The sequence below is a fragment of the Sus scrofa genome, chromosome 6, assembly GCF_000003025.6.
Source record: "Sus scrofa isolate TJ Tabasco breed Duroc chromosome 6, Sscrofa11.1, whole genome shotgun sequence".
In the NCBI taxonomy this organism is placed as follows: domain Eukaryota; kingdom Metazoa; phylum Chordata; class Mammalia; order Artiodactyla; family Suidae; genus Sus; species Sus scrofa.
This window is the reverse complement of record NC_010448.4, coordinates 57,132,454-57,240,073: the sequence shown is the minus strand read 5'-3', so window position 1 is coordinate 57,240,073 and position 107,620 is coordinate 57,132,454. Positions and strand designations below refer to the sequence as shown.

The following is a 107,620-nucleotide window of genomic DNA, read 5'->3' as shown; positions in this document are numbered from 1 at the left end:
CACCTGTAAACAGTCCATTAATTTATTTTTTCTCACAAGATTTATAGGGTGGGGAGTTCCCACTGTTGGCGTAGTGGTTAACAAATCGACTAGGAACCATGAGGTTGTGGGTTCGATCTCTGGCCTTGCTCAGTGGGTTAAGGATCCGGTGTTGCCGTGAGCTGTGGTGCAGGTCGCAGATGCGGCTCGGATCCCTCAATTGCTGTGGCTCTGGCGTAGGCTGGTGGCTACAGCTCCGATTCAACCCCTAGCCTGGGAACCTCCATGTGCCACGGGAGCAGCCCAAGAAAAGGCAAAAAAAAGAGAGAGATTTATAGGATTTTTTTTGGGGGGGGGTTGTGTTTTTATTTTTGTTGGGCCATGACCACCGCATGAAGAAATTCCAGTGCCAGGGATTTATCCTGGGCCACAGCTGCAACCCGAGGCACAGCACTTTTGACATTGGATCCTTAACCTGCTGTGCTACCAAGTAAACGCCTCTGGCTTTTTTTTTTTTTTTTTTTTTTTCCTTAATAAAACTTTCAAAGGTTACTTCTCGTGTAGTTATTAGCAGATGTGGGCTGTGTTTTCCATGTTGTACGTTACATCCTTGAGCCTCCTGACATCTAAGACTTTGATCTCCTCACTCCCTCACGCCTCTATCACCCTACCCCTTGTCTCCCCGCAGTTAACCATTCGTTTGTTCTGTGTCTGTTGGACAGCTTCTTTTTTGTTACATTTACTGGTTCCTTGTATTTTTTTAGTTTCCCCCTATAGGTGGTATCATCCAGTATTTGTCTTTCTCTGTCTGACTGACTTCACTGAGCGTAATCTCCTAGTCTACGATGCTGCAAATGGCAGTATTTCATTTTTTATGGCTGCGTAGTCTTCCATCATAGATAGCCATATACACCAGTGACACCACTGGATCCTTAACTGCTAGCCGCTGAGGGAATTCCAATTTTTTTTTATGGGTGGTTTTTACTGTGGGTTGAGGGAGGTTCCCTGACTTCCTACTTTTGTGAAGCTTGTATTGCAAACGGTCATTGAATCTTGTCACATGCTGCTTCTGCATCAATTGCTGGGACCCTCTGATTTTTCTGCAGTCTGTTATCGGTGTGGATTACAGTGATTGGCATTTGAGACAGCCTTTTATCTTTCAAATAAACACCTTTTGTTCATGGTGTACAGTTGGTTCTGTCTACAGTGGGTTTCCATTTTTCTGACTGCACCTGCGGCACCTGGAGGTTCCCAGGCCAGTGGTTGAATCTGAGCTGCAACTGCAAGCTATGCCACTACTGCGGCAATGCCAGCTGCTTAACCCACTTCACCACGGATCGAACATGCGCTGCCACTAACACACTAACCCACTTTGCCACAATAGAAACTCCTACAGTTAATTTTTTCTTTTTTCTTTTTTTTGTCTTTTTGGGGCTGCACCCTCGGCATATGGTGGTTCCCAGGCTAGAGGGTCAAATTGGAGCTATAGCATGCTGGCCTACACCACGGCCAAAGCAACACGGGGTCTGAACCATGTCTGTGACCTATACCACAGCTCACGGCAACACTGGATCCTTAACCTGCTGAGCGAGGCCAGGGATGGAACCCGTGTCCTCATGGATTCTCGTCAGGTCATTAACCACTAAGCCATGACGGGAACTCCCTCCTGCTGATTTCTATTGCTAATGTTTTCTCCAGAATGTTTGCGTTTTCATGTGGGATTTACCTGGTCATTACTTTTCTTCCCCTCTTTTTAGTAAAAGCATTTTCTGTCTCCTCCCCTGCCCCTCCTGTCTGCCTTCATTCCTCCCACTTTGATCTTCCCTGTTACACCTCCTGTAGGAAATATGTTGGATTCTCACACAGAGGTGTCATGGTCAAATTGCTACCAACTGATCAAAGAGCAGAAGTGGGAGCTGTAATCCTTGGCGTTCAGGAAGCTGGGGAGGCCCCAGCTGACCCCCTGCGATGTGCCCGGCCAGGCCCGTATCTTCACTCTGCTCATCACCCCCAGGCTGCCGGACAGAATGCTTGCGGGAGGGGTGAGGGGAGCAAAGGGAGAAGAGAGGCGATGGCAGGGGAGGGAGGGAGGAAGCTGATGCCTCCCTGGCTCAGGCCCAACCTCCAAAGAATGTCTCTTCCTACCCTGTCCCTTCCCTGCCCTCCTAGAAAGTCACACTCACACCCAGGCCACCAGGCACACATATTTGCCCACTCGTACACCTGGGCTCTTTGTTGCTGTGGAATGCAGCCCAGAGGGAGCTGTTTTTTTCCTTCTTTTTTCCTAATCCCTTTGCTTCGTGTTATATCATGGTAATACTAGCTTTATATCATGGTAATATTAGCCTCACATATTGAGTTGATGTGAGTTCCCTTTGGAGTCAGTGGCTTAAGAACCTGACTTGTTTCCATAAGGATGCAGGTTCCATCCCTGGCCTCACTCACTAGGTTGAGGATCCCACATGGCCCCTTCAGTGTAGGTCACAGATGCACCTCAAGTCCTGCAGCGCTGTGGCTGTGGCACAAATAAATATTAAAAATAAGGAGTCCCCCTCCTGGCTCAGCAGTAAAGAACCCGACTAGGATCCATGAGGACTCACATTTGACAGCTGGTCTCACTCAGTGGGTTGAGGATCCCGCATTGCCATGAGCTTTGTAGGTCACAGATGCAGCTCCGATCCCGCATTGCTGTGGCTGTGGTGTGGACGGCAGCTGCAGCTCCGATCCGACCCCTAGCCTGGGACCTTCCATCAGCCTTGCGTTTGTCCTTAAAAAGGCAAAAACTAAGTAAATGATACATTGAATTGGTAAATAATCTTTACTTTTTTTTTAACTCTCAAAAATAGCAAGTTTAACAGTTAACAGCTTTTCTTCTCTTGTTCTGAAGGGAACACACGGATTGCTAGTAACTGTAGTTCCCTGGGGATAAGACTCATCATGTTCCCATTGATCTCTTCTTAGGAGCCTCACAGGGACTCAGAATTTCGTTCCGTTGTCTTATCGTGATTCCTGGGAACAGTGATTGTCACGGTGAATTCAAATTTTACTTCGTGGTTTTCTCCTTTCCCAGGGCCCCTTTGTTTTGAACAACTTTTAAAGCATCGTGCTATGTAACAACAATGCTCCTGGAATAGCTACTCCCCCAAGGAGGTGACTTTATAAAACATCCCCTGAGAGTGTCAGCTCCTGGTACCTGCTCATCCCCTCTTCCAGCTGGGATTTTTCTACCTTACTGACCTCTCGAGATAAAAGAAAATTCTTTTTTGGTCTGGCTTTTGAGGCTTTACAGGTATTATGGCTGGACTATTCTTGACATGGTAATAATCATTTGGGAAAAAAAAAATCTCTCCTTATGTAAGTTCGACAGCGTTAAAATATTTCAGTTATTCTACTTGAGCTCAAAAATACATATTGGAGTTCCCATCGCGGTGCAGCGGAAATGAATCCGACTAGGAATCATGAGGTTGCAGGTTCGATCCCTGGCCTTGCTCAGTGGATTAAGGATCCAACATTGCCGTGAGCTGTGGTGTACGTCGCAGATGCAGCTTGGATCTGGTGTTGCTGTGACTGTCGCTGTGGTGTGGCTTGGCAGCTGCAGCTCCGATTGGATCCCTAGCCTGGAACCTCCATATGCCAAGGGTGCGGCCCTAAAAGGACAAAAGACAAACAAACAAACAAACAAAATATATATATATACATATATATATATGTATTTATTTAGGGCGTTCCAGTTGTGGCACAGCAGAAACGAATCCTACTGGTATCCATGAGGTTGCGGGTTTGATCCCTGGCCTCCCTCAGTGGGTTGGGGATCTGGCAGTGCTGTGAGCTGTGGTGTAGGTCGCAGATGTGTCCTGGATCCCGCGTTACTGTGGCTGTGGTGACAGCCAGCAGCTGTCGCACCAGTTCGACCCTTAGCCTGAACCTCCATATGCTGTGGGTTCGGGTTCCGCCTTTAACAACACAAGTATTTGAGTATTTCTAGGACTGTGTTTGTCAACATGCATACTTAGATGTCAGGCTATTTCCTTGTGCTTTTTCCATTTTTCAACTGTGACTAATTTCTATCTGTTTCATAACAATATACAGGAAGACATCTCAAAACCTTCCTGTGAGTTAGGAACTTTTTATTTCTCGTGAGTGTGTTCATTTTGCTGCTTTTCAATTTTAAAACCAGCAAAACTCCCCATTAAAAAAAAAAAAGACTTATGACTTTCCCTTACCATGGGCTTCTGTACTGTTTTGTTTAGTGGAAAGTTCCATCACCAACTCATTTCCTTGCTCAGAATCATGGAAGTTCCTACTGAAATGTCTTTCTTAGCAACATTGCATAATACAGAGAAACTTACTGATTTAGACCCCACAATTTTTTCCAGTCACCACATGTTTTTAAAATATGGTGATACAGAATTCCCATTGTGGCTCAGCCAGTTAAGAACCCAATATAATATCCATGAGGACTCAGGTTTGATCACTGGCCTCACACAGTAGGTTAAGACCCAGCATTGCCACAAGCTGTGGCGCAGGTCCCAGATGCGGCTCAGATCCAGTGTTGCCGTGGGTGTGGTGTAGTCCACAGTTGCAGCTCTGATTCAACCCTCTCCTGGGAACTTCCATATGCTGCAAGTGCAGGCTTAAAAAGAAACACAAATAAAATGTGATGATATATCTTAAATTCAAAAATGTGCTACATTAGGACATTCTGTCATTTTACTGGAAAACATTGCAATTATCTAAAAATCCTCATAGCTCAATGGACTGTCACATCTGTATGGATTTTCACAAACATTATCATGTAGGGATATGCAAAAAATACTTTGTAGTAAATGCTATCCAACAGATATTATCACAAATATATTGAGGGTCAAAATGAAGTTGCTGCAGAGTTCTTGCTGTAGCACAATGGGGTAAGGATCTGGCCGCAGCTTGGATTCAATCCCTGGCACAGGAATACCCATATGCCACGGGTGCAGCCAAAAAAGAAAATGAAAACGAAGTTATTGCACAATTGATAATCTAGTTTTGCTTCTTTATACCTACCCATTAAATGTTCTTAAAATATCGTAAAATTAATTATTTTGATGAAAGCAAACCTCAATTTCTTCTGAAGAGTATTTACAGGCCCTTTTATCTACACAGGACAGAACTTTCAGAAAGGGAAGACAGGGAGTTCTCGTCGTGGCTCAGTGGTTAAGGAACCCAACTAGGAACATGAGGCTGCGGGTTCGATCCCTGGCTTTGCTCAGTGGGTTAAGGATCCGGCATTGCCATGAGCTGTGGTGTAGGTTGCAGATGCGGCTCAGATCTGGTGTTGCTGTGGCTGTGGTGTAGGCTGGTGGCTACAGCTGTGATTAGACCCCTAGCCTGGGAACCTCCATATGCCACAGGAAGCGGCCCTAGAAAAGACAAAAAAAAAAAAAAAAAAAAAAAAGAAAAAAGAAAGAAAAAAGAAAGGGAAGACAGTCAAGGAGCTAAAGGTTACCATTTTTTAAAGAGTAAACTTTCTGTTTACTCTCATGATTGACAAGTATATTCTGATGTAAACGAGTTTTTCAAAGTTATTTAAAGGTAATTCTTGCTTTTAGGGCTGCAACCACGGTATGTGGAAGTTTGCAGGCTAGGGGTCAAATTGGATCTACAGCCACCAGCCTACACATACCATAGGCACAGCAGCAGGGGATCCAAGCCATGTCCCCGACCTACACCACAGCTCGACCTACACCACAGCTCACAGCAACGTCAGCTCCTTAACCTCCTGAGCAAGTCCAGGGATCGAACCCATGTCATCATGGATGCTAGTCGGGTTCCTTAACCGCTGAGCCAGGATGGGAACTCCTAAAAGTAATTCTTTTTTGTTTATGTTTTTGTTCTTGTTTTTGCTTTTTAGGGCCGCACCCATGGCATATGGAGGTTCCCAGGCTAAGGGGTCGAATCGGAGCTACAGCTGCTGGAGCTGCCGGCCTAAACCACAGCCACAGGCCAGGCAGGATTCGAGCTGCACCTGCGACCTACAGAACAGCTCACGGCAATGCCAGATCCTTAACCCACTGAGCGAGGCCAGGAATCGAACCCTGCTTACTAGTGGGGTTCGTTTCCACTGTGCCACAAGGGAAACTCCCTAAAGGTAATACTTAAGTGGAGAGTAGGAAGCACCTTCTACACAGAAGAGTTTTGTGATACACGTTCTAGTTTGTAACACAGAGAAAGGTCCAATTATTGTTTACTTCAACTGCTTAAATTAATTCTAACTACTAGAAATGTACCTGGTTCCCATCACTTCCTTCTGGCCACCACTTGGAAACCCAAGTTTCCAGAGCTCTGAATTTCTTTAGCCGCACTATTGGGACATGCGAGAAAGCTGCTGGCTTAAAAAAACCCGAAAAACTTTGTATTAAACTTTTAAAAACTTGTTAAGAGGAGACATGTTAACTTTTGCGAATCTGGCCTCTATAATTATAAAACTTTACCGTAAAATTCTTGGGGACAGTAACCTAAACAGGTCCAAGCAGAGGAATCCACTTCCCCCCTCCCCCCCGCCGCCCGCCCCTCGTGGGTCCATAGGGAGCTTTCTTGGCTCCGCCCCTTGCCGACGGCGCTCCGCCCAAGCCCCGCCCCGGAGGCCACGCCTCTTTCCCCTGCGTGTCTGCAGTTTCCCACGGAACCGGAAACGGAAGGCGCGTGGGGACGGTCCCGAGGCCGCAGGTAAGTTTCTTGTTTCTAGTAAATGGCTGCTGCGCGGTTCCCCCGACTCAAACCTCAAGGTCTCGAAGTCACTATGGCTCTTAAACCCCAGCACCCGGCCCTCCGCCGCTAGGCAATCCAGACGTCGCCGTTACAGGGCGGGTGTATGTCCTCTGGGTTTGAAGTCGTTCTGTGCCTGGTACCTGTCCTTGGTTTTCTGCTTTCGATCCACGTAGACACGGCCTTTAGGATCGTTTTTCCTGCTTGAAACCCTTTCCTACCTCCGCCCCCAGCCACGTGAGGTCCTCTTGCACTAGGAGGACCCGCGCCCACACCGTGGGGGCGGCACCGGCCGCCCCGCTCCCGGAGAGGCCGCGTCCTCGTCCTGGTCCTGGGATTCGGGAGCCCGCCCTCTTCTGAGACACCCGCCCTGCAGCCCCGCTGTCCTCGCGTCCGTTCAGGCCGGTCCTTCTGCCCCGCAGGCCTCCGCTACGTAGTCAGCCCTTCTCCGCATCCCCCGGAAGGGAAGGTGACCCCAGTCAGTTTCAAAACCCTGTGTTCTGTCCCAAATTCCACCCCTCTGGAAAACGGTCGTCTTCGGCAGGCAGGCATCTTCGTCGCCCTCCATGTATATACGACGGCGAGGAGGATCAGGAGAAGCAGAAACGGAGCGACTGCCAGAGAAACGGAAAACCTGAGAAGGAGAGATGAATGGGGGAGAACGGATCAGGTAGCAACGTCGGGAGAGGGGCCGTTTATCTGCTGTAGGAGGGAGAGCAAAGCAGTGGTGAGGCACTTCACACTGGGGAGTCCCAGGGCTCGGAGTTGAACGCTAACCACATGGCCTTAAGAGCAATATGATGCTGGAGAGAAAGAGGGGACAGGCAGTGCCTAAAAGAGCAGAGGAAGAGAAAGAGCAGGAAGGAGGCATGACCAGCTGGGGTGCCAGAGCGAGGGAACTAAGGGATTGTGGCAGGCGTAGAAGACATCAGAGGGCGTAGAGGGCTGTAACCAGGAGGTCAGATAGGGAGCCAACATAGAGACTAAAGACGCGGAAGTAGGAGTTCCCATTGTGGCAAAACGGAAACGAATCCAACTAGGAACCACGAGGTCGCGGCTTCCATCCCTGACCTCTCTCGGCGGGTTAAGGATCGGGCGTTGTCGTGAGCTGTGGGGTAGGTCGGAGAGACGCGGCTGGGGTCCCGCCCTGCTGTGGCTGTGGTGTAGGCTGGCAGCTGTAGCTCCGATTGGACTTTTAGCCTGGGAACCTCCGTATGCCGCGGGTGCAGCCCTAAAAAGCAAATAAATAAATAAACAGAGGAGGCATGAAACCGTCGGGAGAGTAGAAGGTGACAGAGAGAGAGGGAGCTAGATAAACCTAATGAAATGCAAACACATAGCAATGCAGGTAGAGGGGAGACACTGAGTCCGGATGGGTGGCGAGATTGGATATGGATAATTAAGTTGTGACATATCACCTTGTGGCTGGGCTTTACAGTCTAATGAATTTAGGATCTGCTTCAATTCTGCAAATGGGGATGAGAATTGCAAAGATGTCTGCTAGGTTTGGGGCGGGGTGGGGGGGGAGCATTTGTTTGTTTCTTCTGGCCACACCCTCTGCAGTATGGAAGTTGCTGGGCTAGGGATGGAATCCCAGCTGCAGCTGCGGCAAGACCACCTAAGCTGTCTTCTTACAATGTTTTCTTCACAAGTGGCTGTGTTTTTGCAAATCTGCATGTTTAAAATATTTTTCTGTGATCTTTTGGAAAAGAAGGATTAAATGACTGGTGCCAGTGAGATCAGACTTTGAAAGACAAGTTTCCTTTGCTCAGGCTCATGAAAGATGCTCCCTGTGTTAAGTGGGATAGGCGAGAAGGACAAAGTGTCACTGTCGCATGAGGCTCCTATTTCGTAATCCAGCTACACCTGGAGTTCCCATCGTGGCTCAGCGGTAACACACCCGACTAGGCCCCATGAAGACTTGGGTTCGATCCCTGGCCTTGCTCAGGGGTTAAGGATCCAGCGTTGTTTGTGAGCTGTGGTGTGGCTCGAAGACGAGGCTCAGGTCCCAAGTAGCTTTGGCTCCGATTTGCCCCCTAGCCTGGGTATTTCCACATGCCACGTGTTCAGCCCTAAGAAGCAAAAAGAAAAAAAAAATTATTCAGCGACACCTGGTTCTGTTCACTTAGCTCAGACTTCCTCAGAAATGTCTCCCGTCTGGGCCTCAGGGAGCCCCTTGTAACATGAAGATGAGAGATGAGACTGGAAACTCTCAACTGATCCCTAGAATGATCAGTCAAATTGGGTGTGTGTGGAGGGGGAATTATTTCTAAGAAGAGTGTCCATTTGTATTTAAAAAAAAATTTTTTTTTCTGTATACAGGGTACTAATCTTTTTTTTTTTATTTATTTTATTTTATTTATTTATTTATTTATTTATTTATTTTTTTTTTGTCTTTTTTTGCTATTTCTTGGGCCGCTCCCGTGGCATATGGGGGTTCCCAGGCTAGGGGTCAAATTGGAGCTGTAGCTACGGCCTACGCCAGAGCCACAGCAACGCGGGATCCGAGCCGCGTCTGCGACCTACACCACAGCTCACGGCAACGCCGGATCCTTAACCCACTGAGCAAGGGCAGGGACCGAACCCGCAACCTCATGGTTCCTAGTCGGATTGTTAACCACTGTGCCACGACGGGAACTCCTAAAAAAATTTTTTTAACACATTTTTTCACTTTATTTTTTTGGCCACCCTGTGGCATATGGAATTCCCTGTTCAGAGATCACAACTACAGCAACGCTGGATCCTTAACCCAGGGATTGAACCTGTGTCCCAGTGCTCCCAAGATGCTGCTGATCCCATTACACCCCAAGGGGAGCTCCTGACATTTTTTTTTTTTTTTTGTCTTTTTGCTATTTCTTTGGGCCGCTCCCATGGCATATGGAGGTTCCCAGGCTGGGGGTCGAATCGGAGCTGTAGCCACTAGCCTACGCCAGAGCCACAGCAACGCGGGATCCGAGCCGTGTCTGCAACCTACACCACAGCTCATGGCAACACCGGATCGTTAACCACTGAGCAAGGGCAGGGACCGAACCCGCAACCTCATGGTTGCTGGTCGGATTCGTTAACCACTGCGCCACGATGGGAACTCCTCTTGACATTTTTAATGATTCCCAGTCACCCAGAATGAAAATCCAATGTGTTCGGGTGGAGACTAGAACTTAGCCTCACCCTGAGCCTAAATCTGAAGGGAGTTTCTGTCAGCGATGGCCCTCAGCCCTCCCCTGGCTCGTCTTTGACCAAACCTGGACTCCTCCCTGTGGCTACACAGCCCTGTGTCATCCCCAGGGCCCTGCCCGTGTCTCCAGCCCCGTCCTGGGAGCTCACCCAGGTCTCACAGTTTACTCTGTTCTCAGACGCTGACAGCTTTCTGTCTCACATCTCAGATGCTTACTTTTTGACATTCCATCGTCATGACTGCCCCTACATCCTCTTCAGATCTTGGCTGAAGATGATCTCTGTGGCATTAACCAGGTTTCGTGGGCTCTAAATCAGTCACCCTCATCAGAAATGCACTTCTTCATTGATTTTGTTTGTTGCTTGGTTTTTGGGGGTTTTTTTAGGGCTGCACCTGCGGCACATGGACGTTCCCAGGTTAGGGGTCTAATCAGACCTGTAGCTTCCGGCCTACACCACAGCCACAGCAGCACCAGATCTGAGCCACGTCTGTGACTCCTACCATAGCTCACGGCTACGCCGGATCCTTGACCCACTGAGCAAGCCCATGGCTCAAAACCGTATCCTCACGGATACTAGTCGGGTTCATTTCTGCTGAGCCATGATAGGAACTCCCACCATTGAGTATTTTTAGTCTTTCCTGTTTCACCTCCTTTGCAGGACAAAGCGTTCTTCTTCTTCCCAGGGTGGCTGCAGCACCCCACTCACGGGGTGTGTTCAGACGTGTCCTCACTCATGGGGACGTGTTTGTGGATGGATGTGTTTAGATATTTAGCCTGGGGTGAGTGCTCCTCAGAGGAGAGCAAGGCCCCAGGGAAGGTGAGCAGGATGGTTTCCCACGACTGTTCTGGATGTTTCCCCTCCTACGGACCCTTAACCTTATGTGGCTGCTTAATTACTCAACATAAGAGCAAAAAGCTGTGAGGAGGCCCAAGAAATACCACACCACCGGGGTCCTCCTGCAGGGTGCCGAGGTGTCCCCGTGTGTCATCTGCTGTGTCACTGCTCTGCTGTAGCCCCAGGGCTTCCCGGCTGTGCACATCCAGGGACCAGTTCCCTCCTTGGACAGGAGCTTTGCCTTCCAGCCGTCCATCTGCTCCATTGGGGATGGTGACGTCACTGTTTTACGGGTGACAGAAGCCCCAGAACCTAAGGGGGCTTGAAAGAAACTGCCCTAAACAGGGAGCGTATTTTCCAATTAGATGCGAGTGGGGGGAACAGGAGAAGAGAAACGTGAGGCCCCGATCTCTGTAACTAGCTCATTGCCCTCAAATGCCTTTGTAACCCGACGCCATGCCTTCCCCAGTTGCTGGCAAGTTTTCCCAGGAGAACCAACGTCTTTTTTTTTTAAGTTTTTTTTTTTTTTTTAATTACAGTCGATTTACAGTGTTCTGTCAATTTCTGTTGTACAGCAAAGTGAACCAGTCATACATACATGTGTATATATATATACACGCACATATATACACATCCTTTTCCTCTCGTTAGCCTCCATCGTGTTCCAGCTCAAGTGACTGGATATAGTTCGCTGTGCTACACAACAGGATCTCATTGCTTATCCACTCCGAAGGCAAGGGTTTGCATCTGCCAACTCCCCCTCGCCCTTGGCAACCACACGTCTGCTCTCCGTGTCCATGAGTTTGTTTCAGGAGAACCGACTTCTTGACCTTCAGACCAAATGCCCACTGTCCTTTGGGCGGCAGCTTGTGTGTAGTCTTGTTGCAGTGCCTCTGCTGAGGGGTCTTTGTGCACGTGACCTGTTTCCTTGTGTTTGCATGTGGGACAGTGGAGGGGAGCCTGCAGGTGTCTGTGGGAGGGATGTGGCAGCAGGTGTGCTCGGCGAAGGATGTGTGCATCTGTACCTGTGGGATCAAGGAGTGTGGGGAAGTATTGGAAAGGGGTGTCTTAACCCTGGCTGCAGCACCTTGACCCGTGTCCAGAGTTGATGGGTAACTGTGGGCTTCATTGCGTGATTTCAGGCGCTGTGGGTTCCCAGCTCAGTTTCCCTGGCACGTAGATGCTGAGATGGAAGTTGGCATGTATTGGTTATATTGGGTCTCCCCTGAGGTGAAATGAAGGCGGTGAGTGTTGAAAGAGAGAAACATTTTCCTCCAGTGCTGTTAGAGCTTTGGCCTCAGCTGTGCCCACAGGGAGCTCTGGGTCGAAGAGGATGGAAGCCTTTGTCCTGTGCCCGCGCGTCTGGAGAGTGCCCCCACAGGATCCACTCCACAAGGTGTCTTGTGCTGGCTGTTGTGGAAGGGCAGGAATCATTCAAACCTTAGAGTAATGTAGGGAAAATCTTAGCAATTACCTAAGTTGGGTCACCTTTCTTATTTTTGAGCATTCCATTGCATTACAGAGGTACTCCACCTTGCGACTGTGTAATTTTTAAAAATTTTTATTTATTTATTTATTTATTTAGTTAGTTAGTTAGTTAGTTAGTTAGTTATTTTAGGGTGACACCCACAGCATATGGAAGTTCCCAGTCCAGGGATCTAATCGGAGCTATAGCTACTGGCCTGCACCAGAGCCACAGCAACACCAGATCCGAGCCGCATCTGCAACCTACACCACAGCCACAGCACCACTGGATCCAAGCCACATCTACGACCTACACACCACATCTCATGGCCACGTTGGATCCTTAACCCACCGAGAGGCACCAGGGACCGAACCTGCATCCTCGTGGATACTAGTGGGGTTCTTAACCTGCTGAACCATGGCACAAACTCCCAGTGTGAACATTTTTGTTTGATAAACTAGAAATTTCACCTGTTTACCCTTAAGACATCTTGTTGTTCCTGGTTGCACTTGTGGCCATTCACTGGGATAGGGTTATTGAGGCTGATACTAATATTCAAGTGTTAGGAGAAGGTTTGTTATATAATTCAGCTTTCTGAGGGAAAGGTGGAGACTTCCAAGGGGTTCAGCAAATGGTTTGAGAGAACAGGCGGTGGTGACTGGCTTGGTGAGTTAAGATTCCTTGGTAAGGATTGAACTTTGCACTTCTAGCTTGTATCGATGGAGCGAGTCCTCCGGGTGTTTTATCAGTTTGCCCTCGTAGGCGGAATAGGAAGAGGCTGTCCTGCAGCCTAAAGCTGTCAGTAGTCAAGCATCGTGAAGGGGGTTTGCACTCTTTCACACAACACTGAAGGCTTACTCTTTTAAAAAATTTTTTGGGAGTTCCCTTCGTGGCGCAGTGGTTAACGAATCTGACTGGAACCATGAGGTTGCGGGTTCGATCCCTGGCCTTGCCCAGTGGGTTAAGGATCTGGCCTTGCCGTGAGCTGTGGTGTAGGTTGCAGATGTGGCTCGGATCCCGCGTTGCTGTGGCTCTGGCGTAGGCCGGTGGCTACAGCTCCAATTGGACCCCTAGCCTGGGAACCTCCATATGCCGCGGGAGCAGCCCCAGAAAAGGCAAAAAGACAAAACAAAAAAAATTTTTTTTTTTTTGGCTTCACCCACAGTATTTGGAAGTTCCCAGACCAAGTATTGAACCAGAGCCATAGCAGTAACAACTCTGAATCCTTAACTGCTAGGCTACCAAGGAACACTTAGCTGATAATCTAGTTTTACTTTCCTTAGGGTTCATGTTAAAGAGAATATACCTCCTTACTAAATCCCTGTAGAAATATGGCAATTTATTTATTCTTCAGATGGAAATAAATCCCAGTGTCTTCTGAGGGCTTATATTTTACAGGCTCTGTTATCCATGCTTGGTACAGCTTTCCAAAATAGAAAACAAAGCGAATATTTAAAATATATTGGAATTTGAAAATAAAAAGTGAAAAGTTGTAATTGCCCTTCTAGTGAACATACAGTCATGTTGAAATTACATTATGTTTAGCTATTGTATACTCAAGTATAATTTCATAGACATGTTTTTCTGGAAAATAGTTAAAGGTAATTCCCTCGAATGTGGACTAGGCCAAGTATTTTAAAGAATAATGCAGTTGTTGGAGTTCATGTTGTGGTGCAGTGGTTAATGAATCCGACTAGGAACCATGAGGTTGTGGATTCAATCCCTGGCCTCGCTCAGTGGGTTAAGGATCCGGCATTGCCGTGAGCTGTGGTGTAGGTTGCAGACATGGCTCAGATGTGTTGCTGTGGCTCTGGCGTAGGCTAGCAGCTACAGCTCCGTTTAGACCCCTAGCCTGGGAACCTCCATATGCCGCGGGAGCAGCCCCAGAAAAGACAAAAAAAAAAAAAAAAAAAAAAAAAAGAATAATGCAGTTGTTGTTTTTTTTTTTTAATGGCCGTACCTGAGGCATGTAAATGGTCCCAGGCCAGGGCTCAAATCTGAGCTGCCGCTGTGATCTAGGCCACAGCTGTGGCAATACCAGATTCTTTTAAAACACTTCAGCGGGCCAGGGACTGACCCTGTGCCACCATGTGAGAGTGTCAGGTCCTTAACCTGTCATGCGACAGTGGGAACTCCTAATGCAGTTCTTATAAAAAATAATTTTTTTCCTGTTATTTCCTTTTCTTTTTTATCATGTCAATATGAGATGATGGATACTTACCAAATTTCTTTCAGTAACTTTTAAAATATATGTAAATCAGAATATCATGCTGTGTAACTTCACCCTATACAATGATATATATCAGCACATCTCAATAAAACTGGCAGGGGAAGGGGGAATTGTGGTTTTAAAAAAGGCAAATAACAGGAGTTCCCTTCATCGCTCAGCAGTTAACAAACCTAACTAGGATCGGTGAGGATGCGGGTTCGATCCCTGGCCTTGCTCAGTGGGTCAAGTATCTGGCGTTGCCCTGAGCTGTGGTGTGAGTCTTGGATGCAACTAGGATCCTGCATTGCTGTGGCTGTAGCGTAGGCCAGCAGTGGTAGGTCCGATTCGACCCTGAACCTGGGAACCTCCATATGCAAGGTTGTGGTCTTAAAAAGCTTAAAAAAAAAAAAGGCAAATAACAGTTCACATCAGTCAGAAGGCCATCACCAAAAAGTCTACAAACAGTAAATGCTGGAGAGGGTGTGGAGACAAGGGAACTGTCCTACACTATAGGTGGAATGTAAATTGGTACAACCACTATGGAAAACGGTACGGAGGTGCCTTCAAATACTAAATATAAAACTACCATATGATCCAACATTCCCACTCCCGGGCATGTATCCAGAGAAAACCTTAATTCGAAAAGAGATGTGTATGTACCCCTCTGTTCATTGCAGCACTATTTACAATAGCCACAAAGTGGAAGCAACCTAAATGTCCATCCACAGAGGAATGGATAAAGCAGATGTGGTTCATATATACAATGGAATATTACTCAGCCATGCAAATAATGAAATGTCATTTTCAGCAATACAGATGGACCTAGAGATTTTCATTCTAAGTATGTCAGAGAGAGAAAGACAAATATCATATGATATCACTTGTATGTGGAATCTAATGAAAAATGGTACGAAATAACTCATTTATTTACAAAATGGCAACAGACTCACAGATTTCAAAATCAAACCTAAGTTACCAAAGGGGTAATGCTGCAGGGAGGGATAAATTAGGAGTTGGGCAGTAACGTATACACACTACTCTATATAAAATATAGATAAGTAACATGGACCTACCATATCATAGGAAAATCTATTCAATATTCTGTAACAACCTATGTGGGATAAGAATCTGAAAAAGAATGTATATATGTATAACTTATTCAGTTTGCTGTACACCTGAAACTAACATTGTAAGTTGGCTATATGCCAATAAAATTCAAAAATAAAATACTAACAAAAAGAAAATTCAATTTATAGCAATTTTAAACAAATGTATTGCATTTTTTTTTTTAAAGAAATGGTTAGTTGGGAGTTCCCTTAGTGGCTCAGTGCAAACGAATATGACTAGCATCCATGAAGACCCTGGCCTCCCTCCTGCGAGTCAAGGAACCTGCCATGCCGTGAGCTGTGGTGTAAGGTCGCAGGCGCAGCTCCGATCTGGCGTGGCTGTGACTCTGGCATAGGCCAGCAGCTACAGTTCCAATTTGAGCCCTAGCCTGGGAACTTCCATATGTTGGGGTGCGGCCCTAAAAAGACAAAAAGAAGAAAGGAAGAAATGCTTAGTGGGAGTTCCGTTGTGGCTCAGCCGTAAGAAATAACTAGTATTCACAAGGTCGCGGGTTGGATCCCTGGCCCTGCTCTGTAGGTTAAGGATCCAGCGTTGCCGTGGCCTAGGCTGGCATCTGCAGCTCCGATTCCACCGCTAACCTGGAAACGTCCTCGGGGTGCGGCCCTAAAAAGACAAAAAAGAAAGAAAGAAATGGTTTGTGATAGAAATGATCACATGCCTTAGTCCTCAAGTCCCAGACCCCAGGTTTTGTCCCTGAGCCTCTGGAATCTCGAGAGTTGAGTTTGGCTTCCTTGCTGAATGAGAAATGGAAGGGAAAGCTGTTTGGTAGGGTGTCCCATGAAATGGCCTGTTCTACACAGGGAGAATTTTGTAGCTGTCAATCTAATTTGTAGTAAAGGAACAAGTCCTCTTTCTGTTTCTTAAGCGACTTTAATTCGACCTGCAGGAAACCGCCCCACAGCAACCCCTTAGACACCCACATTCCCCGGCTGTCCAGCCTCAGGAGCTGGGCAGTCGGCCACCTGGTGGCAAAGTAGCTTTTTATTGAAACCATTCTCAGATTGCTCTGCGGAAACATCCTCGTTTTCGACATCAGTGGTCCCCGCAAGTGTCCCTTTTCACTCGCAATGGTTCCGAACAGTAACCGAAAGGGTGTAACTTCAAGATTCGGGGCAGCCCCCCTCGCTCCTCGCCCCTCGCCCCCTTGGGCCGGCGCGACTCGACCCGCCCCTCGCCGGCTCGGCCCCGCCCCTCACCGGCATGGCCCCGCCCCTAGGCCCGCCCAGGCCCCGCCTCAAAGTCCGCGCGGGCCTCGGCCGAGGAAGCCCTCTGTTCCCCGCGTGCCGCGTAGGTGCCGATGCGGGGCGCATGTTCCTCCTCATAGTGTACGTTTGTGCTGCACGGTCCCTTTTACTCGGTCCTCAGAGGCTTGGCATAGGCCGTGGACCTTCCGTCCCCACACGGCCCTCTGCCCGGGGTCATAACCGACGTCGCCGTTCCGGTCGGGTATGGTTTCCTTTGAAATCGCTCTGCGGCCAGACCCTGCCTTTGGCTTCTTTCTGACTTTGGTCCACGCAGAGGACACCTTGAGAGGCACGTTCCTGCTTAAAGCCTGTCGCACCTCCGCCCCGCCGTGTAAAGTCCTCTTCCACGAGGAGGGTCCGCGCCCCCCCTTGTCTCCAGCCCTCGCCTGAGACACCCTCCCTGCAGCCCCTCTGTCCGCGCGTCCCCTCAGGCCGGTCCTTCTGCCCCGAAGGCCTCCCTTGCGCAGTCAGCCCTTCCCCGGTGGTGACACCCGGTGCTCTGATGTCCCAAATTCCCCCGGATGGAAAATGGTCTTTTCCTGTAGGCGGGCCATCCCTGTAAATTCAGTTGCCATCCCTGTAAATTCGTGGGCCAGGGATCAGGGGAAGCATAGACAGAGCGGCTGAATAATAGAAAATCTGAGGAAAGAACGAGAGAGAACCAATGGAGACCTGGGGGCTGGCTGAGGAACCTGTGAAGAGTCCGTGAAATGAAAGAAAGCCTTGAAAATAGCAGGTGAATAAAAGAGAAAAGTAAATGAAGAAGATGGATTGCCAGGGATTGGAGAGCAGCGTAGGGAGAGGGGCCCTGAATCAGCGGTGGGAGTGGGTTAACAGCGGGGGGTCACTTCACAGGGTCGGAACCGGGGCTTTCCGAGCGTCCCGGTGCCGGGAGAGAAAGAGGGTGACCAGAAGACCAGAGGAAGAGAGAGCGGGAAGGGAGCATCTGAGGGGCTAGGAGAGGGCGAGGGAGCAGAACAGGGATGGAAGGGGCGCAACCCGCAGGGCAAAGAGCGAGCAGAGATGGGGGAAGAAAGGGGCAGAAACACTTGGAGATTTAGGGCAGCCGGGACGGTCGGGGAGAGCTGGCATCGGGAAGGAGATCGAGTTGCAGAGTGGCGCAGGTCCCGCGTGGGGGGAGAAATAGGAGGGCAGGGACAGCAGGAGAGCAGAGGGGAGCGAAAAGAGGAAGAGAAAGAAGCAGGAGATAAATAGAAAGATGCAAACACAGTGCAGGTAGAGGGGAAGCCAGAGGGGATGGGTGGTGAGTTGTTCGGATTAAGTTGTGATGTATGACTTGTGGATTTAGAACCTGGTACATTTACATTTTGTTTAGGTTATGTGGGTGAGGATGCGAATTGCAAAGCTGTCCACAAAGCTTGTGCATTTTGTAATTGTTTCTAGGATACAGTAACTTACATTTGTCCACCCTGTTAAGCCTGGGCGGGGAGTGGGGGTTGTTGATTCACTCACTTGTGTCACCACCCCCCTTCCCTTTTCCTGACATGGAGCGGGGGACAGGGGAGAGAAGTGGGGCCAGAAACGACTGACTCTGTGACTATATGGCTTTTTTTTTTTTTTTCTTTTTGCCTTTTATAGGGCCGCTCCCGCGGCACATGGAGGTTCCCAGGCCAGGGGTCTAATTGGAGCTGTAGCCACCGGCCTACACCAGAGCCACAGCAACGCCAGATCTGAGCCGGGTCTGCGACCTACGCCACAGCTCACAGCAACGATGGATCCTTAACCCACTGAGCAAGGCCAGGGACCGAACCCGAAACCTCATGGTTCCTAGTCGGATTCGTTAACCACTGCGCCACAACAGGAACTCCAACTACATGGCTTTTAAAAGGAACATTAAAAGTCTTGGTTTTTTGAGTTCCTGTTGTGACTGAGTGGAAACGAATCTGACTAATATCCATGAGGATGCAGGTTCAATTCCTGGCCTCGCTCAGTGGGTTAAGGATCCCACGTTGCTGTGAGCTGTGGTGTAGGTTGCAGACTCGGTGTAGGCCGGCAGTTACAGCTCCCCATTCGACCCTAACCTGGGATCATCCATATGCCAAGGGTGTGGCCCTAAAAAGACAAAAAAAAAGTCTTGATTTTTTGTGATGGGTTTATTTTCCGTTGTCATTTCTTTACCTGTAATTCTTTTTGTGGCTTCGAGTACATTTTAGTTCATTCCATTTCTACTTCTCGATCAGTAATTATTATCTCCTGCAATAAACTTTGGTGGTCTTTTAAAATTGAGCCATTTTTCTAAATACGATATATTGTCAATTCTCTAAAACTTTGTTACCAGAATTATTATTTTTTTATGATGTTTCATAATTTCCTTGAGGCCTGCCCCTCCTTTGTCCTCTTAATGTTATATAAACAGTCAAAACCTAGTTTTACCCATCAGTCTTTCTTTTTTGGGGGCGAGGGGGGCTTCACCTGCGGCATGGGCAGTTCCTGGGCTTGGTATCAAATCTGGGCTGCAGCTGCTGGCTTTGGCCACAGCCACAACAAGGCAGGATACAAGCCACATCTGTGACCTGTGCCACAGCTTGCAGCAATGCCAGATCCTTAACCCACTGAGTGAGGCCAGGAACCCATATCCTCATGGATTCTAGTCGGGTTCTTAACCTTCTGAGCCACAGTAGAAACTCCTACCCATTAGTCTTACATTCAGGTTTCTCTATTTTCTGGTTTTGTTTGTTTGTTTGTTTGTTTGTTTTTAGGGCAACACCTGCAGCATATGGAGCTTCCCAGGCTAGGGGTCTAATCGGAGCTACTGCTGCTGGCCTACAGCACAGGATCTGAGCCGCAACTGTGGCCTACACCACAGCTCATAGCAATGCCAGATCCTTAACCCACTGACTGAGGCCAGGGATCAAACTTGCAACCTCATCGTTCCTTGTCAGGTCCTTTTCCACTGCGCCACACCGGGAACTCCTGTTTTCTGTGTTCTGCTAAAACAGTGAGCTGTGAGGTGATGTGACCCTCCTGTCTGTCTTGACTGCAGGTGATAATGGGTGGGCTGGATTGACTTGGAACCTCCTCCAACAGAGCCCTTCTATGCATGATGAAATAAGCTCAGAGCTCTTTTTTTTTTTTTTTTTTTTTTTTTTTGCTTTTTAGGGCCACACCCTCAGCATATGGAAGTTCCCAAGCTAGGGGTTGAATCGGAGCTACAGCTGCCAGCCCATACCACAGGCACAGCCACTCGGAATCCAAGCTGCATCTACCATCTACACCACAGCTCACAGCAACACCTGATCCTTAACCCACTGAGCAGGGCCAGGGATCAAATCTGCATCCTCATGGTTGCTGATCTGATTCATTTCCCTGGAGCCGCAGTGGGAACTCCCTCAGAGCTTATTTCTAATGTGACCCCTTGCAGTGTTTTCTGTACCAGTGGCTATATTTTTTGTAATTCTCTATTTTTGAGTTATTTCACTGTGATCTTCAGGAAGAGAAGAATTCAATGCTTGGCATCCGTGTGTTCAGATCTTGAAGGAACAGGTTCTCTTTGCTCAGTCGCATAAAGGATGCTCCCCTGTGTTTGAAGAGGGACTGGTGATAAGGACAGACTGTCCCCTGGCCCTTCCGGCGACCTGCTCAGAATTCAGCTCCACCTGATTCTCTTCACGGACACAGACGTCCTCATAAGTGTCCCCTTCCGGGCTTCAAGGGTGACCACGTGTAACATGCAGATGAGAGACTAGCCTAGAAACTCCGAGTCTGAGCAACACGATCCCTGAAATGTTTGGCCCCATTGGGTCTGTGTCTGTTATGTGGCAACTTTGGAGAATGTGCAGGTGCATTTAGAATTTGAAATGGGTCCCAGACCTCCCACAGTGGAAAAGAAAAACCGAAATACTAGAACGGAGACCAGAACCTAAGCTCAGAGCAGCCTCATGGATATTTGCTGGGTTCGTTACCACTGAGCCGCAGTGGGAACCCCATATGAGGTGGTGTGCATTTGTTTAACACACTGTCATTATCTGGAACAGTATCTATCTGTGACCTTGGGATTTAAAGTGCGATGGGCCCTTCTGATGGCATCCTTGTAACATGAGCAAGGGTTGTGGTCCTGAGCGTGCTTTGTGTTGGCGCCTCTGGCAGTTGTGAAGATCTTCTACCAGAATGCAGTGCGGCTGAAAGCGAGGGGCACCTGCAGGGGTCTGCTGAGGGGCATGACAGCAAGTGGGCCATTGCAGTGAGCCCAGTCGCTGCGGTGGCACTTGTCCCTTATGGGCTCCAGGACGTGTGGAACTGGTAGAAAGGGTGTCTCCGTTCTGGCTGGAGCACCTGGAACTGAGTTGATGGGTAGTTGGGGGGGCCTCGTGTGGTCTGAGGTTCCAAAGTGTCTTAGCTCAGGTTCCCCAGAACCGAGCTGCTGACACTGAGGTTGCCATGCACTGGTTTATTCGGATATTTCACGGTCACACCCAAGGAAGAGGGAAGGCAGTGGATTGAGGCAAAGACAAGCATTTTCCTCCAAAGTTAGATGTGTGGCCTGAGCCGAGCCCGCAGGCATCTTTGGGCGCAGGAGGGGATGGAGCTAGAGGGTGCTTCACTCAGGAAGTGACTTTGTCGGGTCTTTGAGAGATCAAGTTTCATCCTGGCAAGACACTACTTTGGGAAAGATCTCTGGGGTTCTCCTTACTTGCTGCAAGTAATAAATCCTTCCCTGGGGGGAAAATATAAAAAAGGAAATCATTGTGATATTTTTAGAATAATGTATGGAAAATTTCAGAGATCACTTTTGGGGTTACCGTTGTTATTTTTTAGTATTTTGTGTTGCACATATAGTTTCAGATACACTAAGAAAGATACGAAAGAGAATTTAGAGTGTTTGCTTGGGAGATGTTGGGGTCTCGCTGTGGCATGTGTGTCACTGGATACTTTTTTTTTAATGTAGGTGTTTGGTTGGTTTGTTTGTTTTTTGCTTCTTAGGCCCGAACCTGAGGCATATGGAGGTTCCCAAGCTAGAGGTCAAATCGGAGCTGTAGCCAGTAGCCTATGTGGTTTTTGGAGATGACACCATTTGATCTGTGGTCGCTGTGAATGGAAGTATGTTTTGTGTCTAGTGGTTCCTTGAGTGTCTCCAAAAGTAATTTTTGGAGTTCCCCTTGTGGCACAGCAGAAACAAATCTAACTAGTATCCATGAGGACGAGGGTGCAATCCCTGGCCTCGATCAGTGGATTAAGGATCTAGTTTTGCCGTGAGCTGTGGTGTAGGTCACAGACATGGCTCGGATCCTGCATTGCTCTGACTGCAGCATAGGCTGGCAGCTGCAGCTCTGATTCGACCCCTAGCCTGGGAACCTCCCTATGCCACGGGTGGGGCCCTAAAAAAAAACAAACAACGAAAAAAAAGGTTTTTTCCCCTCTGGTATGATTTAGTAGACTTGATGTTTTCTGGTATTTGATAGCCGGGTGAGTGGGTCATTACGAGTTTCGTGGAGGCTCTGTTGGACCCTATGTGAGTTTTTACGTTCCTCTGAGGCCTGAAAGGGAATTAATGAGAACTAAGCCTCAGATGACAAGGTTTTCATTAGCGTGACACTGCTTGATGTGTGTCTCTGCGCATGTCTTGGGAGAGGCCAGTCACGTCTTTGTTTTTTTGTCTTTTTTTGGCCATCTTGTGGCAGGTGGAATTCCTCGGCCTGGGATCAGATCCGAGCCACAATTTTGACCTGTGTCACCGCTGCCGCAATGCCAGATCCTTAAACCGCTGTGTGGGACCAGGGATTAAACCTGTGTCCCAGCGCTCCAGAGAGGCTGCCCCATCCTGTTGCTCTACAGTGGAAGCTATTACATGGTGCCTTTTAAAAGGATTATTGAAGGAGTTCCTTTCGTGGGTCAGTGGTTAACAAACCCCACTAGGATCCATGAGGATGTCCATTCAATCCCTGGCCTCGCTCAGTGGGTTAAGGATCTGGTGTTGCTGTAGCTGTGGTGTAGGCTGGCAGCTGTAACTCTGATTCAACCCTTAGGCTGGGAACCTCCATATGCCGCAGGTGCACCATGAACATTGGGGTTCATGAATCTTTGCTGGTATGAATCTTTTTTTTTTTTTTTTGTCTTTTTGCCATTTCTTGGGCCACTCCCATGGCATATGGAGGTTCCCAGGCTAAGGGTCTAATCGGAGCTGTAGCCGCCAGCCTACACCACAACCACAGCAACGCAGGATCCGAGCCGCGTCTGCAACCTACACCACAGCTCACGGCAACACCGGATCCTTAACCCACTGAGCAAGGCCAGGAATCGAACCCCCGCAACCTCATGGTTCCTAGTCAGTTCATTAACCACTGAGCCACGACGGGAACTCCATGGCATGAATCTTTTCAAATTAGTGTTTTTGTGTTTTTTTGGATATATATGCCCAGGAGTAGAATGATTGGATCATATGGCAGTTCTATTTTTTTTGTCTTTTTGCCAAATAGTTCTATTTTTAATTTTTTGAGAAACTTCCATACTGTTTTCCATAGTGTCTATACCAATATACATTCCCACCAAGGGTGTAAGAAGGTCCCCTTTTATTCACATTGTCACCAACATTTTATTATTATTATTATTATTTTTCTTTTTATGGCCACACCTGTGGCATATGGAAGTTCCTGGGTTAGGGGTTGAATCAGAGCTGCAGTTGCTGGCCTACACCACAGCCACGGATCCAAGCCACATATGTGACCTACACCCCAGCTGTTGGCAATGCTGGATCCTTAACACACTGAGTGAGGCCGGGGATCAAACCCACATCCTCACTGACACTAGGTCTGGTTCTTAACCCGCTGAGCCACAGTGGGAACATAGACAGCCTTTCATATGTGTTTTTTTGTGTTTTTTTTTTTGTTTTTTTGTTTTTTTTTTTTTTTTTTTTGTCTTTTGCCTTTTCTAGGGCCACTCCTGCGGCATATGGAGGTTCCCAGTCTAGGGGTTGAATCGGAGCTGTAGCCGCTGGCCGACACCAGAGCAACAGCAACTTAGGATCCAAGCTGCGTCTACAACCTACACCACAGCTTGAGGCAACGCCAGATCCCCAACCCACTTGGCAAGGGCAGGGATCGAACCTGCAACCTCATGGTTCCTAGTCGGATTCATTAACCACTGCGCCACAACGGGAACTCCTTCACCTGTGTTCTTTTTGTCGATCGCCATTCTGACCAGTGTGTTCTTTGACATTTAAAGTAGCACTCCACAGAGCTCCCATGGTGGCTCAGCAGTTAAGGGTCCAGCATTGCTGCCACTGCAGCATAGGTTACAGCTCTGGTTTGGTTTCAGTCCTTGGTCCAGGAACTTGCATATCCCATAACAACAATAAAAGTAAGAAAATAAATAAAGTAGCGCTCAACATGTCATGGATATGAGGACAGGGACAGTACTGGGGGGAGGGTGCATTATTCACCCTGCCGCCCCCGTAACGTCACCTGCAAATGGAGGAGCTCCCTGGCGGCACAGTGGGTTAAGGATTTGATGTCACTGCTGTGGCTTGTTGGAGCTGTGGTATGGGTTCCATTGCTGGCCCAGCAACTTCCATGTGCCGTGGGTGCAGCCCAAAAAATTGATTAATTAAAAGAAAACAAAGAAAATGGGAGACATTGTTTTATCTTTTCTTCTCTTTGTCTTTATTTTTTCTCTTTTCCCTAATTTTATTGGCTAGAACTTCTAATACAGTGTTAATAACAGTGATGAGAGTGGACATTGTTTCCTTGTTCCAGCTCTTTGGGGAAAAGCATCCAGTCTTTCACTGCTATGCATGATGTGTGTTGTAAGGTTTTGTTTTGTTTTGTTTAACAGGTGTTCTTTATTGAGTTGAGTGAGGTTTCCTGACTTCGTAGTTTTGTGCAGTGTTATCATATGTGGTGGCTGAATTTTGTGAAATGCTCCGTCTGCATCAGTGGACAGGACCCTCTGCTTTTTCTTCTTCAGCTTAACTGTGGATTACATTGATTGGGATTTACAAAGATACACTTATATCTTTCAAATACCTTCCACTGGTTCATGGTTCTTTCTGAGGTTGATTTCTTTCTCTTTTTCTCCCCCCATGGTGTTTGTTAATTGTTTATCCACAAGAGAAACTTAGCCCAGGAATTCACAATTCATAGTTTCATAGCTCAGGATCACAGGTAAATGAGAAACCGCCATGGACCTCAACCCAGAGAAATTCTTTCCTTTCCAGATTCACTGCATCCTGAACGATACCAGCCTTCCTCATCTCCTCAAAAATCTTTTTTTTTTTTTTTTGTCTTTTTTGCCATTTCTTGGGCCGCTTCCGCGGCATATGGAGGTTCCCAGGCTAGGGGTTGAATTGGAGCTGTAGCCACCGGCCTACGCCAGAGCCACAGCAACGCGGGATCCGAGCCGCGTCTGCAACCTACACCACAGCTCATGGCAACGCCAGATCCTTAACCCACTGAGCAAGGGCAGGGATCGAACCCACAATCTCATGGTTCCTAGTCGGATTCGTTGACTACTGTGCCACGACAGGAACTCCACCTCAAAATCTTTTATGGAATCATAATTTCTGGAGAAATTTGCATGTGTCTTCATTCTTGGTTCAGCCACAGCAAACTTATATAAAGTTGCAACTCCCAGGACAATGACTGCGTGAAATCACCTAGAATTTTTGCTTCTTTTTTTCGAATACCTTTGTCTAGTTTTGTATTGTTGTAATCCTGGCCTCATAAATTGATTTGGGAAGTATGGTGAAATTTCGTTAAAAAATATGTGTAGAATTACTGTTAATTCTTCATATACTTGATAGAATTGTCTTATATCACTCTTGTGGCTTTTTTTTTAGGGCCACACTTGCAGCATATGGAAGTTCTCAGGCTAGGGGTCGAACTGGAGCTGCAGGTACCGGCCTACACCACAGACACAGCCACAGCCACACCAGATGTGAGCTGCATCTGCAACCTACACCACAGCTTATGGCAACCCCAGATCCTTCACCCACTGAGCAAGGCCAGCGATCGAACTAGAATCCTTGTGCATACTAGTTGGGAAATCCTCTTGTGACATTTTGTAATTAACATTTGTTAATTAGAGCACTCGATGTCGAATGCTGAGCAACAGGTCAACAAAGGACGGCAAGGGAAAGTGAAATAGAAATATTTATTGCTGGTAGATCCTGGAGGAGCTACCAGCCGCCTGGAGGGCCTGTGTAAGAATTCAAGCCCGGGTGCAGGCGGAGAGCAGGGGGCTTGACCTGAGGCAGTTACCTTCGTTAGAGTCCATGGATGGAGTGGTTTGGGTTCTTGGGTTTAGGCTGGATGTGTCAGTTCAAACCAAAAAGAACAGGAACTGGTAAGCTTCATTTTTGGAAGAGTGTCTCATCTGAAGAAGAACCAGGGGAAAGCCTTGGATGGCAGGGGTGAATGGTTATCACGTGGGCAGTTTGGGGAGTCCTATCAGGAACTTAATTTCACTGTCACTCTGTGGGCTGTTGTATAGGACACTTTTTTTTTTTTTTGAGATACATTTATTTTATTTTTTCCATTTTTTTTTATTACTCAAATGAATTTATCACATCTGTAGTTGTATAATGATCATCACAATCCAATTTCACAGGATTTCCATCCCACAGCCCAGGCGCATCTCCCCACCCCCCAAACTGTCTCCTCCGGAGACCATAAGGTTTTCAGTATCTGTGAGTCAGCATCTGTTCTGCAAAGAAGTTCCGTCTGTCCTTTCTTCAGATTCCACACGTCAGTGAAAGCATTTGATGTTGGTGTCTCATTGTCTGGCTAACTTCACTTAGCATGATAGTTTCTAGGTCCATCCATGTTGCAAATGCATAGGACATTTTGTCAAGAGAAAGGTTAGAATCAGATCAAGATCCCTGCCAGCCAATTGCCTACACCAAATATATGCTTCTTTTTTTTCTTTTCTCTTTTTAGGGCTGCACCTTGCAACACATGGAAGTTCCCAGGCGAGGGGTCGAATCAGAGCCATAGCTGCCAGCCTACACTACAGCTCATGGCAATGCTGGAGTTAAGACCCACTGAGTGAGGCCAGGGATCGAACCCTTGACCTCATGGATTCAAGTCGGGTTTGTTACCACTGAGCCACAACGGGATCTTCTAGGCCAAATATATGCTGAAACCATCACACTATGGAGTCGTTTAACCAGCTTCTCATGGTCACCTTTGTTCTGGGAGATTTCTTGTTTGGGTGGTGGGGACTTTGAGATTACACATTTGAAAAAAAACCAAACAACTAACCAAATTTGGTCTGTGATTCAAAGTATTTCCTCAAATGATTTGTTCATAAATCTGAATATTTGCAGGTTATTTGTTTACCTGAAAATATTGTAATTAAGTTATTTCCCTATATAATAATCATAGTTCAATGAATTGGCATTTCTCTGTGGTTGAAAGCTTTTTCATGTAGGGATATAAGAAAACATACTTTGTAGCAGATGTTATCTGACAAATATTTCCATAAATATATTCAGGGTTGAAATGAAGTTTTTGCTTAATTGATGATCTAATTTTAATTTCTTTAGGGTTCCTCTTCAAGAGAATATACCTCCCCATTAAATGACCTGAACATATTGTAAAATTAATTATTCTTTAGATAAAAATAAATCTGAATTTCTTCTGAATATTATACACTTTACAGGCTTTCTTATCCAGGCATAACAATGTTCAGAAACAGAATCAAAACTAAAATCTGTTACAATTTTAAAAGAAAAGTAAATGTTCTAGTTATAGTTGCATCATATTTAGTTGTGTTTGACTTAGGTATGCTGTGCCATAAACAAGTTTTTCTCAGAGATATGTGAAGGTAATTATTAAATGTAGACTAGAATAAGTACTTTAAAGACTAATTCATTCTTGGGAGGTCCCTTTGTGGCTCAGTGGTTAACGAACCCGACTAGGATCCATGAGGATGCGGGTTCGATCCCTGGCCTGCTCAGTGGGTTGGGGATCCGGCGTTGCCTTGAGCTGTCATGTAGGTCACAGACTCGGTTCAGATCCTGCGTTGCTGTGGCTGTGGTGTAGGCCAGCAGCTGTAGCTCCAGTTCGATCCCTAGCTTGGGAACCTCCATATGCTGCTGGTATGGCCCTAAACAGCAAAAAAAAGAAAGAATGCATTCTTGTGAAAGGAATAAAATATTTCTCTGTTTTGCTTTTTATTTGTATGAGATGATGGGTGCTAGTTTACTGTGGTAATCATTTCAGAAGATGTGTAAGTTAGACAAATGCAGTACACCCTAAGAAATACAATGCTATAGCTCAAGTATTACTCTATGAAACTCGGGGAGAAAGGTAGTTTTAAGAGCTAAAAACAAGCAAAAACAAATTTGAAAATTTACCCACAAAAGAAAAAAGAAGAATACAATTTAAAAATTGTATTTTTTTTTTCTCTTTTTCGGCGAAACCCGCATATGTAAGTTCCCCGGGCCAGAGGTCTATGGGAGCTGAGGCAGTGCTGGAGCCTCGGCAACACCAGATCCGAGCTGCATCTGTGACCTGTGCTGCAGCTACCTGGATCCTTAACCTCGCTGAGCCGCAAAGGGAACTCTGGTGTATTGCTCTTTTGATAGTAAGGGTTAGTGACCTAAATCATCCCTTGCCTTAGTCCTCTAGTCTCTGGTCTCAGATCCTAGGTCTTGTCTCTGATTTCTCTGGAAATGAGCAGCCTCCTGAGTTTGGCTTCCCCACTGAATAAATAAATAACAGAAACAGAACGTCTCTTCTTTAGAGTTTCACTATGAAGCACTATGCAGAGAGAGTTTTGTAATTCTCATTGTGATTTGTAATATATAAACAAGTTCAGGAGTTCCTGTCGTGGCGCAGTGGTTAACGAATCCGACTAGGAACCATGAGGTTGCCGGTTCGATCCCTGCCCTTGCTTCGATCCCTGCCCTTGCTCAGTGGGTCAAGGATCCGGCGTTGCCGTGAGCTGTGGTGTAGGTTGCAGACGCGACTGGGATCCTGCGTTGCTGTGGCTCTGGCGTAGGCCGGCGGCTGCAGCTCGGATGCAGCTCCGATTGGACCCCTAACCTGGGAACCTCCATATGTCGCGGGAGCGGCCTTGGAAAAGGCAAAAAGACAAAAAGAAAAAAAAATGTGTATATATATAAGTTCTTACATATTAAGAACTACTGCTTAATTTTTTTTTTTTTCCTTTTAGGGCCGCACCTCTGGCATATGGAAATTCCCAGGCTAGGGGTCGAATTGGAGTTGTAGCTTCTGGTCTATGCCACAATCACAGCAACGCCAGATCCGAGCTGCGTCTGCAATCTACCCACAGATGGTGGCAACGTTGGATCCTTAAACCGCTGTGTGAAATCCGGGATGGAATCGACGTGTATACTAGCTGGGTTCTTAACCCGCAGAGCTACAGTGAGAATTCTACTCCTGCTTTAATTCTTTTTTTTTTTTTTTTTTTTTTTTTGCTTTTTAGGGCCGCATTCGCGGCACATGGAGGTTGATGGAAACAGAGCTACAGCTGCCAGCCTGTGACAGAGCCATAGCAACTCTGGATCTGAGCCGCATCTGCGACCACAGCTCACTGCAATGCTGGATCTTTGACTTACTGCGCAAGGCCAGGGAAAGAACCCCCAACTTCATGGCTCCTAGTGGAATACGTTTCTGCTGCGCCACGATGGGAACTCCCTGCTTAAATTAATTAATTAATTAATTTTTATTTGTATTTTGTCTTTTTAGGGCCTCATCCTCGGCATATGGAGGTTCCCAGGCTAGGGGTCTAACCAGAGCTGTTGCCGCTGGCCTACGCCACAGCCACAGCACCACCAGGCCCGAGCCCTGTCTGCGACCTACACCACAGGTCATGGCAACGCTAGATCCTTAAACCACTGAGCAAGGCCAGGGATCGAACCCGCCACCTCATACTTCCTAGTCGGATTCGTTTCCACTGCGCCACGAGGGACCTCGCTTAAATTAATTCTAATTGCAGGAAATGTACCTGGCTGCAGTCACGAACCCCTACCTACTATTTGGAGACCTAAGTTTCCAGAACTCTGAGTTGCTTCAGCCTCATTAGCGTGACGTTAAAGCAACCTGTTGACAAACGAAAACCCATTTGTAAGTTGTTGAGAGGAGACATCTCAGTTTTTGACAAAAGTGGCCTCCGTGTTCCCTGCCGCGCCCTCCCGCCCTTCCCGCGCCCGCCTGGCTTCGCGCCCCGCCCCTCGCACTAGCGCCCCGCCCAGGCCCCGCCCACGGACGTCTCGTCCCGCCCCCGCCCCGCCCCGCTGGGCGACCAGAGAAGGAAAGCGTGGCGGCGAGGTCGCCCTGCAGAGGTAAATTTGTTTTTTCTGGTCAAGATCTGTGTTTCGCAGTCTCCCTTACGCCAACCTCCGGGCACTCCAGGAATGCCAACACCTAGCCCTCCGCCCCAGGTGGATCCAGCCGTTGCTGTTACCGGCGGGCGCCTATTCCTTCGGGTTTGAAATCGCTGAGACTGGTCCCTGCGGGAGCTTTTCGGCCTTCATTCCACGTAGACACGGCCTTTGGCTCCGTTTTCCTGCTTTAAACCCTTCCCTGAGTCCCGCCCCGAATCCTTGTAAAGTCCTCTTCCGGGAGTTGGGTCCGCGCCCCCACCTCGCCCCCGCCCCTGGAGGCAGCGCCGGCCGCCCGGCTCCCAGAGAGGCCGCGTCCTCGCCCTGGTCCTGGGATTCGGGAGCCCCCCCTCTCCGGAGACACCCGCCCTGCAGCCCCTCTGTCCTCGCGGCCCCTCCGGCGGGTCCTTCCGGACTCCCTTAGTGACTAGAAGAGCAGGGTTAGAGAACAGACTGGAAGTATAGCCACTTGGAGGTGCCAGAGCGTGAATCAAACGGGATGGTAACAGAGGTGAAAGGGCTGTAACCTGGGTATCAGAGAGGAAGCCGAGACAGGGAATAAGGATGCAGAAATATACGGATATTTAGGACAATTCGAAATGTTGCCAGGGGAGGGGGGAAGAGCAACAAGAGGGGAAACAAGTTGCAGAGTGAGGCGGGACAGGTGTGAGGGCAGTAGGGGAGAGGACAGGAGTTCCTGGTGTGGCTCAGTGGTAACCCGACTAGTACCCATGAGGGTGCGGGTTTGATCCCTGGCCTGTAAGGATCCAGCAATTGACATGAGCTGTGGTGTCGGTTGCAGACCCTGCTTGGATCTGGCGTTGCTGTGGTGTAGGCCAGATGCTGTAGCTCGGATTCAATCCCTAGCCTGGGAACTTCCATATGCCGCAGATGTGACCCTAAAAAAAAAAGAAAGAAAGAAAGAAAGAAATAGGGGAAAGAACAAACAGCAGGAGAGTAGAGGGGAACAAAATGATGGAGGCAGAGAAAGAAGCACGCAGATAGAAAAATCTAATTGAAAGTAAACATGTAGGAGTTCCTGCTGTGGTGTTGGTGTGTGGCAGTTCTTTTTGGAGAGAGTGTGCAGGTGTATTTAGAATTTTTGGAGTTCACTTTATGGCTCAGCGGGTTAAGAACCCAACAGAGTGTCTTTGAGGATGCAGGTTCGATCTCTGGCCTCGATCTGTGGGTTAAGGATCCAGCAGCTCGGATCCAGTGTTGCTGTGACAGTGGGTAGGTCAGCGGCTGTGACTCTGATGCAGCCCCTAGCCCAGGAACTTCCATATGCTGCAAATGCAGCCCTAATAAGAAAAAATTTAAAAATAAAAAGAATTTTAAATGGGTCCCAGTCCTCTTAGAATGCGTAAGAAAAACAAATGCTAGAATGGAGGCGATAACATAGGCTCAGAGTAAAAATGACCAGAGATGTATTTCTCTGCATAAAGTTTGAATTTGAAGAGAGTTTCTGTCAGTCCCGGCCCTTAGACTTCCCCTGGCTCTTCTTTGTCCTCAGTACCAAATCCCAACTTCTGCCTGTGGCTACACAGCCCTGTGTCATCCTCAGGGCCCTGCCCATGTCTCCAGCCCCATCCTGGGAGCTGACCCTGTTCTCAGGGTTCGCTCTGCCCTGGCACACTCACCTTATCTCAGAGGTGTCTTCCCTTCTCTCCGTCAAGTTCACCAGGGTTAATTACCTCTCCATCAGTCACCCTCAGCAAAAATGCACTTCTCCACTGATTATTTTTTGTCTTTTTGTCTTTTGTAGGGCCGCACCTGCGGCATAGGGAGGTTCCCAGGCTAGGGGTCCAATCGGAGCTGTAGCTGCCGGCCTATGCCACAGCCACAGAAACACCAGATCCGAGCCACGTCTGCGATCTATACCACAGCTGACGGCAATGCCGGATCCTTAACCCACTGAGCGAGGCCAGGGATCGAACCCGAAACCTCATGGTTCCTAGTTGGATTCGTTTCCCCTGCGCCACGATGGGAAATCCCTCCACTGATTCTTTTTAGTCTTTCCTGTTTCACTTCCATTGAAGGACAAAGGGTTCGTCCTCTTCCCAGGGTGGCTGCAGCACCTCATCTGGGGCTGGTTTTGCGACTAGGATTGTCCACTGGGCTGAGTACTCCTTGTGGGAGACCAGGGCACCAGGGTAGGTATGGAGGATGATTCTCACACTTCTTCTAGATCCTTGCCCTCTAACTTTTCTTTTCCTTCTGTACTTAATTACTTAAGAGCATAAAGATGTAGGGAGGCCTAAGAAGTCCTGTACAAATGGCATCCCCCTGCAGTGTGCTGAAGTGTCCCCATGAGTCGTGTGCTGTGTCACTGCTCTGATGTAGCCCCAGGGGTTCCAGGCTGTGCACACCCAGGGACCAGTTCCTTCCTTGGACGGGAGCTTTGCCTTCCAGCCATTCATCTGCTCACAGTGAGGGATGGTGATTTCGCTGTGCTAAGGGAGGGCAGAAGTCTGGAACCTCGGGGAGGCGTGAAGGAGGCTCCCCTCAAAGAACTAGGGTGTCTTTTTATTACCTGTGCTTGGGGAGAACAGGAGACAAGAAACTTGAGAACCATCTGTCTTTGAGACTGAGCTCAAATGCCTTTGTAACTGGACTCCATAATGACCCCAGGTGCTGGTATGTTTTCCCAGGAGAGGCAGCTTCTTGATCTTTCCACTGAATGCCCAGTGTCCTCTGGGTGGCCGCTTCTGTGCTTTCCTGTTGGGATGGCTTAGCTGAGAGGTCCTTGTGCGTTTTGTCCCCGTTTGCCCATGAGCACATGGAGGAGACGTAGAAAAATGGAGGAGTGGAGGGGAGCCTGGAGGGGTCCGCAGGAGGGGTAGGGCAGCAAGTGTGGGCATCAGGGTGAGCAGATTGAATGTTGCGTGCACCTGGCTCTTATGGGATCAAGGGATGTTGGGACATATTGGAAAGGGATGTCTTTAATTCTGGCTGGGACACCTTGAGGTGGGTTTATGGGTTTTTATGGGCCTCACTGCATGAACAATTGCCATCGAATCCTAGTTCAGGTTCCCTGGGACGTACATACTGGGACTGGATTGCATGCATTGATCGCATTGGGTAAGTCATGGTCACGTGTAAGTGGGAATGAAGGCAGTGGATTTAGAAAGAAGTGTTTTCCTCCAGGGTTGTTAGAGATATGACCTGAGCTGTGCCCATAGGGTGCTCTGGGCTCTGGGTATAGGAGGATGGGTGACATGGTTGGTCCTGAGGCAATGCTTCTCTAGGGTGCCCCACAGAATCTTCTCTATAAGACTGTCTTTTGACAAAGGGAGAATCGTCATGCAACCCTTAAAGTAGTATAAGGAAAATCTCAGATTTTTGTGGATTACCTTTGGAATTTTTGAGCCTCTTGTTGTGCAAGTGAAGAGCGTTTCAGGTGCCCTTAGAAAGATGCAAAAGTGGGAGTTTGGAGCAAAAGAGAGGTTGTGGTCTGACTGTGGCATGCGCATCATTGGAGCCATTCGTCTTTACTTAGGTTTGGGAGATGACAGTGTTTGGGCTGGAGTTGCTGTAAATGAAAATATGGTACCTTGGGTCTAGTGGGTCCTTGGGAATCTTCGCCTGTGTTTTTTATGATAGTTATTACACAGGGTGTGTGTCTGCCAGGTAATCTCATCGTACAGCTATAGGTACAGCATTTGTATTCGTTGCTTCGGTAGAGCTCAAAAAGAAAAGGAATTTGGATGTTGTGTTGGATTTACCTCCTCTAGGTGGTGCTAACCCAGACTTCACGTTGGTTCGAAAAATTCATCTTCTTATACTTGTTTTATACCCCCTGACCAGAGATTTGCCTTCAAATAGTCTGGGTGGAGCCCAACATTAATAATATTTAAGGTGCCCCAGGGGATTCCAATCCGGATCCATCCTTGAGCAGCAAGGCTCTGCGTCCTCCCAATTCTGAGGGCTGGGATCTGGGCTGAGGGCGAGGGGGCTCTGCTCTGCAGGGCATTGTGGGGTCCAGCTGAGGTGCCCACGGCTGCAGTGTGCATGAGGGCCTCACCAGGAGGGGAGCGAGATGAGAAGAAAGTGTGGGGAAATCTCCCCTCTTGGTCTTTGTGGGAGTTTCCTGTCCTGAGTCCCTCCTGGGACCGTGGGCAGCAGAGGCCTGTCTCTTCCACATGGTGAGCTCTCCCCTGTGTGTGTAGTTGTGGCACCAGAAGGAGGCGTGTGGATCCTAAGCATTGAACAGCATGATTTTGACTTTTAAGATTGACTTCTAAAGAATCCTGTTGTCTAAGAGAGAAGATCTTAAGAGGAAGAAGAGGAAAGACAAGGAGTCAGGAATGGCTGTTTCTCAGGTAAAGTCATAGTCTCAGTTGATTCTCAGTCTGAATTTCCGGAGATGCCCTTCTTTGGACTTGCTAATCTTGTCTGACTCTGAAGTATCCTGCCTGACACTGACACCCTTACCTCCTCTTCCCTCAGGGACTGTCATGTCCCCTTAGATTCCATCTCCTCTGAGGTCCCACTGAAAATCAAATTGGTGGGGCTTTGCACCCATGGACTGGGGATGGGGTGTCTGTGCTATTGGGCTGCAAGCATTGCTTAAGGGGGTCATCTGGATGCACTGTCTGCCTCTCTGTAAATCCCTATTCCTGAAGTTAGATATTAATATGCATAATACTTGGTAAATTCTGGGAAACTGACCAGTAATGAGAAATTTGTTCTGATTTTTTTTTTATAATACACTAGAAGAGAAATCATTTCAGAAGCTTAATGATTGGAAGTGGAATGCAAAGTTCAGAAAGAGATAGCAGTATTAGAGGGTGTTTTATTCCATCATTTGTTTTAAGCTATGATATCAACAAACTTCTCTGATACTTGGAGATACTTGAAGTCACTTTCATCACCTCCATTCCTCAGGAGATGTTTTCCACTCTGTTGATTGCTACCTTTGAGACAGAAGTTTTTCCCTTTGATGCAGTAAGGGTCAAGCTTTATCCTTTTGCTGGTCCGCACCCAGTTTCCCAGCACCTTTTGTTCCTGAGACTGTCCTTTGTCGTGTAATCTTAGCACCCTTGTGAGTCCATTTTAGGTACATGCAAAGGATTATTTGTGAGCATTCTGTTCTGTTCCATTGCTTTATGTGTCTGTGTTCTTGCCCCTACCAACTCTCCTGACTACTTTGTATGTAGTGGGTTTTGGTATTTAAAAAGGTCCTCCTCTGAGTTCCCGTTGTGGCTCAGTGGCTAACAAATCCAACTAGGAACCATGAGGTTTCGGGTTCGATCCCTGCCCTTGCTTAGTGGGTTAAGGATCCGGCGTTGCCATGAGCTGGGGTGTAGGTTGCAGACATGGCTCGGATCCCACGTTGCTGTGGCTCTGGCGTAGGCCGGCAGCTACAGCTCCGATTTGACCCCTAGCCTGGGAACCTCCATATGCCGCGGAAGTGGCCCAAGAAATGGCAAAAAGACAAAAATAAATAAATAAATAAATAAATAATAAAAAGGTCCTTGTCCATCTTCCTTCTATTTCAAAAGTATTTTTTGTTATTTCGGGTCCTTTTCTAAGCGTGTTTTTTTAATCATATATATTTTTTTATTATAGCAAAGCATGTTTTTTGTTATTACCGCAAAAATTGCCATTGAAAGTTTGATGGTATTCCATTGTATCTATAGAACAGTTTTAGAACTGTGATCATTTCAAGAATATTAAGTCTTCCAGTGCATGAATACTGGATCTTTCTGTTTGTATCTCCTTAGATGTAACAAATTTTATAGTAAGCAATATACAAGCCTTCCATCTTCATTAATTTATTTCTAAATATCTGTCTCAGTGCTCTAGATATGTTTTTTTTTGTTTTTTGGGGTTTTTTGGTTGTTGTTTTTTTTGGGTTTTTTTTGGTCTTTTCTAGGGCCACTCCGGCAGCATATGGAGCTTCCAGGGCTAGGGGTCTAATCAGAGCTGTAGCTGCCGGCCTACACCGCAGCCACAGCAATGTGGGATCTCGAGCCATGTCTGCAACCTACACCACAGCTCATGGCAACGCCGGATCCTTAACCCGGCGGTTAAGGATTGAACCTGCAACCTCATGGTTCCTAGTCGGATTCATTAACCACCACGCCTCGACAGGAACTCCTAGATTTGTTTTTTTGTTTTGTTTATTTTTATGCCACACCTGCAGCATATGGAAGTTCCACAGCTACAGCAATGCTGAATCCTTAACCCAGTGAGCGAGGCCAGGGATCAAACCCACATTCTCGTGGTTACTAGTCGGGTTCATTATCGCTGAGCCATGATGGGAACTCCCAATCATTTGTGAGTTTTTTTCCTTTATTAATGTGCTGTGTCACATTAATAAATGTTTGTGCATTTAGCCATCCTTGCTTTAAAGAAATAAAATGTATTTGGTCATAATTTGAACAAATTTTAGTGTGCTGTTGAGTTTTGTTTTATAGAGTTTTGTTTTTGTTTTTTTTTGGTTTCTAGGGCTGCTCCTGCAGCATGTGGAGGTTCCCAGGCTAGGGATCAAATCAAAGCTACAGCTGCCAGCCTACGCCACAGCCACAGCAACATGTGATCCGAGCTGTTTCTGCAGCCTACACCACAGCTCGTGGCAATGCCGGATCCTTAACCCACTGAGTGAGGCCAGGGTTCGAACCCACAACCTCATGATTCCTAGTCGGATTCGTTTTCACTGTGCCATGACGGGAACTCCTCATAGAGTTTTTTAAAAGAATTTTGTATCAGGGAGTTCCTGTGGTGGCTCAGTGGTTAACGAACCCAACTAGTATCCATGAGAACGTGAGTTTGATCCTTGGTCTTGCTCAGTGGGTTAAGGACCTGGTGTTGCCCTGAGCTGTGGTGTAGATCACAGACTCGGCTCAGATCCTGTGTTGCTGTAGCTGTGGCATTGGCTGGCAGCTGTAGCTACGATTGGACCCCTAGCCTGGGGTCCTAAAAAGACCAAAAAAAAAAAAAAAAAAAAAAAAAAGAAAGAATAGAAAAAAATTTTGCATCAGTATGCATGGGGGTTGTTGGTTTTGTAGTTTTCTTCTTGTGTCTTTTTCTGACTTTGGTATCAAAGTCACACAGGATCCATAGACAGAGTTTGCCAGTGTTCCCTCTGAGACTCTTCAGAAGATTTTTAGCAGGATTTGAGGTAATTCTTCTGTAAATGTTTGGTAGCATTTGGTAGTGATGCTCTCTTGTCCTAGGTTTTCCCTTGTTTGGGGTTTTTGATTTTGGCTTGAATCTCCCAGTTATAACTAGGAGAGTTTTTTAATTTTCTAATGATTAGGCCTTACCAGGTTTGACATTTGTCTGAATTTACTTGTATCTTCTAGTTTATGTAACGTGTCAACATTATTGTTCGTGGTACTCCCTTATAAGCATTTAAAAAAAAAACACATTTTTTGTGACATCAGTTGCAATCTCTTGTATTTTTTTTCATATTTTCAAGTTTTCTTGAAGCTTGGTTGATTTACAATATTGTGATAATTTCTGCTGCACAGTAGTGTTTCACTAATACATATACTCACATGCATTCTTTTTCAGATCCCATGTAGATTATCACACAATATTGATTCAATTCTCCTATATGTTTTTAGCTATTTGAATCTTGTTTTTTCTTTTCCAGTCTAGCTATTAGTTTGTCCATTTAATGTTTTTAAAACACCAATTCTGGGAGTTCTCTTGTGGCATTATGGGCTAAGGATCTGGCATTATCACTGCAGTGGCTCAGGTTTAACCCCTGGCTCAGGAACTTCCACATGCCACGGGTATGTTTTTCTACATTCTATTTCATTTCTCTCTCATCTAATCTTTCTTCTCTCGCTCTTTCTACTAAATTTCTGTTCCCTTTTTTCTGTTTCTGCTTTCTCGTCGTGATAAATATATTTCTGATTTGTGTTCTCTCTTTTTTGTGGTAGGTATTTAGCAGTGTAGACTTCCTTTTTTTTTTTTTTGTCTTTTTGCCATATCTTGGGCCGCATCCACGGCATGTGGAGGTTCCCAGGCTAGGGGTCGAACCAGAGCTGTAGCCACTGGCCTATGCCAGAGCCACAGCAACGCGGGATCCAAGCCTACACCACAGCTCACGGCAACACCAGATCCTTAACCCACTGAGCTAGGCCAGGGATCGAACCCCCATCCTCATGTATCCTCCATGTCCTCATGGATCCTGGTCCAGTTTGTTACTGCTGAGCCAGATTGGCAACTCCTTCATATTATTCTCTATGATGGTTTATCACAGGATGTTGAATATGGTTCCCTGTGCCACACCGGAGGAACTTATAATTTATCTATCCTATATATACTAGTTTTTATCTGCTAATCTTAAAGTCTCAATCCTTCCTTTCCCCATACCTCTTCCCCCTTGGCAACCACAAGTCTGTTCTCTATGTCCATGAGTCTATTTCTGGTTCTTAGATAAGTTGATTTGTGTTACAGTTTAGAGTCCACATGTAAGTGATATACTATGGGAAGTGTCTTTCTTCTTCTGACTTGTTTTGCTTAGTGTGATAAGTGTAGGTCCATCCATGTTGCTGCAAATGGCATTATTTTATTCTTTTTTATGGCTGAGTAATATTCCATTGTATGTATGTACACCACATCTTCTTTATCCATTCATCTGTTTATGGGCATTTAGATTATTTCCATGTCTTAACTATTGCAACTAGTGATGCTATAAACATAGGGATGCATGGTCTGTTTCCAATGATGGTTTTCGGTGGGTGTATGTGTCAAAAATATGACAGCTCAACTTTTAATTTTTGGGGGAGGGACCTCCATACTGTTTTCCATAATGACTAAGCCAATTTACACTCCCACCAACAGTGTAAGAGGGTTCCCTTTTCTCTGAGTGTGTTCTTCTGATCATCACATTTGGTGAAATGTTCTTGCCTTTTTTCTTTTTTTCTTTTTTAAGGGACACACCATAGCATTTGGACGTTCCCAGGCTAGGGGTAAAATAGAGCTACAGCTGCCAGCTTACACCACAGCCACAGCAATGTGGGATCTGAGCCACATCTGCAACCTAAACCATAGCTCACAGCAATGCCAGATCCTTAATCCACTGAGGGAGGCCAGGGATTGAACCTGCATCCCTATGTATACTAGTTGGGTTTGTTACCTCTGAGCCATGACAGGAACTTGCTGTTCTTGCTTAATTACAGTATTTTTTCTGTATTTTTAATCATTTTTAATGTTCCAGTAAGTTTTTAACTTTATTATTGTGTTTTCTTTTTTTTCTTCTCCTTTTTTTGGGGGGTGGGGCAGGGGAGCTGCACCTGTGATATATGGAAGTTCCCCGGCTAGAGGTGAAACTGGAGCTACAGCTGCTGGCCTATGCCACAGCCACAGAAACAGAAACTCGAGATCCGAGGTGCATCTGTGACCTACAGCACAGCTCATGGCAATGCTGGATCCTTAACCCACTGAGCAAGGCCAGGGATCAAACCCACGTCCTCATGGATACTAGCCAGGTTTGTTACTACTGAGCCACCATGGGAGTGCCCTAATTTTCTTTCTTAATCCATTAAATAAGCATATATTAGTAACTTTTCTAATTTTGAGTCAGTATACTGTTAGTGGAATACACAGATAAACTCTTTCACAGTTGGTGCAATGTGCTTTGCATTTCAGGGACCATTGACCTTGGAGGAGGTGGCCATCGAGTTCTCTCAGGAGGAGTGGGCCTGCCTGGACCCTGCCCAGAGGGCCTTGTACAGGGACGTGATGCTGGAGACCTACAGGAACCTGCTCTCCCTGGGTGAGGATGTCTTACTCCAGAAGTTGGGGTCTGCCCTTGGATATCTTTTCATTTTCCTTGTTTGCTTTTCACCTGCCTTGCTTAACTGAGCTCAAAGTCCAGTGGACTCAGGTATGAAAAGCTTCCTGATGTAGCACCAGGAGTTTCAGCATATGCCTTTTCTTGAGATGATCTGCCCGCTTCATGTTACACCAGAAATTTTTCTAGTGCTAAATGTTTGTTTGTTTGTTTGTTTTTTGCTTCTTAGGACCACACTCTCAGCATATGGAGGTTTCCAGGCTAGGGGTCCAATCGGAGCTGTAGCCTCCGGCCTACACCACAGCCACAGCCACAGCAATGCGGGATCCAAACCGTATCTGCAACCTACACCACATCTCATGGCAACACCAGATCCTTAACCCACTAAGGCCTGAGATCGAACCTGCAACCTCATGGTTCCTAGTCTGGTTTGTTTCTACTGCACCACAGTGGGAACTCCAGCTGCTGTTAATACATGTCCTTTATTGTGTTGCAGTAGCTTTGTCTTTGTTCCTACTTTATTAAAGTATTTTTATCTTGAAAGCCTGTTGGTTTTTGTCAAATGCTTTTTACAACATCAATTGAGACCATCATGTAAATTTTTTAGTTTCCTTCTGTTAATGTATTTGTTTTACATTGAAAGTTTTCATATATTGAACCATCCTTATATCTCATGGACATATTTTTCTTTGTTATCGTATGTAATCCTTTTAATTGTATGTTAATTTTAGTTTGTTGTTGTTTTATTGATGCTTTTTGCATCATTATTCAGTAGAGGTTTTTTTTTTTTTTGGTCTTTCTGCCATTTCTAGGGCTGCTTCTGTAACATATGGAGGTTCCCAGGCTAGGGGTCCAATCGGAGCTATAGCCACAGGCCTACACCACAGCCACAGCAGCATGGGATCCGAGCCACATCTGTAACCTACGCCACAGCTCACGGCAACGCTGGATCCTTAACTCACTGAGTGAGGCCAGGGATCAAACCCGCAATCTCATGGTTCCTAGTCAGATTCATTAACCACTGAGCCATGACGAGAACTCCAATAGAGATTTTAGTCTCTGGTTTTCTTATACTGTCTTTGACTGGAGTTGGTATTAGATTAATTCTAGTGTCACAGAGTTTGAAACTGTTCCGTTTTGTTTGTTTTGGGGGGAACAGTTTAAACAAGATGATTCTTATTTAGTTTTGGAATGTTGTATAGAATTATCTGATTTTCCTTATCAGTTGTGATTAGTGATTTTGTCTCCTTGCCAGTTCATGCAGACTTTAAATTTCTTCATGGTTGTGTCACTAGGTTGTGTTTTTCTCAGAATTTATTCATTTCTTGTTTTTCTGCTACCTACTCACAGTATTGTCCTAATGTTCTGTTCTAATTTTCTTGATTGTTTTTTAATCATTTGTAATGTCCTCTTTCATTTCTGATTTCAGTAATTTGAGGCTTCTCTCCTTTTGTTATTCTAGATGTAGGTAAGAACCAACTTGTAGGGTTGTAATTTTATGTAGTTTTTATGCTCTATTTCTTTGACCTATAATCTAATTCTATTCACTTCTGCCAGCTATGGTGTATTTTGTACTCCTAAAATATTTTATTTATATGTTTTTTAAGATTTATTTTTTTTCCTTTGGTAAACCACAACTTTTTTTGTTTGGTGCACCTACAGCATGCAGAAGGTCTTAGGCCAGGGAGCAAACCAGAGCCACAGCAATGGCAATGGTGGATCATTAACCACTAGGCTACCGTGGAACTCTGACTGTGACGTTTTTTTATCTACTTAATTCTGTTTTCTTTCCCTGACTTATTGAAATTTTTTTATTTATTTAATTTAATTTTATTTTTGTCTTTTTGCCTTTTCTAGGGCCGTTCCCGTGGCATATGGAGATTTCCAGGCAAGGGGTTGAATCCAAGCTGTAGCTGCCAGCCTTCGCCAGAGCCACGGCAATGTGGGATCTGAGCTGTGTCTGTGACCTATACCACAGCTCATGGCAACGCCAGATCCTTAACCCACTGAGCAAGGCCAGGGATTCCTTGGTTCCTAGTCGGATTTGTTAGCCACTGAGCCATGACGGGAACTCCTGTAATTTAATTAATATATATTGTTGGATCAGTTTAAGTTGTACACTGTAATGATTTGATCCAGTTTTATTCCAAAATAATTGCTTCAATGAGTTACTTAATAAATTCATCTTTGAGATAATTACAGATTTTTTTGTCTATGATGAGAACATCTAAGGTCTACTGTCTTATAAACTTTCAAATATATAGTATATTATTGATAACAGTAATTACCATGCTTTACACTAAATTTGTAGAACTATTTCAACTTAAGATGGTAAATTTATTCCTTTGATGAATATCTCCCCATTCTACTAAAAACCAACCTTTGATGACCACTCTTCTACTTTATGTTGGTCTTAGTTTGGCTCTTTTTTAAAAAATATATTTTACACATAGGTGGGATCATTCAGTGATTTTATTTTATTTTATTTTGTCTTTTTAGGACTGCACTCCTGGCATATGGAAGTTCCCAGGCTAGGAGTCAAATCGGAGCTGTAGCCACCGGCCTGTGCCACAGCCATGGCAACATGGGATCTGAATCGCATCCATGACCTACACCACAGCTCATAGCAATACCGGATCCTTAACCCACTGACCAAGGCCAGGAATGGAACCTGTGTCCTCATGGATACTAGTCAGATTCATTTCTGCTGAGTCACATTGGGAACTCCTGATCATTCAGTATTCTTGCCCTTTGAAATATTTTACTGAGGAGTTTCTGCTGTAGTGCAACGGGATCTGTGGCATGCTTGGCCTGGCACAGTGGATTAAATGACCTGTTGTTGCTGCAGCTGTGGGCCTGATCCGGTCCCTAGCCTGGGAACTGCATTTGCCACAGGGCAGCCAAAATAGGGGGAAAGAAAGAAAAGAAATATTTTCCTGAGCCCATACCCTCATTGTCCATCTGTGTGGTTTTAAATAGGAGGGGAATTTCCATTGTGGCTTAGCGGGTTACAGACCTGACCAGTATCCATGAAGATGTGGGTTTGATCCCTGGCCTCTCTCAGTGGGTTAAGGATCCGGTATTGCCGTGAGCTATGATGTAGGTCTCAGATGTAGCTAGATCTTGTGTGGCTGTGGCTATGGCAGGCAGCTGCAGCTCCAATTTGACCCCTAGCCTGGGAACTTCCATATGCTGACCCTATGGCCCTAAAAACCAAAAAAAAAAAAAAAGGACTTTTTTCTTTGTTATGGGTAAACCATACTGCATTCTGTGTATCTCCCAGGTTTTTCCATTCACCTGTTGGACACCAAGGTTGTTCTGTGGCCTTGGTTATTGTGGTTACTGCTCTAACAAGTGTGGGAGTACAGGTGTCTTTTAAGACAATGACTTCATTTTGTGTGATAGAGTCCCAAGAAAGTAATTGCTGCATTCTAGCAGTATTTTTCTTTTTTAAATTATTTCAGGAATTTTTGTACTTTGATTTCTTTGTATCTCTATTTGTGTCTGAGATAAACTCACCCATCTGCTTTGTTTGTTTGTTTGTTTTGCTTTTTAGGGCTGCACCTGCAGCATATGGAGGTTCCCAGGCTAGGGGTCAAAGTGGAGCTATAGATGCTGGCCTATGCCACAGCCACAGCAACACTGAATCCTTAACCCACTGAGCAAAGCCAGGGATCAAACCCTCAACCTCATTGTTCTTAGTCGGATTCATTTCCACTGTGCCATGATGGGAATTCCCATCCATCTGCCTTTCTTTTTGTCTTTTTTTTTTTAGCTATTTCTTGGCCCGCTCCCGCGGCATATGGAGGTTCCCAGGCTAGGGGTCAAGTCAGAGCTGTAGCCACCGGCCTACGCCAGAGTCACAGCAACGCGGGATCTGAGCTGCGTCTGCGACCTACACCACAGCTCACGGCAACGCCAGATCGTCAACCCATTGAGCAAGGGCAGGGACCGAACCCGCAACCTCATGGTTCCTAGTTGGATTCGTTAACCACTGCGCCACAACGGGAACTCCCCATCTGCCTTCGATGGCCTTTTTCTAGCTTTTCTTTCAGGTTTCGGCCAAGGGTTCCACATCTTCTGGAATATTATGTATGCTCTTCGTGAATGTATGCATGGAAATAGGGCTTATGGAATATTCAGTTTGATACCTTACATAGCAAATAATGTAATAGATATAAACCTTGCTTTGTTTCTGCAATATCTCATTTTGTCCCTTTTTAAATTCCTTGTTTCTGTCCCCTACCCATATTGTAATTCCCACAGTTCAAAATGGAACAGGATATGTTACTTGCTAAGCCAGTGCTTTTCTTTAACCGCAGTCTTTCAGTTGCCTCCTGCAGTTTTACTCTCACGTGTATGCAATCGCAGGTTGGTATTACTGATGATCCTTTGTGGTCCTCTCAGCCCCCTTCTCCATCCTGCTGCTTCTTTACATGGTCCCTTCATGTGCATGATACTGTCATTTGCTCATATAATTTAAATTGTTGTCATCTTCCCACTTTCCCCAAATACTCCTCCACCTGATCCGCCACTTCCCTTCTTAATCACCCTGTGAAAACCATCTCCTTTCACCAACTCAACAACTTTCTCAGGACATGACCTAAGTTGCGAGGCAGCCCTGATAATGCCGAAATCATTTCTAGAAGGAATGACTGAATAACTTGATTTGCTATATGACTCACTTCTTTCATCTCCCTGGAAGTTTTCTCTCTAAACTGCAGGTTATTTGTGTGTTTACCATGAATGGGTATGTTCTTGAGGTCATGGTGGAAAAAAAAAACCCTTTTTTTGTGAGCTCATATAAATGTTTCCAATTCAAATGTTTTATCATGCTATGTTTGATGCTATACCCTAAACTTAATTGAATTACATGTAATCACTTTTTCTTTAGTAAAGGATCCTATTCTTAATGTTTCTAAGAATTTTACCATGGTTGTAAAATTTCCTCACTGTTTGTTGTAAGTATTAGCTTTGGTGTAATGTCATTTCTTCAACGTGAATCATTTACTCATGCATCCTCATGAGTAGGATATCTGTGGTTCGTTCTAGCTTGTAGATATCGCTCATATGGATGTGACCAGGAAACTAAAGCCAAACACCGACAGAGGTGACGTATTCCAAACACTGATGCTGGGAAGACATGAAAGCCAGGAAATCAAACATTCGTATCATCGGGAAATTGAGGAAAATACTTGTGACCATGGTTGTCCGTGGAGAGGTGATGAAAGAAATCACAAAACTACCCCTACATCCCCTGACCAAGATGTCACTGGTAGAAGATGTCACCATTCAAGAAGGGATACGAGACACAAGCGTGTTGGAAACAGACTTGTGTTAGGCTTTCAGGATGAATGGACTATGTTTCAAGATGAACCAAAAAGTGATGAATTTAATCAAGCCGAGAAGAGCATCCACCGTAGGTCTCCTACTGCCCAGGCCAGCATATCTAACATGGACGGGGGCGACTTTCTTCAGACATTAGCACTGACACAGGCGCAGAGCACACACAGGGAAGGACCTCACACATGTCACCAGTGTGGCAAAACCTTTCCCCGGGGCTCAAATCTCAGGAGTCAGCAGAGAATCCACATGGCAGAGAAGTTACCCAAATGCAATGTATGTCACAAGTTCTTCCGCCGAAATTCAGACCTTGTAGTTCATCGACGAATTCATACTGGCGAGAAACCTTACAGGTGTAATGTGTGTGGCAAGGCCTTTAGTTGGAAAGGAACTATATCAGCTCACTGGAGAATTCATACTGGCGAGAAACCTTACAAATGCAACACGTGTGGCAAGACCTTCCCTCTTGGCTCATACCTCAGAAGACATCAGCTCATCTGCATTCAAGGCAAATTATATAAATGTGACAATTTACATAAATGTGACAACTGTGGCAAAGTCTATCGTCAGAATATATCCCTCAAACATCATCAGAGGATTCATACTGGAGAGAACCTTTACAAATGCCATCTGTGTGGGAAAACCTTTGTTTGTGGCACAGGCCTCAGGGCCCATGAGGTCAGCCATGCAGGAGCCAAACCACATAAATGCGATTTATGCGGCAACGTCTTTGGTCGAAATTCCTATCTTAAGCGTCATCAGAGAATTCATACCGGAGAGAAACCTTACAAATGTCATTTTTGTGAGAAAACCTTTGTTTTTAGTACAGGCCTCAGAAAACATGAGATAATCCACACAGGGGCAAAACCGTATAAATGTGATGTGTGTGGGAAAGTCTTCAGTTGTGGTTCAATCCTTGCTCATCATCAGAGGATTCATACTGGAGAGAAACCTTACCAATGGAGTGAGTGTGGCAGGGTCTTTAGGATGGAAGGAAACCTCACAGTTCATCAGAGAATTCATACTGGAGAGAAACCTTACAAAGGCAATGAATGCAACAAGGTCTTTACTCAAAGTTCAACCCTTTCAAGTCATCAGAGAAAACATTATGGTGAGCAACCCAGGTAGGCATCGCCTTTCCTGACATTTTCCTGCTTAAAACCCTTTACTCCCCTGACCCCACTGTGTAAAATCCTTTTCTGTGAGTTGGATTCACACCTTGCAGGGCAGCTCCTCCACGCTGGAGGCCACATCAAGCTGCGGCAAGTTCAGTTCCTACTTTCTTTTCTTTTTCCTTTTTAGGGCTGCAGCCGAGGTATATGGAGGTTCCCAGGCTAGGGGTCCGATGGAGTAGCTGCTGGCCTGTGCCGCAGCCCCAGCAATGTCAGATCCTACGCCACAGCCTATACCACAGTTCACGGCAACGCCGGATCCTTAACCCACTGAGCAAGGCCAGGGCTGGAACCTGCAACCTCATGGTTCCTCGTCGGATTCCTTTCCCCTGAGCCACAACAGGAGCTCCAGTTTCTACTTTTCTATAAATATTAATTTCTGAAATAAGTTTCAGTGGCTTTCTATAATTAATTCATGTCATCCTCTGTTCTCTATACGATATATTCTCAATTATTTAAAACTTTACACCAGAATTTTTAGGTTTCACATAATTCACAAATTGTTTCCATTTAAATTTTCATGTGGTTTGTTTGATATTTGTGTGCTTCCTGCATTTGTCTAAGATTTGGAAAAGGACTTTGGAAAATCATAAATAATTTTAGTCTGTTTTGATGAGTATTTGGCAAAGATGTCAAAGGTCTTTTTTTTAACATATATTCTGTTTATCTCTATTTCTTTAAAAAAATTTTTATTATAGTTAATTTACTCAAAGATCTTTCATATTAACATTCAAACCTAGTTTAACAGTTAGCCTTATATTCCATTTTCTCCTTTTTCTGTGATCTGTTGAAATAGCTATGAAGTGATCAGATATTTCCATCAGGTCCATCTTTTTTTTTTTTTTTTTTTTTTTGACTGCATCCATGGCATTCAGAAGTTCCCAGGCCAGAGATTGAACACACAACACAGTGGTGATGATGCCAGATCCTCAACTGCTGAGCCACCAAGGGAACTCCCCATCAAGTCTGTCTTAACTGTTCTCTACAAATGATGATGGCAGGACTGGACTGCCCTGGTACCTTCTTCCACCATAGCCCCTCTGATTCATGATGAAGAAGTTTGCTCAGAGCTTATTTATAAGCTGATGCCTTCTAATGTTTTTTAGCTTTTTTTATTTTTTATTTTTTGGCACTTCTGTGCTTTTTATTATTTTACTGTGAATTTCTGGAGACATATAACCTGCTAAATAGCATGGGAATTCCCTGGTCGTCAGCATGGTCAGTCCTGGAACAAGAAGTTTCCATTGCTCAAGATCCTGAAAGGTGGTGTTTTAAATGAGAAAATCAGTAAGGACAAACTCTGTCCACGGGCCATTCCGGCTCCCATTTCAGAATTCAGCTACACCTGGTTCAGGTCACTCAGCTCAGATTTTCTCAGAAATGTCTCCTGTCTGCACCTCAGGGAGCCCACTTGTAACATGGAGATGAGAGACTAGACCAGAAACTCTAAGTCTGAGCCACACTGACCCTTGAAATCATTGGCCTAATTAGGTGTGTGTCTTATGTATAGCAGGTCTTTTTGGAGAGCGTGTCCCGCCATATTTAGAATTTTCAGTGGGTCCCAGTCCTCCCAGAATGAAAAAGGCAAAAAAAACCACTAGAATGGATTCAGGAATGTAGAGTAAGACAGGAGATGGCTTTCTTGCCATTAAGTGGAAACCTGAAGGCAGTTTATTTGTAAAGCATAATGACAAACTTTTCACATACCCACTTTCCCGTTTTCTACCCATGCGTTTTGTTTTATTTTTTAAGCTGTTTATTGATTAGTACTTTTATTTTTATGTTTTTGCCTTTTTGCCTTTTCTAGGGCTGCTCCCGCGGCATATGGAGGTTCCCAGGCTAGGGGTTGAATCGGAGCTGTAGCCACCGGCCTACACCACAGCCACAGCAATGCGGGATCTGAGGCGCATCTGCAACCTACACCACAGCTCACGGCAACCCCGGATCCTTAACCCACTGAGCAAGGGCAGGGACCGAACCCGCAACCTCATGGTTCCTAGTCAGATTCATTAACTACTGCGCCACGACAGGAACTCCTAGTACTTTTATTTTATAATAATTATTATTTTTAATAGTTATTTCCCCAATACAATTTTTTTTTTTTTTTTTGTCTTTTTGCTATTTCTTGGGCCGCTCCTGCGGCATATGGAGGTTCCCAGGCTAGGGGTCCAATCGGAGCTGTAGCCACCGGCCTACACCAGAGCCACAGCAATGCAGGATCCGAGCCATGTCTGCAACCTACACCACAGCTCACAGCAACGCTGGGTCCTTTAACCCACTGAGCAAGGGCAGGGACCGAACCCGTAACCTCATGGTTCCTAGTCGGATTCGTTAACCACTGCGCCACGACGGGAACTCCCCCAATACAATTTTTTTCCTACTGTACAGCATGGTGACCCAGTTACACATACATGTACACATTCTATTTTTGCACATTATCACGCTCCATTGTAAGTGACTAGACATAGTTCTACCCATGTGTTTTAGATTTAACAGTTTTATGAAGGGAACTACATTTCAACGTGTTATACTGTTCGCTGTGTATTCAGAAGGAGGATGGAGTTTTGAAATATTCTTCTAGACCCATCAGGGATGTCCTGAATCCTCCAGTGAACAAAGAACTGGGTTCCTGGAAAAGCCACAGCCAATCATGTTTCTTTCTTCTTACATGGAGGAATTTTTGTTTCTTATCTGAATTTTTACCCACTTTGTAGCAAGAGAAAGAGCCCTGGGCCACAGAGAGTGATGAGAATACCCTGGGGTGTATCAGAGTGTGAACCCAGGACCGCTCTCCGAAGGGCCAAGGGGAAGCCTTCTTATTCATAGTGCTTGAGGAGTTCCCACTGTGGGTTCAGTGTCTCTGTGGTGGCACTGGTTCAATCCCAGGCCCAGCACAATGCGTTAAGATTCCAGTGTTTCTGGAGTTCCCGTCGTTGAGCAGTGCTTAATGTATCCAACTAGGAACCATGAGGTTGCAGGTTCGATCCCTGGCCTTGCTCAGTGGGTTAAGGATCCAGCGTTGCCATGAGCTGTGGTGTAGGTTGCAGACGCGCCTCAGATCCCGCATTGCTGTGGCTGTGGTGTAGGCCGGCAGCAACTGCTCCGATGAGACCCCTAGCCTGGGAACCTCCATATGCTGTGAGAGCATCCCAGGAATGGCAAAAAGACAAAAAAAAAAAAAAAAAGATTCCAGCGTTTCTGCAGCTGCCACGGAGGTCGCAGCTGCAGCTCTAATTCAGTCCCTGGCCCAGGAATTCCCATCTTCCATGGGGACAGTCAAAAAAAAAAAAAAAAAAAAAAAAAAAAAAAAAAAAAGAAAAGAAAAAGAAAAAAGAAAAGTGAGAAACTTCCCTGTCGGAGAGTGCTTTGGGAATAGGTAGTTTGGTATTTGAATGCAGAGGGAAAATTTTCTTTTCCATAACTTACCACTCTCTCCTTCCATATGTGAAACGTATTCTTTGATTTTTCCCAGTGGCGCTGCGGTTCGACTGGAGACAAATAGAAGCTCTGGATCGTGATCCGCCTCACTCGCCATCTGGCGCCTGGGAAATCGTTGTCACTTGACCTACAGGAGCATGTGGCGGGCTTTTTTTTTTTTTTTTTTTTTTTTTTAGTTTTTTTAGTTTTTTTCCTTTAAATATTACCGCATTTTCCTTAGCCTCATTATTTGATGTCTCTCTGTCGTGGGGACTGGGGGGCTGCGGAGGAGGGAGTCACCTCTCTTGCGCATAGAGGGTGTGAAAGGGATGATGCCGAAAACTCCTCTGCGAGCGCACGGGCTGAGGGCCACCTTTGGTGGAACTGGGAAGCCAAGTCCCTCGCCGGCACAGGCCCAGAGTGGGCCAGGAGGCGCTCTGCAGAGGGAGGAGCCCACCCTGTCCTCTCCCCGGCAGTCGTGCCTTGCTCAGGACTTGCTCAGGAAAAAAAAAGCTGCCAGGACCAGGCCCGCTCCTGAGCATCCTCCATGAGCCCCTGCTCACTGGACTACTGGCTGTTTGACGTAGGCCCCCTGCCCCTCATCTCTCAGTTGTTTTGGAAGCTCAATTCTCAGTCCACATAGAAAAGAGGTGAGGCCTCCAGACCCCAGTCCCTGAACTTCTCTGGGTTCCATCCTCATCTCATGTTCTCAGGAGACCTCGTCCGAAGATGGACAAACACTGGCTGCTCTCTGAGTCCGTCTGGCCCCTCAGAGCCTGCATGCAGCTGCCTCAAGCCCTGTCTGTGTGTTTGCACCCCTGAGACGTTTCTTCTCTTCGGCTTTTGCCACATGCTTCAGAGATGCATGTAACAGCCAGGTGGATTGTTCTTCTGTGACTGTTATTTAGGAAAAGGTTGAGGTCAGTGGACAGAGAGGTCTCTTCGTAGTCCCCAGGTCCCCTTGGAGTGAAGAGCTGCATCTTTCAGGCTTTTTGTTGGGTATCTGCCCTTAGAGCCCTCGTTAGCATTTGATGGTCTTACAATTCGTGACACACCTATCTTGTATTTTTATCACTCGTACTGCTCTGCCTTGTTTAGGAATCTATGTGTTTCCTGATTTTGTGTTTTCTAGGTTTGCATGATTTTGCTCCTGAAATTTGCTTTTGAAATGCATAGTCCTAGGGCCTGAAATTTTTTCTGGTTTCTTTGCTGTGATGGTCCACCCTAGTTAATGGATACCTGCTGGTGGAGTCTGTGGAGTGGGCTTACTGGGTTACAGTTTTGTTGGAGACTGTGTTCCCTCAACTGTTGTAATATTTTCCTTCTACCTTCAAAATCTCCACGTCAAGCCACTTTGTGAGTGGTCATGATGTCTAGGAGAGGAGACAGAAAGTACGTCTGGAGCCTCCCAATGAGACTTTCTGGTTTTGAGGAATGTGACAAAGGCTTGTCTCCAGGGCACTGTGATAGTGTTTCTCATGTACTAATGACCGTCCCCTTTCTCATGTGCTAATGACCCTTCCCTTTCTCATGTATTAATGACCCTCCCCTTTCTCATGTACTAATGAGCATCCCTTTTCTCATGTGCTAATGACCATCCCCTTGCTCATGTGCTAATGACCATCCCGTTTCAGCCTCAGTGAGTGATACAGGGATTTCTCCTAGGGAGAAAGAGCATTGTCCAAGTTCACATCTTCGTATTTGTGATGCTGTTAAGTAAACTGTTGTTGATGACTTTTTTTTTTTTTGTCACCATTGTTCATTCTACCTCAACTCCTAATTTTGAAGCACCTTTATGTGAGAGCTTATGAAGTGGATTGATACCTTCAATGATGAACCAGAAACCATTTCCAGGAGGCATGGCTGAATAGTATTTTTAGTTGCATAGCTCTTGTCTTCTTGCATTTCCCTTGAAACTTTTTTTTCCCCCTAAACTCCTGGAAGTTGGTGTAATAGTATGTCCTCTCTGCTCCTTGGATGGGCAGTCATGCTTGTTATGTTGTTTCAGTGTGTAGGTCCAGGTTCAAATCCTGGTTCCCTCACTGTCTGTGCCATTTGGGGTCGTGTACATAAACCTGTGAGTCTAGTGCCCTTAAGTGAAAAATCATATGTTTCCTTAAGGCTTTTAAGAGAAACTAGTACTGTGAGATGCCTTAGAATAGTGCTTTTTTTTTTTTAAGTAAGGACTCAAAAGTTACTTTTTTATAAAAAGCTATGTTAATACTGTCATGTTTGTTATCCCTTTTGTTTGCATATTATCTTCTATGTTCTTTTCTTTTTTTTTTTTTTTTTTTTTTTTTTTTGGTCTTTTTGTCTTTTGTTGTTGTTGTTGCTGTTGTTGCTATTTCTTGGGCCGCTCCCGCGGCATATGGAGATTCCCAGGCTAGGGGTTGAATCGGAGCTGTAGCCACCAGCCTACGCCAGAGCCACAGCAACGCGGGATCCGAGCCGCGTCTGCAACCTACACCACAGCTCACGGCAACGCCGGATCGTTAACCCACTGAGCAAGGGCAGCGACCGAACCCGCAACCTCATGGTTCCTAGTCGGATTCGTTAACCACTGCGCCACGACGGGAACTCCTCTTTTCTTTTTTTGAAATTTATTCTCATTAACCCTGTGTTTGACCCTAACTTAATAAATTTATAAATTGCTAATATTCCTAAAACAGTTATTTCTATAAAGTTTATCTGAAAGCTCTTATTTACATTTATTTCCCTTAAGTTTTTTCACTTTGGGTTGTTTTAGGAGAATGATCTCTCCAGATATTTGGTAATCTTGGGGTGTGCTAAATTGGGTGATCAAAATTTGAATGGCTGGGTGTTTCTCAGATAAAATAAAACACTGAAACCTTAATTCCCTTTGCAGAGAAACTAGAATATTTAGGAGTAGCTGAGGCAAGACTTGGATTTGGTCTTTGTTAAAAGAGAACAAGGTTTGTTTTTGTTTATTTGTTTTTTGTTTTGGTCTTTTGTCTTTTTAAGGCCGCACCTGGGCCTAGGCCACAGCCATAGCCATGTGGGATCCGAGACATGTTTGCAGCCTACACCACAGTTCATGGCAATGCCAGATCCTTAACCTAGTGAGCAAGGCCAGGGATCGAACCCACAGCTTCATGGTTCCTAGTCGGATTCGTTTGCTCTGCACCACAACGGAAGTCCAGGAACAAGGTTGTCTTGATAGTGCTTTTGATTGTGTCTGTTTTGAAATTGTCTTTAATTTGTATTTGGTTTTGAAATCTGTTACTTTGCATGAGTACTGTTTCAAAATAACCTATGATTTTATTTGACCAAGTGTTAAACTTTTTTATATAGTTAACAAATTTTGTTTTTAGGGCTGTACCTGTGGCATTTGGAAGTTCCTGGGCTAGGAGTCAAATCAGAGCTGAAACCTTATGGTAATGCTGGATCCTTAACCCACTGAGCGAGGCCGTGGATTGAGCTCGTATCCTCATGGACACTACGTCAGGTTCGTCACCTGCTGAGCCCCAAGAGGAACTCCGTGTTTAAGAAATTTACTGAGTGTAGGAGTTCCCATCGAGGCTCAGTGGTTCAGGAATCGGACTAGGAACCATGAGGTTGCATGTTCTATCCTGGCCTTGCTCAGTGGGTTAAGGATCCAGCGTTGCTGTGAGCTGTGGTGTAGGTCGCAGATGAGGCTCAGATCCTGCGTTGTGGCTGTGGTGGAGGCCGGTGGCTACAGCTCTGATTCGACCCCTAGCCTGGGAATCTCCATATGCCGCAGGTGTGGCCCTAGAAAATGGCAAAAAGACCAAAAAAAAAAAAAAAAAAAAGAAAAAAGAAAAAAGAAAAGAAATTTACTGAGTGTCAAATTCTAATTAAAACTCTGACCTGCAGCTCACTTTGGGGTGCTTCAGAGGGCCCTTGAGGCATCTCAAAAATTATTAAACTAAATAGGATTATCTGATAGATTAAATTACAGGAGAAACATTGTCAAATTAGAAGCAACAGCAAGAAAATCTGTCAAGATGATGGCACATGTAGATACAGTGTATTCTACCTCTACAAAAATTAACCTCCTTGTCAGACTTTGGTTTCCTGATATCCTTGTAGCATAGCAAGTGTGCTCCTAAATCAGAGAAATTAAGGTAGGTAAACAAGGAGTTCCCTTGCAGCGAAGCAGGTTAGGGATCTGGCATTGTCACTGCAGTGGCTCAGAGTTACTGCTGTGGTGGGGGTTCAATCCCTGACCTGGGGAACTTCCACGTGCCATGAGTGTGGCCCAAAAAAATAGGTTAACAATAGCTGAGAATTAAACTGTCAGGGCTCTGGGAATTCCAAGGAGGCCACTTGGTTCTTCCCAGGTCCCGGGCAAACCCCATTTTTATTTGGTGAATGAAAGCCTTCCCTTGCTGCAGGGCAGATGCCCTTACAATGAAAAAGAAAAAGTGGTTAGAAAATGTGTTTTCTACTTGGCATGCTTTCTATAGTCTTAACTTGGCTTTATATATGCATATATATATATATTTTTTTTTAATGAGGGACATTTTAAATAAAAAGATAATATTTCAACAAATATTAAATTCATTTTGTGCCTTGAGGTCAGTGTTTACAGTCTAAAACTCACTTTCCAAAAAGTTATTCCTTGCTTTGTGACATCGTAAAGTTTAATTAAGAAGGGATTCTAAGCTTGCTTCTGAAGCTGATTACTTTTTATTTTTTATTTTTTTGTCTTTTTTTGCCATTTCTTGGGCCGCTTCTGCGGCATATGGAGGTTCCCAGGCTAGGGGTCTAATCGGAGCTGTAGCTGCCAGCCTATGGCAGAGCCACAGCAACGCAGGATCCGAGCCATGTCTGCAACCTACACCACAGCTTACGGCAACGCCAGATCATTAACCCACTGAGCAAGGGCAGGGATCGAACCAGCAACCTCATGGTTCCTAGTCGGATTCGTTAACCACTGCGCCACGACGGGAACTCCCTGATTGCTTTTATTGATCTTTGGGTGGCTATCAGAGGCCCCATGATGACCAGGAGATGATACGTACTAGATAAAGCATCGTTTAAAGAAAGATAGATAAAGCTTATTACATACATTTTGGAGCCACTGAAGCAGACGTTTAAGTGTACTGTATAGATAGGGAATTGCTTCATTTATTGGCTGTTAATATAACTGGAATTGGAATTCAGATCATGCAAGTAACCGTAGGCATATCCAGAAATCAAAGAAGGAAATCTTTCTTTCTTTTATAGGGAAAACAGGCGAGTTGGGATAGGCTGTGATAACCCGAGTCCCTTGGAGGAAGGTTTAGGTCCACAGTTTGAAAGCTTCAACTCAGTTGGGCTGCTGCAGCCTCTGAACAACCCAGCCATCATGGGACAGAGTGTTTTCCTTTCCTGCTGGGTATTAGAGACATCTCCTGTTCCAGATGTAGGCCTGAGTCACTGTGGAGCCTTTTATGATGCAAGACAGGCGGTGAGAGTGCCCCTACAGACCTGTCCCAGCTCCAGTCGCTGGGCTTTGTCTCCTCATTCCACAAAACTAAATAAGGATTTTTCAGCTTTGCAACCTAGGGATTTTTTATTTTTTTAACCAGTTTATGTGGGAGAGCAGGAGCCTAACAAGCAATGTCCTATATCCTAAAGGTAGAAAAACTGTTTCCCACTTCTCTCTAGATTATATGCTAACACAGCGGGTCATCCCAGTTACTAAGCAAAGGTAAGATGAATTATGTGTAACTAATGGTACTGTTAAGTACCTTATGTGATACCTAGCTTGACTAGTTTGCTAGTTTGCGTGTATGATAACTAGTTCTTTTTTCTTTTTTCGGTCAAGCCATGGGCATGCAGAATTTCCCAGGTCAGGGATTGAGCCCATGCCACAGTAGTGACCTGAGCCACAGCAGTGACAATACCAGCGCCTCAACCCTCTGTGCCACCAGCAAACTCCTCACTGCTCTTTCGGATTCTTCACGCACAGTGCCTCTGCACTGCGTATATGCGGGTGTGCAGCCAGCAAATGCGAAGGTGTTCCATGCTTCTCTGTTACACAACTCCCTTCCCTGGGTTTCCTTGCAGTCATCATTTGTAGTGTTCTCACAGCCTATTAGCGGAGGCTGAGCTGGTGTTATGAAAATATACATGGAAGGGCCACAGATAGTGCATGATTTTGGAGACCACTTTTTGTTTGTTTGTTTGTTTTTTTCGGGCCGCCACCCAAGACATATCAAAGTTCCCAGGTTAGGGGTTGAAGCGCAGCTGTAGCTCCCAGCCTAGACCACAGCCAGAGCAATGTGGGGTCCAAGCCGCATCTGCGACCTGCACCACAGCTCTCAGCAACACCAGATCCTTAACCCACTGAGCGAAGCCAGGGATTGAACCTGTGTCCTCATGGATTCCACTGGTTGGATTCATTTCTGCTGTGCCACAACGGGAACTCTGATACCACTTTTTTTTTCTTTTGGTCTTTTATTGGCTTCACCCAGGGTATATGGAAGTTCCCAGGCTAGCGGTAGGTTTGGAGCTGCAGCTGCTGGCCTTTGCCACGGCTACAAAATGCCAGATCGGAGCTGCATATGTGGCCTACACTGCAGCTAGCAGCAACTAGCAGCAACAACTGGATCCTTAACCCACTGAGCGGGACCAGGGATGGAACCCATGTCCTCGTGGATACTAGTTGGGTTCTTAACCCGCTGAGCCGTTCTCATCCTCTTCTGAGACTGGCTGTTTTATGTTTGGCCATGCCCGAGACACATGGTGTAAGTACCTGGGCCAGTGATCAAACACATGCCACAGCAATGACAACGCCAGATCCTTTACCTGCTGAGCCGCCAAGGAACGTCAAGCCTTGTTGTTTTGAAAGCTTGATTGCAAGAGAAAAGGCTTGTACAAAAATCCCCCTTTGCCTTCCCACCTCCCCCAAAATAACAGGGGGAATAAACATTGGTCCCTTGGGAGGGTGAAGCCAGCCTGCTGAGAGGGCAGTGCAGCTGGGTTTGGGGATAGAGTAGGGCTCACACTGGAGCACCTGCTTTGGGGGGCCTCCAGCATGTGGAAGTTCCAGGGTCAGGGATAGAATCCACTACACAGCAGTGACAATGCCAGATCCTTAACCCACTTGACACCTACTTTCTATGCACACAAAGAGCACCCTTTGGGGTTCCCATTGTGCCTCAGCAGTATCTGACTAGTAACCATGAGGATGCAGGTTTGATCCCTGGCCTCACTCAGTCAGTTAAGAATCTGGCGTTGCTGTGACCTATGGTGTAGGGTGCAGGCAAGGCTCAGATCCCACGTGGCTGTGGCCGTGGCTGTGGCCAGCAGCTGCAGCTCCAATTCGACCCCTAGCCTGGGAACTTCCATACGCCGAAGGTGCCACCCTAAAAAGCAAAAAACAAGCAGAAACAGACTTCTCTTGGAGTTCCCGTCGTGACACAGTGGTTAACGAATCCGACTTGGAACCATGAGGTTGCGGGTTCGGTCGCTGCCCTTGCTCAGTGGGTTAACGATCCGGCGTTGCCGTGAGCTGTGGTGTAGGTCACAGACGCAGCTCGAATCCCGCGTTGCTGTGGCTCTGGCGTAGGCAGGTGGCCACAGCTCCGATTCGACCCCTAGCCTGGGAACCTCCATGTGTCGCAGGACCGGCCCTAGAAATGGCAAAAAGACGAAAAAAAAAAAAAAAGAAACAGACTTCTCTTCCCCCAGCAAAGTAGCAGCTATAACCTTGAGTCCATCAAAATCACTTTCAGCCGGGGGGAAGAACCTCATGACGACAGCTGGTGTGGCCTGAGGGTGGCCACGGTGGGAGATGGGCCTAAGAATAAGCACCTCCCCAAACTGAATGTGAGCCCCAGCAGAGAGGGTGGTGGGGTTGCCAGGGCTCAGACACACCAGCTGATTCGCCACCCCACCCTGCCTCACCTTCTCTTTGTTTCCTTGGGGGCGATGCTGAACATCAGCGTCTTATCTCCTCTACCTGGACAGTGGTGTGTAGCAAGCCGGGTAGGTGTTTGCTGTGGAGACTTGTGGGGCCTGGGAGGAGATGCAGATGAGGTCCTTGCTGTGAATATTGGCCTGCTTAAATTCACACACACAAACACACACACACACACACACACACACACACACACACACGCACACACGCAAGATATTCCCCCCCCAAAAAAGAAATATTGCAGCTTAATTATTCTTTAGAGCAAAGTAAATCTCAGTGTCTTCTGAAAGCTGTATATTTTCCAGGCTCTGTTATCCAAGCTGGACTGAACTTTCAGAAATAGAAAACACAGAGCTTAAAATGCATTATGATTTGAAAATTAAAAGTGAAACTTTCTAATTACATGCCATCTATCTGAAATTGCATTATGTTTAGTTATTTTTATTTAACCATAATTCCATAAACAAGTTTCTCTGAAAGTTATTAAAGGTAAGCGTGGAATAGAGCAAGTATTTTAATGAATAATGCAGTTCTCGTAAAAGAAACACTTTCCTTTTTTTTTTTTTTTTTTTTTTTTTTTGCTTTTGATTGCCTCTATATGATGACATGCTAACTAGACTTATGCGGTAACTAGTCCTTTCCCTGTGCCACTTAAACTCACCCAACAATGTGTGTCAAGTACATCTAAATAAAACTGGGTGGGTTTAAAAGGCAAATAAAACTTGAGCAAAAGGAACAGTGAAAAACTGCAACTTACAACAATGTTTTTTGAATGTACTGCTCTTTTGAAAATTATGGTTAGTGAGGGATATTATCACATGCCTTTGTCCTCCAGTCTCAGACCCCATGTTTTGTCCCCAAGTCTCTGGAACTGAGCAGTTTTGAGCTTTTCCTCTGGGTGAAAGAGGAATAGAAATGAAACAGCTGTTCTGTAGGATGTCGGTATGAAATGGCCCATTCTGCTCGGGGAGAATTTTTATATTTCTCATTCTAGCTTGTAAAAGAGACAAGCCCAGCTCTTGTTTCCTCACACTGCTTTAATTAGTGCTGCTGGCAGGAAATGTTCCCAGATCCAAAGACCTCCCCACAGCAGCCACCTGGCGACCCACGTTTCCAATCACTGAATTGCTCCAACCTCAGGAGCGGGACCTAGGAACCACCAGCCAGGCAAAAACAGCTCTTTATTGCACGTTGCCTGTGATGCAGCGGGTTAACGATCCAGCGTTGCCACAGCTGCAGCGCAGGTGTGATCTCTGGCCCGGGAACACAGGCTGTGAGCCTGCCAAAAAAAAAAAAAAACAACAAAAAAAAAACCAAACCCCCAAACCACAGCTTTTTATTGAAAGCATTCCGAGCAGGGGCCCACACAACCGAAAGCTTTTACCTTAAAACTGTTCTTGGAGTTCTGCTGTGGCGCAGTGAATTACGAATTTGACTGCAGGGGCTGGGGTCCCTACGGAGGCTTGGGTTCCATCCCCAGCCCAGCGTAGGTGGCAGCTGCGGCTCGCATCCAACCCCTGGCCAGGGAACCTCCTTATGCCCCGAGTGAAGCCAATAAAAGAAAACTCAACCAAGTATGCTAACGGTCCAAACAGTAACAGAATCATCACTTCCGAGGCACCGGGAAGCAACCTCAACTCAGGCCCGGTGCCCCTTCCCTGGGCTCTCGGAGCCCCGAGGCCCCGCCCCGCCCCGCCCTCTCGGGATCCTTCCCCCAGGCCCCGCCCCCTAACTCTGCGCCTGCGCAGTTTCTTAGGGAACCGGAAGCGGGGAGTGAAGGTCACGCTGCAGGGGGTAAGTTTCTCCTTTCTCGCACAAATCTGTGATTCGCGGTCTCCTGTACTCCTTCCTCAGGGTGTGGGGGCCGCCACGGTTCGAAAAAGCCAGCTCCCGCCCCTCTTCCCAAACAAATCCAGACGTCGCCGCTACAGGTCGGGTATTCCCGTTGGTTTTGCAATCGCTCTGTGCCTGCTCCCGGAGCCCTTGGTTTTTCTGCCTTCGGTCCACGTAGATGCCACCTTTCCTGTCGTTTGTCTTCATAAAACCGTTTACTATCTCCCTGGAAAGTCCTCTTCGGCGAGGAGGGTCCGTGTACCCCGCCCCTGGGGGCAGCGCCGGTCGCCCCGCTCCTGGAGAGGCCGCATCCTCCCCCTGGTCCTGGGATTCGGGAACCCGCCCTCTCCGGAGACACCCTCCCTGCAGCCCCTCTGTCCTCGCGTCCCCTCAGGCCGGTCCTTCTGCCCCGCAGGTCTCCCCTGCGTCGTCAGCCCTTCCCCGCATCCTGCGGCGCGCGCGCGGGGTGGGGGGGTTGACCTCTGCACCCAAAATCTTCAGGCTTAAATCCCACCCCCTGGAAAATGTGCTTTTCCAGTAGGCGGGGGATTTTATTCAGTCTCCATCTCTGTAAAGGTGTGAGCAAGGGGGATCCAGAGAAGCAAAGACAGAAAGCGACCAAGAGGAGGAATGAATGATGATGAACCTATGGGGACATAGAGGACAGTAACATGAAAGAGATTAAGTCTTGGAAGTAGCAGGTGGATCATGGAGTTCCTGTTGTGGCTCAGTGGTTAACGAACCCGGTTAACGAACCTGAATGTTGAGGGTTCGATCCCTGACCTCGCTCAGTGGGTCGCAGACGCGGCTCCGATCCCGCGTTGCTGTGGCTGTGCTGTAGACTGCCAGCTACAGCTCGGATTCTACCCCTAGCCTGGGAACCTCCATAGGCCGCAAAAGACAAAAAAGAAAAAAAAAAAAAAGTAGCAGATGAATCATTTGCCGGGATTGGAGAAGGACAAGGGGGAAGCGGTAGAAGGGGCAGCGGGGCCGCAACAGCGATGAGGCCCCTCACCCAGAGTTGGGGGAGAGGATAGAAGGTGGAACCGTGGGCTTCAGAGCTTCATGTCTTGGGGTGACACTCCAAGCAAAGGCAGAAAGAGAGCAGGCAGGAAGCATGGCCACTGGCGGGCCAGAGTGAGTGGGGAGGGAGGGAATGCAGCCTCTAACTCAGAGAGAGAGCAGAGTTGGGAGAAGGGGCAGAAATATACAGAGATTTAGGACAATGAGAAAGGTTAGTGGAAAGCAGCATTATTTTTATTTAAAAAAAATTTTTTTTTTTTTAGGGCCGCACCTCCACATATGGAGGTTCCCAGGCTAACAGTTGAGTCGAAGCTGTAGCCCTGGCATGCGCCACAGCCATAGCAACTCGAATCACCTCATCTGCAGCCTACACCACAGCTCACCGCAACTCGGGGTCCTTAACCCTTAACCCACTGAGCAAGGCCAGGAATCGAACCCGCAACCTCATGGTTTGTAGTCAGACTTGTTTCTGCTGCGCCACGACGAGAACTCCATCAACTATGCTTTAGTTTTTAATCATTAAAAAAGAGGGGAACAAGATGCAGAGTGGGGCAGGACAGGAGTGAGGGAAGGAATCGAGAGGAGGGCAGAGTCAACAGGAGAGCAGAGGGAAACAAAAAGAGACAGATGAAATAGGGAGCCGGATAAGCAGGATGACGTGGAAACACATAGTAGTGCAGGTAGAGGGGAGACTGGATCCGGGAGGGTGGTGGGATGTTTGGATGTGGGTGATTTAAGTTGTGATGTTTGATTTGCGGCTTTAGAATGTAGTCAGTTAATTAATTAATTTATTTGTGTTTGAGGTCCACACCCTCGGCATATGGAGGTTCCCAGGCTAGGGGTCCAGTCAGAGCTGTAGTGGCCAGCCTACACCACAGCCACAGCCACACCAGATCTGAGCAGCATCTGTGACCTACACCACAGCTCACGCCAACGCCAGACCCTTAACCCACTGAGGGAGGCCAGGGATCGAACCCACAACCTCATGGCTCCTAGTCAGATTCATTAACCACTGACCCACGACGGGAACTCCACAGAATGCAGTAAACTTAAAATTTGTTGGCTTCAATTAGGCAGATGAGGATGAGCATTGCAAACCTTGCCATGAGGCTTTGGCCTTTTGCAGTTGCTTGTATGAGAGGCTAACTTCCACTTCCAGTCCCCTAGTCAGCCAGAGGGCAGTGACTTGACTCAAGACAGTCTGCGGTCACCCCCCCTTTCCTTTTTCCTGACCTGGGAGAGAGGACAAGGACGAGGAGCCTGGGGCAAGAAATGACTGCCTCTGTCTCTAGGTGAGGCCTCTTTGAAGGAACATTAAACGCGTTTCTGGTGGATTCACTTTTTTCTGTCTCATTTTTTTACATTTAATTCTTCTTGTTGCTTGGAATAAATCTTGGTTTCGTTTCATTTCTGCTTCCCTATAAGTGATTGTAAACTTCTGACATAAGCGTTGGTGGTCTTGTATAATCAACTCATGCAGTTAATATCATATATTCTCAGTTTTTTTTAACTTTCACCTCAGAATTTTACAAGAAAAAATTTACAAAATACTTCTTTTAGTGTTTAAGGTTTGTTTGAGGCCTGCCTCCTGTCTCCACTTTATCTTATGTTTTGGGCAAGTTCTTTGGTAATTAGTAAATAATTTTAGACTATTTTGATGGTACTTGATAAAGATGTCAATGATTTTGCCGGGCGGTTTGCACCTGTGGCAAGATGGAATTTTCTTTCTTTTTTTTTGCTTTTTAGGGCCACACCTGTGGCATCTGGAAGTTCCCAGGCTAGGGGCAAATCAGAGCTGCAGCCGTTGGCCTACACAACAGCCATAGCCACTCGGGATCCGAGTTGAGTCTGCGACCTACACCACAGCTCACGGCAACGCCGGATCCTTAACCCACTGAGCGGGGCCAGGGATCAAACCTACGTCCTCACGGATGCTAGCTGCGACCTACACCACAGCTCACGGCAACGCCGGATCCTTAACCCACTGAGCGGGGCCAGGGATCAAACCTACGTCCTCACGGATGCTCGTTACCTGCTGAGCCACGAACTGTGGTGTAGGTCACAGGCGCAGCTCAGATCCTGCGTTGCTGTGGCTGCAGTGCAGGCTGGCAGCTGTAGCTCTGATCTGACCGCTAGCCTGGGAACCTCCATGTGCTGCAGGTGTGACCCTAAAAAGCAAAAAAAAAATTCCGTTTTCAGAGTTCCTTTGTGGAGCAGCAGGTTAAGGATCCAACGTTGTCCCTGTAGCCACTTTGTCACTGCTGTGACCGGTTAGGTTCAGTTCCTGCCCCCCAAACTTCCACATGCTGTGGGTGTGGAGAAAAAAGGAAGGAAGAAAAAGAAAGAAATTCTCTTTTCCATTGATTTGGAGTCTTCCTGTTTTCCCTTCCTTGACGGGCTCACAGCATCTGTCTTCCTCCCAGGGTCACTGCAGCATCTCACTGTGGGGACGTGTTTCGATGCTGGGACTGTGGTTGGGCTGAGTCATCCTCAGGGAGCGTCAAGGGACCAGGGTAGGTGATGAGGAGGCTCCCACATTTGTTTTGGACCTTTCAGCTGTAATGGAGCCTTACCCATGTGGCTACTTAATTACTCAAAAATGAGAGCCAGAAGACATAGGGAGTCCTAAAAACCCCTACCGATAGAGTTCCCGTCGTGGCTCAGTGGTTAAGGAATCCGACTAGGATCCCTGGCCTCACTCAGTGGGTTAAAGATCCGTGTTGCCGTGAGCTGTGGTGTAGGTTGCAGATGTGGCTCGGATGTGGTATTGCTGTGGCTCTGGCATAGGCTGGTGGCTATGGCTCCGATTCGACCCCTAGCCTGGGAACCTCCATATGCCGCGAGAGCGGCCCAAGAAGTGGCAAAAAGACAAAAAATAAAATAAAAACCCCTGCCGAACTGGTGTCCACCTGCAGTGCGCTGAGGTGTCCCTATGTTTAATCTGCTGTGTCACTGCTCTGCTGTAACCCCAGGGGTTCCAGGCTGTGCACACCCAGGGACCAGTTCCTTCCTTGGACGGGAGCTCTTGCCTTCCAGCCATCCATCTGCTCACAGTCAGGGGTGGTGATTTCGCTGTGCTAAGGGAGGGCAGAAGTCTGGAACCTCGGGGCGGGGGGCATGAAGGCGTCTCCCCTCAAAGAACTAGGGTGTCTTTATTGCCTGTGCGTGGAGAGAACAGGAGACAAGAAAACTGGGGACCCTCTCAATTGGAGACTTCACCACTGAATTGAAATGCCTTTGTAACGGCACTCCATCACGTCCCAGGTTGCTGTAAGTTTTCCCAGGAGCGCCGACTCCTTAACCTTCATGCTGAATGCTCAATGTCCTTTGGGTGGCAGCTTCTGACTATTCTTACTGAGATTCCTTTGCTGAGTAGTCCTGGTGCCTTTTGGCCCTGGTGGCCCGTGAACGCATGGAGGAGAGGTAGAGAAATGGGGGAATTGGAGGGGAGCCTGGAGGGGGCAGCAGGTGCGGGCATCGAGATGAGCCCAGTGAAGGACATATGGAGGCTCAAGGGGTGTGTGGACCTGGCAGCAAGCGATGTCCCAGTTCTGGCCGGAGCACCTGGAGTTGCGTTTCTGTGTAGTTGGGGGAGAATTGCATGGCTTGGGGTGCCTCAGTGTCATGGCCTGGGTTCCCTGGGACAGAACTGATGATCCTGAGATTTCTGTGCGTTGGTTTCATTGGGTATTTCATGATCCAACCCAAGAAGGAATGAAGGCAGTAGATGTAGGCAAAGAAAAGCATTTTCCTGGAGTTCCCGTCGTGGCTCAGTGGTTAATGAATCCAACTAGGAACCATGAGGTTTCGGGTTCAGTCCCTGGCCTTGCTCAGTGGGTCAAGGATCCGGCATTGCCATGAGCTGTGGTATAGGTCATAGACTCGGCTCAGATCTGGTGTTGTTGTGGCTCTGGCATAGGCCGGTGGCTACAGCTGTGATTAGACCCCTAGCCTGGGAAACTCCATATGCGGTGGGCGCGGCCCCAGAAAAGACCAAAAAAAAAAAAAAAAGGCATTTTCTTCCAGTGCTGTTAAAAGTGTGGCCTGAGCTGAGCCCATAGGGATCTTTGGGTGTTGGAAGATGAGTGCTTTGTCTTTAGGTGACAGATCAAAGGGGTGCCCCACAGCATCCCTTCCACTGCTGACCTTTCTCAGGTGTTTTGGCAGGTCAAGAATCATCATGCAGGGAGTTCCCGCCGGGACTCAGCGGAAACAAAACCAACTAGTGTCCATGAGGATGTGGATCCCTGGCCTCACTCAGTGGGTCGGGGATCTAGCGTTGCCATGAGCTGTGGTGTAGACTGCAGATGTGGCTCAGATCCCACGTTGCTGTGGCTCTGGTGTAGGCCAGCAGCTGTAGCTCCGATTCGACCGCTAGTCTGGGAACTTCCATATGCCTCGGATGTGGCCCTAAAAAGAGAAAAAAAAAAAAAAAAAAAAAAAAAGAATCATATGCAGTTTGAGTAGTAATATGGAGTAGTAACATAGGAACAATTTCAGAGACCATTTTGTGGGTTCCCTCTGGTGTTTGTTTGTTTGTTTTTAGCATTTTAGGTTACAGATGAAGAAAATTTCAGATCCACTGAGAAAGACGCAAAAGAGGATTTGGGGCGTTTGCCCGGGAGATGTCGGGTTTGTTACTGTACCAAACTTGAATCCCCTTGGCTGCATGCGGTAAAGCCAATCCACTGACAGCAGGTTGGGGTGAAGGAAAGTGCGTTTGTGGCAGGCACCAAGCCAGGAGTCCAGGGGTTGGTGCTTAAAAGGCCCCAACTCCCTGGCCACTTTGAGGGAGTGGCCTTATGGGGGGTGTGATCAGCTCACGGACATACTTGGGGTGGCTGGGTGGTGAGGCTGTCAGGGGTCAGCACCAACCTTCTGGTTCCTGTTGGTCTGGGGTCCATGTGCTTGTGGGCGAAATGGAATTAACGTCTTCCACCTGGCGAGGATTTCAGCCGCTGCCAAATGGCTCAAAGGACATGGCTCAGGATGTCACAGCCCTTGCGGAGAAACTAAAGGTCCTTCCTTGACTTTGTTTAATGGCTGAACAATTATTATTTTGGAGTTCCCATCGTGGTGCAGTGGTTAACGAATCCGACTAGGAACCCTGAGCTTGCGGGTTCGATCCCTGGCCTTGCTCAGTGGGTGAAGGATCCAGTGTTGCCATGAGCTGTGGTGTAGGTTGCAGATACGGCTCGGATCCCGAATTGCTGTGGCTGTGACTGTGGTGTAGGCCGGTGGCTACAGCTCCGATTGGGCCCCTAGCCTGGGAACCTCCATATGCCGAGGGAGCAGCCCAAGAAAAGGCAAAAAAAAAAAAAACCAAAAAACAAAACAAACTATTTTGTCTGGCTTGAGTGTTGTCCTTTCCGAATTTTCTCCCTTCTCTGATGAACTGTATTCTTTGGATAAAGTTTTCCTTTTTTTTTTTTAATTTGTGCTAAAATTGCTTGTTTTTTAAAATGACTTTTATTTTTTCCATTATAGCTGGTTTACTGCGTTCTGTCAGATTTCTACTGTACAGCAAGGTGACCCAGTCACATGTACATGTATATATTCTTTTTCTCGAATTATCCTCCATCATGTTCCATCACAAGTGACTAGGCAGAGTTCCCAGGGCGACACAGCGGGATCTCATTGCTTATCCACTCCAAAGGCAATAGTTGGCATCTGTTAACCCCAGGTTCCCAGTCCATCCCGCTTCCTGAGTAAAGTTTTTCTGCAGACAAAAGGCAGGCGCAGGACATGGAGGAGGGCCTCTTCTGGGAAGGTCCCCTAAGGTCCTGCTTGGTTACAGTTTCTCCCCGTTTTTTGACTCCTCAGTCTCGAGGAAAGGGAGCCACGTTTTGGATGGAGAGCTAAATCATAAACCTGGCAGAGGCACTCCATCTTCGTTACCATTTCTGGTTTGTTTGTGTGTTCGTTTCTGGCTGTGCCCACGGCATGTGAAAGTTCCTGGGGCCAGGGATCGAACCCACGCCACAGCAGGGACCCGAGCCACAGCCGTGGCAATGCCAGATCCTTAACTGCTAGGCCACCAGGGAACGCCTACCATTTCTGTTTTACCTTCATCTAACTCTTTGAAGGAACAGGACATAGACTGTCCCGGCCGCTTCCTGCTGCAATGAGGTGTCATCCTGCCTCGATTCAGCAAATGGGCAGAACTGGAAGTAATCTCTAGTTCCAAGCCTCGCAACAGTATTTTGTATCCTGAAAACACTGCTTGTCTTTCTTTTTTCCTTTTAAGAGCTTTATTGAAGTAGAATTGACTGTAAAACCTTTTACCTATTTAACGAATACAACTTAATGTTTCATATATGTTTTCATATTGTGAAAGATTATCATAAGCTAGTTAGCGTATCCCTTACCCGGCCTTTTTTTTTTTTTTTTTTTTTTTTGCCATTTCTTGGGCCGCGCCCGCGGCATATGGAGGTTCCCAGGCTAGGGGTCTCATCGGAGCTGTAGCCGCCAGCCTACGCCACAGTCACAGCAATGCGGGATCCGAGCCGCATCTGCAACCTACACCACAGCTCACGGCAACGCCGGATCCTTAACCCACTGAGCAAGGCCAGGGATCGAACCGCAACCTCATGGTTCCTAGTCAGATTCGTTAACCACTGCGCCACGACGGGAACTCCTACCTGGTCTTATTGATCATTTTCTTCTTTTTTTGTGTGTGCTGTGAGAACACTTAAGATCTACCCTCTTAGCCCCTGTCAAGTATACAAGACAGTATATTTACCTGTAGTCTCCATGCCGTGTATAGATCTCCAGAATTTACTCACCTTGCCTACCTGAACGTTTGTATCCTTTTTACTTTTTATTTTTATTTTTAAAGTTGTATTGGCGTTTAGTTGGCTTAACAAATGTCGTGTTAGCTTTGGACGTACAGCAAAAGGAATCAGTCATCCATACAGATATATCCATTCTTTTTTCCCCATATAGGTTATCGAAAACTATTGAGTAGATTTTCCTGTGCTACGCAGTAGGTTCTCGTTCATCATCTATTTTATACCATAGTGTCGTTACTTCTCTTTTTGGTTATGTTGTTACAGCACCTGGACAAACATTGAAAAAGTAGTGGACATGTTATATTGAGGTTCATGATCAAATACACCCTTATAGCTTTTCTCAAAAGAGTCTTTCTATTTCAGACAGCAACCAGGAAAGTAAGTCCTGGAATGTTGCTTTTTTACAACTATTCAGTAACCAAGTAGCCTTTTGAAGTATTTTATATATGCGTTTTAACTTGTCCCAGGGTATTAATTATACATAGCAGGAGCTATTGGTCTCTGTTTTTTTCTTTTCTTTTTTTTTTTTTTTTTTAATGCCAAACTATAATGTAAGGCAGCTTTATTAGCTAATATTCTTCTGGCGGAAAAATCTGGTGTCTTTTGCTGGGAGGCTATGGCTTGAGCTGTTTCATGGCTGTATCTAAAGTGGGATATGAGGAAACCTTGAAGCCGTAAAGTTGCAGCTTGCAGCTGTTAACAGCTGCTGTTTTTGAGAACAGTTGGTGGTGCCCTTCCATCTAATAAAATTTTGAAAATGCCAGTTCTTGGTAAGAGAGGAATGTGTCTGAACCCACAGTGGCCACCTACTTGATTTCGAATGTCAGAACCACAATTACTCTATTCTGATTTTCTTCATGCGTTTCTCCTTAATGGCAAAAGCAGATGTACAGCGCAGGTTTCAGAGGCCACAAACAGGCTGTTTCAGTTAGCTTAAAGCTCAAATTAAATCATGTATGAGCCGGAAGGACTCCCCCATACCTTAGCATGAGAAAATTTCCATGTTATCATACACAGTTGTCACATTAGCACTGTACACAGGCGTTCAGCAATAGACTTAAAAATACAGCGGGCACTGGCATATCTCAGGAGCAGTCATACACTGTGAAAAATCCCTTAGAAAATGATTTTCTGGAGTTCCTGATGTGGCGCAGCAGGTCAGGGGCCCAGTGTTATCTCTGTGAGGATGCAGGTTCAACCCCTGGCCTTGCCCAATTCAGTTTTCGGCATTTGCCGCCAGCTGCGATCTGCCCCTCAGCTGCTGCTCCAGTTCAGCCCCTAGCCTGGGAACTTCCATATGTTGCAGATGCTACCATTAAAAAACAAACAAACAAACGAAAAACAAGTAAATGATCTTCCTCCCCTAAACACTCTGGGCAACAGCATGATTAGAAGTCAAACAGTAATTTTCAGTTTTGACACGGAGACAGACCTTTGGTACATGGTCCAATTAAAGTAGCCACACAAGCCTGGTCCGCGTTCTTGGGTCTCCTGCCTGCCACCGGCGTTGTTTTCTTCCCATCCTGGTGTAAACGTTGTTTGGGGTCAGCAGTCCTTTCTATGGACCAGTCTGTAGAAGAGCAAAGGCTCTTCTCAAGGGAGGAGTAAGTACTTAAGAGTTAATTACCTTCAATTTCTTGGTGCATGATGTACTTTACCTGGTAAGGAGTTCCCTGGTGGCCTAGCAGTTAAGGAGCTGGTGTTGTCATGGCTGTGGTTCTAGTCACTGCTGTCCCTGGCCTAAACTTCTATATGCCATGGGTGCAGCCAAAAAAAAAAAAAAAAAAAGAATGCCTGATAAGTGGCCTTTCATCTACATTGGGGAGACAGTTCTTTAAATGATGCTTTTTCCAGTATGTATAATCTGCTAGTTATAGATCATGGGGCATCTGATCTTTATCCAAAGGTAAATTACAGTGATCAGCTTCAGAACAGGCTGAGAGGAGTTCCCTGGTGGCCTAGTGGGTTTAGGATCAGGCATTGTCACTTCTGTGGCTCAGCTTTTTTTTTTTTTTGCTAATTAGGGCTGCACCCACGGCATATGGAGGTTCCCAGGCTGGAGGTTGAATCGGAGCTACAGCTGCCAGTCTACACCACAGCCACAGCAACATAAGATCCGACAACATAAGATCCGAGCCACATCTGTGACCTACACCACAGCTCATGGCAACGCCGGATCCTTAACCAACTGAGCGAAGCCAGGGATCGAACCTGCAACCTCATGGATCCTAGTCGGGTTTGTCAACTGCTGAGCCATAAAGGGAACTCCTGTGGTGCAGCTTTGATTCCTGGCCTGGAAGCTTCTGCATGTGCCCTGAGTACAGCCTAAATAAATGAATAAATAAAAGGAAGCAAGCTTAGAATATCTCCTTTTGTTTGTTTGTTTGTTTGTTTGTTTTTGTCTTTTGTCTTTTGTCTTTGAGGGCTGCACTCTGGTTATATGGAGGTTCCCAGGCTATGGGTCTAATTGGAGCTGTTGCTGCTAACCTACGCCAGAGCCACAGCAACGCCAGATCCAAGCGGCATCTGCGACCTACACTACACCACACACAGCTCATGGCAATGCCGGATCCTTAACCCACTGAGTGAGGCCAGGGATCGAACCTGCACTTCATGGTTCCTAGTCGGATTCGTTTCTGCTGTGCCATTCCGGGAACTCCTAGAATATCTTTTAATAACTCAGTTAAACTTTACAATAATGTACCATAGCAGCAAAGACCTATTTGGGGATAGGAGTTTTAGACAGTAAGTACTGATCTCTATGAACAAAACTGGAATTTAACATCTGTTGAAATGTAATCTTTTTCTCTCCAAAATTATCCTCATTTTTACCAAATATGGCCAAATTAATGTGTTTGCAAAATAAGTCTGGTTAATTGATCACATCGGCTTTTTTAATTGGTTGCTTTGGAACTTTTCATAAGGAATCTCAGACTGCACTTTGTTTTTCTTTTTAGGACCATACTTGGGGCATGCAGAAGTTCCCAGGTTAGGGGTCAATTCAGAGCTGCGGCTGCCGGCCAACACCACAGCCACAGCAAAACAGGATCCAAGCCACACCTGCAGCCTATACCACAGCTCATGGCAATTCTGTATCCTTAACTCACTGAGTGAGGCCAGGGATCAAACCTGCATCCTCGTGGATACTAGTCAGATTCTTAGCCCACTGAGCCAACTGAGCCACAGTGGGAACTCCCAGACTGAACTTTTATTTATTTATTTATTTATTTATTTTTGCTTTTTAGGGCCGCACCCGCGGCATATGGAGGTTCCCGGGTTAGGGGTCCAATCAAAGCTGCAGCTGCCAGCCTACACCACAGCCACAGCAACGTGGGATCCGAGCCGCGTCTGCAACCTACACCACAGCTCACGGCAACGCCAGATCCTTTACCCGCTGAGCGAGGTCAGGGGTCGAACCCGCAACCTCATGGCTCCTAGTTGGACTCATTTCCGCTGCGCCACAACGGGATCCCCCAAGACTGAACTTTTAAAAGGCCTCTCAGGGACAGGAGAACCTCACCAAGGGCTTATCACAGATTCCAGCTGCAGTTTCTATAAACTTGGGTGAATTTTTGTTTTCTCCTTGTCCCCAAAATATTTTGAGATCTTAAATTTGTCAAGAGGTGACCTTCCTTGTTCATCTGACAAGGCTTTTGGGAACCTGAGAGTTTCTAATTTCTGGAGGGATCAGGTAGAAAGAAAAGATAAATATTTCAATTTTATTTTTCTTAAGAAGGCAAAAGTAGACAAATTTAGTTTTGTCTAGCAATCAGTGTTCCTGCATTTTATTTTAGTTTAAAATGACCTACATTTCCAGTGAATTTTTATCATTTAAGTTAATTTGGCGAAACTTTAAAGTTTCAAGCTAATAAGAATCTGGAAAAACATAATTATTTCTAAAGTGTTTACCTAAACTTTTTGTACCATTTAGCTCTATTTTATTTTATTTATTTATTATTATTATTTTTTTGTCTTTTTGCCGTTTCTAGGGCTAATTCTGCGGCATATGGAGGTTCCCAGGCTAGGGGTCGAATCGGAGCTGTAGCCGCCCACCTATGCCAGAGCCATAGCAACTCAGGATCCGACCGCGTCTGCGACCTACACCACAGCTCATGGCAATGCCAGTTCCCTAACCCACTGCGCAAGGCCAGGGATCAAACCCGCAACCTCATGGTTCCTAGTCGAATTCGTTAACCACTGAGCCATGACGGGAACTCCTAGCTCTATTTTATTATTTATGACAATATCACACTAAGTTAATTTTCTTGCTGACAAATTTTGTAACAGCTATAATATGAATTTATTGACTTTTAGTAAACATTTTCTTTTTTTTTCTTCTTTTTTTTTTTGGCTGTCGCAAGGCATATGGAATTCCCAGGCCAGGGATCGGATCTGAGCCACACTTGCAACCTAACCACACTGCAGCAGTGCTGGATCCTTTAATCCACTGTGCCTGGCCAGGAATGAAACCTGCATCCTAGCCCTGCAGACATACCACTGATCCCGTTGTGCCCCAGTGAGAACTCGACCAGCTATTAATTTAATATTGAATATTTTCCACATCCCATGAACTTGAAATTCATTTGGGTTATTTTCTTTTGTATTTAGAAATGTTTGATGGACTGGGAGTTTGGAGTTCCTCGGTGCAAACTCTTATGTTTAGAATGGATAAGCAATGAGGTATAACACAGGGAACTGTATCCAGTCACTTGGGATTGGCTGTGAGGGAAGGTAATCTAATGAAAAGGAATGTATGTATATTCTATGAATGACTGGGTCACTTTGCTGTACAGCAGGAATTGGCACAGCCTTGTAAATGAACTGTGCTTTAATTAAAAAAATACAAAAAAAAAAGGGAGTTCCCATCGTGGCGCAGTGGTTAATGAATCCGACTAGGAACCATGAGGTTGCAGTTCGATCCCTGGCCTTGCTCAGTGGGTTAAGGATTCAGCGTTGCCGTGAGCTGTGGTGTAGGTTGCAGACGTGGCTCGGATCCTGCGTTGCTGTGACTGTGGTGTAGGCTGGCAGCTACAGCTCCGATTGGACCCCTAGCCTGGGAACCTCCATATGCCATGGGTGCGGCCCTAGAAATGGAAAAAAAAAAAAAAAAAAAAAAAAGACAAAAAAAGAGAAATGTTTGATTTATTAGCACTTATTTTCCTTTAAGCCAATTAAATAGAGCTCACTTACAAATCAACCTCCACAATATTATCCAATAACAGAGAAACATAATCATAACGAGACATATGTATATCCAGACAGGAAGAGATCTCATAGGTCTATTTTAAAATATAATCATGAATCAGATTTTTTTTTTTTTTTTTTTTTTTTTTTTTGTCTTTTTGCCATTTCTTGGGCTGCTCCCGCGGCATATGGAGGTTCCCAGGCTAGGGGTCGAATCGGAGCTGTAGCCACCGGCCTACGCCAGAGCCACAGCAACGTGGGATCCGAGCCGCGTCTGCAGCCTACACCACAGCTCACGGCAACGCCGGATCATTAACCCACTGAGCAAGGGCAGGGACTGAACCCGCAACCTCATGGTTCCTAGTCGAATTCGTTAACCACTGTGCCACGACGGGAACTCCTGAATCAAATATTTTAATGTAAAACATTAGTTTATACATTTTGTTGTATTTCCCCTCTTTATCGTAAAACAGCTCTAATTGTATGATTGTTGCATAGGTTTTGTTTTGATTCTTTTTCTTTTCTTTTTTTAAATTTTTTTTCTTTTTTGTGGTCACCCCATAGCATATGGAGTTCCCCACCCAGGGATCAGATCTGAGGTGCAGTTGTGACCCACGAGGCAGCAACACCGGATCCTCCGGCCTATTTTGTTGGGACTGGGGATTGAACCTGCACCCTGGCGCGGCAGAGATGCTGCTGGTCCTGCTGCACCACAGTGGGAACCCCTGGTTCTTTGTTTTTGTTTTCGTTTTTCTTTTTATAGCATCACCTGCAGCACATGCAAGTTCCCGGGCTAGGGGTTGAATTGGATCTGCAGCTGCAGGCCTGCGCCACAGCCACAGCCACGCCAGCCATGAGCTGCATCTGCCACCTACCCCATAGCTTGAAGCAATGTCAGATCCTTAACCACTGAGCGAGGCCAGGGATCGAACCTGTGTCCTCATGGATCCTAGTCAGATATGTTAACCACTGAGCCACAACGGGAACTGCATCCTCACCTTTTTCAAACAAGGATCCCTCTTTTCTTTTTTTTTTTTTTTTTGTCTTTTTGCCATTTCTTGGGCTGCTCCCCGAAGCATATGGAGGTTCCCAGGCTAGGGTCGAATCGGAGCTGTAGCCACTGGCTTACACCAGAGCCACAGCAACTTGGGATCCAAGCTGTGTCTGCAACCTAAACCACAGCTCACAGCAACGCCAGATCCTTAACCCACTGAACAAGGCCAGGGATCGAACCTGCAACCTCATGGTTCCTAGTGGGATTTGTTAACCACTGAGCCACGATGGGAACTCCAAGGATCCCTCTTTTAATAAGAAACAACAGGCAGATGGAAGGATAGGGAATCGTAGCCTCATGTGTCACTGTGTCATGACAGTTTACCTGGCATGTGCAAAATTGAAAAATAACAGTTTGAATAAGTTAAATTTACTTACTCGAGTATTTAAAAAAAAAGCCTCTTTCCCCCCCTTTACCCCTCTGCTTTGAAGTTCCATTAATTAACCAAAGCCGAAGTCTTAGGCAGAGTGGATTGTGTTTGTATTTCAGGTACACGATAAGAATTAACTTCCGGCTTTCTCCTAGGAATATTTTTGTTCTCTCAAGGTCAGAATTCTGAAAAAAGTATTTTAGCAAGCCAGCTTTCTCTACCTGCATATGCAAAATGAGCCAATTCTGGAATTTCAAGAGTTTCATCTTAGCCAGTTTTCTTCAGAGTCTAAAGAATATTGTGGCCACACAGTATTAAATCATTTTTTCCCCTTTAGTCATAGGTTCACAGCTATAATCAACATTTCTCTACAGTGTGCCCCAAGGGGCACATTCCCCATCCACAAAGACAAGAAAAACAAAACACAGATGACACCTCCAAAGAAACCAAATGCTAGCATCCAAAGAAACCAAGAATTGGAGTTTCCTAATGGCTCAGCAGGTTAAAGACCTTGCATTGGAGTTTTTGTTGTGGTTCAGTGGGTTAAGAACCCAGCTAGCATCCATGAGGATGCAGATTCAGTCCCTGGCCTTGCTCAGTGGGCTAAGGATCCAGTGTTGCCTCGAGCTGCGGTACAGGTGACAGATGTGGCTGGGATCTGGCGAGGCTGTGGCTGCTGTGTAGGCTGGCAGCTGTAGCTCCGACTCAGCCACTAGCCTGGGAACTTCCATATGCTGCAGTGTGGCCCTCAAAAGACACAAAGAGAAAGGAAAAAAAAAAGAAAAAAAAAAAAAAAAGACCTGGCATTGTCATTGCTGTGGTTTGGGTCATTGCTGTGGTTTGGATTTGATCCCTGGCCCCAGAATGTCTCTGTGCTCTGGGTGTGGCCAAACCCCCAAAAAACCCAAACCCCAAAGAGTCAGCTCACCAGGAGGGCTGAGGTCCAACTGTTCCTCTCTCCCACTGGGTTACCCGTCACTAGTACAAAAGGAACAGGTTTACTGTGGGGAGGAAGAGCCCAGGGTGGATAGGAAGGGGGTTTGGTTGCACACAGCACAGCCACTCACCCTCCTGCAGCAAGTCTGTGGACGCCCAGATGTCTGTCTGTCCTGCTGGACAGGGTCCAAGAGCTGCCACCGGCCAGCGTCTTGATTCTTTTATGTAAGTAAATCTTCAGTTCCAGGGGCTGTTTTTTCTCATTTCCTGGAGGCCCGTCCCTGTGGTGGTACAGGATGGAGCAGCTTGTGTCATGGCTACAGCCTGGTCACCATGTAGTCAGCATCTTCCCCCCTGATGGGGTTTTGGTGTCTGCCACGCAGCTCAAAGCACGTGGCTCAGAATGTTCTCTGGAGCCTGTAAGGAGAAACTCAAAGAACCTTGACTTTGTTTAATGGCTAAACTATCATTATTTTGTCTCGCTTTGGCTGCTGTCCTGTCTTTGCTGTGTTTTCTCACTTCATTCATTACATTTATTCTTTCTTTCTTTCCTTTTTTTTTTTTTTTTTTTTTGACGTTTTGCATTTTCTTGGGCCGCTTCCGCGGCATATGAAGGTTCCCAGGCTAGGGGTCCAATCGGAGCTGTAGCCACAGGCCTACACCAGAGCCACAGCAACACGGAATCCAAGCCACGTCTGCAGCCTACAGCATAGTTCACAGCAACGCCGGATCCTTAACCCACTGAGCAAGGCCAGGGATCGAACCCGCAACCTCATGGTTCCTAGTCAGATTTGTTAACCACTGAGCCATGACGGAACTCCTAAATTTATTCTTTGACTAAAGTTTTGTTTTTTTTTTTAATTTCTTATTGACTAAAGTTTTTCTACAGACAGTAGGCAGGCAGAGGACATGGGAGGTAGGGAGTTGGGTTCTGGGGAGGTCCTATGGGTCCTGCAAGCGCATCATTGGAAACCTCTTTCTTTTATGTGTGGTTTTTTGAGATGACAGTGTTTGGTCCCTGCTCCCTGTGAGTCCAGACACGGTGTGTTCCATCTCGTGGTTCCCCGGGTGTCTTCCTATGTACTTTTCCCTCAGACATGATTTATTAGAGTTTGGAATGTCTTCTGCTATTTTATAACAGAGTGTGGGTATGAGTCATACGGAGCCTGTGTGGGATTTATGAGAATTTGCAAGGTCGCTTGAGCACAGAAGGGAAATTATGAGTTCTAAACTTCAAAGTTCAGAATGTTTTCATTAGAGAGATTCTGCTAGGTCTGGGTATGTGGACAGAACTTGCGAGGAGCCAGTAAGTTCTTTCATGTGGGGAAAGATTGTTCCAAGAATCAGAAGGCCAGCGTTCCCCAGGTGGCTCAGGGGGTTAAGAACCTGACTGGTATCCGTGAAGATGTGGGTTCAATCCCTGGCCTCGCTCAGTGGATTAAGGATCTGGTGTTGCCATGGGCTGTGGTGTAGGGCACAGACTTGGCCCAGACCCTGAGTTGCTGTGGCTGTGGTGTAGGCTGGCAGCTGTAGTTCCAATTCGACCCCTAGCCTGGGAACTTCCATATGCTGTAGGTGTGGCCCTTAAAAAAAAAAAAAGAAAAAGATCAGGGGGCTGGCAATGCCACAGTGACCCACATCCCAGAAGCACACCCCTGAGAAGCTATAGCTGCTACTTTCTTGCTGCCAAGCTAGAGCAGGTTCCTCTACTGTGCTCTCCCTGCCTGACTCACTCACTCTCTCTCCCTCTCTCTCTCTCTCTCTCTCTCTCTCTCTCTCTCTCTCTCTCTCTCTCTCTCTCTCTCTCTCTCTCACACACACACACACACACACACACATGCAAAATAGAGAACAGGGCGTTCCTGCTGCGGGGCAGTGGGTTAAGGATCCACTGTTGCTACAGCTCTGGCGTAGGTCACAACTGCAACTTGGGTTTGATCCCTGGCCTGGGAACTTCCATTTGCCGAAGTTATGGCCAAAAAAATTTTTTTTAATGTTTTAAAAAAGAGGCGTTCCCATTGTGGCTCAGTGGAAACGAATCAGACCAGTATCTGTGAGGTTGCAGGTTCAATCTCTGGCCTCGTTCAGTGGGTTAAGGATCTGGCGTTGCCATAAGCTGTGGTGTAGGTCGCAGACGTGGCTCAGATCCAGTGTGGCTGTGGCTGTGGTGTAGGCCAGCAGCTGTAGCTCTGATTTGACCCCTAGCTTGGGAACTTCCATATGCTGCGAGTTTGGCCCTGAAAAGACCAAAAAAAAAGAAAAGAAAGAGAGAGAGAACAGGGACCGCTTCTGCTTTTTAGCGGGAATGTAAATGGTTTGGCTCTTAGTGAACACAATAGGAGTTTCCTCTGTATGTTTTTTTTTTTTTCCTAAAGGCCACACACAGAGATTCCCAGGCTAGGGGTCTAATCAGAGCTACCGCTGCTGGCCTCACCACAGCCACAGCAACGCCAGATCCAAGCCGAGTCTGTGCCCCACGCCTCAGCTCTAGACAACGGAGCGAGGCCAGGGATCGAACCTGCAACCTCATGGTTCCTAGTGGGATTTGCTTCCGCTGCGCCACGACAGGACCTCCATCCTCTGTAAATTAAACAGAACAGCTGCACAATCTGTTTAAGCCTACCTCTGGGAGTTCCTGTTGTGGCTCAGTGGGTTAAGGACCCAACATTGTCTCTGTGAGGATTCAAGTTTAATCCCTGGCCTTGCTTAGTGGGTTAAGGATCTGGCACTGCCACAAGCTGCAGCGAAGGCCGCAGATGCCTCTTGAATTCAGTGTCGCTGTGGCCGTGACTGTGGCGTCGGCCTGCGCTGCAGCTCCAATCGACCCCTAGCCCGGAAACTTCCGTGTGCTGCAGGTGCAGTCCCAAAAAGAAAAAAAAAAAAAAATGAAAGAAAAGAAACCCACCTCTGGCTAGATATCCAGAGGAAACAAAATCAGGACGGTGAGGGAAGCATTTGGACTCCAATAAGCATTACTGCATCATTCATTAACAAGATGTCTAAAGAACCGAAATGTTTGATCACAGATGAATTGATAGAGAAATTTATGTCGGCCCTAAATTATTATTCTAACATTCTGACAGTATCATTATTGTTACTTCTGACATTATTGGACTGAAAAAGATGCGTAGACAGATATCCGAAATGTCAAACTCATAGCGCCGTAGACTCTGCAGTTTGCTACGTGGGACTGAGTGGCGTGACAATTAGGGAGCTGTCGGCCAGAGGTTACCCACACTCAGTTGTGCCCTGAAGAGGTACCCCGTGTCCATCTAGTGTGAAGTGTGCCCGCTGCCGTTAATGCTGTGTTACTGTATGCGTGGAAGTTGCTCCGCGGGTGAAACTTAAGGATTCTCACCACACAGACGCCCGCTGGTAGTTGTGAGTCGACGGAAGCATCAATTCTGTCACTGTCAACATCTCTACGCATCCGAACGTCTGACAGGCAGTCCCGTCAGATGCTTCGTATGAACCCCATTGTTTGTCATCAATTACGTGCCCAGAAAGCTGGAAAAGCAAACAGGAATGAGAGGTGTCCTGGGCCCGCCCCCTCTGAGTGGTGCCCAACCCAGGCTTCACGTCCGATGGTTGGTGTGTTTTGCATATACGTGTTCCGTGCCCTTTGACCAGAGAGTCCCCTTCGAATAGTGGATGTGGGGCCTCAACAATAGTTAAGGCCCCCCCCCAGGTGATTCCAATCCGGATCCATCCTTGAGCAGCAAGGCTCTGCGTCCTCCCAATCCTGAGGGCTGGGATCTGGGCTGAGGGGCCGGGGGCTCTGCTCTGCACGGGGGATGGAGCAGGGCTGGTCTGTCACCTGCTGGGGGTTGTGGGGTCCAGCGGAGGTGCCCACGGCTGTGGTGTGGGTGAGGGCCTCACCAGAAGAATACTGCGATCTGAAGAAAAGTCGGGGAAAACTTCTTTGTGGGTCATTATGGGTTTCCTGTCCTGAGTCCCTCCTGGGACCGTGGGCAGCAGAGGCCTGTCTCTTGCACATGGTGAAGTTTCCCTTGTGTGTGTGGTTGTGGCACAGGAAGGAGGCGTGTGGATCTTACACCTTAGGAACCTTCTCACCTTTCAAGATTGACTTCGAAACCTCATGTTGCCTGAGCAAGAAGCCCAGCAGGGAGGAGGAGGAGGAGGAAGGAAGGCCAGGAGTCAGGAATGGCTGTTTCTCAGGTAAAGTTAATTCCTCAGGGATTCTCCGTCTGTCCTTCCTGAGATGCCCTCCTTTGGCCTCACTCATCTTGTCTGACGCTGAAGTGTCCTGCCCGACACTGTCCGTTCCCAGTCACCCGGGGCCTCCCCTCAGGGCCTGTCCCCTCCACTTATGACCCAGTGACCTGGAGCTTGGCATCCCCTGGGCATCGTCCTGGGCTTCACACCCGTGGACTGGAGATGGGGTGTCAGTGCTATTAGGGCCCCGTCTGGATGCATAGTCTGCTCTCTGTCAACCAGGCTCCAGAAGCTGCCAGTGGAAGTCAAGAATTAATGTGCACAAAAGCCTGGTAAAATCTGGACGTGAGACCCATTAGGGGAAATGTCTTCTGACGTTTTCTTGGGCAGTCGAAGCACAAGTGAGTCTCTGACTTCAAAATCTTAATGATTGGGAATGGAATGGAAAGTTCAGTGAGAGAAGGTGTTTTAGTCCATCCTTGAATTTAAGTTACGAAGTCAATCTAAGTCTCTGACAGTTGGAAATATTTTATGTGTTTTGGTTTTTAGGGCCGCATTTGCAGCATATGGAAGCTCCCAGGCTAGGGGCTGAAACAGAGCTGCAGCTGCCGGCCCACACCACTGCCACGGCAACGCGGGATCCGAGCCTCGCCTGCCACCTATGCCACAGCTCAGGGCAACGCCAGATCCTTAACTCACTGAGGGAGGCCAGGGATTGAACCCATGTCCTCCTTGGTTACCGCTGAGCCCCAACGGGCACTCCTGGAAATACTTTAGGTCACTTTCATCACCTCCCTTCCTGAGAGGTTGTCTTTCTCACGCTGTGGGTTGTACCACTTGACACACAGTTTTCTACCTTCGTTGCAGGTAACAGTCTGGTTCATTCCTTTGCTAGTGGCTCTCTCGCTTCTCAGCGCCACGTGTTCCTGAGGCTGTCCTTTCCCCTTCGTGTATCTTGAAACCCTGGTCCGTACATCTTACATATATTCAAAGGATTGTGTCTGCTCTTCTAACTTCCTCCTTTGGTTTATGTATCTCTGTTTATGACAGCGTTACATCGTCGTGACGACTTTCTAAGATGTTTTGACATGTAAAGGTCACAGCTTCCGTCCTCTTTTCAAGAATGTTTTAGCTCCTTGGGGGTCCCTTGAGATGCCCTATGGATTTTAGTGTGACTTTTTTTTTTTTTTTTTTTTTTTTTTTCTCGTTACTGCGAAAATTGCCATTGAAATTTCAATAGGGATTCCACTGACTCTATGGAACATCTGGGGCAATATAGTCATTTAAGAATGGTAAGGAGTTCCCTGGCGGCTCAGCAGGTTAAGGATCCAGTGTTGTCACTGCTGTGCCTCGGGTTCGATCCCTGGCCCTGGAACTACTGTATGCTGTGTATTGCTGTGGCGGTGGTGTAGGCCAGCAGCTACAGCTCCCACGAGACCCCTAGCATGGGAACCTCCATTGGCTGTGGTGCGGCCTAGAAAAAGACAAAAATAAAATGTCCAGAGATAACTCTCATTTTAGTTAATTGTATGTTTCCATGTGTGTCCGGGAGTTCAGGGATGTTCAAGTGCATCGTTTGATAAGATACATCCTGATTTGGGGAGTTTCCATTGTGGCTCACCCCAGGTGAAGAACCCGACAGGTATCCTTGAGGACTCGGGTTTGATCCCTGGTCTCGCTCAGTGGATTAAGGATCCGGCATTGCTGAAGGCTCTGGTGTGGGTCACAGAGGCAGCTCAGATCCTGCATGGCTGTGACTGTGGAAAGGAAAAAGAAAAAAAAATTACATGTTGATTTCATAACTATGTGTTCTATCTTCTTTCAGTTGAAATTATATCATAGATATAATCCATGGCCTTCAGTTTTTTTCTACACTATCCTGTTAATGGTTTAAACAGTAGGAAGACTACCAACATTTTATGTGTATTTGTGTGTGTGTGTGTGTGTTCACATCTATGACCTTTTTTTTTTTTTTTTTTTGTCTTTTGTCGTTTCGTTGTTGTTGTTGTTGCTATTTCTTGGGCCGCACCCGCGGCATATGGAGGTTCCAGGCTAGGGTTGAATCGGAGCTGTAGCCACCAGCCTACGCCAGAGCCACAGCAACGCGGGATCCGAGCCGCGTCTGCAACCTACACCACAGCTCACGGCAACGCCGGATCGTTAACCCACTGAGCAAGGGCAGGGACCGAACCCGCAACCTCATGGTTCCTAGTCAGTTTCGGTAACCACTGCACCACGACGGGAACTCCTATTTTTTTTTTTTTTTATTTTTTGCTTTTTAGGGCCTCACCCACGGCATATGAAAGTTCCCAGGCTAGGGTCGAATCAGAGCTGTAGCTACAGGCCTACACCACAGCCACAGCAATCTGGAATCTGAACCACATCTTCGACCTACACCACAGCTCATGGCAACACCGGATCCTAAACCCACTGATCGAGGCCGGGGATCAAACCCTAGTCCTCATGGATTCTAGTTGGGTTTGTTATCACTGAGCCACAACAGGAACTCCCAGTGTTGTTCACTTTAAATTTCAATTTCTCTCAAGTTTTTCAGGAATCCTCCATCAATGTTTTTGTTTGTCTGTTTTTAATTTGGTCTTTTTTAGAGCAGCACCTGTGGCTGGCCTACACCACAGCCACAGCAACGCAGGATCCGAGCCACGTCTGAGACCTACACCACAGCTCACAGCAATGCCAGAACCTTAATCCACTGATTGAGGCCAGGGGTGGAACCCACATCCTCATGAATACTAGTTGGGTTCTTAACCCACTGAGCCACAATGGGAACTCCCTCTATCAGTGTATTTTGTTGTTGTTGTTATTGTCTTTTTTCTTTTTTAGGGCCACACCGAGGTATATGGAGGTTCCCAGCCTCGGGGTCTAATTGGAGCTGTAGCTGCTGGCCTACACCACAGCCACAGCAACGCCGGATCCTTAACCCACTGAGCATGGCCAGGGATCAAACCCGCAACCTCATGGTTCCTACTTGGGTTCGTTAACCACTTGGCCACGACGGGAACTCCTATCAGTGTACGTTTAATGCTCTTTCTGTTACTGAACTTTTTGCTTCTTTAGCTTCAGTTCTGGAGCCCAGCCACCTTAGATCATGTCTGTGTTGTGTCATTTTTTAGCTTCTTGACCTGAGTTGTTTTTCTCAGAGTCTCTGACAGCTTTCTCCTCTGTAAGATGGGAACAGATCTTTCTTTTTTTTTTTTTTTTTTTTGAGGTTGATAACAAGTTCATGTGTATAAAGCATTTAGTGTAACGTATAGCTTATAGGAAGTGTCCAAACACCCTTACTTGTTGCTCCTGTTGTCGTCATCGTAATTTAAGATTCTGACTTTTTTTTTTTTTTTTTGCTTTTTAGGGCCTCACCCACATGGCATATGGAGGTTCCCAGGCTATGGGTCGAATCGGAGCCACAGCTACCAGCCTACACCACAGCCACGGCAACGCGGGATCCGAGCCACATCTGTGACCTACACTGCAGCTCATGGCAACGCTGGATCCTCAACCCACTGAGCAAGGCCAGGGATCGAACCCGCAACCTCATGGTTCCTGGTGGGTTTCGTTTCCGCTGCACCACAACGGGAGCTCCAAGATCTGGACTTTTGTTAATAGCACTGTGGACTTTGTCATCTCTGAAGACACCAGTCACTCGGTAGCTCATTTAGATACTGGCTGTCACTCAATGTATAGAATATAACATGTAACACTTGTGCCTAGACCACCCATTGTTGGGTTTTATTTGTACATATTTTGCGTATTGTCCACAAAAATGAAAAATCCACATTGAATGTTACAATCTCATGAAAAAGCTTAAGAAAGTACAATTAAACACCCATCCTTTTGGAGTTCCCTGGCTTCGTGGTTAAGGATCTGGTGTTATTGCTGCCGTGGCAAGGGTTTGATCCCTGGCCCGTGAACTTGTGCATCCATGGACATAGCCAAAAAAAAAAAGAACCCGTAATTTATTTGCTCCGTATGCTTTTACTTGGATATTTGATAATGTATATTTCACCTGAGTCGATCCTTACCCCTCTCTCCTCTTCTCATTTTGTGTGACGATAAGAACTGTCCTCAGGCCCCTTGGTGAAACGGGTTTTCCTTTCAGGGACCATTGACCTTGGAGGACGTGGCCGTGGAGTTCTCTCCGGAGGAGTGGGCCTGCCTGGACCCTGCGCAGAGGGCCTTGTACAGGGACGTGATGCTGGAGACCTACAGGAACCTGCTCTCTCTGGGTGAGCATCGCTTCCCTTGAGGGCTGGCATCTTCCCCTGGGTGTCTTTGCATTTCTGTTACGTGGCTCTTTTGAGCCCGTTTTGCGTTACTGATCTGGAATCTCTGTTGACTCCGTGAAAAACTTCAGGAGGAGGCATCAGGAGTTTAAACCTAGCTTTTCCTCGGATGCTCTACCCACTTCATGACACATCAGGGCTTGTTCCGGAGCTTAGCCGGTTTTCCAGCTCAGTGGCAAACTTTGTACCCACTCTCCTGTTTCTCTCCATGTGCTTTTGATTTAGGAGTTCTGGGGAAAGAGCTGCATTTCTGCATAGGATCCTGTGCCCTGTGTATCCAGAAGGAGGCGGAAGTGGGTGACTTCTGAAACTATCTTTCTAGACCCACTGATAATGTCCTTTCCCCTTAGGTGAACAGAGACCTGGGTCCCTGGAAAAGCCACCGCCAATCATGTTTCTTTCTTCTTCTGCGGAAGGGTATCTGTTTCTCATCTGAATATTTTACCCACTTTGTAGCAAGAGAAAGAGCCCTGGGCGGTGGAGAGCGACATGCATGCCTTGTGGGTGTATCAGAGAGTGAATGCATCTCAGAAGGGCCGAGGGCAAGCCACGGTATTAATAGTGTTTGGTTAACTTGCCCCTCCTCGGAGAGTTCTGCAGAAGCTAATTTATTTTCGTGAACTCTCAGGACATTTTTCTTCTCCATAACTTATCACTCTGTCCTGCAACATGTGAAATGTACGCTTGGACCCTCCAGTGGGCCTGCAGCTCCTACAGAGACACATGCAAAGAATTATGACTGACAGCACTCTGGCGCCTGTGAACTCGTTGTTACTGGACTTGGAGGAGCGTGAGGGGGGCTGTTATTTCTTTCTTTCTTTCTTTTAAATATTACTTTTTTTTTTTTTTTGTCTTTCTGTCGTTTTTAGGACCGCACCCACGGCCTATGGAAGTTCCCAGGCTAGGGGTCGAATCGGAGCTGTAGCCGCCAGCCTAGTCCACAGCCACAGCAACGTGGGATCCGAGCCGCGTCTGCGACCTGCACCACAGCTCATGGCGACGCCGGATCCTTAACCCACTGAGCAAGGCCAGGGATCAAATCCACAACCTCATGGTTCCTAGTCAGATTCGTTTCCGCTGCATCACGACAGGAACTTCTAAATATTACCGTATTTACTGTATTACCGTATTTTTATTAGTGTCAGTCATTGATGTCTGTTCATTGAGGGGGGGATTCAGCTTTCTCATGCAGAAAGGGTGTGACGGTGTGACGTTAATTGCAAATGATGGTGAAAATTCTCAGTGTACTAATGCATACTGAGGGTGACATTTATTGAAAGCTGGAAGCCAATTCTTCTGTCTGGAAGTGGCCCATGGAGGGGGAACTCTTACCTGCCCCTACAGTGGTCCCTCTCCCGGGATGTTCAGAATAAAAAGTTGCTGGTCCCCTGCCCTCAGTCCCAGCCCCATCTCCATCCCCATACCTGGCTGTGGCCCGAAGCAGAGAAATGCCCACCTGGAGGATGGGGACCATGCCCAGAGCCTGGGGGTCCACCAGTGACCCTGCCCCACCCATGGACCCCAGTGGATATGGCTCACTCGACTGCTGGTTCTCCAGTGCTGTTTTTTTTTTTTTTTTTCTTTCTTTCTTTCTTTTTTAAAAATTTTATGATTTTTATTTTTTCCATTATAGTCGATTTATAGTGTTCTGTCAGTTTCTACTGTACAGCAAAGTGACCCAACTGTCTACCTATCTATCTGTCTATGTATGGATTCTTTTTCTCATGTTATCCTCTATCATGTTCCATCACAAGTGACTGGATTAGAGTTCCCTGTGGTATTCAGATCTCATTGCTTATCTACTCCAAATGCAATAGTTTGCATCTACCATGCTGGCTTTTTTTATCAGGGCCTCTACCCCTCATCTCTCTTTCAGGCATGCCTCCATGGGAGGCTCAATTCTCAGTCCACATAGAAAAGAGGTGAGGCCTCCAGACCCCAGTCCCTGAACTTCTCTGGGTGCCATCCTCATCTCATGTTCTCAGGAGACCTCGTCCGAAGATGGACAAACACTGGCTGCTCTCTGAGTCCGTCCAGCCCCTCAGAGCTTGCATGCAATTGCCTCAAGCCCTGTCTGCGTGTTTGCACCCCTGAGACGTTTCTTCTCCTCTGCTTTTGCCACATGCTTCAGAGATGCGTGTAACAGCCAGTGGATTGTTCTTCTGAAACTGTTATGTAGGAAAAGGTTGAGGTCAGTGGACAGAGAGGTCTCTTTGTAGTCTCCAGGTCCCCGTGGAGTGAAGAGCTGCATCTTTCAGGCTCCTAGTTTGGCATCTGTGGGTAGAACGTATGGTTCCATCTCAAAGTCCTGTACTATCTCACATCCTGTATTTTTTCCCTCTAGTACTGCTCTACCTAGTTGGAGAATGTATACTCCGATGTCATACTCTGCTGGGTTTGCATGATTTTGCCCCAAAACTTGCTTTGAAGTACGTAGTCCTAGGGTCTGAAATTTTTTCTGGTTTCTTTGCTGTGATGGTCCACCCTAGTTAATGGATACCTGCTGGTGGAGTCTGTGGAGTAGGCTTACTGGGTTACAGTTTTGTTGGAGACTGTGTTCCCTCAACTGTTGTAATATTTTCCTTCTACCTACAAAATCTCCACGCCAAGCCACTTTGTGGAGTGGTCATCATGTCTGGGAGAGGAGTAGAAAGTACATCTGCAGCCTCCCAGTGAGTCTTTCTGGTTTTGAGGAATGTGACAAAGGTTTGTCTCCAGGGCACTGTGATAGTGTTTCTCATGTACTAATGACCGTCCCCTTTCTCATGTGCTAATGACCACCCTCTTTCTCATGTACTAATGACCCTTCTCTTTCTCATGTGCTAATGACCCTTCCCTTTCTCATGTACTAATGACCCTTCCCTTTCTCATGTATTAATGACCCTCCCCTTTCTCATGTGCTAATGACCCTCCCCTTTCACATGTGCTAATGACCCTCCCCTTTCTCATGTACTAATGAGCATCCCTTTTCTCATGTGCTAATGACCACCCCCTTTCTCATGTGCTAATGACCACCCCCTTTCTCATGTGCTAATGACCCTCCCCTTTCTCATGTACTAATGAGCATCCCCTTTCTCATGTACTAATGACCCTCTCTTTGATCATGTGCTAATGACCATCCCGTTTCAGCCTCAGTGATACAGGAATTTCTCCTAGGGACAAAGAGCATTGTCCAAGTTCACATCTTCGTATTTGTGATGCTATTGAGTAAACTGTTGTTGATGACATATCTTTTTTTGTCACCTGTGTGCCATTGCTTATTCTACCTCAACTCCTAATTTTGAAACTTTTTTTTTTTTTTTTTTTTTGCTTTTTAGGGCCACTCCTGCATTATAAGGAGGTTCCCAGGCTAGGGTCTAATTGGAGCTAGAGCTGCCGGCCTATACCACAGCCAAAGCAATGTGAGATACGAGCTGTGTCTGTGACCTACACCACAGCTCACGGCAATGCCAGATCCTTAACCCACTGAGCAAGGCCAGGGATCAAACCGCAACTCATGTTGAAGCATCTTTTTTTAGATAAGTCTATGGTCATTTTATTTATTTATTTTTTGCTTCATTAATTTTTTATTTTTTATAGTTATTTGTTGAAGCATCTTAATGCGGGAGCTTATGAAGTAGATTAATACCTTCAGTGATGAACCAGAAACCATTTCCAGGAGGGATGGCGAATAACATTTTTAGTTACACAGCTCCTCTCTTGCATTTCCCTTGAAGTTTTTTTTTTTTTTTCCCTAAGCTCCTGGAATTTGCTGTAATAGTATGTCCTCTATTTGGCTCAAATGACAGTCATTGTCAAGTTACATTGTCTCGGTCTGCAGATCCAGGTTCACATGCTGCTTCCCTCATGATGTTTTGTATCAATTGGGTCATGCACATAAACCTGCGAGTCTACTGCCCTTACCTGAAAAATCATAAATTTACTCAAGCCTTTTAAAAGAAATTTGTACTGTTAGATGCTTTAAGACAGTGTTTGTTTTTGTTTTGTTTTGTCTTTTTGCCTTTTCTAGGCCTTACCCACAGCATATGGAGGTTCCAGGCTAGGGTCGAATCGGAGCTGCAGCCACGGCCTACGCCAGAGCCACAGCAACGCGGGATCCGAGCCGCGTCTGCAACCTACACCACAGCTCACCGCAACGCTGGATCCTCAACTCACTGAGCAAGGCCAGGGATCAAACCTGAAACCTCCTGGTACCTAGTTGGATTCGTTAACCACTGAGCCACAACGGGAACTCTTTCTTTTTGTTTTAGGGTCGCACCCATGGCACATGGAGGTTCCCAGGCTATGGGTCGAATTCGAGCTGTAGCCACTGGCCTATGCCACAGCCACAGCAATGCCAGATCCAAGCTATGTCTGCAACTAAACCACAGCTCACTGCAACATCAGATCCTTAACCCAACGAGTGAGGCCAGAGATTGAACCTGTTCCTCATGAATCCTAGTCAGATTCATTCCGCTGCACCATGGAACTCCCTCTTAGCATTATTTCTGGAATGATTTTTTTTTTTTTTTTTTTTTTTGCAATTTGTCCTTCGTAGCATTGTGTCTGACCTAGTTAATAAATTTACAGATTGCTCACTCTTGATTACATATATTTTCGAGCCAGTGAACTAGATGTTGAAGGTAGAGAATTTCTCCATTTATTGGCCGTTAACATAACTGGAGACTGTTTCCTTTAATATTTGGTTTATTTTGCCCTCACCCATGGCAAGTGGATGTTCCGAGGCCAGGATTGAACCGGCACCGCAGCAGTGACCCCAAGCCCTTGCAGTGACATTGAAGGAGGCTTAACCTTCTGACCACAAGCGAACTTCATTAATATTGAATTTCAATTTAATGGTGTTTCAGAATTTTTATTCTTCATAGGTACATAGTTTATAGAAAGTATTTAGAAAATTGTTTTATCAATTTCTTCGTTTCCTCTATGCTTTGTTTCCCAGTTCTATCCTTCCACTCATTTAGACTATGCATAAGATAAACTAGTTTTCTATTTACTGTTACAATACGTTGTCCACTCTTAAGCATTATTCTTGCATAATAGGTATGCTGAGTATATGTGTAGTATATTTTTTCTCTTTGATTATGAGGCAGCTGTATGTTTATTATTAATTGATAGGTGCTTTGTTGTCATAGTGGAAAAATATACTTCTTTGATAGCTAACAGAAGTTTTTTTCCATTGTAAGCGTTTTGGCTTAGGTTGCTTCAAACACTGTACCCTAAAATTAATTAGAATTACCTCCAATGACTTTTTCTTTGGTAAGAAATCATTTATGAAAATGTGCTTCTAAAACTTTTACATCTTGGTGTTCCTGCTGTGGCTCAGTGGGTTAAGAATGCAACTAATATCCATGAGGATGTGGGTTCAATCCCTGGCCTCACTCAGTGGATTAAGGATCCAGTGTTACCACAAGCCATGGCACAGGTCACAGATGTGGCTCAGATCCCACATTGCTGTGGCTGTGGCATAGGCCTGCTGCTGCAGCTCCAGTTCAACCCCTAGCCCAGGAAGGTTTGCCCTAAAGAGAAAAATACTAGAAAACAACAACAAAAAAAAATTTTTTGTCTTTTTGTCTTTTCTAGGGCCTCATTTGCAGCATATGGAGTTCCCAGCTAGGGGTCCAATTGAGCTGTAGCCTCCAGCCTATGCCACAGCCATAGCAACGAGGGATCCGAGTTGCGTCTGTGACCCACACCACCGCTCACGGCAGCGCCAGATCCTTAAGCCACTGAGTAAGGCCAGGATCGAACTGCAACCTCATGTTCCTAGTCGGATTCGTTAACCACTGAGCCACGACGGGAACTCCAAAAAAAAAAAAAAAAAAGAAAAAGAAATTCCAAGATCTTTATTGGACCGTACTAACTTGGTTTGCTCTAAGGGTTAGTTTTGGTGTAATGTCATGTATTTAACATACTGTATTAATTATGAATTATATCCAATAAGCCACTTATGTTTATCTCTTCTAGATATCTCTCCTATACATGTGATCAAGAAATTACAACCGAAAGTAAACACTGATAGAGGAGAAGCATTCCAGACATGAAGCTGCAAAGACAGGAAAGGAACAAAATCAAACATTTTTACCTGAGGGAAATCCAGGGAAACACATACGACCTTGAGTCTCAGCAGAGAGATGAGGAAAGAACTGACAAAGGAATGGCTGTAACGCAACACGAAAATCTCACCGCTAAGCGAGATCGACATGGTACCAGTATTGCAGGGATCAGTCCTGCTGGTAGCAGGTTTGCAGTAAGCTTTCAGGATGAACTGCATGGATTTAAAAGTGCAGAGAAAATTCTTCAAGCTGACTCGAGTCTCCGTAGTCGTGCCTCATTTTCACCACCTCAAACAGTGTCTCCTGTCATCCAAGCCAACATCCCTAACACAAATGGGAGTGATTTTCCGCCTCCTTCCATACTGACGCAAGACCATCGTGAACACAGGGAAAGCCCGCCCAGATATAATCGGGGGAGTGAAACTTTTCATCAGGACCTAAACCTCACTGAACCTCCGATCATCCTTGCAGGAGAGAAAGTGCATGACCGTGAACTTTGCGGCAAAGTCTTTCGTCTGAACTCAGATCTTGCAGTTCATCCGAGAAATCATACTGGAGAGAAAGCTTACAAACCTCCTGTGCGTGGCCAAACCCTGAGTCCCGGCTCACACAACACAGGACCTCTGACAAGCCGTATAGACGAGAACACGTATACATGTGAGGTGTGCAAAAAAGCCTTCCGTCGAAAGTCATACCTCGCCATGCATCAGCGAATTCATGCCGCAGAGAAAGCCTACACCTGTGATGTGTGTGGCAAGAAGTTTCATCACAGTTCGAATCGAAGGAGACATCAGAGAATCCACACAGGAGCCAAGCCGTACGCATGTGACGTGTGCGGTAAAGGCTTTAATCGCAATTCAATCCTCGCGCTTCATCGGCGAATTCACACGGGCGAGAAGCCCTACAAGTGTAACGCGTGTGGCAAGGTCTTTAGCCGAAAAGGAACCCTTGCGAGTCACCAGAGGATTCACACGGGAGAGAAACCTTACAGATGTACCCAGTGTGGCAAAACCTTTCACCACCGCTCCGTCCTCCTGCGCCATCAGATGATCCATAAGGGGCTTAAGTTGCATAAATGCGATGTCTGCGGCAACGTTTATAGTCGCAGATCAAATCTTGTCATTCATCACAGGACTCACACTGGAGAGAAACCTTACACATGCCATGCGTGCGGCCAGGTCTTCAGTCAGAAAGCATCCCTTGCATGTCATCAGGCAGTTCATACGGGAGAGGAGCCTTACAAATGCAGTGAGTGCGGCAAAAGCTTCCACCACAGTTCAAACCTCAGGAAACACCAGCTCCTTCATAATGGAGGGAAAGAATATAAATGCGAGGTGTGTGGCAAAGTCTTCCGTCAAAATGCATACCTCGCAAAGCACCAGAGACTTCACTCTGGAGAGACCCCTTACAGGTGCAGCGACTGTGGGAAGGTCTTTAGGAAAAAAGCAATTCTTACACTTCATCAGAGGACACATACCGGAGAGGAGGACGCTTATCAATGTCACGAGTGCGGCAAAGTCTTTTGTCAGAAAGGCACCCTTGCAAGGCATCGGCTCATCCACGCTCGAGCCACACCTTGCACATGTGATGCGTGTGGCAAAACCTTTGATCAGCACGCAACCCTCGCTCGCCATCAGGCAACCCACGCAGGCGAGAAATTACATAAATGTGATATCTGCGGCAGAATCTATCGTCGAAAGTCAGACCTTGCCATTCATCAGAGAAATCACACTGGCGAGAAGCCTTACCAATGCCATGAGTGTGGCAAGACCTTTAATTACAGATCGAAACTCAGTCGCCATCTGCTAATCCACACGGAAGAGAAACTGTATAAATGCGATGTGTGCGGCAGAGTCTTCAGTCAAAATTCCTACCTTGCCAGACACCAGAGAATTCACACTGGAGAGAAGCCTTACGAATGTAGCGCCTGTGGCAAAACCTTTAATGATAAGTCCGCCTTCAGCCGACATCTGATGATCCACACAGGAGCAAAACCTTACAAGTGCGATGTGTGTGGCAGCGTGTTCCGTCGCCGTTCACACCTTGCCGGGCATCAGAGAATTCACACTCAAGAGAGACCGTATACATGCAATGTCTGCGGCAAGGTGTTTACCCAGAATTCACATCTTAGGGTGCATCAGAGGGTTCACACTGGAGAGAAACCTTACAAATGTCACGAGTGTGGCAAGGTCTTTAGTCAGAATCCAACCCTTGCAAAGCATCAGAGGATTCACACCCAAAAGAAACCTTAACGATGTCGCGAGCGTGGTCAAGTCTTCAGTGAAGAGTCTCGGCTTGAAACTCAGTGGAAAATCCATGCTGTGCAGAAACCTTTCCTTCCGAAGGGTTGCGTGTGGAAACGCCTTCAGTCAGATTTCCACCCTCGTCAGGTAATGGGTACACAGGGGACGTCATGCCGATGTGACCTGTTTGGCAAGGACGTCAGTAAACACAGACACTTTAAATCCACGGGCCATTCACAGTGGGGAGAATGGGTGTGAATATCTTAAGTGTGGCAGAGCCTTACGTCCAACCACGGAGCCCCTGCTCGACAGAAACTGGAGCAACCTCGTGCCTGTCTCAGGAGTCTTAAGTCAAAATTCATGCCTTCACGATCCACCAAGAAATTCCGACTGGAGATAAACCTCACAAGTATCAGGAGTCTGGGGAATTCGTCAGTGTACTTTCAAGCCTAACTTACTGTCAGGTCATCCCTATTGGGAGAGATTTTAATAGAGCAAGGGTTTTAGCAGGTGTCCTCATCCACGTGTTATTGGAGAAGTCACGCTTGAGAGAAATCAGGTGCATGTATTTCATATGACCAGGCTTTCAGACCAGAAAGTCATCCACCAAAGAATTCACTCTGCAGATGACCTCACACAGGCCACGCGTGGGAAGAACCTTTACTCAGGCTCACATCTCACGAATCATCAGACTCTCCCCACAGGACAGAATATGACAGAGGTGCCGAAGGTGGCAACGCTTTTCTATTGTGCCTTAAACAAAGCCTTCACCAAATGCTCCATGCTTACAAATTGAGTGAACATGGCAATTTCAAAGTATTACACACTCACCCCTGGACACCAGAGTATCCGTCCTGGAAGAAAAACCATCAGAATGCAGTGTGCATGGCGAAGATTTTACCCAACGATTCCAAGATGGGAAGGTCCTGAAATAATACCTTCCAAACGCGAGGAGTGTAGCAAAACCTTCTACCTGAGGTTCAAATATTCGGTAACGTGGGCAGTTCATTTGAAACCGTACAATTGCGGGGCAGAGGCTTTACCCAGTCCTCGCAAGGAACTAGACTCTTCAGTGTACATGTTTGAGAAGCCACACAAAGCAGTGTGTGTGCCAAGGCTGGTACCTGAAGATGGAAGCTGTGAAACGTAGAGAATTAATGTTGGAGAGCTGCGTTTCGGATGCAGTGAGGGTTGTTGACATTTTCATCAAGTGTTGACAACGTCGACGTGACCTTATGTCAATATTTTGAAGTCTGTGGCTCTTATGCCTTTGCTACAGGCCTTTCAGGGTTGTCCCTGGGCAGGAATCCATAGGATAATACACCTGACAGCATTAGGTGGGGTTCCCTCGCATCCACGTTCCCTGGACAAAGTGGGACCCTGGATTTTCCGGTTCAACAGCACGTGCATTAGCCTTAGAGAAAACCCCAGGCAAAACCGTGACACGACTCATCCCGCTTGTCGGGTTCTGGGCGCCCTTCTGTAGACAGGCTGCTGCGGGTTACAGGACAGAATCCTCTCCCGGCTGACGGTGAACGGGCAGGATGGGCATCAGGGAGCCCCGTTTTTGCCACGAGCAGAGTGAGAGGTTCCCAGGCACTGATTATGCAGTGGAAACAATGCTCAGGTAAAGCTGGTCACTTTTTCCCATGAATGAGAGTAGCTGTTGTATGTTTCTGTGGGGTTTTGTCCTTGTTATTTTGTCTTTTTAGGGCCGCACCCGCGGCATATGGAGGTTCCCAGGCTAGGGGGTCGCATCAGAGCTGCAGCTGCCGGCCTACACCACAGCCGCAGCAACGCGGGATCTGAGCTGCATCTGCGACCTACACCACAGCTCACGCAACGCCAGATCCTTAGCCCACTGAGCGAGGCCAGGGATGGAACCCACATTCTCATAGATACTAATTGGGTTCGTTATAGCTGAGCCACAAGGGGAACTCATCTACCTGTGTTTAATGAAAAATGAGTCTTATTCTTGGAAATTGAAGGGAGGGCAGTTATCGTTGAGAGGAAAAATTAATCAAAAGAATCAGAAGGGTATGCATGTGTATGATTCACATGTAGCTGTTGTTACATTTCACCGTGGTTTTATTCTGAAGTAAAATAGGTGTCCTGTTTTAATTAATAAAATTGAATCACTTTTTTCACTGATTCTGGTCATGGTAACTTCCTATCAAGTCAGCACAAGCATACCTGTTTTATTGCACTTTTCTTTTTCCCTTTTTTTTTTTTTTTATTTTTAGGACCGCTCCTGCAGCATATGGAGGTTCCCAGGCTAGGGCTTGAATCAGAGCTATAGCCACCTGCCTACGCCAGAGCCACAGCAACGTGGAATCCGAGCCGAGTCTTCGACCTACACCACAGCTCACGTCAGCGTCGGCTCCTTAACCCACTGGAGCGAGGTCAGGGATCGAACCCGCAACCTCATGGTTCCTAGTCGGATTCGCTGCTGCTGCGCCACGACAAGAACTCCCAGGTGGTGCATTTTTAGAGGGAAGGTTCGAAGCGCGTGCTTGGCACCATATTTCCAACAGCATTTGGTCCGTTCATGTCTCTGTGTCACATTTTGGTAATTCTCTATATGTTTCAAACTTTATTATATTTGTCATGTTGTCTGTGGCCGATGATCTATTTTTTTTTTTTCTTCTTCTTCTTTTTTGGCCACCTTGAGGCATATGGAGCTCCCCGGCCAGAGATCAGAGCTGAGCCACAGTTGCAACCTAAGCTGCAGTTGCAGCAGCGCCGGATCCTTACCCCACGGTGCCAGGCTGGCCGCTGAACCCGCTGTTCCCATTGTGCCACAGCAGGAGCTCCTGTAACCTGTGGTCTTGGTGATACAATGCTGTTTTATTTGTTTGCTGCTTGGTGTTAAAGGGAAAGTTGCGTTTGTGCTGGAGGGCGCCCTGCTGGTGGGGGAGGTCGTGGATGGGTCTTTGTTGATGTTTTTCTTGGGGTGCAGGTGGTTGGTGTGGGCACTGTTAATGTTTTTCTCGGGGGCAGTGGGCACCGTTCTTCATGGGGCCGTTGACAGAACCAGGGCACGGGGCAGAATAACACGCGGGGCAGCTCATCTCGTCCCAGTTGTATTTCTGGGTGAGCTGCTGAGGGGAGGCTCCCCGATGCCACCCTTCAGGTAAAGCACCAAGTTCAGGGTGACGTCTCTGGGTATTTTAGCCAAAAGGTAAACCATCCTCCAGCTCTTTGCCCACCAAAATCACAGTCTGCTCAGGTAGGACCCCTCAGGGTCTTCGCAGCCTTCTGCCTCCTTAGAAAGAACAGCAACAATGTAGCTTTAATTTAATGAACAGGAGGGGGGTTTTGTTTTTTGGTGGGTTTTTTTTTTGAGGGGGGCAGGCAGGGCTTCATGCCCATGGCATGCAGAAGTTCCCAGGCCAGGGATCTAGCTCACACCACAGCAGTGACAGTGCCAGGTCCTTAACCCACTGAGTCACCAGGGAATTCCTAATGTACTTTTTAAGAGATGTAATGCCGGTGTTCCTATTGTGGTGCAGTGGAGACGAATCCAACTAGGAACCATGAGGTTGCAGGTTCCATCCCTGGCCTCCCTCAGTGGATTAAGGATTTGGTGTTGCCGTGAGCTGTGGTGGGAAGTCGCAGATGCAGCTTGGATCTGATGTCGCTGGTGTAGGCCGGCAGCTGTAGCTCCAATTGAACCCCTAGACTGAGAATCTTCATATGCTGTGGGCATGACCCTAAAACAAATAAACGAAAGACATTGCAAACTTTATAGTCTACAGAATGGTGTAAACATAACTTTCATGTGCACTGTGAACATAATTTCATGTCACCCACTTAACGCCATATTTAATTTATTGGGGTGCTCTGGAACCAAATTCCCAGTATTTGCAAAGCATGCCTACAGTTTTTTGTTTGTTTGGTTTGCTTTTTAGGGCCACACCTATGGCATATGGATTCTCCCAGGCTAGGGGTTGAATCGGAGCTGCACCTGCTGGCCTACACCACAGCCACAGCAATGCCAGATCCAAGCCATGTCTGCAGCCCACACCACAGCTCACGCAACATGAGAGCCGTAACCCACTGTGGGAGGCCAGGGATCGAACCCCATCCTCATGGATGCTAGTTGGGTTCGATACCACTCAGCCATGGTGGGAACCCTAGCATGTCTACGGTTTTATTTCACAGGCCAGTATTACCAATGAATGAATATTTAAATAAGATGTAGGTACAGTGATCATGACATAATCCTACAAGAAAGGTGGAGTTGTATTTACTGAGGAAAGAATGGTCCCCATTATGAGGGATAAAAAAAGATACATTTCCAGAGTTTCCGTTGTGGCTCAGTGGTAATGGGTGCAGCCCTAAAGAGCCAAAAGAAAAAAAAAAAAAAAAGACCTTTTTTCCAGGAACAAATGTAAAGTGATACCAGCTTCTAAAATGATTGCACAATATTGCAGCTAGCTAAGATATTAAGCGAAAATATGAGAAAGAGATGAGAATTTTATTAGAGATAATACTTTTAAGGTTCAGATAAATGATTAGAAATATTATCAGTAAATTATTAATGGGGGATTACTAAGAGAAAACTATTATAAATAATGTAATAACTTTTTTTAAGACTCAAAAATTGAGTTCCCATTTGGAACAGTGGGTTAAGGATTAGGCATTTTCACTGCTGTGGCTCTGGTTATGGCTGAGTCTGATCCCTGACCCGGGAGCTTCTGCATGCTGCTATTATTGCCCTGTGGGGGGGGACCTCAAAAGACACATAAGGTTGCATCTAAATGCTTTGAAGAAATGTATATAAATAAATTGAGATAGATTTGTCTAGGGTAATACTGAATTTACAACAATGAACAAATTGAGATAATTTACATACTATTAAATTATTTCATTTAAAATATAGAGTTCAGTGGTTTGCAGTAGATTTACGAAATTTTTTTTGTTTGTTTGTTTGTTTTGCCTTTTCTAGGGCCGCTCCCTCGGCATACAGAGGTTCCCAGGCTAGGGGTCCAATCGGAGCTGTAGCCACCAGCCTAGCCAAAGCCACAGCAACGAGGGATCTGAGCCGCTTCTGCGACTTACATCACAGCTTATGGCAACGCCAGTTCCTTAACTGGCTGAGCAAGGCTAAGGATCGAACCCACGACCTCATGGTTCCTAGTCAGATTCGTTAACCACTGAGCCACAACAGGAACTCCAGATTTACAGAATTGTGACAGCATTCACACACAATCTACTTTTAGAATATTTCCGTCAGCCCCCCCAAAATATTTTCAACCAGGAGTTCCCATCGTGGCCCAGTGGAAATGAATCCGACTAGGAACCATGTGGTTGTGGGTTTGATCCCTGGCCTCCCTCAGTGGGTTAAGGAGCCAGTGTTGCCATGAGCTGTGGGGTAGGTTGCAGATATGGCTTGGATTTTGCGTGGCTATGACTGTGGTGTAGACTGGCAGCTGTAGCTCTAATTCGACCCCTAGCCTGGGAACCTCCATATGCTGTGAGTGTGGCCCTAAAAAGACAAAAAAATAAAAAAGGGAAATTATTCTTACCATAGTCAGTGGATCATCAGTGTTCATCTAATTGATGTCTCCATTAAGTTCATCCAGTATCCCTTAGAGCAAAAGCCACATTTTTTTTTTTTTTTTTTTGTCTTTTTGCCTTTTTCTAGGGCCACTCCCGTGGCATATGGAGATTTCCAGGCTAGGGGTCTAATCGGAGCCATAGCTGTTGGCCTACACCACAGCCACAGCAATTCGGGATCTGAGCCTCGTATGCGACCTACACCACAACTCACGGCAACGCCAGATCCTTAACCCAGTGAGCAAGGCCAGGGATCGAACCCGCAACCTCATGGTTCCTAGTCAGATTCTTTAACCACTGCACCACTGCAGGAACTCCCCAAAGCCACATTTTTAACCCATTTTCACAAAGATATTTTTTCCCACATAATTAGGCTATTATCTTACCTTGATTAGAGGGAGTTCCCTGGTGGTTAGCCAGTTAAGTATCTGCTGTTGTGACAGTTGTGGCTCCGGGTGCTGCTGTAGCTCGAGTTCCATCCCTGGCCTGGGGACTTCCGCAGCACAGGCTCAGCCAAACAGAAAAGAATCATGTGCCTGGAGGTTTTATGGAAACTCATCTTTTTTTTTTTTTTTTTTTTCCCTGGTCTTTTTAGGGCCGCACCTTCAGCATATAGAGATTCCCAGGCTAGGGGTCTAATTGGAGCTGTAGCCGCCGGCCTGCGCCAGAGCCACAGCAACACGGGATCCGAGCCACATCTGCAACCTACACCACAGCTCAGGACAATGCCAGATCCTTAACCCACTGAGCAAGGCCAGGGATCGAACCCGTGTCCTTAGAGATACTAGTAGATTCCTTAACTGCTGAGCCACAATGGGAACTCCCAATCTATCTGTTATATTGAAAATAATGTCAAGGCTCTTATGTCAGGAAAATCAGAATTAGAACCGTAGATACATTTAACATCAGATAAGATGCTCCACGGATAGAACATTAACAACCACCATCAGTGAGCATATTCCATAAATTATCTGAGCAGCAGTCAGGGACTGCTTGTTTACTGTGTGGTGTTTAGGGCCTGTAGTTATCTCCACACACTCAGCTCCTTTCTCAGGAATTATTCCTCCTGCCTCTGTGTCTTTGCTACTGGAATAGTTTCCACTCCAGAGAAACCCTCGTTTCTTCTGTTCCCCAACTCCGCATAAACCTCTTTCATATACAGACTCTGCCTCAGACTGAAATAGGCAAATACTCAACGTGGGTCCTTCCTGCTACTGGGACCATGGCTTAGTGTGACGTTAGAGAGTGGGACCATGGCTTAGTGTGACGTTAGAGAGTGGGACCATGGCTTAGTGTGATGTTAGAGAGTGGGACCATGGCTTAGTGTGACATTAGAGAGTTGGGTGGGAAGGAGACAGCCAGTCTCTGGGAAGTGTTTGTCATTCTGTCACACCCTCTCCTTGCACTGCAGCACTAATTCAGCTGCAGTGCAAGGGCAGTGCATGCTTGGTGATTTGAGAATGTTTCTGAAAATTGTGTCCCCAGTTGCCAGTTCGCACAAACAATAAGTTCCTAATGAATGGCACCAGGATATGTTAGAGACCCTTCTTTTTCTGTGAACCCTGAAGGCAGACTGGGTCCTCGTGGAGGAAACAGGAAATACTGAAGTCTCACCCTTGCTTGTGATGTTGAAAATATTTTCTGGAGTTCCCACTGTGGCATAGCATGTTAAGGATCCAATGTAGGTCACAGCTGTGGCTCGGATTCCATCCCTAGCCCGGGGAACGTCTATATGTCATGGGTGTGGCCAAGATAATTTTTTTTCCATGGGTGCTTTTTCAAAAACGTCTCCTCTAGGAGTTCCCATTGTGGCTCAGTGGTAGTGAACTCAACTGGTATCCATAAAGACCAGAGTTCGATCCCTGGCCTCGCCCAGTGGGTTAAGAATCCGGTGTTGCCATGAGCTGTGATGTAGGTTGCAGACGGGGCTCGGGGCCCTTGTTGCTGTGGCTGTGGTGTAGGCTGGCAGTTGTAGCTCTGATTAGACCCCCAACCTGGGAACCTCCATATGCCTCGGGTGTGGCCCTAAAAAGATCAAAAAAGAAAAAAAAATTGTCCTTCTCTAGTGGCAGATTAAAAATGTTACCCCGTTCTGTTTTCATTTTCATTCAATTCAGAATACATTCTAATTTCTCATTTCTTCTTTTCCCCAGGATTAGTTACAGGTCAATCATCATTTTCCAAGTATTTGATTTTCAGGAGATTTTTCTGTTATTGATGTTTATTTTAATCCCACTGTGGTCATAGAAGTATTTTGTGTTCTTTTTTTTTTGGTTTGTTTTTTGTGGGGTTTTGTTGTTGTTTTGGCCACACCCATGGAATGTGTACATTCACTCCTAGGCCAGGGATGGAACCCACTCACCACAACAGTAATCAGAGCCGCCGCTGTGATAACGTTGGATCCTTAACCCACCTTGCCAAAGGGAACTCCCTCAGAAATAATTTGTATTACTTGTGTTTTTCAAATTTATGATGACTCGTTTGATGGCCAGGACTCTGGTTTATCTTGGGGAGGTACTGTGTGCTCTGTGAAGATGGTGCAAAAGCCTCTCACTGGGCGACTATTCTTGTAAACCCAAAACCCAAACCAAAAAACCTCAGTTGTCTTCTTCCTGCGGAAGGAATAATTCAGATCTTCCTGTGCTGCTTTCTTCTGTGTCTCCTTTATGCTCACACTACAGCCATGCTAACTCAGAGGAGTTTTGAGAATGTCGGTGACCGATGTGGGGGGGCTTTCCCCGATACAAGCAATTCCGGGCACCCCCAGCTGTGTGTCCTACAATTCAACTCAATTCTGGCCCCGTCTTCACAGAGATAGCATGAGATCCCACAAGACTTCCCACCCAGCACACTTCAGATGCCAGTGGCAAGTCCAGGGTTGGGTTGTGTCACCCTCCCCATTTGGAGCTTTCTGAACCAAACAGACTTGGGATTTGATGTGGCTTCTTCAGGTCGGCCTGATCAATTTCTTGCCCAACTCCTCTATCTCTGAAAAATGAGGGGTAGGGTTGAAAGTTCAAAGCTTCCAATCGTGGTCTTTTTTTGGGGGGGGAATCTTATGTCTTTTTAGGGCCACACCCTTGGCATATGGAGGTTCCCAGGCTGGGGTCCAATCGGAGCTGCAGCTGCCGGCCTACACCACAGCCACAGCAATGTGGGATCTGTACCATGTCTGGGACCCACACCACAGCTCACGGCAACGCCAGATCCTTAACCCACTGAGCAAGGCCAGGGATCAAACTGGCAACCTACCTCATGGTTCCTAGTTGGATTCGTTAACCACTGAGCCACAATGGGAATCCCTGGTCTTTTTTTTTTTTTTTAATTGAAGTATTGCTTTGCAATATTGTGTTAGAATTCAGTTACACTGAGTTATATATTGTATCTATTATAGATCATTCTTTTTTAGATCCTTTTCCGTTATACTTTAAGACATTGAATATCGTTCCCAGGGCTGTACGGTAGGACCTTGAGCTTGTTGACGATCAATTGTATGTACAGTAATATGCATCTGCTATTCCCAAACCCCTAATATATCCCTCCTGTCCTCTTTCCCTTTGGTAAGAATGAGAGGTTTTTTGTTTTTGTTTTGAAATCTTGTTTCAGTTGTTTTATTTTTAATTGTTTTTTTAGATTTTTTTTTTTTTTTTTTTTTTTTTTGTCTTTTTGTCTTTTCTAGGGCTGCACCTGTGGCATATGGAGGTTCCCAGGCTAGGGGTCGAATCGGAGCTACAGCTGCTGGTCTACACCACAGCCACAGCAACGGGGGATCCGAGCCTCATCTGCGACCCACACCACAGCTCACGGCAACACTGGATCCTTAACCCACTGATCTTTCACCCAGGGATCGAACCCAAAACCTCATGGTTCCTAGTCGGATTTGTTAACCACAGAGCCACAACAGGAACTCCATGTGTTTTTAGAATTTTATAACATGCCAGTTTCCTGAATTTATTTTCTATGTCTTTGAGTCTGTGTCTGTTTTGTAACTAGGTTCATTTGTATCATTTTTAAGATTCCACATGTAAGTGATATCATATATTTGTCTTTCTCTTGCTGATTTACTTCACTTGATATGATAACCTCGAAGTCCATCCATATTGCCACAAATGGCAGTATTTCATTCTTTTTTATGGCTGAGTAGTATTCCACCGTATATATGTACCACATCTTCTTTATCCATTCATCTGTCCATGGACATTGAGGTTGCTTCCACCTCTTGGCTGTTGTAAGTAGTTCTGCAATGAATATTGGGGTGCATGTATCTCTTCGAATTAGAGTTTTCTCCCAGATATATATCCCCAGGAGTGGGACTGCTGGATCATATAGTAACTCTATTTTTAGTATTTGATGGTACCTCCACACTGTTCTCCATAGTGGCTGCAAGAATTTACATTTCTACCAACAGTTCAGGAGGGTTCCCTTTTATCTACTGTGGACTCGAATGCTGTTTTTATGTGGGAGCATTGCTGTGTAGACTGCGTACGTCTAGTATTTGGATATGAGGGCCGTGTCTTGCCCCATTGTTTGCTGTTGTCCCCTTTCATAGGGGACGTGATTGGTGGCATGGTGACCAGAAGCTGCACTGTATGTTGAGCAGGACATCCTCTTTGCTCTGTGGTTGTCACAGCCCTTTGGGGGGCTGTGCCTGCTTGGCAGCTGTTGGAGTAGAAGCCCCCACACCTGGTTCTGAGCTGCAGTAGGAAGAAGGCAGGACTGGAGCCTTGTTCCTGCCCAGGAGCTGCCCAAGGGTAAGTGTGCTCCCTGGCCTTGCTGGTCACTTGTGCACGCTCACGAAGTGTTGGCAATGTCCCTGGCCCCGCCGCCACCATGGGAATGGAGGCTGTTGGCCTGGATGTACATCGGGTGCCATGCTCACGAAGCCCAGGTGAAGATCCGCGGATCTCAGGCACCCGGACCCACCTAGTCGTGCACGTGGCCCCAACGCCAGGGCTCCGGAATCAACCCAAACTCTAGCCTCACCTCCACCTCCGTATGTGCACTGCTCACCTGGACCTGCCCCAGCCACCAGTACGCCTGTGATCCTCTGGGAGGTCCCGCAGGCGCTGAGGTTTTGAAGCCACCAGAGCGGTCAATCCGCCCTCGCCGTGGCGTCCTGTGGACAGGGATCAGATGTCAGCCCCCCAGTCCCGGAGCCCCCAATGTGGGCTGGTCTTGCCGGATCCCAAGCTCCTGGAGGCGGAGCCTGGGCAGCTGCGAATACGCCCCTCCCTTCCCACCTGCCTTACCTAGGGGGCTGCTGTGGTGGAGAAGGATCCGCCTATGCCACCCCCATTTGTGGCCCAGACCACCCCCATTTGTGACTCCAGCGTCTTTGGGTTATCTCAGCGCAGCCAACCCCAGTCCTCCTTAGGTCTGTCCGCAGAAGCCTGAGTCTCAGCACCCAGCCCCTGCATGCACCACAGATGTCCAGCTCAGGTTGGGGTGCAGTGGGGTGGCCAGGACCCTCAATACCTGTCTCTGTTCCGCCTGCTGCAGTTTAGCTCTGAGCCTGGGATTTAGCTCTGAGCCTGGGAAGCTCCCTAATCTCCCAGCTGGTCTCCCAGCCAGTGAAACGGCTTCCCAAGGTGAGGGAACCTGATCCTATAGATTCCTTTTTTTTTTTTCCCCCTTTCATCTCCCTAGTTTATGTGATGATTTTTTCCTTGTTGTTGTTGTTTTTGTTTGTTTGTTTTTTGTTTTTTTTAGCAGTGCCAGAGGCATGCAGAAGTTTTCAGCCCTGGGACTGAACCCATTCCACCACCAGATTCTCAGCCACTAGGCCACCAGGAAACTCCCTCTTACAGCTTTGATTGTATGAAATCTTCTGCCAGCATTCAGCAGGTGTTCTGTGAGAATTGTTCCCCATGTAGATTTTTTTAATTACAAAAAATTTTTTTATAGTGCCTCACCTGCAGCACATGGAAGTTCCCAGGCTAGGGGTCAAAACAGAGCTACAGCTGCCAGCCTACACCACAGCCACACAGCAACGCTGGATCCAAGCCGCATCTGCGACCCATACCACAGCTTGCGGCAACTCTGGATCCTTAACCCACTGATTGAGGCCAGAGATCAAACCCACAACCTTGTGGTTGCTATGTGGAGTTCTCCACCCACTGAGCAGCTTCGGGAACTCAAGATGTGTTTTTTTGTTTGTTTGTTTAACTTTTTTTTTTTTGTCTTTGCCATTTCTTGGGCCACTTCTGCGGCATATGGAGGTTCCCAGGCTGGAGGTCTAGTCAGAGCTGTAGCTGCTGGCCTACACCAGAGCCACAGCAACTCGGAATCTGAGCCAAATCTGCAACCTACACCACAGCTCACCGCAACACCAGATCGTTAACCCACTGAGCAAGGCCAGGGACCAAACCCGAAACCTCATGGTTCCTAGTCGGATTCGTTAACCACTGAGCCACGACAGGAACTCCTCAAGATGTGTTTTTGATGTGTTTGTGGGAGGCAGTGAGATCCATGTCCTTCCAATCCACCACCTTTTTTTTTTTTTTTTTTTTTTTTTGTCTTTTGTCTTTTGTCTTTTTAGCACCGCAACCGAGGCACAGGGATGTTCCCAGGCTAGGGGTCCAATCGGAGCTGTAGCTGCCAGCCTGAGCCACAGCCACAGCAATGCTGGATCCGAGCTGTGTCTGCAACCTACACCACAGCTCATGGCAACACCGGATTGTTAACCCACTGAGCAAGGCCAGGGATCGAACCCACATCCTCATGGATCCTAGTCAGGTTCATTAACCCCTGAGCTGCAATGGGAACTCCCACTCTCCCATCTTGATCTCTTCACGTGGCTTAGGCCTTCTGAAAACCAAGCCCCCATTTAAGAGCCATCCTGGATCCCACCCATAGACCCACAATCAGCTCCATAGAACAAAGGATATTCCTGAGGCTCTTATCTTTTAGGAATTCACAGGGAATTAGAGCCTGTGTGAGAGACTAGGTCTGTGTGAAAGACAGGGCACTGGTTCAACTTCCAGCCCAGCCCAATGAGTTAAGGAGTCAGCATTTCCACAGCCTCAGGGTGGGCTGCAGCTGAGGCTCAGATTTGATCCCTGACCCAGGAAGCCAAAAAGAAAAACACCAAAACCAAAATAGAGTGGGTTTCAAAATAGAGTGAGCAAATAATATGACCAAGGATAAGGACATTTTATAATCATAAAGGGAGAAATTAAGAGTTCGCATCACGGTGCAGCGGAAATGAATCCGACTGCAGCCCAATCTGCTACAGGGACGATGCTGACCTTGCTGTACCACAGCAGGAATTCCTGTTTTTGTTTTTTTTTAGCTGCAACCTCGGCCTGTAGAAGTTCCTGGGCCAGGGATCTAACAATGGCAGTGACAACCCTGGATCCTTAACCTGAACTTCAAGACCTCTCTATTTTGAATAGTGTGGATGTGGTTACAGTTTTCCCTTGCTTTCTCCTTCTCTCTCTCTCTCTCTTTTTTCTCCCCTCTTTGTACGGCCATCCCGGTGGCATAATGTAGTTCCTGGGCTAGGGAGCTGTAACTGGAGCCTACTCTACAGCCACAGCATCATGGGATCTGAGCCGTGTCTGTGACCTATACCACGGTTCATGGCAATGCCAGATCCTTAACTCACTGATCAAAGCCGGGGATCCAACCCACATCCTTATGGATATTAGTCAGGTTTGTTACCGTGGAGCCACAATGGGAACACTTCATTTTTGTTTTTTATTTTTGGCTTTTTAGGTCTGCACCTGCAGCCTATGGACGTTCCCAGGCTAAGGGTCCAATTGGAGCTACAGCTGTCAGCCTACACCACAGCCACAGCAACATGGGATCCTAGATGCATCTGCAACCTACACACCAGCTCATGGCAACGTGAGATCCCTGACCCACCGAGCGAGGCCAGGGATGGAACCTGCATCCTCATGGATGCTAGTCGGGATTTGTCTCTGCCGCACCACAAAGGGAACACCTCTTTTTTTTTTTTTTAGGTTTTGTTTTGTTTTTCCTTTTTTGGCTGCCCTGTGGTATATGGAGTTTCCAGGCCAGGGAACTGAACCACATTTTCAGCCTGCACAACAGGGATCAAACCTGCATCCTGGCACTGCAGAAACACCTCCGATCCCATTGCACCATCCAGGGAGTTCCTCCATGCTTTTACTTGGTGTACTTTAATTTTTGGTGTGTATTTCACATGAGAAACAAATTGTTTTCTGTGTTTTAAAAAATCCATTTGAGGGGAGTTCCCTGGTGGCCCAGTGGTTAGGATTTGGTGCTTTCACTATTGCTGTTTGGGTTTGATCCCTGGTTTGGGGACTGAGATCCCACATTAAGTCACTGCACGCTACGGCCAAAAAAATAAAATAAAAAATATTAAAAATAAAAAAAGTTAATACTTGCTTTCAATTGGAATCTTTAGCCCAGATTTTATTTATTTATTTATTTATTTATTGCCTACACCACAGCCACGGAAATGCAGGATCCAAGCCACAGCTCATGGCAACACTGATCCTTAACCCACTGAGCAAGGCCAGGGATCAAACCTGTGTCCTCATGGATGGTAGATTCATTAAGCCCTGAGCCACGATGGGAACTCTTATTTATTTCCTAATTTTGGGCTCACCCAAGGCATGTGGAAGTTCCTGGACCAGGGATCAAACCTGTGCCACAGCAGCAACCCAAGCTGCTTCAATAATAAGATCCTTAACCAGCTGTGCCACAAGGGAACTCATAGCTCATTTTGTTTTAAAGAGATTATTATTATTATTTTTTGTCTTTTGTCCTTTTAGGGCCATGCCTGCAGCATATGGAGGTTCCCTGGCTGGGGGCTGAATCAGAACTGTAGGCACCAGCCTACACCAGAGCCACAGCAATGCCAGATCCGAGCCGCGTCTGCGACCTACACCACAGCTCACGGCAATGCTGGATCCTTAACCCACTGAGAAAGGCCAGGGATCGAACCTGAAACCTCATGGTTCCTAGTCGGATTCGCTGCTGCCGCGACGGGAACTCCCTAAAGAGATTATTATAGGAGTTCCCATTGTGGCTCAATGGCTCCTCCAACTTGCAATAGTGGGCAAATATATAGAAAAAAAATTAGGCCAAAAAAAAAAGGAGTTCCCTGATAGCCTAGCAGTTAAGGAGTTGGCATTGTCACTGTTGTGGCTCAGGTTCGATCCCTGGCCAGAGACCTTCCGCATGCTGAGAGTGTGACCAAAAAAAAAAAAAAGTAGGCACAGCACTGAGGAACATTATAAACCAAGGGCAGGTGGTGGCACCCTGGTGTTGAGGGGCAAACATTTGGTCTTTCAAAAGATTTGTAATTAAAAGGGAAAATCATGGAAATATCTTCACTCATTGATGTACCGGGAAGTCATTCTGGCTTATACATGGTTCACATGAAACTTTACTAACCAGTGTAGCCTGTTTTGTGGCGTATGAAACATAAGTTGCCCATTTGCTTTGATCATTGAGTAAGGGAATGCACTTAAAATTTAAAATGGGAGTTCCGGGAGTTCCCGTCGTGGCACAGTGGTAAACGAATGCGACTAGGAACCATGAGGTTGCGGGTTTGGTCCCTGGCCTTGCTCAGTGGGTTAACGATCCGGCGTTGCCGTGAGCTGTGGTGTAGGTTGCAGACGCGGCTCGGATCCCGCGTTGCTGTGGCTCTGGCGTAGGCTGGTGGCTACAGCTCCGATTCGACCCCTGGCCTGGGAACCTCCATATGCCGCGGGAGCGGCCCAAGAAATAGCAACAACAACAAAGACAAAAAAATAAAATAAAATAAAATGGGAGTTCCGGTCTGGCACAGCGGAAACGCATCCGACTAGGAACCATGAGGTTGTGGGTTTGATCCCTGGCCCCCCTCAGTGGGTTAAGGATCCAGCATTGCCTTGAGCTGTGGTGTAGGTCACAGACACAGCTCGGATCCCGCATTGCTGTGGTTGTGGTGTAGGCCGGCAGTCGTAGCTTCAATTGGACCCCCCTAGCCTGGGAACCTCCATATGCCACCTGTGAGGCCCTAAAAAGACTAAATAAATAAATAAAAATAATATTAAATAAAATTAAAAATGGAGTTCCACTGTGGCGCAGTGGGTTAAGTATCCCAACTGCACAGCGGCTTCAATCCCGACCCGGGTTTAGAATCTGGCATTGCCATGGCTTTGGCGTAGGTCACAGCTATTGCTCAGATTCAGTTCCTCGTCCGGGGAACTTACATATGCTGAGGGTGTGTGGCCATAAAATTAAAAGGATATTTTAAATCGAGTAGCTATGGTGTGGCAGGGATCTCTTAGCTTCCTGGTCACTGAAAAAGCCACTGAGGCACTTTCAACACCTTTGGAGCTTAGCATAGAGACGCGGGTCCCACTGCTCGCTCCGCCCTCCCGCGCTCCCTGCGCAGCTCCGAGGAACCTCCACGCCCCGCCCCTCGAAGTATCGCTCCGCCCAGGCCCCACCCCGGGCACC

At 46.7% G+C, this 107,620-nt stretch overlaps 2 protein-coding genes across 7 annotated transcripts; both read left to right on the top strand.

The window, feature by feature from the left end:
* Positions 6,579-96,017, top strand: LOC110261288 (zinc finger protein 836-like). 6 transcript variants are annotated; one of them, XM_021097253.1, is made up of 4 exons: positions 6,579-6,681; positions 7,265-7,390; positions 39,690-39,816; positions 89,287-96,017. In XM_021097253.1, exon 4 carries the CDS (start codon positions 89,360-89,362, stop codon positions 91,625-91,627), a length of 2,268 nt encoding a protein of 755 aa, XP_020952912.1. In that variant the 5' UTR covers positions 6,579-6,681; positions 7,265-7,390; positions 39,690-39,816; positions 89,287-89,359; the 3' UTR covers positions 91,628-96,017. The 6 variants fall into 6 exon arrangements, with proteins under 6 accessions (XP_020952912.1, XP_020952913.1, XP_020952914.1 ...); XM_021097250.1 differs by lacking the exons at positions 6,579-6,681; positions 7,265-7,390; positions 39,690-39,816 and adding exons at positions 59,379-59,451; positions 78,882-79,027; positions 83,139-83,265; XM_021097254.1 differs by lacking the exons at positions 6,579-6,681; positions 7,265-7,390 and adding an exon at positions 29,980-30,041.
* Positions 43,801-52,041, top strand: LOC110261293 (zinc finger protein 347-like). The gene is made up of 3 exons (XM_021097267.1): positions 43,801-44,205; positions 44,887-46,301; positions 49,822-52,041. The coding sequence occupies exons 1-3, from the start codon at positions 44,107-44,109 to the stop codon at positions 49,865-49,867; spliced, it is 1,560 nt and encodes a 519-aa protein (XP_020952926.1). The 5' UTR covers positions 43,801-44,106; the 3' UTR covers positions 49,868-52,041.

What these genes read in the sequence shown, in the direction of transcription:
- LOC110261293 (XM_021097267.1), top strand. Translation starts at nt 44,107, where the DNA reads ATGGAACAGGATATGTTACTTGCTAAGCCAGTGCTTTTCTTTAACCGC. An exon ending in TCACGTGTATGCAATCGCAG is followed by an intron (nt 44,206 to 44,886) that starts GTTGGTATTACT and finishes GGTTCGTTCTAG; the next exon opens with CTTGTAGATATCGCTCATAT. An exon ending in CATTATGGTGAGCAACCCAG is followed by an intron (nt 46,302 to 49,821) that starts GTAGGCATCGCC and finishes GATTTTTCCCAG; the next exon opens with TGGCGCTGCGGTTCGACTGG.
- LOC110261288 (XM_021097253.1), top strand. Translation starts at nt 89,360, where the DNA reads ATGAAGCTGCAAAGACAGGAAAGGAACAAAATCAAACATTTTTACCTG.